This window comes from Erpetoichthys calabaricus, chromosome 17, assembly GCF_900747795.2.
Source record: "Erpetoichthys calabaricus chromosome 17, fErpCal1.3, whole genome shotgun sequence".
Classification (NCBI taxonomy): domain Eukaryota; kingdom Metazoa; phylum Chordata; class Cladistia; order Polypteriformes; family Polypteridae; genus Erpetoichthys; species Erpetoichthys calabaricus.
Genome location: NC_041410.2, coordinates 76934628 through 77078806, shown reverse-complemented (window position 1 = coordinate 77078806; position 144179 = coordinate 76934628). Strand labels below are relative to the sequence as shown.

At 41.3% G+C, this 144179-nt stretch overlaps 4 protein-coding genes across 8 annotated transcripts in view; 2 read left to right on the top strand and 2 right to left on the bottom strand.

Moving 5' to 3' along the window:
• LOC114667687 (leucine-rich repeat-containing protein 49-like) overlaps positions 1 to 11886 on the top strand; it is a 70620-nt gene extending 58734 nt beyond the window's left edge. For 2 of the 3 annotated variants that reach the window (XM_028823084.2, XM_028823087.2), the window contains exons 8-10: positions 3648 to 3757; positions 9932 to 10079; positions 10703 to 11886. In XM_028823084.2, the coding sequence (XP_028678917.1) occupies positions 3648 to 3757; positions 9932 to 10079; positions 10703 to 10903 (459 nt within the window). In that variant the 3' untranslated portion in view covers positions 10904 to 11886. The remainder of the gene's footprint in view (positions 1 to 3647; positions 3758 to 9931; positions 10080 to 10702) is intronic. The other variant, XM_028823086.2, reaches the window with a different exon arrangement.
• A 14113-nt stretch (positions 11887 to 25999) lies between these two features.
• Positions 26000 to 51135, bottom strand: LOC114668057 (ceroid-lipofuscinosis neuronal protein 6-like). Of its 3 annotated transcripts, none has more exons than XM_028823673.2 (8): positions 50973 to 51135; positions 32308 to 32584; positions 31441 to 31558; positions 29076 to 29147; positions 28551 to 28739; positions 28410 to 28465; positions 27936 to 28058; positions 26000 to 27847 (listed from the first exon to the last, which is right to left on the bottom strand). In XM_028823673.2, exons 2-8 carry the CDS (start codon positions 32367 to 32369, stop codon positions 27577 to 27579), a joined length of 891 nt encoding a protein of 296 aa, XP_028679506.2. In that variant the 5' UTR covers positions 32370 to 32584; positions 50973 to 51135; the 3' UTR covers positions 26000 to 27576. The 3 variants fall into 3 exon arrangements, with proteins under 3 accessions (XP_028679506.2, XP_028679505.2, XP_028679504.2); XM_028823672.2 differs by having other exon boundaries at positions 29049 to 29147; positions 31441 to 31555; XM_028823671.2 differs by having other exon boundaries at positions 29049 to 29147; positions 50973 to 51129.
• An 86-nt stretch (positions 51136 to 51221) lies between these two features.
• Positions 51222 to 60235, top strand: fem1b (fem-1 homolog b). Its single transcript, XM_028823670.2, has 2 exons — positions 51222 to 51758; positions 57332 to 60235. Exons 1-2 carry the CDS (start codon positions 51511 to 51513, stop codon positions 58965 to 58967), a joined length of 1884 nt encoding a protein of 627 aa, XP_028679503.1. The 5' UTR covers positions 51222 to 51510; the 3' UTR covers positions 58968 to 60235.
• Positions 60236 to 65129: 4894 nt separating this feature from the next.
• Positions 65130 to 140708, bottom strand: itga11a (integrin, alpha 11a). The gene is made up of 30 exons (XM_028823182.2): positions 140476 to 140708; positions 135450 to 135561; positions 103860 to 103969; positions 99812 to 99903; positions 99115 to 99229; positions 98141 to 98268; positions 97038 to 97186; positions 96205 to 96349; positions 95470 to 95635; positions 91923 to 91993; positions 87809 to 87953; positions 87172 to 87320; positions 85528 to 85671; positions 85211 to 85411; positions 81024 to 81154; positions 80731 to 80897; positions 80366 to 80508; positions 74765 to 74875; positions 74433 to 74518; positions 73834 to 74038; positions 73528 to 73626; positions 73303 to 73379; positions 73100 to 73189; positions 72882 to 72972; positions 72664 to 72777; positions 68473 to 68556; positions 68076 to 68186; positions 67458 to 67553; positions 66954 to 67067; positions 65130 to 66682 (listed from the first exon to the last, which is right to left on the bottom strand). The coding sequence occupies exons 1-30, from the start codon at positions 140525 to 140527 to the stop codon at positions 66599 to 66601; spliced, it is 3582 nt and encodes a 1193-aa protein (XP_028679015.2). The 5' UTR covers positions 140528 to 140708; the 3' UTR covers positions 65130 to 66598.
• Between the last annotated feature and the right edge of the window lie 3471 nt (positions 140709 to 144179).

The window sequence follows — 144179 nt, the reverse complement described above, 5'->3', positions numbered from 1 at the left end:
ATTTCTTTGAGCCCTTTGGATTTAAGAGGGAAAGAATGAATCAGTTGTGCAATGAGAGGAAGTGTATGAGAGGGTCATCTGAAAATAACTTCATTTAATCACAGTAATTCCACACATTCCTGCAGTGAAGTCAGGTCAAATATCAAATCCATTACTGCAGTTAAACACAAGAGGGAGAGCTTACTCAAGGAATGGGACTTGATTTTAATTTACTTGCCAAGTCTGCAGGCTTTCTTAATAGAAAAGCCAAAATGTGACATTATTTCTTAGAAATGCCTGCCCAAATGATCACCTCAATGTGAAGAACATTTTGTTTGCTTTCTGATTTTCTGCATTTGGATCTGTCTGAACAAATATGTTTTTCTATGTCATCCTAGTTTTTCTTCTATGATTCAGTTTATCCAAGTATGAGTTCACCTTTTGAGCGATCAGGCAGTTCTTTGACTTGTGCCCTCTTGATTTTGAAGATAAACTGTTATGAATCTAATTATTGACAGTGACGTTGAATCTAGTTTAAATAATTATTTTGTCATGTCATGCCAGGATTACTGGACCTGTTAAACCTCATGTGATTAAAAACAATAAACTTCATTTGGTTCCATTCTGAGGCATATACATTATACGGGTCATTTGGTCTGGATATTTTGAATAATATTAATTAAAAATATGGACTTTGCTTAAATACAAAAGCATATTTTGGCACCCTTTTTGTCACCTGTTAAGAAAAGAAAGGAAAAAAAAAACATAGTATAAAAGACTCCTTTATGGCTGCAGACCAATTAATTGATTTTGCTAGATTTCCGGAAGGTTTCACTTTCCTTAGCCCTTGTCTTACAGTTCCAAATACCAGTCTGGTCTGGTCACTGTCTTTATGGAGTTTGGATATTTTCCCTTTGTGTATACAGTATAGATTTTTCTCTGGGTACACAATTTTTCTGTGTACATGTAAAAGGAGTATACATTAGGCTGGTTGGAGACTCAAAGCTGTTCTGATTAAGTGAATGCTTAAGTGTGAATGAAGAGGTTGGCTCCTGCCTTGCACCCAAGGCCACTCACCTTTAGTTTTCATATTGAGATTTATGAGTCTGGAGAAGGAGTAAACAGATTTCAGTTTTGTCATTCAGCTTTTCCTAAGAGAATTGAATTAATGTGTTTTAGGAATGCTGTGAATCATTTAGTTTTACATCTTGCCAAAAGTGAAATTATATTCCTGCTTTACATTATTAATATTTATGAACATTTAGAAGCTAGTTTATATAACCAAAAATGTCAATTGATATGTATAAATTTCTGGTAACATCTTGCACTCCGTGCTGCTGTATTATGTGTGTGGATTGCGGTTTAAGCATGAATGAAAACTGTTATTTTATGGTATTTTTCTGTTTGGCATTGTGCTTTTTTACATTTGTGTGAGTGTTCGCGTCTGTGTATTTTTAACTGTTAGTATACAGTTTTTGGGTGGCACTGTGGTGCCCTGGTTAGTGTTGCTGACTCTAAGATTCAGAATTCAGGGTCTGAATATCTATCCACTCTGTGTATGGAGTCTGCACATTTTCTTCATGTCTGTGTGGGTTTTCCTTTCGTATCGCCGAAGACAGGCATGTGAGGTAAATTGGCATTCTAAACTTACCCAGTGCAAATGTGTCCATGAGTGGGCTTCGGTTGGCACTTTGGTGTAAAGACAATAATCTGTCTCTTAATGTTGAAAAGACAAAAGAGTTGATTGTTGACTTCAGGAAGACAAAGGCTGTCCATCTCCCACTCAACATTGATGGTGCTCTTCACTCTCTCTACTGTGACGCCAAGTTCCTAGGTGTTCATATCACAGAGGACCTGTCCTGAACCAAAAACACCAACTATCTAACAAAAAGAGCCCAGCAGCGTCTTTACTTCCTGCGACGACTGAAGAAGGTGCACCTCCCTAAACCCATACTTACCACCTTCTACAGAGGCACCATAGAGAGCGTCCTGACCAGCTGTATTGCAGTCTGGTATGGAAACTGCCATGCCTCCGACCGCAAAGCCCTTCAGAGGATTGTGCGGACTGCTGAGTGCATCATTGGCAGCTCTCTACCTAGCTTGCAGGAGATCTACACCTCACGCTGCCTTCATAAAGCCACTAGCATCATGGCTGACCCCCACCACCCCTCCCACCAACTGATTACTCCTCTTCCATCTGGAAGACAACTCTGCAGCATCAGGAGCAGGTCTGCAAGATTGTGCAATAGTTTCTTTCCCCAAGCAGTCCGGCTCCTGAACACCATGCTGCCCTCCTCCACACTGGACTCTTTACTCCACACACTCTCTGGAATAAATAATACTACGTAATACTGTATATGTTTTTTTAGTTATATATATATATATATATATATATATATATATATATATATATATATATATATATATATATATATATATATATATATCTTGTGTACTGCACCTTTTTACTCTGGAGGACGATATTTCGTCCCACTATGTACTGTAAGTATATTGTTAGGATGACAATAAAGATCTACTACTACTACTACTACTACTACTTCTTGATCGACTGGTACCCCCACCAATGTCTCCTCTTGCCTTATACTCAGTTCTGCTGGGATAAGCTATGGCCCTTTCTAGCCCAGGATTAGATTAAGCAACTCTGAGAATTTTATGTGATCTTATGGTATGTATTAGTAAATGTGTATAATGCTGTAGCCTTGTTAAAAGTAAGCACACTACATAAGGATAAATTGAGCTGAATTAAACTGTCACCCGGGTGGCCCCCCTGCCTCACTACTCATAGATTCAAATTCCAGTACATTGTAGTGCTTCATTCCCCTAATCAAAGGCATTCATTCTTGTTAGGTTGTTATGTGAGGGTGGCTGTGTGCTTGATGGAATGGAGAGATGTTCAAGTGCGTGAACTAACCCAGCAGACAGACAGAGACTAGGAACTGCTTAGGACATTTTGTCATTCCTATGTGGTTTCTGTTCTTTTATCATGTAACTTCCACCATGTTTCTTAAATTAAAATTAACACACCATTTTTGATATCCATACTCTGTGTGTGAAGAGATGTTTTTTTATTGTGTTTTTGATTGTGCTCAAGGTGGTTTAAGATTTTATGATGAAAGGCATGTATAAAATTTATGGATTCATAATTTGATTTTGAATCTCTTTAGTAGGGAGAGGGCTCTTTGCTCTAAGTAAACTAATGCATTTGAATTTGTAATGTAGTTCTAAATGTGGAACAAACTAAAATGATAAACTGCTCAGGACACAACACATTTTCACTATTGTCTAGAAGGCTCACCAACACCTTTGGTAAAGGAAAGCTTGGATTTCTCCATCTATTCTCATTACCTTCTACAGGAGGGTGTCTTCGACCACTGGCCACATAACCTGATGTGATGCTATGCCAATGGTTGTAAAGCATTGAGAGCTGTCATGTTCATTACTTGTAAAGGAATGTTCTTGTTAAAATGTTTATAATATACATGAGGTAAAACAATGCAAAACAGTATGAAGTTCATTCATTTGCCATGTAGTGTCCATGGAGTCGCAGCTGCCTCCAGCCCAGTCTCCCTCTAAGTTTAACACTGTTTCTGGCAATGGAAGATGGTTTAATCAATACTGAACATGCACTAACCTTCTCATTTTTTAAGGTTACACTAAATGATTTAGTGATGGCTGAGAAGCTGTTTGGAACTTTGGCTAACATTGCAGAAACCGAAACATCTCATCATCGCCTACTGCTGCTGCTTGGGGAATCCAGGTAAGCTTTCATTTGTTTATTCTTGTTGTTTTCAGACCAGGCCCGACGTCAGTACAATACTTTTCTTTGTCTGTCTTGCCCTCTTATTTATAATGTAAATTAATTCATAAAGAATGAAAAACTCATTGAAGTTACCCACCTACTCACCTGCCTGCCTGCCCACCCACCTTCATAGTGTAAAATATGATCCAGGGGCTGATGTTACATTTTAATTATGATATAACCATATGCTGAAATAAATAATTGTTATATACATACATATATTATACACACACACATATATATATTTATATAATATACACACACACAGTACTGTGCAAAAATTTTAGGCAGGTGTGAAAAAATGCTGTAAACAAAGAATGCTTTCAAAAATGGAAGTGTTAATCATTTATTTTCATCAATCAACAAAATGCAGTGAATGAACAAAAGAGAAATCTAAATCAAATCAATATTTGGTGTGACCACCCTTTGCCTTCAAAACAGCATCAATTCTTCTAGGTACACTTGCACATAGTTTTTGAAGGAACTCGGCTGGTAGGTTGTTCCAAACATCTTGGAGAACTAACCACAGATCTTCTGTGGATGTAGGCTTCCTCACATCCTTCTGTCTCTTCATATAATCCCAGACACACTCAATGATGTTGACATCAGGGCTCTGTGAGGGCCATACCATCACTTCCAGGACTTCTTGTTCTTCTTTACACTGAAGATAGTTCTTAATGACTTTGGCTGTATGTTTGGGGTCGTTGTCCTGCTGCAGAATAAATCTGGGGCCTCCCTGATGGTATTGCATGATGGATAAGTATCTGCCTGTATTTCTCAGCATTGAGAACACCATTAATCCTGACCAAATCTCCAACTCCATTTGCAGAAATGCAGCCCCAAACGTTCAAGGAACCTCCACCATGCTTCACTGTTGCCTGCAGACACTCATTATTGTACTGCTCTCCAGCCCTTCAACAAACAAACTGCCTTCTGCTACACCCAGATATTTCAAATTTTGACTCATCAGTCCAGAGCACCTGCTGCCATTTTTCTGCACCCCAGTTCCTATGTTTTCGTGCATACTTGAGTCGCTTGGCCTTGTTTCCACGTCGGAGGTATGGCTTTTTGGCTGCAACTCTTCCATGAAGACCACTTCTGACCAGACTTCTCCAGCCAGTAAATGGGTGTACCTGGGTCCCACTGGTTTCTGCCAGTTGTGAGCTGATGGCAATGCTGGACATCTTCCGATTTCGAAGGGTAATAAGCTTGATGTGTCTTTCATCTGCTGCACTGTTTCCTTGGCCGACCACTGCGTCTACAATCCTCAACATTGCCCGTTTCTTTGTGCTTCTTCAAAAGAGCTTGAACAGCACATCTTGAAACCCCAGTCTGCTTTGAAATCTTTGTCTGGGAGAGACCTTGCTGATGCAGTAGAACTACCTTGTGTCTTGTTGCTGTGCTCAATCTTGCCATGACATGAAACTGTCTTCCACAACCTCACTTTGGTAGCAGAGTTTGGCTGTTCCTCACCCAGTTTTAAGCCTCCTACACAGCTGTTTCTGTTTCAGTTAATGACTGTGTTTCAACCTACGTGTGACATTGATGATCATTAGCACCTGTTTGGTAGAATTGGTTGATCAGACACCTGACTATAATCCTACAAAATCCCTGACTTTGTGCAAGTGTACCTGTAAGAATTGATGCTGGTTTGAAGGCAAAAGGTAGGAACACCAAATATTGATTTGATTCAGATTTTTCTTTTGTTTGCTCACTTTGCATTTTGTAAATTGATAACAATAAACAATCATTATTTATATTTGTGAAAGCATTCTTTGTTTACAGCATTTTTTCACACCTGCCTAAAACTTTTGCACAGTACTGTATATAGTGCAGTAAAAAAAGAATGTTGATCTTTCATGAATTCCACTATTATTGCAAATAGTGAATCTGAATGTCTTCAATCAAAATCTAATATGAGATAAATGAAATCTGAGTGAAGAAATAGCACTTCTTTTATTTATAGTCTTTATAGAATGAACAGAGGTTCTCCAACAACAACTGGAATGCTGTGAAAAAATAATTTGCTTATTTGACCTTTGTCAGCAGTGATTGCAACCAAACATGTGCTATAAGTCAGTATCCGGCTTTTGACGTCATCACTGTGGTGGGGTTTTAGCTGATGTTCTTTGCAGAAGCCCTTTAATTCAGAAATACTGGTAGTGAACTGCATGCTTCAGGTGTGCCACAGCAGCTCTGTTGAGTTTAGTTCTACACTTCGAATAGGCCAGTCCAACATTTCATTTTGACTTTTTTTTAAGCCATTCTGCTATGGCTGCGGTGGGTTGGCACCCTGCCCAGGATTGGTTCCTGCCTTGTGCCCTGTGTTGGCTAGAATTGGCTCCAGCAGACACCCGTGAGCCCTGTGTTCGGATTTAGTGGGTTGGAAAATGGATGGATGGATGGATTCTGCTATGGTCTTCCATTTGTGTTTTCTGCTGTTGTTTTGCTGCACGACTAGCCTAGATGACCAGTCGTTATCCTTATGAATTTCTCATACAGAGAATTATGAGTAGAATTTATAATTCCTTCAATTATGGCAGGTCAAACCATCCCCACATCTCTACTCTACCATGTCTGACTGCTAGTATGATACTTAAAATTTATAATATATATAATTTCTATATTATGAGGCCCATGTCATCTAGTATGCAGTTACTGGCATAGCCATGAACCCAGCGAGCTATCATATTTCTCACAACTACAAAACTTTGACCATGACTATAAGCAAAAAGGGTAACACTGTAAATTCTAATTAACCAACATCATATTCAATGCAGTTTGTCAGTCCTGTAGCTCCAGGAATCTGGGCTTGAACCCCAGCCAGTTCACTGCCTGTGTGAACTTCATAAGCTCTTTCCACCTCGGGGTGTTTTTTTCTCCTGTAATTCTCTTTCCTCCCAAATGTCAAAGATGTTCATGTTATGTCGACTTGCGACTCTGCATTGGCCCTGTATGTGTACATATGTGCCTTGTGATAGACTGGTGCTCAATCCAGGGTTGATAGGCTGGCATTTACTGTTCTCTGAACTTCAGAAGTGGGTGAGATAACAAATGGGTGGCAGTCTGACTGACCCTAAAACAAAGATTTGCTGTCAGTGGTTCGTTTCTGCTGTTATTTAAGATGTCCATCTTCTACATTCATTTTTGTTTAATATAGACAGGTGTGTGTCACTCCCAATACGCCTAATCAGTCGAACTGGCCTCAGGTAGAATGCAAACGAGGTGCAGAAACATCTTACCAATAATCAATACAATGGGATGCACCTGAGCCAAATTTCAAGTGTCATAGCAAAGGTTCTGAATACTTGTGTGTAAATGAATGCGTTTACATGAACACACCAACCCGGGATAAGGCAAGTAACCTGGAAAAAGCAGAAATCGAATTTCTTAAGTAATATTGTTTACATGTTTTTATCCACTTAGAGTTCTACATTCGCAAAATGCTCTAGTGTGATAAAAATGTGCTAAAGAAAACAATGAAACATGTGAATCAGAAAACAAGCATGGAGCCCACGTCTCCTGAGACTGTACTGCTGAGGTTAGCTGTGTACATTCAGCTCATCAACACAAATTTAGTGATTTATGAAATACTGAGACAGATTGTTTCAACCATGAGAAGGAATAACACGACTGTCTAAACATTTACATTGAAAGTATATCTTTGTGGACGCTTTTGCTATTTTATTTTATAAGGCAGAGTGCTGGCTCTGAGGCTAGGGATCTGCACTGGCAATCGGAAGGTTGCCAGTTTGAATACCGTAAATGCCAATAGGGACTCTGCATTGTTGGGCCCTTGAGCAAGGCCCTTAACCTGCAATTGCTGAGTGCTTTGAGTAGTGAGAGAAGCGCTATATAAATGCAAAAAATTATTATTATTTTCTACCCATGGTTAGTCATATACAGTGCATCCAGAAAGTATTCACAGTGCATCACTTTTTCCACATTTTGTTATGTTAAAGCCTTATTCCAAAATGGATTAAATTCATTTTTTTCCTTAGAATTCTGCACACAACACCCCATAATGACAACGTGAAAAAAGTTTACTTGAGGTTTTTGCAAATTTATTAAAAATAAAAAAACTGAGAAATCCCATGTACATAAGTATTCACAGCCTTTGCTCAATACTTTGTCGATGAACCTTTGGCAGCAATTACAGCCTCAAGTCTTTTTGAATATGATGCCACAAGCTTGGCACACCTATCCTTGGCCAGTTTTGCCCATTCCTCTTTGCAGCACCTCTCAATCTCCATCAGGTTGGATGGGAAGTGTCGGTGCACAGCCATTTTAAGATCTCTCCAGAGATGTTCAATCGGATTCAAGTCTGGGCTCTGGCTGGGCCACTCAAGGACATTCACAGAGTTGTCCTGAAGCCACTCCTTTGATATCTTTGCTGTGTGCTTAGGGTCGTTGTCCTGCTGAAAGATGAACCGTCGCCCCAGTCTGAGGTCAGGAGCGCTCTGGAGCAGGTTTTCATCCAGGATGTCTCTGTACATTGCTGCAGTCATCTTTCCCTTTATCCTGACTAGTCTCCCAGTTCCTGCCGCTGAAAAACATCCCCACAGCATGATGCTGCCACCACCATGTTTCACTGTAGGGATGGTGCCAGGTTTCCTCCAAACGTGACGCCTGGCATTCACACCAAAGAGTTCAATCTTTGTCTCATCAGACCAGAGAATTTTTCTTTCTCATGGTCTGAGTGTCCTTCAGGTGCCTTTTGGCAAACTCCAGGTGGGCTGCCATGTGCCTTTTACTAAGGAGTGGCTTCCATCTGGCCACTCTACCATACAGGCCTGATTGGTGGATTGCTGCAGAGATGGTTGTCCTTCTGGAAGGTTCTCCTCTCACCACAGAGGACTTCTGGAGCTCTGACAGAGTGACCATCGGGTTCTTGGTCACCTCCCTGACTAAGGCCCTTCTCCCCCGATCGCTCAGTTTAGATGGCCGGCCAGCTCTAGGAAGAGTCCTGGTGGTTTTGAACTTCTTCCACTTACGGATGATGGAGGCCACTGTGCTCATTGGGACCTTCAAAGTAGCAGAGATTTTTCTGTAACCTTCCCCAGATTTGTGCCTCGAGACAATCCTGTCTCGGAGGTCTACAGACAATTCCTTTGACTTCATGCTTGGTTTGTGCTCTGACATGAACTGTCAACTGTGGGACCTTCTATAGACAGGTGTGTGCCTTTCCAAATCATGTCCAGTCAACTGAATTTATCACAGGTGGACTCCAATTAAGCTGCAGAAACATCTCAAGGATGATCAGGAGAAACAGGATGCACCTGAGCTCAATTTCGAGCTTCACGGCAAAGGCTGTGAATGCTTATGTACATGTGCTTTCTCAATTTTTTTATTTTTAATAAATTTGCAAAAACCTCAAGTAAACTTTTTTCACGTTGTCATTATGGGGTGCTGTGTGTAGAATTCTGAGGAAAAAAATGAATTTAATCCATTTTGGAATAAGGCTGTAACATAACAAAATGTGGAAAAACTGATGCGCTGTAAATACTTTCTGGATGCACTGTACATGTGTGAAGCAAACACATGCACAGACAATGAAATCCTGAAGTGTAACCCAGTTTAGGGTTTACATGGCCACATAACTGGGTTACAGGTGGAGAAATCTGCATGTTCTCTAACCGGAATAAGGGTAATCATGGTATTTTTGAAACTGGGTTTTTGTGAATAACCAGATTATTAATGCATTCAATGTTAGATTTCAGTTTAATAGATAGATAGATAGATAGATCTTTATTGGCATTGTCACTTTTACAAAGGAACAACGAAATTGAAGGTGCAATCGACTCAGTGTGAGGAATAAGAGTTAAAAAGACAAAAAGACAGAATATACAGTTTTAATACATTGCTGAAATCCCTAGAATCCTGTTTTCACTAAAACAAACTTAAATTATTGTAGCACAAAGCTGCATCATAGAAAAATGAGAAAACAGTGAAGGTGCCAGAGTACTTTCTGAATGGGGTATAAAGTTGACGCCACATGATTGGTTGGTTGTTAGCCATAAGAAGCAGGTATACCTAATAAAGTGGCCACCAAGTGTATATTTGCCTAGAAAAACAAGATATTGCAGAAACAATTGACACTTTTTCACATATCATTTATGTATTCAATTTTAGCAGAAAGCGTCAACTGCAGTTCTTTCTGGAAGGCCGGGGTCGAACAGGACTGAGTCCAGAAAGCATCCGTGAAAATGGAAAGTTGCCTGGGGAAGGCCTTGGCCGGGCATTACTCACCTACCCAAGTAGAGATGCTGCCAAAAATGAGGTAAAATGTTTTAAAGAGCATTAAGGCCCACTTTTAATTAAAAAAGGAAAGGAAATAAGCATCTTGTAAGCACTATCTCCTACCATTGAGGTATGAGGAATAAAAGAAGAAAGGATCGCCAGTCACGGCAGGGATTGTCTTGTCTTATAGTTTGCAGATTTAATGCAGCAATGACATATTTCTGCAAGAACTTGTTATCGAAGGACCAGAAAGATGTATGTAATTTGGTCATTCTTATTAATTTTAATTTGGCTATTTGAGAAGCTCTTTAACATTTTGCATGTTCTTGCCATGTCAACATGCGTTTCCTCCTGCGGTCCAAAGACGTGTAGGTTAGGTGGACTGGTGATGCTAAACTGGCCCCTGATATGTGTGTGTGTGTTCACCCTGTGATGAGATGGTGCCCTGTCCAGGAATTGTTCTTTCCTTGTGCACAATGTTTGCTGGGATAGGCTCCAGCGTCCCCACGACTTTGCTCTGGATAAGCAGGTTTAGAAAGTGGATGGATGAATGGATGATTACACTTCAGTAGCTCAAATTTTGAAGAAACATTGGATTTCATAGGATGATCCTTTTGTTTTAAATCCACATTGTGTTGTAATGCTACTCGTGTATTGTTGCAGGAGAATGCTCACGCTCAGCTAAGCCATCATTATGTGAAAATGCTACTGCAGGAGGCGGTGGCTGTCAACCAGAAAATGGACACGCTGCACAAGCAATGGCCCTTATTGTTCATGGAACTGGTCCGGGACAGTGTGATGGAAATGAGGGACAAGTCGGCTTTCAGAAGAGTCTGTCTTCAAAGAATTGCTGAGACCAAATAAGGAACATTCAAATTCATTCCTTTATATTTTTTCTTGAGCCATTAAAAATGTAATGCAAATGTGCCACCTTTTATAAAACTTCATCATCTTGAAACCCGTTTGCACGCTGCTACACCAGCTGGCTGTAGATCACCCTGCACAACTCCTCAGCAAGAAATGCAAATAAATGTCAAGGACTGCATTACGTGAGCCTTCTACTTACAAGGATTTTGTCTTCTGTAACCACATCTGACATTGAATTTGTTGTGACACGAGTATAGCGTGTCTTCCGTTTCAGAGATCTGATACCAAGTAGCAATCCGGAGTGTTGTTATTAAATATTAATTCTGAGAAGAAAGGGTTTTGTGCAGCGAAATAGGTTCAAATATCGCTGGAAAAAAGGATGTTAGTGTATGATATGTTACAGTGCCTTGCCAACGTAGAATGATCCTAGTTATTTCCAAGTTTACTTTGCAAAACAACTTTTAGTCAACATGCTGTTTGGTTTTAAAAATGTTGGAGATTTTTGTTTTGCTTTGAAATGCTTGTTAATCTATTTATCCAGAGCCCTGCAGAAAATTAGCCGTTACTCACTGAAACCACGTAACCTGACACTCTGTGAGTGTCACCAGCAGCAGGTTTGGGGGTCATGACCTCCCAAAGTCGAAGTGATGCACTTGATCACCCAGTTTGTTTCTTAGATGACGTGACCCTGATGTATTCTTGGTGTTTTCACTGTGGTTGCTGGGGTATACACTGGGAAAGTTAACCCAATGGTACCTTCCTCCATGTGCTTGTAAACGTGTCCTGCAATAGATGGATAAAGCTGATGTTGCATCGCGCAACTTCTAGTTGTTGGGTATGTCAGACTTGCCTACTGACGTTGCTGAGCTTTGTCTGGGATCGCTGGCCATGTCGCATCTAGTCTGTGTGATGACCTTCCTGCAAAGCGCAGCTCCTTTTTGTGACAGCCAATAAATGACAGTACCAGTGTTGTACAAAAAGTTAACAGGTATAGAGAGTTCAGCTACACTCTGTGCCCTTTCTCCATTCTGTCATGGTTTGTAAAACACAAGGCATCGGACAAATGAGCTTCTCTTCTGTTTGCTGCTCCTATTTGCTGCATTCTGTGCATTGTACTTCTTTCTAGCTGAGCATTCATTTCTTGTCAGCTTTCATCTACACAAACTCCCCTCTAGGACTACGACCTTTAGATTTTGTCGGGGCGAGCCACTGGCATGTCACAATACACGACCGGCCTTCATGGGTGCGTGCCTCCTACCAGCTACGATTATGTAAATGAAAGCTATGACTGAAAATCGCTGGAAAACACAACGTAATGTGACATGGCTTTAAGCTGCATTGCCTTACACAAGGGCAGGCTTTGTGTCCGAGACAATGAGTGCTAAAAAGTTGGATGGAAGTACATGCTCTATAATTTAATTAGGAAAAAGAAATCCAGCTTGGTTTATGAACCCTGCTTTCCATTCATCCATAGATGTTTTCCAGGACAGAGTTGCAGTCAGTAATAGCAGCATTTGGTGGAACTAACCCTGGCTGGGATGTTATGCTGCATTTATGTACCGTCAGACAGACAGTAAATATGAGCTTTTAAGTTGGAAAATCCACCTGGATGCCCTATAAATGGGACAATCCTGAGAAAACTGAAATCTTCAGATTTGTAAAGTATCACTGACCCCTTTACCTTTATAAAATAAAAAATATAACATGGTCAGCCAGAAATGCCACTTTGGGAATGAATTAGATTTGGAGCAAAGAGATAAATATATTTAATACTTCTAGTTTGCAGTTTAAGTAACAAATCAAAAGTGACCTTGTGTGTTTCCAAACAGTCCGACCAGAAAGTCACATGAAGTCGGATGGTGAAATGTCCCGACTCGGAGCTCCGAACACGCGGATAGCACGTGAACACAGCACACAGTCAATTCATGTCTTTGGGATGTGGAGACAATCTGGAGAGAAACAATATGAACATGTTCGGGTGTCAAACCCCGGTGCCCAGAGCAGGGAGTGCACTGCACCGTCTCCAGACCTCCGAGCCATCACTTTGGTCCATTTAATTAGCAGGAATCCGAGCGAGTTGTGGCCTCCACTCAGTTTGTTCTTCTGGGGCTTTGCTATCAAGAGGCAACCAGCAAAGTAAATTGGCTTCTGCGGTGCAGTGGCTTGAAACATGTGAGCAAGTAACTCTCTTTGAGCCTTAATTGTTTTATTTTTTTATATTACTTTAAATAACAATGCTATTTTTTTAAGATAAGGAGTATATTAAATTGGCATTCAATCTCAGTGATTAACAGTATGGTATTAATGTGGTGCACATAGCATCTGCGTGAGACAGGCTTGTGTACCTCACAATTTTGCTCGTGAATGTTTTTTTGGCTTCCTCTGAATTGTAGGAAAAAATCTGAAATTCCAGCAAAATCTGTTCCTGTCATTTTTAAACATAGCTGTTTGAAGTGTTTGGAAAGAATGAAAAAAATGGATTCCGCAATGCAGTCAGATACTTGCACGGTGAGTTTTCCTTCAGTTTGTAAAACCTACTTAGTATTATTTATTAATACAATTTTTGAATGCTGAAGATGTTGTTCAACTGTTAACACTTTAAAAGATAGATCTGAAATATGGTATGATATTATCTATATAATAATATTATAATATTATTATATAATATCTACTTTATGTTGCAATACCTTATCAGCACTGATTTATTAATGCATGAAACTATACTGTTTCTAAGTGGGGAGGGGAGGGAGGCTTTCTGGAATGACTTGAATTAAAAACACGTGCTACATTTGGATAAATCAATTATTTATGTCAAAAATGAAGTTAAGAAGAAAAAAAATAAAGGCAAATGATAGCACATGTAATCTTGTGTTTATTCACTACCTCACTTTCAGATCGTATGCAGCTGCGTATTGGCTGTCAAGTCCAGAGAGCCCTGTCTTGTCCCCGAAAATCGGCCAGGCCTCCCCACCACCCACCCTACAATGATAAAGATCTGCCATCATCACCTCCTTGTGCAAATTCAGAAAGCTCACTTGCCCGATATCTGAGCCACGGGGAGGCTGCAGGGCTCAGGATTTCCTTTTTTTTGGTCACAATTCAAACTGAAAAATGACCAGATATCCTCTGTGATGCTGAAAACGTAACATTAACATTAAAATCAACTTTGTGCAATTGCGTTTAAGAAAGCCTCAAGTGAAGGCCAGCATACAAAAATAATAGACAACCACATCAAAATGCCCTTCTTTTTATATTGAAAACAAAATCAGTTTCTGCTGTTTACTGTCTACTTACCTTCCAATTCAGTATTATCAACCTACTAGAATTTTATTTGACTGAAACGTATTATCAGTTGTTATTTTAACTAGGTGCTGATCCAACTTCTCAGAGCCGACAATAAAAACAAACAAACACAGACATCTGACAATACAGCCCCGGACAAAGTGCACCTCCATCGTGATGTACAATGAATGTTAAAAAAGCTAAACTGTCAAACTGAGCACAAATAAAAATCATTATAGGTACAAAGGAGAAGCCGCGAATAATCAACTTGGGTTTGTTTTTTCCTTTTCAGCTCTCTTTACACTTTTAATCTTTGTTCTTCCCATTAGTGGCTGTAGAGACCCAAGAAATCCATTTCTGTCACTATTTTTTGTTTTGAGATCATTATGTCTATTCTAGAAATATTTCATGTTTGGATGTGATGCAATCTTGGCCTTTCATTGGTGCCGCTGTTTTGTTTGTATTTACGTATCATTGCTGGCCATTTTAGAACGTAACAAATCTTGACAACAAGAGGAGTCTCTTTGTTTAACTAACAGCTATGCTGTCCCAATATCTCGTCCACATACGCCTTGAAGGCTGTCACGATTCCTACTTCAACTCCATGTCTCAGTGGTTTGTTCCAGATTCCTGCAACTCTTTGAGTAAAGATGTGCTTCCTGGTTTCAGTTCTAAATTCACTTCCACTTAAATTAAGGTGAAGTAATTCTGCTGGATCTACTGTATCAATGCCTTGGCGGATTTTAAATACCTGGATTAGGTCCTCACAGTCTCCTCTACTCGAGACTTAAACAGGTTTAACTCTCAGAGTCTCCCACAGTACAACATGTCCTCAAGTCCAGAGATGCAGCTGGTTGCTCTCCTCTGCATGGCTTCAAGGGCTGTGTTACGGCTGGAAATGTTTTCTCTATCAAATCTGAAAGTGTCGTGTTTAAACACTTTTGCAAACAGCACCCAACAATGCCAAATGAAAAAAACAAATTTCAGTTCTTTGAAATAAACATATCACCGTTTAGAGCATGCATTTACTATTCGGGCTTGCACAGAATACTTTTGCAAGTCCCGGTTTAGTATTTTGTTGCCCCCTCAGTTGTGTGCCTTTGAAGATCCTGAACCCCAATCAATTCAGATATCAGAACCTCAAAAAGCAGGTCAATTAAGCCGCTTCACGCTACTGAAACCGCATTACTGAAGGTTTTTAATGACATCCTTTTGGCAACAGACTCAGGGGATTATGTGATTTTAGTTCTGCTGGATTTAACAGCTGCTTTTGATACTATAGATCATAGTATTTTATTATCTCGTCTGGAGCACTGTGTGGGCATTCGTGGTACTGCCTTGGCGTGGTTTAAATCGTATTTGACTCAAAGAACTTTTTCAGTGAGGCTAGATGAATTTAGCTCCTCCTCTGCTTCACCATCTTGTGGGGTTCCGCAAGGCTCCATACTTGGTCCTCTGCTATTTTCTTTGTATCTCCTGCCTCTTGGCTCTATTCTTAGAAAGCATAATATTGCTTTCCATTGTTATGCAGACGATACTCGGGTTTATGTACCCCTCAAACGCAAGGATGCTTACTCCATACAAACTTTGGTTATGTGCCTAGAAGAGGTGAAAGCTTGGATGGCAGTGAACTTCTTAAATTTTAATGAAAATAAGACAGAGGTTATAGTTTTTGGTCCTGGGGGCACCAGTGGGTCTATTTCTACTTCTGCTCCTGTGGATTTGGGTCCCCTTGCACAATATGGTACGCCTGTTATTACAAATTTGGGTTTTAGGATAGATGAGGATTTTAGACTGGATGGTCAGATCAGTGCGGTGGTGAAATCTGTTTTTTTTTTTTCAGTTAAGACGTTTGGCGAAGATAAAAAACATTCTTTCCAAAGATCAATTTACAACAGTAATCCACACCTTCTTTACAACCCGGTTGGACTATTGTAATTCGTGGTATGTTGGTGTTAGCCAGTCCACCCTGTCTCGGCTGCAGCTGGTGCAAAATGCTGCTGCACGCCTTTTAACTGGCATGCGAAAGAATGAGCACATTACACCTGTGTTATCCTCACTGCACTGGCTGCCTGTTCAGCTTTGAGTTCATTTTAAGATTCTTTTATTTGTTTTTAAGTCCTTAAATGGGCTTGCTCCGCCCTACCTCGCTGAGCGGCTGCATATGCACTCTCCTTCCCGCTCACTCAGATCAGCTGGTCAGCTGTTTCTGGATGTGCCGAGGACTCAGTGAAAGCTCAGGGGGGATAGGGCTTTTTCCGTTGTGGCTCCAAAGCTCTGGAATTCACTGCCGATCCACATTAGACAGGCCTCCTCACTGCCCATTTTTAAGTCTGCTCTTAAGACTTACCTCTTTGGTTTGGCGTTTGATCCTGTGTGAGCAGTTGATTTTTCTCTGTTTTTAACTCTGTTTAGTTGTTTTTACTATGTTTTAAATTAGTTTTATTTATTGTATTTTATTTACTTATTTATTATTTTGTTTAAATTTTATTTTAGCCTATGTTCAGCACTTTGGTCAGCGGCTGTTGTATGTAAAGTGCTTTATAAATAAAGTTGACTTGACTTGACTTGACAAAGAAACAAAACAGGTCTCATTAGCAGCATTAATTAGCCACAAATGAAGAAAATGGTTGAATTAGGCAGTGCAGACCCCCAGAAGCCCAAATGTCAAACATTTGGAATGTAGGATGAAAGCAAAAAACTCAATAATTAATGCCAATTATTTTATATAGTGCCTTTCATATTGTAAACTACTGCTCTTTTCTCACAATATTAATAGCACTAAGGTGTTGCACTGTTGTTAGCTATTATGGATGTGGTGAAAAGTGAGACCTTTGAATGGGCCTGTGTTGCCTTGCCTTGTTTTATTGTAATCTTTCTGGTAAGCCAATAAAAGGCGTCTTTTTGCTTAAACGTCTCACTCACCATATTAATAAAGGTGCTCTGCTTGTGGCCATTTTTCAAATGGCCTCCTGCAGCCGCCTTTCACTTTGTTCCTTAATGAGATGCTCTGAACCCCAAATCATCACAATTACTCCTTGTTTCTGGTCACACCTGTGATTTCCCTCACAATGGGCCTATCATGCCCTGCATGGAGTTTGCATGTTCTCCCCGTGTCTGAGTGGGTTTCCTCCGGGCGCTCCGGTTTCCTCCCACAGTCCAAAGACATGCAGGTTAGGTGGACTGGCGATTCTAAATTGGTGTTTGTGTGTGTCCTGCGGCGGGTTGGCACCCTGCCTGGGATTGGTTCCTGCCTTGTGCCCTGTGTTGGCTGGGATTGGCTCCAGCAGACCCCCGTGACCCTGTGTTCGGATTCAGCGGGTTGGAAGCTGAATGGATGGATGGATGGGCCTATCATGTCACCTCCTGGGCATCTTGTATTTAACTTTGCTTGGCGGCTTCAGAAGATCTGCTCTGTCACTGCCGTCATGTAAAGTGTTGCATGGCTGAATTCGCAAATCCATAATGCTTTGTTGATACAGACGAGCAGCCATCAAATCATGTTGGCGAGATCATTACTAAAGTGTCTGTGCCGTGTAGCAGGTCATTTTCCTATTGGGACTCTACAGTATTTTAATAAGCAGACCTGACTGACCACAAAAGGGCTTGATGAAGAAGAAGTGCCTTTCCAAATCAGTGTGTCAGCTCTATGCTTTTCTGTCTGCCCGTTTCTCAAACACTACACTTCAATTATTGAAAGGATTTGCAATGACTCACGGTGGCTGGCAGATCTTCTGAAGATCTTTAAGGAGTAGTGAAGTATAAATTTCCTTAGTGAGATATATCATTATCGAAATATTTTCAGATATTGGCTAACTGGCTAAGCTGGAGGCCTTTGGCCTGGCCAGCCCTGCTCACTTTGTTAAGTACACCCTTCACAACGTGACCATTTGCTCGATTTAAATGTGTACCTTTTTAGATTTTTCACAGGGCTGTATGTGAAGCACGAATTTGGAGTGCAACGTTTTTATCAGTTAGACACAAAGGAAAAATGCATACAACCACACCATTGTCAAGAGTCTACTGTTGATGGGCAAAAAAACCTTCACTCCCAATGATGTTATCTGTCACCTACCTGTTACACTCGTCTTTCTATACAGCGTCTTTTATCAGAGCTTACAGTGGTGTGAAAAACTATTTGCCCCCTTCCTGATTTCTTATTCTTTTGCATGTTTGTCACACAAAATGTTTCTGATCATCAAACACATTTAACCATTAGTCAAATATAACACAAGTAAACACAAAATGCAGTTTTTAAATGATGGTTTTTATTATTTAGGGAGAAAAAAAATCCAAACCTACATGGCCCTGTGTGAAAAAGTAATTGCCCCCTTGTTAAAAAATAACCTAACTGTGGTGTATCACACCTGAGTTCAATTTCCGTAGCCGCCCCCAGGCCTGATTACTGCCACACCTGTTTCAATCAAGAAATCACTTAAATAGGAGCTGCCTGACACAGAGAAGTAGACCAAAAGCACCTCAAAAGCTAGACATCATGCCAAGATCCAAAGAAATTCAGGAACAAATGAGAACAGAAGTAATTGAGATCTATCAGTCTGGTAAAGGTTATAAAGCCATTTCTAAAGCTTTGGGACTCCAGCGAACCACAGTGAGAGCCATTATCCACAAATGGCAAAAACATGGAACAGTGGTGAACCTTCCCAGGAGTGGCCGGCCGACCAAAATTACCCCAAGAGCGCAGAGACGATTAATCCGAGAGGTCACAAAAGACCCCAGGACAACGTCTAAAGAACTGCAGGCCTCACTTGCCTCAATTAAGGTCAGTGTTCACGACTCCACCATAAGAAAGAGACTGGGCAAAAACGGCCTGCATGGCAGATTTCCAAGACGCAAACCACTGTTAAGCAAAAAGAACATTAGGGCTTGTCTCAATTTTGCTAAGAAACATCTCAATGATTGCCAAGACTTTTGGGAAAATACCTTGTGGACTGATGAGTCAAAAGTTGAACTTTTTGGAAGGCAAATGTCCCGTTACATCTGGCATAAAAGGAACACAGCATTTCAGAAAAAGAACATCATACCAACAGTAAAATATGGTGGTGGTAGTGTGATGGTCTGGGGTTGTTTTGCTGCTTCAGGACCTGGAAGGCTTGCTGTGATAGATGGAACCATGAATTCTACTGTCTACCAAAAAATCCTGAAGGAGAATGTCCGGCCATCTGTTCGTCAACTCAAGCTGAAGCAATCTTGGGTGCTGTAACAGGACAATGACCCAAAACACACCAGCAAATCCACCTCTGAATGGCTGAAGAAAAACAAAATGAAGACTTTGGAGTGGCCTAGTCAAAGTCCTGACCTGAATCCAATTTAGATGCTATGGCATGACCTTAAAAAGGCGGTTCATGCTAGAAAACCCTCAAATAAAGCTGAATTACAACAATTTTGCAAAGATGAGTGGGCCAAAATTCCTCCAGAGCGCTGTAAAAGACTCATTGCAAGTTATTGCAAACGCTTGATTGCAGTTGTTGCTGCTAAGGGTGGCCCAACCAGTTATTAGGTTCAGGGGGCAATTACTTTTTCACACAGGGCCATGTAGGTTTGGATTTTTTTTTCTCCCTAAATAATAAAAACCACCATTTACAAACTGCATTTTGTGTTTACTTGTGTTATATTTGACTAATGGTTAAATGTGTTTGATGATCAGAAACATTTTGTGTGACAAACATGCAAAAGAATAAGAAATCAGGAAGGGGGCAAATAGTTTTTCACACCACTGTATCTATGATTCACTCAAATGCAAAACAACAGAAACAAAGGCAACTGTCTGAACAGGAAACTCTTGAGGATACAGTAATCCCTCCTCCATCGCGGGGGTTGCGTTCCAGAGCCACCCGCGAAATAAGAAAATCCGCGAAGTAGAAACCATATGTTTATATGGTTATTTTTATATTGTCATGCTTGGGTCACAGATTTGTGCAGAAACACAGGAGGTTGTAGAGAGACAGGAACGTTATTCAAACACTGCAAACAAACATTTGTCTCTTTTTCAAAAGTTTAAACTGTGCTCCATGACAAGACAGAGATGACAGTTCCGTCTCACAATTAAAAGAATGCAAACATATCTTCCTCTTCAAAGGAGTGCGCGTCAGGAGCAGAGAATGTCAGAAAGAGATAGGAAAGCAAATAAATCAATAGGGCTGTTTGGCTTTTAAGTATGCGAAGCACTGCGGCACAAAGCTGTTGAAGGCGGCAGCTCACACCCCCTCCGTCAGGAGCAGAGAGAGAGAGAGATAGAAAAACAAACAGTCAAAAATCAATACGTGCCCTTCGAGCTTTTAAGTATGCGAAGCACCGTGCAGCATGTCGCTTCATGAAGCAGCTGCACACAAGGTAGCAACGTGAAGATAATCTTTCAGCATTTTTAGACGAGCGTCAGTATCGTCTAGGTGTGCGAACAGCCCCCCTGCTCAATCCCCCTACGTCAGGATCAGAGAAAGTCAGCGCAAGAGAGAGAGAGAGAGAGAGAAAAGTAAGTTGGGTTTCTTCTCAGCCATCTGCCAATAGCGTCCCTTGTATGAAATCAACTGGGCAAACCAACTGAGGAAGCATGTACCAGAAATTAAAAGACCCATTGTCCGCAGAAATCCGCGAACCAGCAAAAAATCCGCGATATATATTTAAATATGCTTACATATAAAATCCGCGATGGAGTGAAGCCGCGAAAGGCGAAGCGCGATATAGCGAGGGATTACTGTATTTCAGTGTCTGGAGTGTTACTAGGGCAGTGTGGAGGTGCAACGGGTAACATAAATGCTCAAGGGACTTGGGCTTCCCATTCAAGGTTGGTACCTGCCTTGGGCCACTGCTCTGGGGATGGGCTCCAGCTCCCCCTGGGTACTATTCTGGCTAAAAGAGACTCAGAGCAAACCCACCTCTCCACTAAAGGAAGCCATTTCTACCAGATTTAGCCAAAGTATCATGGAGAAGACACAGCCACTGTGTGCCCCAGTGGGTAAAACATCTGATAGCACAACACAAGGTGGCTGCTTCTGTCCTCGTAAGACCCTTGGTGAATCACTTACAGTCCTCCTCTCCACAATTACTGGAACGCCTGCTAAAGAAAGACGAGTGAACAGGGTTATTAAAAAATTACAAAAGAAAAAACCTTTTGGTGAATTATCTTAATCTCACTCTGAACAAAAAGAGAAAGAAATCCAACGTTTAACTGAAGTAAATTCATTCAGTGAAAAAACGAATCCCTCATCAAGAAAGAATTGTTTTTTAACACCACCCCAAGTGCCACGATTATTGGCACTCCAAGAAACTCTTATGAACAAAGTTTAACTAAAGCATTTAGTGAATTTATCTCTTACTTTAAGTTAATTCAGTGTGTGCAGAAACTTTCAAGTTGTGGCCCATGAGTTCCTGTCTCATTGGGGTATAAATACGAGAGGGCACAGAGGCCTAACTCCTTTATTCACTCATCAACACAGGAAAGGTAAGAGAACACGAGAGTCAAATCTGAGAAAGGCATGTTGGCCTACTACTTGCCTGAAAATGTTCACATCTACAGTAAGGGCAATGATTAAAACGTTCAAATCAACTGGAACTCTTGGCGACTTGCCTGGAAGAGGTCCCAAGCACTTACAGTGAGAGATAAAACCAAATCCTCAAAGATCACTGTTGGAGAAATACAGAAAAAGGCAGCACCTTGGGGTTACCAAGTCAGACGTCGCCTTCATGTAAACGTATCATTTGGGAGGCGCGCCAGAAAAAAAAAAAAAAAGTCTTTTATGTCATTTAACCACAAATGTAAGTGTCTAGAGGTTGCTAAACACTACTGGAACTTTGATTGTTGTAGGGTCAGACAAAATGAAAATTGAGCCATTTCAGAAAAATGAAAAAACCCACGGTGGTCAGTTTGGTGTAAAAGGAAGGCAACACTGGAAAGAACCTAATCCCAGCTGTCAAGTATGGTGGCCGTTCTGGGATGTTGTGGGGCTCTTTTTACCTCCAAAGGCCCCGAGATCCTTGTTAGGGTACACGGCATTGTGGACTTCATGAAATACCAGGAGATTCTAAACTTAAATCTGGCCGCCTCTGCCAAGAAACTAAAACTGAGCCGTCAGTGGATCTTCCAGCAGGACAAAGATCGAAACAATATGTCCCAATCAACACAAATTCTTAAAGGAACCCTAAATCAAGCTTCTGCCATGGTTGTCTCAATCACCGCACCTAAACCTCATTGAATATCTGTGGGGTGAACTCAAGTGGAGAGGGCACAAGAGAGGCCCTCGGACCTCTGGATGATCTGGAGAGATTCTGCAAAGAGGAACGGCCGTGAATTACCTGCTCTGTACGCTCCAAACTTGAGATGTTATAAGAGAAGATACAATATTGTTTTATTGGCAAAAAGAGGTTGTACAAAGTATTAAATGCGGGGGTCCCAATAATTGAGGCATGAATGGTTTTATTAAAATAATTGTTTCTTGATAAACAATTATTTGTTCTCACAATAAATTGACTTCAGTTAAAGATTACATGCTTCCCGGGTCCTCCCTGTGTGGAGTTTGCATGTTCTCCCCGTGTCTGCGTGGGTTTCCTCCGGGCGCTCTGGTTTCCTCCCACAATCCAAAAACATGCAGGTTAGGTGGATTGGCGATTCTAAATTGGCCCTAGTGTGTGCTTGGTGTGTTTGTGTGTGTCCTGCGGTGGGTTGGCACCCTGCCCGGGATTGGTACCCTGCCTTGTGCCCTGTGTTGGCTGGGATTGGCTCCAGCAGACCCCCCGTGACCTTGTGTTCGGATTCAGTGGGTTGGATAATGGATGGATGGATAGATAAAGATTACATTTCTTTTAAGTTTTTCAGTCTGAGATTAAGGTTAGTTACCAAAAAGGTGATTTCTTTTAATAACCTTTTTTACTCCTCTTTACCAGGGGTGCCAATAATTGTGGAAGGGACTGAAACTTGCCATTGACCAAAACAAAACTACACACATACAGTGCTATGCATCTGATTTGTAGGTCACTCTGAACAAAAACATCAGCTAACTATACTTCAATGAATTGATGGACAGTGCCATTTCATTTTTTCCCCAAAATGTAGCAACTGTATGCAACAGGCCACCATCTCTACAGATTTGAATTATTCATTAAAAAGTTATTGGAGTTGCAACAGAAAGAACAGCCAGCAAAATAAGCGACGCTCGTGTTAATAATGCAGAGCCCTGCTATTCCCTTTTAGCAATGTGCTTCAGTGAAATAATAGCATGCATGTTACGAGCAAAGTAGACCTGGTGTAACATGAGAACAGCGGACTTGGAAAACATGAACTTCATCTTAAATGAAAAACAAACCTGCAGTGCCTACCTTTTCTATATAAAGCCCAAAAATAAATTCAAGGCGACATTAGGAAACAGACAACTATGTAAAGAGTGGAAAAAAATGATGCAGTGCTGCTTAAGAAATACAAACGTTATTGAATGTGGTGACAAAGTATGTCACAATTGTGAATTTCCCCTTGGGATTAATAAAGTATTTATCTATCTATCTAATTACAAAATCAAAGGCTAATAATAATAATGATTCTTTACATTTGTATTGTGCTTTTCTCAGTACTCAAAGCGCTGCTGTGACACAGTGAGTCGGAAGCCAAATTGTGACAAAGTATATCACAATTACAATATCAAAGGCTACTACAGCTCTGAATCCCCCTTGTCACTAATAGATCCTCTTTTCTTAACTGTACCTGCTGTATCTAAATAAATTCACCTGCATTATATGATAAGCATATCTACACTCTCAGAATCTTAAACGTGGGCAATAGGAACGGCAATTATAAACACAAGATGGCAGATGCTGTAATATAGGAAGCAACCTTCAGGAAGGATTTAGGGGTTTATGTTGACACAATGTTTTCATTGTCCACGCAATGTGCAAAAGCATTTAAAAAGACAAAATGTTAGGTTATATCATTAACTATAAATATATATCAATATACATCGACTGACGTTATGTTCAGATGATGGAATGCACTGGTGAGACAGCACCTGGAGTATTATATACCATTCTGGTCACCACACAATAAAAAAAAAGACATAGCAGCACTTGAAGCAGCACATAGGAGAACAACCAAGTGCATCCCGGAATTTAGGGACATGTCTACTTTGACAGATTCCAAGAATTAAACTTGTCTAGCCTTGAGCAGAGAAGATTATGTGGGGACTTAATTCAGGTCTTCAAAATCCTCAAAACCATTGATAAAGTAGATCCAGCAGAATTCTTCCAGCTTAAATGATGAATCTCATACTTTAGGACACCTGCAGAAATTAGGGGGAAGTGTATTTGCTACTGAAGCCATGCAGCACTTCTTTACACAAAGCGTTATGGGAATCTGGACCCACTGCAGAGACGAGGAGTTGAAGGAGAACCTTCAAAACCTTTAAGAAGTGTCTGGATGAGATATTGGGACAGCTTAGCTATTACCTAAACAAACAAGCTTGATGGACTGAATGGTCTCCCTTTCGTTTGTCAGATTTCTTAAATTCCTAGTCGTCATTATATGAAATTTCACCTGCTTATCCATTTTATGTAAATCTTAAAAGTCTTATGATTTATTCATTGCTTATCAGGTTCACGCCTTGCCCACCACCATCCTAAATTTGAAGCTACAACCTCATGTGCCCCAGGATAACCACCATTTTTTAGAGCAGAAAAACAACAAGAAATGATTCTGTAGTCTACAGAGTTGCAGTTTTCCTTCTTCACTACATTTAAAACAACTATATTATAAATATAAATATATTATATATATAAACGAGTGAGGGAAGAATGGAGCGTGAGATCGACAGGCGGATTGATGCCGCGTCCGCAGTGATGCGGGCTCTGCATCGGTCTGTTGTGGTGAAAAAGGAGCTGAGCCATAAGGCAAAGCTCTCAATTTACCAGTCGATCTATGTTCCTACCCTCACCTATGGTCATGAGCTATGGGTAGTGACCGAAAGAACGAGATCGCGAATACATGCAGCTGAAATGAGCTTCCTCCGCAGGGTGTCTGGGCTCTCCCTTAAAGATAGGGTGAGAAGCTCAGTCATCCAGGAGGGGCTCAGAGTAGAGCCGCTGCTCCTCCGCATCGAGAGGAGTCAGATGTAATGGCTCGGGCATCTGATCAGGATGCCTCCTGGACGCCTTCCTGGTGAGGTGTTCCGGGCACGTCCAACCGGGAGGAGGCCCCGGGGAAGACCCAGGACACGCTGGAGGGACTATGTCTCCCGGCTGGCCTGGGAACGCCTTGGGATTCCCCCGGAAGAGCTAGAAGAAGTGGCCGGGGAGAGGGAAGTCTGGGCATCTCTGCTCAAGCTGCTGCACCCGCGACCCGACCTCGGATAAGCGGAAGAGGATGGATGGATGGATATTATAAATACGTGCAGAACTCTGAAATTGTTAACGGAAGTGCAGCATAAAAAGGTTTAAACTATATTAAGAGGGTTTTCCACACCAAAATAACTGTCTCACCACACAAGACTGAACTAACCTCTACCCCCCAGGCTCTCTCTCTGTGAAGTTTGCTTGTTCTCCCTGTGTCTGCATGCTTAGCTCCTTGGTTCTCCAGTTTTCCACTTACATTCCCAAGATGCGATACTTAAACTGGTCTGTTGTGAGTGACTGTGATTGCATAGTTGAACATGTCCTGCCTGTGACGGTTCGCCACCCAACCCATGCTTGTTTCCCAAGTTGTGCCCAGTGCTGCCAGGATAGTCTCTGGCTTCTCATGGCCATGTAGTTGGGCTTGGTAGATGGATGGATGGATAGATAGATAGATAGATAGATAGTACCCACAGGGCAAAAGGATGGAATAAAAATAATCCTTTATAACAATACTGCAATAAAAGAATAAAAACTGATACAGTGCATAGATTCATAAAGAAACAAAAATGGTATGAGGATAGTGCATGTACATAATGAAATTATTTATCAATTTACATTAATAAAAGGGTCAGTTAAATAAACAAACAACAGTAAGCACTTGAGACACAAGATCAAAATATTGCATATTACTTACATACAACCTGGAACAGAAAAGTGTAAAGATGAAGGAAGAGGACTGGTGGCTTTGTTGAAGTGTTAGCTATTAACTACTAAAAGACCTCTTCAGATTGTCGAGAGCCCTTCACTGAGGCAGTTCCACTTCATCTCTCTCTTTAAGATATGATTGTCTTGAAATTAAAATGAAATGTGATAACCAGATAAAAAGCCGCACAATTCCAGCCACTCACACAACACTGCTGGTACAACCTTCAAAGTAAAAGAGAGATTCCAATAGTACGTGATTAGAATCCCCTGCTTTGGCTGCCGAATGTCATTTTTATCTCAACATCCACCGTCTAACCTTGATATTAAAAATAAAAAGGATTCTAAACTCTGGGTAGGTATCACGGCCAAGGAATACAATTAGGCCCACCTAAAAATAATGGGAGAATGTTTTCTTGGCTAAAAGGAGGCTATAAGGAGGATACAAGGCACTAAAGTATTTCTTAGGGACTCACCATAGCAGACAAAGAAGATGCTGGTTATCATTCTTCTCGTATGGTAGCATCAGGACACTATTTTGGCACACAGGCTCCATTCTTTCTCTCATCATTAGGGCCCTCACTTGTGGACACTGAGGATTAGAGTGAACTCTACCAACCAGTAGGTGGCAGGATGATCGACCCTCTACAGGTCATGGGACAGGAGTGACTTCTAGCTTCTTACTCTTTTCATCCCCATTACAGATATAGCACAGCATGGGCACCAATACACTTCCAGATTGCCGATGCTGTTAGTATTCTGATGAATGAGCGTTTTTGTTTTTGCAGTACACTTTTAATCTCTTTGCATTTAGGGTATCCAGTCTCGTCTGGAAGCATGAGATATGACATAACTGGAGTCATATGAAGGCTAATGGGAATGAAAGAAGTCATTCAGCAGTACCGAAACCATTCCAGGAGGAATGTCATGAAACTCAGAACACGCACACAAAAATGATCACTCTGATAAAATTCCTGAGTGTTGCCAGCCAAAGCACAGGAAGAAAAAGGGAGAGTGGTACATATGTGACAGGATTTACACCACTAATTGCTCCAGGGGCTACAGACAGCTGATTGTTGGTTTATTTTAAAGATTTCCTCCTTAAAATGCTTATGACAAAAATACATGATTACTTTTAGCAAGGATAGTGAGGATTGTTTCAAAAATGACTAAACAGATGTGTGTGAATCGCAAATGCTTCACTCCAGAGCTGTGCCACTTACTGTAGTTCAAGTACCAAATTTAACATCTCCTCCCATATTCCACCTGCACATCAGACTACAGACTGACACCTCTTTTCTTACAGGTACGTATCCAGCAAGAGAGGAATATTTTTGTATCTCTCTCCCTCTGTGAAGCTACATCCTGCCCTTTATGTGCAAAGTGAAAAAAGCCCATGGCTCAGGGACATAGATCACCCCGGGGTACTTCTTTCGCAAAACTTTGTCATTCCATAAACAGATGACCCAAACAGCAATGAGAGCCAGAGTGATGGCAAAGGTGCTGAGCAGAAAAAGACCATTGCTGTCCAGGACAAAGCCTTTACGCTTCTGATGCATTACTGTTGCCATCATGGCAAAGAACGTGAAAATGTAGAGGATGAAAATCTGGCCCTCAGTTACCAGGTACCTATAAAAGAAGCACAAAAGCAGCATTAGAGAAGTCGTGTTGCCATTTAGAGATTAACAGACCTATGACAAAAACCCAAATTCCTCACCAGTAGTACAGGCCACTGGGGCCAACAAGCAGCCAGGCAGACAGGGGCATCTTCCTCTCCTCCTTTAGGTGTGTGAAACATCCAGTGAAATAGAGAAAGAAGATCAAAAAAAAGGGGATATACCTACAAACGGAAAGTTCACAAGTGACACTTAATGTCAACACAACGAAGCATCCCAAAGTTCCAACTAGTATGAGAAATGGGGTTTGAGATCTTACAGGAAAAGGAACAAGGAAAGATACCCCCAATTCAAGATCTACAGAAATGAGGGCGAGAATTACTATGATTCTGTTCACAGCCGGGCCTCAGCCCCAGAGCTACAATACACTGACATTCCCCAAGGACTCTGTAGGTTATATATGGTGACGAGACTATCCAGCTGTAAGAGGCCCAAAGAAATCTCACTCAGTTATCTCTATCGAAGGAAGCACAAACTGCCAACTTCTGATTGTGACTTTAACCAGCGGTACTCACCACATAGAGTGTCCAAGGCATTCATCATAGTAGTAAAGCAATTCAAAAGAGTCAATCTACAAGACAAAGATAGAAACCAATCATTCCAAATGAAACCTCATGTTCTCTCAAGCCACCTAGTTTCTTTACATGCTTGCTTACCAGGGTTGCAGGTTTTAGATCTTTGATAATGGGGTTTTCTCGGACGCTTAGGTGCAGTTGATAGCCACTGAGGATCAGGCGGTGATTGACTGAGTCACCGACCAAATGAATACTGGCTCCCATCACAAATGTGATAATGCAGACGTACACAGCTGAACGAGGCAACGTCTTAGGTGATCTTTCAATAAGCTGCAGATGTCAGAGGCCAATGACAAAGGAACAAAAGTAAACTAACAAACAACAGAAAGCAAATAAGATACAAAACAAGTTTTTGAGCAGAATAACCACATAGTAATGTAACCAAAAAAGTTACGAAGTAGAATTAGAGGGAGTGCTATTTCATACCGCTATACAGTCCAGTGTGGTACTGATTTGTGCCAAGGCAGGCAGGCAAAGATAAAGCAGTGTAAAAGGATACAACAGAGTAACCTGCTTAAAGAATGCAGACAGAAAATGAATAGCTGACCACCTGTAGCAGGCCAACCCCTAGAAACCAACCTTAAGAAGAAGAAAAGGAGTAATCACATTGTAGGCCATATGAAAATAATCACCAGCACTCGGCTTGTTTAGGGGGAACCACTCCAGGGGGAGGATAATCTGTAAGGAAAAAAAGTAAATAGTAATTCTGAATCATTACATCTTCCCTTCCCTCCTTACACCTTCCAGAAGTTTTCGTTAAGCTTTAGTTTTTGTTTTTTGCCACTCTAATTACAAACAACAACATGTGACAGGCCTCCATTCCAAATACTGTATAGTTTATCCATCCATTCATCCATCTATTTTCCAACCCGCTGAATCCGAACACAGGGTCACGGGGGTCTGCTGGAGCCAATCCCAGCCAACACAGGGCACAAGGCAGGAACCAGTCCCGGGCAGGGTGCCAACCCACCGCAGGGCACACACAAACACATCCACACACCAAGCACACACTAGGGCCAATTTAGAATCGCCAATCCACCTAACCAGCATGTCTTTGGACTGTGGGAGGAAACCGGAGCGCCCGGAGGAAACCCACGCAGACACGGGGAGAACATGCAAACTCCACGCAGGGAGGACCCGGGAAGCGAACCCAGGTCCCCAGGTCTCACAACTGCGAGGCAGCAGCGCTACCCACTGCGCCACCCATATATATCTCAGAATGTTTGTGTGGTCCCTATACAATCCTGCAGCCTTTGACCGATCTGGACCAAATTTTGCGTAGTAGGACTATATGGACAAGACAGACTACTTTGGAACCCAAAATTTTGACCCTGAGGATGCCAGTGTTTTGTTTTTTTCTCCCCTGCCTGCTACAGTTTGCACACCAGTGCCACCTGCTTGCTTAAAGGGGGGTGTTGGGTGAGGCTTGATCTTGAATGGAAGTGCAGCACAACAAAAAGGAGAATCAATTGGTTGTTTATTTAACTCTTACTTTGTCGGCTTTTATTCATAATTTAAGCAGTACAAACTGCCCACCTTGAACTAACAGGACAAGTCAGACATGACAGTGTTTATGATTACAACCCAGCAAGGAGTTGCTGAAATTCAGGAATCCAATTGGACCGAAAAGAACAAATTCTCAACTCATAAGAGCAAAGGCATTGAAAGAGACTCCGTGTGGATGACAGATGGGCCCACCTAGCAATAACAACAGGGTCACCTTTTTAAAAGCCACATAAACATTTGCTTTCTTTCCTTAACCCACTCTACAAGTATAGCTGGGCAACACCGGGTACTCCAGCTACTATTACAATCAAAGAGTTACTCTTAGTTTCAGGTAAACTCCATGCTATAATCCATCCATCCATCCATTTTCCAACCTGCTGAATCCGAACACAGGGTCACGGGGTTTCTGCTGGAGCCAATCCCAGCCAACACAGGGCACAAGGCAGGAACCAATCCCGGGCAGGGTGCCAACCCACCGCAGCCATGCTATAATGTATAATACAATTTTCTAAAATATTCCAGATTTGTCGTAACTTTCAATATGCATGGTTCTGCTCACATAACCTACTTATTCTACTTTTAGGGTCACAGGAAACTAAAACCTATCCAGGGAGCATCAAGCACAAGGCAGGGACCAATCTTAGATGGTGGTATGCTTGTTTTAAATTTACAGAAGATGCTTCCGTTTTCTTATTTATTGTTTTTATCTATAGTTTGAGAACACTCATAATTCTGATATAATTTAGGGAGCAAAGAGCTGGACAGACATGCTTACAAGCAACAAAGACTGCTAAAGCGTATCAGCTTCTTCAGTGTCGTTTTCACCCCTGTGCAGCAGTTAAATAACCAAAACAGTAAACAGAAACAAGACTACAACTCTTTACCATGCAATCATTCTTGTGTATAAATTACACAAATATTCACTACATTTCTTTAAAAGTGAAAAATCCTGTTGAGGATTTCAAAATTTACAAAATAAAGGTAGAAGGTGGGAAAGAGCATAACGAATTAGCATATGAATCTGATTAAAAGCAAGAATGACTGCAGCCAGGGCTCTGTTTTTGAAATCCATTGGCTTACTCCATGAACACATCAGTTTTACCTTGTGCTTTATAAAGTATTTGTACCTTGTATGTTTAGATATTTTATAAAGTGTAAAGTTTAGGGAGCAGTGGTTTGCTCAGCAATCTCAGTCAAATAATAATGTGAAGAATAGTGTATAAAAATAAACAGTTATTGTTATATATTGCTTTTTTTAAACAGACTCCCAGCAGCATGTCTCATAATAATCAAGTCTTACTTTATACTGCACTCTACACACTCAAGGCTAAGCACAAACCGTCACACTGTACTCTTAACTTCCGGGCTCAGGCAGGTTAGATGACTTGTTCAGAGTCGCACAGTGCATGTGTAGTGAGATCCCAGGCACGATCCTCAAACACGAGATTGAACTGATAAGACTCACCATCACAATCGGACGACCAAAATCCAGGACCCAGTTCTGGAGGGTGAAATAGAACCAGAGATCCAAATGGAATTGAGGTTTCTTGCTAGAAGACTCCGATTCAAAGGAGCTGTGCCTGCTAAGAGATGAAAGCAGTTTGCATGGAGGGTTGTTTGACAGGACTATACCTTGAAGACTAAATGGTGGAAACATTTGAACACTGCAGTTGCATCCTTCTCTATGAGTATTCGTGTGCTTGTGCATGTCCAGTCTGCAGTGCTGTTTTTCTACAAGCATATGCATGTGTCTGCAGGTTAAATTTCCTTTCTGGAATATATATGAACTTGCACATGCACATAGTCTACATTAATTCATTTTTGCAGGAATGTATATGCAAGAATATGCACTTGCATAAACTGAAGCTCTTTCACTGTGTGTGTATATATATATGTGTGTGTGTGTGTGTGTGTGAGAGAGAGTGAGACTGAGACAGAGGCTGCTCCTAGACTGCAATATGCTTCTGCATCTCAGCTCAGGTTACCAACTAAGAACTGCTGGAGTGTCGGAAGCTCTAATTATTGGAGGCAGAAGGCGGGCGTCAAATGGGCACCTTGCTTCTCTGGTGTGTAATCTGAAGAGTATTGATATTATTACAGTGCTCTTGTGATTGCTGTAGATAAGGGGTGTTTAATTTCAACAGAATTGAAGCATGGTGCCCTTTCCCCTGCCCGTTTCACATTGTAACATTAAAAACATTTCTATTTTAACCTCTAAACACTCATTCCAGGAATCTCATCAACTCAGAACAACAACATACCAATCCCACTTTTATCATTTAAGTATAGTTTATATTTCTAATGAAGGTAATATAGAAAGAGAGTGACATACCTTGGATGCAGAAGTGGGGGCTGGAGGCCAGGTCCATGGCGTTTTCGGAGAGGAGCATGCATCTCAAAGTGTTGGTCCTCCGCTGTGCAGACCCTCCCTCCTCACACACTAGTGCTAACCAAGCACATGTGGAACGTTTCCTTCTCAGGCTATAGACATTCAGCTACACGATACAGAATGCTCCCACCGAGGACTTCTATGCTTACAGAGAATCACAGTGTGGAGGGTGGCAGCTCAGTTTAGCTGGCTTTCTTCTTTGCTGTCCAGACACACAGTGCTGTTGAAACAGAAGAGCAGTGTGCTTTTAAAGAAAGTCCACAATGATATGTGATCTTCTGTCTTTTTAGCACTAAAGGTCTCAGGTGGGGAGTGGAGGCAACGGCACGCAGCTGTTGGGTAAGCCTTTGTCTCAGTGCACACATATGAAAATTCAACCTAGTTTCTAGGATTATCTGAGGATTTATCTTGAGAAAAGACGCAAAGCACACATGGTACACAACAAGATCAAATGTGATTATTTTTGTTTTATTTCCAAACATCAAATAAGTTTTCTTTTGAAACGTGCATGTGTGTGAGAAGCAAATGGCATTCTTGTTAAAGAGCTTTCTTTCTTTTTTCAAGGGCGAACAAGCAGAAAACCTGCAGCTTCACTTCTTATTGACATTTTCTGCCTTAAAGAACCACTGCAGTCTAAGAGTACGGTTAATGAGTTCATAAACAAACAAAAAAAAAATTAACAGCCCTACCACATACTGTATAATAAAAAGGCCAAGGACAGCATGGGGGGGATTGGGGAAAACCAGATAAGACATGGTCACATTTAGCAACTCATGAAAGTGGCACCCATTGATTCTATTGGAATGAATAACTGGAGAATACCACAAATGGGAACACACTGAGGAATACGGTGTAATAAAAGCCTAACAAATAAAATCACTCCAGGATCAATAAAGCTTCAGTGTTCTGTTGTAAGTCAGCCACTTTCTAACCTGCTTTGTCTTGAACAGGGCCACAATGTTCGGGGGGCAGGATGGAGCCCATCCCAGCTGGAATAGGGCTCAAGGCAGGAACAAACCCTGGACAGGGCGTCAGTCCATCGAAGGGCAAACACAAACACACACACACACAAGGGCCAATTTAGTATCGCCAATTCACCTTATGTTTGTGGTTTTTTGTTTTTTTTAATTTATTTTCTTATTTCATGAGGACAATTTGGACATATGGAGAGACAACTGGCATTGAAGAAGAAAGGCATTACAAAGAATTTTGTTTCATAGAAATTAGGAAGAATCACATAACATGGTTAAGTGGCCTATCCCTGCCCCTGGACAGTTGTTGGCATAAAGGCTACAGAAAAAAAATAAATAAAAGGAATTCCTGATCGACACCAAAAGGATATTCAACCAATTAGAAAAACTTAGTCAGGAAAGAAAAAACAAAACTACAAAAATGTGTTCTTTTCAGGCTGCCGTACATCTAACAACTTACTAACCTTCCACAATGGCTTTGTGCTCCTCTAATTCCAAACATATTCCTGCCAGGGATCACTGGCATTGGTGTTTCACAGTCATTAAAATGTACAAAAGTGTTATGTTGAGCCTCTTCACCCTCGACATGTTTATGCCTTAATATATTTTATTTGAATGAATACTCTGCCCCAACCCAAGGGTGGTTTCTGCCTTATGCCAAATGCTGCTACCTGCATCAACCCTGTATTTGAACTAAAGAGGTCTGAAATGGAAGGATGGAGGGACCTTTTGTACCAGGAACTTTATTAGGTCAATCAAGGCTGCACTAAATACAGAACCCAGGACACATTTATTGTCACACTGCAATTTACTGCCGGGAGAACGTCACACAAACACAATGGTGACATACAGGGTTACAATATGAAGTCTTGCAGGTCCAAGTCATATACAGCTATTGCTTTTAGACACGGAGTAGGGGCCTATGGCTCAAACAGGCAGACACCAATTAGATAGAGAAAACCCCTAATGAAATGGGGGTACACTCATAAAGCAATTACGAGAAAACTGGGTCCTACACTTAGTGTGTTTATGGCCACTTTAATAATCCGATTTTTCACATGACCCCGAATTCAAAAATGCCATGTAAACCATTAATCCGATTAGAGAAAATGGATTATTGGTATCTAAGAAACCAGGTTAGCATACATAAATTTCTTCCATGACTAAACCAGTTATTTGACAACGCAAACCCTTAACCGGGATTTTGTAGATTGCACATGTCCATTGCACTCTGTTCGCCTGTTTGTGCGTTAGCTTCACACAGGCTTTCAGAAGCCACAGGTAAAGCCTCCACAAGATACATTTCTTGAGGCAGATGTTCAAGTGATACCATTATGTCAGAGAAGAATGTCAGGGCCTGGTTGACATAATCTGTCTCCATATTTCAGAAGTCACTAAATGTATGTTGATGAACAGAACGTACTGTGCTAAACTTAGCAGTAGGGCAACATTAAAAGTAATGCATGTTATGTAATCCAATTAGTTTTTAAATTAACAAGTAACCTAATGCAATACTTATCTTATTGAAGTAAAAATAGCTGTGTTATTATTATACCACTGTCACTGGGTGCAAGGTAAGAAGCAAATGTACCAGTATGACACTACTTTGCAGAGCTCAATTGCACAGTCACGTAGGAAAGAGTGTGCTGCGTGCAATCTTGTAACAGAAACACATTAGTAAAATGTCAGTTTAGCTTTCCTCCAGTGATTTGCTTCAGATATTTCGAAACAGTGTGATCAGGTGAAACAGCGGCCAGTGTTCATAATGTGAATAATTGGTAGCTCTGTTTGAGGATGGATATTATTTACTTCAGAGAATATGAGGGACTAAACATACTCATAAAACACAACTATCACAGGCTTCATTCATGTTTGTTTGTGGATTCACAGCGGCCAATAATGACATTTAACTCTTTTTTTCACAGTATTGCCTCCTTAGCATTTGTTTACTTCAGGATAACAAGCCAAAAGTGTTCATTTATATTTTCCAACAAGAAAAAATGTTGTTGTTGTTGTGTGTAACAGAAACACGTAAATACCAAAAGTCAACATAAAAACAGTAGAAACGGTATGTGTAATGTCCACTACTGTACTGATGCAGATTTAGTACATGTCCTTAGTGTGACATGTTTTGAAACGGTCACCAACACACGGCCTGACGTTGCAATCAAGGCAGTAAAAGCACGTTTCTTTGTGCACTTTTCTTATAATTTTTCTGTTGCTTGCACATGAGAGGATAGAATGTAAGAGCCTGACCTGCATGATCAGCGTATCCCCTTGTGTTATTGTAGGCTAGAACATCGTTAGACTTACTGACGTCCACATTTCTCTTGATATGAACACTGAAAATTGCTGCATTGTGAAAAGTGCTTAGGGGCGAACTTCTTGCTTCGCCTTGCACTTGACCATATTTAATTTTCCTTTTTGTTATGTAGCTACTGTCACACCACAATGAAGCTTCTTGTGACCAGATTCACAGGGCATATCATAGCGGTTCAATTGCACAGGGCCGTATCACGCATCACTTTCCATGGCAAAGTCTGATGATCAATTCATGTTGTTATCGTTATCGCTTGATATAGTCGATGCTCCAGTTTCAGTTTGTTCTAAAACTGCCTTTACAGCTTTTCACTTGAGGCTCTACTCCACTCATGAATTTTAATGAGTTACCTTTGAGTTACCCGAATGCCTAGAGATATTCATGGAAATATTATTTTTATTTATTATTCATTTATTTTTGCAGCGTGATGTTATTTTCTCCACTAGATGGCAGCACAATACTGTCCTGAGACCCGAGTCTTATTTGGACTTAACACTATAAAGTGTATCATTACATGTCACCCCAAGCCTGACTCCTGTTTAATGCATTAGCATAGAATTCCAAGCTTGAGTCACACTTGGGGTTAACACCAAGAAGGTTAATGGCGATGGAGTGTTTTTCCAAAGGAGAACTCCAGAGGCGTGTAAACAGGGGTTTTTAAGAAACCAATTTTTCTGCCTTAACTGGATTACTCACCTAATTCCTGTTTTGTGTGTGCATGTAAACACACCACCATTACAATGGTTACTTCTGGAATTACCAGTGCACATATTACAGGAAACCTAAAGCCTCATGGGAGTCAACTTTTAAACTGAAGACAAGTCTCTTGGCCAAAGAATGAAAGGGAGAAGCTGGTCTTCAATTCAAAAAGTCCTTCCCATGAAGCTTTAGGTTTCTTATTCATATATGCACTGATAATTCCACAAATAAGTATTTAATAATATTTTACACAAACAAATGCATATTGCACATTTTGAGCATACAATTAGAAAATAAACATGTGGATCATGCAACTTACTTTTTTTCCCCCCATTTTTCCATTGACTTTTTTCACATTGTTTGCTTTTGTACAACCCTGGTCACTATTGCCTTCTATTATGTTATAAAACTTCTTTCAGTCCATTCTTCATGAAAACACAAGATTGCATTTTTTTTTTGGCCATCACTACAAAGTACATGGGGTAAATAACATATACAAAAGTTTATATTATTTTTAGATGGAGTATTAATTAAAAAAAAAAATTCTCAGAAAATTTCAAGAACTTCAACGAAGAGTGACCACCACCTGAATTCCAAATAGCTACAACCTGCATATGAAGCAGACTCCCATGGGAGCAAAGGATTTAAATTAAAAATGAATTCACAATGGTGTACCAATACCACACATCTTCATAATATAGAATGCCAAGAATCCATCCATTTCACATCCTGCGTATCTAATTTAGGATGATGGGGGTCCACCGCCTATCTTGGAAATAATGGGTGTATAGCAGGAAGTGACCCTGGATGGGCTGCTGGTCATCAGAGGACACATTTACTCATACTGGCTCAGTGTAAAATCACCAATTAAGCTAATATATGGGTGGACAGCAGGTCCCCAGAAGAACCTAAACAGAAAAAATGTGGAAAGTCTATGCAGACAATGCGAAAGTGGGATTTGACTCTGCACACCAGATCCATCAGTCAATCTTTATTTTACAGTAATCCCTCCTCCATCGCGGGGGTTGCGTTCCAGAGCCACCCGCGAAATAAGAAAATCCGCGAAGTAGAAACCATATGTTTATATGGTTATTTTTATATTGTCATGCTTGGGTCACAGATTTGCGCAGAAACACAGGAGGTTGTAGAGAGACAGGAACGTTATTCAAACACTGCAAATAAACATTGGTCTCTTTTTCAAAAGTTTAAACTGTGCTCCATGACAAGACAGAGATGACAGTTCCATCTCACAATTAAAAGAATGCAAACATATCTTCCTCTTCAAAGGAGTGCGCGTCAGGAGCACAGAATGTCACATAGATAGAGAAAAGCAAACAAATCAGTAGGGCTGTTTGGCTTTTAAGTATGCGAAGCACCGCGGCACAAAGCTGTTGAAGGCGGCAGCTCACACCCCCTCCGTCAGGTGCAGGGAGAGAGAGAGAGAGAGAGAGAGATAGAGAGAGAGACAGAGTTTGTTTTTCAATCAAAAATCAATACGTGCCCTTCGAGCTTTTAAGTATGCGAAGCACCGTGCAGCATGTCATTTCAGGAAGCAGCTGCACAAAAGATAGCAACGTGAAGATAATCTTTCAGCATTTTTAGACGAGTGTCCTTATCGTCTAGGTGTGCGAACAGCCCCCCTGCTCAATCCCCCTACGTCAGGATCAGAGAAAGTCAGCGCAAGAGAGAGAGAGAGAAAGTAAGTTGGCTAGCTTCTCAGCCATCTGCCAATAGCGTCCCTTGTATGAAATCAACTGGGCAAACCAACTGAGGAAGCATGTACCAGAAATTAAAAGACCCATTGTCCGCAGAAATCCGCGAACCAGCAAAAAATCCGCGATATATATTTAAATATGCTTACATATAAAATCCGCAATGGAGTGAAGCCGCGAAAGGCAAAGCGCGATATAGCGAGGGATTACTGTATATACTGTATGCCTATTCTTAGAATGCACCATCAAGATAGATAGATAGATAGATAGATAGATAGATAGATAGATAGATAGATAGATAGATAGATAGATAGATAGAGATACTTTATTAATCCCAAGGGGAAATTCACAAAAGATAAAAAAAGGAAAAAAAAGATAAAAAAAGGTAAAGAGGCACTTTAGATGGAAAGAAAGAACACAATTCAAAACACAGGAAATCCAAGACCTGACAAACTGTCAATACGAACTCTGTGAAGCCGCAGTAATCAAGAATACAGAACTGTGCCACCCTTGGCTGAATGTATCAAACAGTTTAAGACAATTCTACAAAGCACATTCTGGTTATTACTCACAATCTAACTATTACATGAAAATAATATGATCTTCCTATGTTAATTTGGAAAAAACAGCACTTACCCTAAGAGTCTAACCTCCTTGGCACAATTCTACTTTCAATTACTAGTGGCAAGTATTTCATTAATAATAAACTAGATAGGCAGTGTGATATAGTGTCAAGATCATTGGATATTAAACCCTAAAGTTTCCAATTAAATCCTCATGTCTGGCTCACAGTGTGACGTTCAGAAGTCACTGTAGATCAGGGGTCTCCAACCTTTTTTCCCCTGTGAGCTACTTTTACAAAATGAAAATGGCAGAGAGTTACTCATGTTTTCTAACGTTTATCCTCATAGCTTATTTCAACCCAAACAAACTGAATAAGCTTGTTTTGCCTGAACATTTACAAAATGTTGGTGTCCACAACTCACATTTTGCATTAAAACATCACAAAAATATTTAGTTCACCTGCAAGTGAACATTTTGTATGTCTATGCATTTTCTACTGTATCTCACACTATTGAATTAAAACATGAATGCTGTCAAAACAAAACAATGCAATTACAAAAACACAGATATTACCGATTAATTTGTCATTTTGTTTCACTTCATAAGAGTCTTCACATGTCCAGTTGCATGTGTGATGTGTTTTTTAGTTTGTCAGATGACTGGCACTGCATGGAGTCAACAAGAGAGGCAGTGTATGGTGGAGTGGAGCCACTTAGGTTCACTCTTATGGTGTCATTTAAATGTTCATCTGTCAGTCTTGTTCTGAACTTTGATTTCATGACATTCATGTCAGAAAAGGCAGACTCACCGAGGTATGTAGACCCAAACAAAGCAGACATTTTCAGAGCTGCTTAGTGAAGATTCTTATTGTTCTCTGGCTCTACTAAGCTCCAGAAATGCTGAGAATGCTGTTGAGACTTTAGCTGCACATTATTTTGAAGGTTTACTAATATATAATATATAAAATCCTATGTCTGTCTGTCCAATTTTCATGAGAGAACTACTTAATGGATTTAGATCAGGTTTTTTCTATAATTTCCATGAACATTCTGGTTGATTTTGCGACTTCTCTCATTTTGCTATGTATCATAGTTCACGTGCGGTACTGATTTATTTGCGTGAATCCGAGAAAAAGGCAGTGGGCAAAGGGGAGGGGCCTTCCTCACTCACTCTCCAGCTTCGGAGCGTGTTCCTTAAATCCGCTTAGTTAGCAAATGAGAGAACAATTTAATTCAACTTTGTTTGATATTTAAAATAAAGTGTTACATAGGTCTTGATGAGTTAGAGTCCAGATATTCTCTTAAGTGTATGCCACATTGAAAACATAGATTGCAATTCAGAATGTGGATCGTGATATGATTTTTTAGAAAGATCGCCCACCCCTAATTTGACTAATCAAGTTTTCAAATTTATGTAGGCTTCATTGACCCTTTGGCGAGCTACTTGGAAAGTGGTTGCGAGCTACCGGCAGCTCACGAGCAACGTGTTGGAGACCCCTGCTGTAGATGTATGTTCTTATATATATATATATATATATATATATATATATTGTGACAGATAAAGATGCTCTCGCTCCCTTGAACCCTCAGACCAGATGTCAGACACCAGATAAAAGTCCAATAGTTGACTTTATTATAATAATGTGCACCAAGCACCCTCCACAAAACTCCTAAATCACTACACAATACTATAAACAATAACAATCCTCCACTCTCCCAGACGCTTAGCCACCCTGCCTCCCAACTCAGCTTGTCTTCTGGGGTTTCCCATAGTCCTTTTATAGTCCTTGACCCGGAAGTGTTTGTCCCTCAGTCCATGTGACTTTCTATCACTTCCGGGTCAGGTAAAAACTTCTCCTTTTCTTCATCCCGGAAGCATGTCATTTCCTCTGTCCCTGTGACCAGGACGTACTTCCGGGTTATAGGGCAAATACAAGTCTCTGAGCCTCCCTGCAGCGTCCCCCATGGTATCCAGCAGGGCTGTGAAGGAAAACTCCAATATCCATGATGCCCTGCTGGAATTTGGGGCACCTCCATGCTGCCGGAAGGGCTCCATCTAGCGGCATGGGGTATTGGCCGGGATGAACGGCCGCCCATATATCACGATATTATATATATATATATATACACATACACACACACTAGGGGGCTTTGCCCCCTGCTTGCTTCGCTGGAGTACCCAGAAAAGTGACAACCGATAGGGAGGATGTAAGAATGTAAGAATTCCAGTCACACAATGCCCAGGTTGGTATCTGAACTTAGGTACATGGAGCTTGTAAGTCATGTGTGGAAGTGAAAAACTATGTTTTAAATGTAGAAAGAAAGAAAGACAAGTCTGTTTAGGGGGTGGAAATACAACACTGGCACCTCTTAATTCTAAACAATTAAATTTGAGTTTTACTGGTTATATACCAAACATGTATTTCTCCCTTGTCGCTCATCTAACTTTTAGTCAACACATGTTAATAGTAAGGCCTGCCTTGTCTATCTTAATGGAAGTTTCCTAATGTGCTATAATATAAAAAATCTTGTCTATTTATGTGCAGTACTTAATTGCCAGACTATTAAAATCCATTTGCTTACTACATAGCTACAAAAAAATTGCCTGGGATGAAATCATAACTAGGAAGTATGGCCCTTTAACTCTAATTCTTAAATCACTACATTAGTTTCTTGTTAACTTTAGACCTGATTTAAAATCCCACTTAGCATTTAAAGTCATAAATTACTTCACCCTATGTTATCTTACAGAATTATTAACATCTATACTCCAGAAAATACACTATGACCATAAAGTGTTCATGAAAAGTACTCATTCTGATCCAGTAGGGTCAAATACGTAGCATTAGCCCTCTTAAATGGGAAATAAAATACAGTCTATGCATCATATTCATCACTTTTTAGGTTTAATATGTTTGCCATGTTAATGCACACTATAATAACGGCTTGATGATATGAATTATTATACATGTGAGTCATCATTTAGCTGATTTGGCTGCATTCCCTTACTTGATCAAGGGTGGACCCAAGATATCTCATTATGTATATATAAATATTCCAAAATACAAAAATATTCAAAATCTTAAGTACTTCTGGTCCCGGCATTTTGGATTACGGATACTGAACCTGTAGTAATGAACAGTGACCATCTGTTACTAAGCCTTTCTGATTCTCTTTCTCTTCTCGGTGCTGCCATCACTGCAACTTTGCCCTCCTGAGCTTGGGACGTCAGCTAGGATGGCAAACGTTAACTCCACTGAATGACAGATCTAATACTAGGCCTTGGCTGTATTTCATCAAAATCATGAACATTAGCCATTTAATTATTTGAACAGATGTCCAGTTTATTGTCATGTGTACAAAGTATTAGTAGGAGATTAAAGAACTTGTAAAACATTGTCTAAACATATGTGCATATAATTTCTTTCAATGCCCCTCACTGTATACTGCCATGGAAAATATAAGCTTGTATCTGATTTTTCAGTATTATTATGTATGTTTCCCAATGAATTTTACTGGGTCATCAACCACTGTCTTATACTCAATAAAAGAAATAAAACAGTGAACAAAAAGTACAAAAGTTCAATATTTAGTATTTTTACTGTATTTATGAAAGTAAAGCAACATGCAACACCTGCATAAAAATGAATGCACCCTTTAGATTTTATAGCTGCTTATTTCAATGGTTCTCAGACTTTGTCTTGAAGACCCCCTATGGTTGCAGGTTTTTATTCCAACCAGTTTCACAATCAGTGAGTCATTTTACTTTACCTCTGATTGATCTCATTTTATTAGATGGTGTTTTTTTCTATTATACCAAATTCAGAAAAGCCCAGCAGTGATTTTTGCAATTATAAGACATTTAGAAATATTTGTATTTTTGTAATAGGTGTATATGCTTAACTCTGTTTTATTGTTTTCTCATTAACTTGCCCTTTTTCTGTGTAGTTTGCTTCCTTAATTGTATCTTAATAATAACAACAAGCACAGCAGACACCTGGGTAACCAACACTGAATGCTGAAAGGCTGCCACCGCTTTAGTAGTGAACACCCTAATGTGTTTATTAGTAAATAAAGGATTCAATTTCCAGAACATTTGGGAAGGCAGAAGGAATATCATAATGATAATGAAAATCTTAAAAACCAAGCTAAAAATCAATAAATTATCCATATAGATAAATAAATATAAATGATTAGTACATTCTAACAAACATTTACCAACTGCAATTTCTATATTGACTCCAAAACACAGAAGGTGGGAAGCAACACCTTGCTTAATTAGGCCAGGAGCCGAATTAAAAATTAATGTTGAATGGAACAAAAACCTGTAGACACATGGGGTTCCAAGGACTGAGCCTGAGAACCACTGGCTTAAACCTATTTTTGTGACAGTAACTCTGACCAGATGCTTCATATGATTATTGATCAGCCTCTCAATGAGCTGTGAAGGGATTTTGGCTTATTCTTGCTTTAAAATATTTTTTGATTTTCTTGTGTTTAGTCCTTCATGTCCCCTTTTTACGTTCTTGACCTGAGCCACCATTTGCGGTATGAACACTGGCCGCTGTGCCACCCAATCACACTGTTTCAACATATCTATAGCACAGAGCTGGATGAAAACTCAGCTGACACTTTATTAATCTGTTTCTGCTACTAGATTGCACGTAGCACATTCATTTCTGCTTGGCTGTGCAACTGAGCCGTGTAAAGGAGCAGCATACCAGTAAATGTGCTTCTTGCCTTTATCCCAGTGCTGCTGGGATGATGATAATAACGCAGCTAACTTTATTACAATTTAATAATTATTAGATTAGGTTACTCATTACTTTAAAAAGTAAACTGGACTACGTATTGTGCATTATTTTTAACACGGTACCCTAACACTACTGCCAAGATTGTGCTGCTGAGTTTAGCACTGCACGGTCAGCTCATCAACATAATATTTCAGAAATCACTACATTTAAGACAGATTTTTTTCAACCAGCAGAAGAAATAAATCAATCACCTGAGCACTTGCCTCAGGAAATGTATCTTCTGGTCGCTTCTACAGAAGGCTTCTGAATAATACATAGCCCTGGAGAGGGTGTAGGTAAAACAAAAAAGTAATAAATATTCGAGCGCACATTTTAGTTAAAACATTTTCTTAATTTAGTTAATTTGTGTGTATTTTTGATTAAACCTGGGAGAAAGAATATCTAATACATGTACAGGCATAGAGTGCAACAAACATGTGGAGACAACAAAATCCTTAACTGTAACCTGGTTAAGGGTTTACATAGCCACAAAACTGGGCTACTCGCTTAGAAACCTATATGTGTTAACTTGATTTCTCAAAGACCAATAATTGGAACAAGGGTTTATATGGCATTTTAGAATCCAGCCTTTTGTGAGTAACTGGGTTATTTGAGCACACGTATACAGACTGAATGTTATGCTATTATGAGAGTTACTTTAATTATACTACACTGAAAGTGAATACAGCACACTGAGCTTATGAATGGGAAGTGAATAACCTGTACGGAATGAAATTACACAAACATGGGGTCTCAAGTAACGTAAGCCAATAACTCAGAAATGCTTATCCGCCTCATATACTGCTATCACAAACAGGAACTGTGAGGTCATATAAGGCCACCACATACATGGGAGCTCTGTTACATGAGGCTACCAGCCACCCCTGTGAGCCTACTACATACAATACAAAAAGATTCTTATGTACAAAAACAGCTGTCTATTTACAAATGGACTATCACACACAGCTCTGGCATATTCAATCACATGAGGCTATGTCCATCATTTAGCAAATAGCACTAATATGGCTTCTTTTTTTTTTTTTTTTAAACCTGTAAGCACACTGGTAGAGTTCTCATCTCATTTGACTCTTTTTCTAGAATACCGTTTTAACATTAGATTCTAAATCAAAGTCTTGTCTTCATTGCTTTTGAAATGAAGTTGCTTTACAATGTATGGCAGTTCTCACATGACTATAAGTTCATCTTGTTTCTGATTAGATAGACAGACAGACAGACAGACAGACAGACAGACAGACAGACAGACAGACAGACAGACAGACAGATAGACAGATAGATAGATAGATAGATAGATAGACAGATAGATAGATAGATAGATAGATACTTTATTAATCCCAAGGGGAAATTCACAATCTCCACATACAGATACATAGATTAATCTCCAGATACAATCCAAGACATTATCGCTACAGTTAATGTAGCTATTTTAGCACTAAAAGTGCTAAAGGCAACTATACTTGTTAATCATTTATGCAGTTGAAAAGACAGGCACCTAGAGGTGACATATAAATGTCTCTCAAAAGCAAAAGGAAGGGGTGCACACATACATGGGGTCCAAATAGCAGCAGGACATTACACAAAGACACATAAAGGTCTAGTCCTGTAAAGCATTACATTCCAATATGATAGGGTGATCATATATCCCCTTTTACCATGACATATTTTCTTTTTTGGACCTAAAAAAATGCAGCAAGTCAGCATTTCTAAATAGCATTCATGTTGACATTTTCTTTAAGCTGACCTGTGTTCTGTGTGTATTTGCACTACTTTGACCCTTCTATAGGCCCTGCCTTCCCACAAGGCAGAGTTGATCAATTGCTCCTACAAGCAACCATTAGTCAAACTGACTATAGAGGAATTCTATGCACCAGACCATTTACCGAACCTGCTTAGTCAAATTTTACAGTACCATGTAGGGCAACTAGTAGATGTGTTGAGCTTGCATACTAGCAGAATTTCACTAAAAAAAGACTCATTTGGTGATAGGTAAAATGGCAGATCACAAAAAATGATTGTTTTCAGCCCCTGGTTTTTCTAAGCTTTACAGTAATTTAGTTGCACTGCTCCTTTATGCAAAGTATTATGGTAGTTGTGCCAGTGTGCCTCTTTTTTCTTCTTCTTTTGTTACAAACTTCCTGCTGTGTAAACAAAGGACAGCGAGCAGAAGCTTATTTTATCAGTGAACGAGAGGCGATTGGTATATAAGGCTTTACAATAAAAATTTATTATTCTACTAAAGAAAGTAGAATAATAAAATTAAAAAAAGCAATCAGAGAAGTGCAACTAGGGAAATGGCAAGAAAAGCTACTTTAACACCTGTGGTCTATAGTCTAATTATTAAAACACTAGACATTAAGCCCGTTACAATAACGGGCGCTAGAACAGTAGTGCATAAACATTAGTAGGAACAAGGGGGCTCCGCCCCCTGCTCGCTTCGCTCGCCTACCCCCGGTGTTGGGTAACCCGAAATACATTGATGAATGTATAAGATATGTTTGTAGCTCCGTTAGTCCAGCTGTTTGGTTTTGGAGCCGAGACAGTTTTGCTTCCGTGGTTTCAGACGCGCATTGTAGGTGCCGACGTCTATTGTTTTTGTCCATGCAGGCTCATGTTTGTAGCTCCGTTAGTGGAGCTGTATAGTATTGGAGCCGTGATTGTGACTCCATTAGTTCTCCGTTGTTTACCGTTAGTAATATGAATAATTGCACTTACTGTTAATACGGAGCGGTTTCTGTGGTTGTACTGTTAATAATGCATCACTGTAATGTGATTCACTTATGCTGTATAGTTTGGACGTGTGAGGATGATGAACGTTCAATACAGAGCGTTCGTTTATTCTTATTACAGTTTGGACGTGTGAGGATGACGTACATTTAAAACGGAGCGTTCGTTTATTCTTATTACGCGTTGTAGGCACCTTCGGCTTTCGTACTAACTCGCACCTTCCGTACTATTATGCTGTGTATGGTGGACCTTTGTGGACTCCGTACTTTTTCCCGTTTCACTCTGGGGCGGGGGGCTGAATCCTCTGTTTTGTGTGGCTGTGTCGTTACCTATGGGCGCGTTGCCTCATTTCTTATTTACGTTAGTTGAGCTCCTTTGTTTTTGAGCCGTGATGCGTTGTAGGCGCTTATTTACGTTAGTTGAGCTAATATTATACCTCCGGTGCCGTGTGTGTGTTTCATGTGGTCGTCGTTGTAGGCGCATGCGCCCTCTGTACTATCTCGGGTTTGACTATGCTGTGTTTTGTGGACGTTTGGGGACGCCGTACTCTCTCCGGTTTGATTGTGGGGCGGGATGCCGAAGCCTGTTGTGTTTGTTTTGTTTGTGAGTACTCATATTATCCATATTACTAACCGAGAATAAACCGGATATGGACACAGGAGACATAGTGCGCAGGCGCCGACAGCTCAACTAACGGAAATACGAAATAAAGCAACGAGCACAGACAATACGGAACCCAAACCATCCACACTACACAGCATAGTCAAACCCGACATAGTACGGAAGGTGCGTGCGCCTACAATGCGCGTCTAACACACTGCAGGCAGACCCCCGAGATGGTACAGAAGCCCCAGAGATACGGACTCCACAGCATATACTGTAATGTGATTCACATATGCTGTGGAGTCCTATGAAAATTCGTATATTTAGGAAACCCCTTCAATGACTGACACTTTACACTTTACTGGGCCAAGTATGTTAATCGCAAATCTGACATCCTCAGAGTGAACACTTGCATAACAACAAATACTAATCCCACCTCTTTGGGGAAGCTGGTCTCCGCGTCTCTGTACCCAATTGGATTTTTCGTGCGTTATGTTTTAGGTCTTACCTCATTTACCAAAATCTGATTGGATCGGCAGCGTGATATTTTATAGGTCCTGCCCTCTCTGTCTTGTGTGATTCTTCAGGCGACCTTAGAAGCAACGCACCGTGCCCCGCACATGCGCACTTCACCAGAAGACACACACACACGGACACATGGACGCACATAGGGGTTTTATTAAAGAGGATACTTTAATATAGGACATAAGACTTCTGTTTGTCTGATTATGCAGGAGATTAGTGTAAAATGTTTTTTAAAGTGATAAAGAGTAAAAAATAAATAAATAAATAAAAATCGGAATTGGCCAATCAAGTACTGAAACTGGTGATTAGTATAAGCCTTAAAAACCTGATCAGAGCATCCCTAACTTATATGGAAACTTTTCTAGCAATATGAAGTTGGCTAAATGGTCTCAATGAGCAGCACACCATGCCTCAATCAAGAAAAATTCCAGAAAACCTGAGAAAGAAGGTTACTGAAATATATCAGTTGGAAAAGCGTCACAAATCAAATTTCAAAACCCTAAGACTCCTGCAACCCACCTTGACAGCCATCATCTCCAAATGGAGAAAACTTGCAACAGTGGTAAATCTGCAAGGGATGGCCAGCCTAACTACTTTAACAGTGCATAGAAAACTCATCTGGATGTACATCTAATGAACTGCAGGGGTCTTTCAGCTCAGTTAACATCATTATTCATGATACTACCATTAAAGACCGTGGGCATAAATGGTATCCATGTCAGAGTTGCAAGGCAAAAACCACTGCCAAAACAAGAGGAACATAAAGCTTATCTCTAATGTTTGCCAAAAATACCTTGATTGCTCTCAAAATGTTTGTGATAACATTCTATGGACTAATGAGTCAAAATTGGATTTTTTGGAAAGCATGAGTCCCATTTCATCTGCCTTAAAGCTAAAACAGTTTTCCACAATTAAAATATCATGCCCACAATCAAACATGGTGGTGGTGGTAGTGCGATGTTGTAGGGAACTTTGCTGCTTCGGTGCCTTGGCGACTTAACATAATTGAAGGAAGCACAAATTCTACTCTATACCAGAAAGTACTGAAGAAGAATATCTGGCCATCAGTCCGTGATCTAAAGCTCTAGAACAACTGGGTAATGCAGCAAGGTAATGATCCAAAGCACAAGAACATGCCCATCTCTGAATGGCTGGGACAAACACAAGGCTTTGGAGTGGCCTAGTCAAAGTCCTGAGTTGAACTCATTGAAATGTTGTGGTGGGACCTTAAATGGGCAGTTCATAGTTGAAAACACTCCAATGTGACTGAATAAAAACAATCAAAAAGAATGGGCCAAAATCTCTCCACATCGATGCCAAAGATTGATCTACTATTACTAGAAGCGTTTGAATGTACTTGCTGATGCTAAAGTAGGCACAACCAAGTATTAAGTTTAGGGGGGCAATTACATTGTGTGGAAACTAGAGGGCACTGTCGCTCCTCAAACCTAACAGGACAGGCAATGACCACACAAGTTAAAAGCACAATGATTTGTTTTATTGTGAGGAAACCCTTCACAATGCTTTCCACTACTATAGCCACAAGTAATTAGGCACACAAATGATTCTCTCCATCTCTTTTTCTCTTCCACTCCTCCCAGCAAGCTATGTTCACCAACCACCCGACTCTGGCTCCCCGACTGGGTTTGAGGTGGTTCCTTTTACACTGGCCAACCCCGGAAGAACTTCTGCTATTCCACCCATGTGGCCTGCCAGCACTTCTGGGTTAGGCGAAAACCTCGTCTTATACAAGTCCACCACAGCACCCACTGGCGATACCCATGGCACCCAACAGGACTGAGATAAAGAACTCCAAGTCCCATATTGCCCTGCAGGAATCCGACAAGGGACTTCTTCCAGGAGAATAACATCACTCTTTTGGCCCATCCTGCTTGTTCCCCTGATCTAAATCCAATTGAGAACCTTTGGGGATGGATGGCAAGGGAAGTTTACAAAAATGGACAACAGTTCTAGACAGTTGATGCCCTTCGTGCGGCTGTCTTCACCACTTGGAGAAATGTTCCCACTCACCTCATGGAAACGCTTGCATCAAGCATGCCGCAACGAATTTTTGAAGTGATCAACAATAACGGTGGAGCTACTCAGTACTGAGTTCATGTTTGGAAGTTTGATTTCTGTTTTGGGGGGGTTATGGTTTTTTTTGGAGGTGTGGTCCTATACTTTTGATCAGCTGTAAAACAGCCTGTTTCAGTTTAATCGTTGATTTCATTAAATTGCATGCTCAACAAATGTTTTGTCTCACTCCCATTTCTTCTTGTTGCATGTTGAAGCTCTACTTGGAACCTTGTTAAGATCCAACCATGCAAAATATGATTTTTTGCCATTTTTCAAGTGGTCTTAAACTTTTGATCAGGACTGTATTTTAAAAATTAGTAAGAAGTTGAACCTGATAGTTTAGTTTCACCCTACAACATGAGGGACCACGCAACATGCTAGGAATGGGTCTGGTCCTGTAAAACAGGTAGTCGCCGACAAGTGGAATCCAGGTAAAAGAAGTGACTAAGCCTAGACATGGGGAACACAACGCCTTCACACAGAAGAGCCCAGCCCAATGAGGTAACTGCACACAGACCAATGAAAGTGGTCATAGGCTATGCTGGGGGCCACAACTGTGACCTTATTACAGTCAAACATGTGAGGTCACTGCACACTAATCCGGGGGCGCAGTACTGACAGGCCATTAAATGTCAGTATGCTGACATGGAGATCCAGTCATATGAAGACACTACATTTGACATGGGATCCAATTCAGAACATATAGATTGGAAATACAATTAATCACAGATGTCATCTGGCTTTCTACATGCAAAAGTGAGTCCAAGTCTAAGTGCTCTTTTAAACCAATTGCAACCCTCATAAGCATTAAACTTCTTTTTCTTCCCCTTCATCTTTTCCAGTTTCTATGTGGGGTTGATTTGCCTGCTCAACCTTCTCCCCAGTCAGACCCTTTTCTTTCAGATCTTCTTTTATTATATCTATCCACCTCCACCTCCACTTCTGCTTCTTACTTCCTGTTCACCTGTACTTTCATTCCCATCACTCTTTTGCCCAAATATTTACTGCCTCTAATGACCACATACAGTAACTACACCACTTCCACATGTACTTTCATAGATATCTCTCCGACTTGTGTTGCACTTCTTATTGTCTCATTTCTTATTCTGTTATTCTCCACAAATTCATCTCAATATTCTCATTCCTGCCACATCCAGTTGCTTCTCCTGTGCTCCCTATACCGCCTGTCTCAGGTCTATACATCATTGCTGGTCTCAGCACTGTCTTAAAAACCATTTAAATATTCCTCAATTCTTCGATCACACAATACTCCTGACATTCTCTTCCATCTACACTGCACTCTGTTGATGATGTATGCATCTAATTCCTAAATCAAAATCTAGACCCCAAAAGGTCAACCAGCAGAACACGGTACAGGTCCCAACCCCGGATAATCAGGGAGAATTAATGTTATGAAGGGCACCTGATTGTAAAACTTTAGCCAAAATCTTAATGATGGAATCAATCCATTCACTTTCGGAAAACGGGATGGATCTAAAACACGCGGCGGCGAAATGCAGACTTGCCTCTGTTTCGACAGACAATCCACTGTGGTGACCGTGACTCGTTCTTGCGGTATCTTTGGCGAACACATTCAGACTCACCAAAAGGACTCACGAAGCAGGGTCCTGCATCTCTCTCCACTCCGATGGTCTTCAGCTGTCTGTTCCTATACTGTACTTACGTTTTCCGTGTGCTCCATGCACACGCTTCCCCTTACATAATGACCTGGCTTTCTTTAAGCAACAGATATGCACAATTAAGAATAGTATCTGCTCTTGTTTGTAAAAATAAGCAAGTTAATGTAAACACTCAGCATACAATGAGCGCGACTACCTACCACACATCCAAAAACACTTCACTTTAAATCACATAAAAAGTAACTGACACACGGAATCCGGAACTACTCGAATCGGCTTATGTTCACACCCGCGAGTACTGGCGGCGGACCTGGGAAGCATCCGGTTTGTGTATCCGCCTCAGAGAACCAGCGATCTGTACGAATTGTTGCATTGTACCGGGGCTGCGTTATTGTCCGCTCGGGAACAACTCGGACAGCAGGGTCCAGGCTGACAGAGAGTGAACCCGTGGCCGTCATTACGCAGCCTGGGAACAGGCACCAGAGTGAATGGCCTGCCGGGAATGGAGGCGATGGCCGGCTACGTGTACAAGGCGGCGAGCGAAGGCCGCGTCCTGACGCTAGCTGCATTGCTGCTTAACTACGGAGAGACGGAGACCCGATACCTTCTCAGCTTTGTCAGCCAGCACGGGGGCCAGCGCTCCACGCCGCTCATCATCGCGGCACGCAACGGACACGCGAAAGTCGTGCGGCTCTTACTGGAGCACTACCGGGTGGACACGGAGCAAACGGGAACGGTGCGCTTCGACGGGTAAGCGGCGACGGGGCTTTCTCCTCCCAGGTCATGTCACGGTTATTTTTGTCGGTGTGTTCTCATCCCAAGTCATGTCACAGTTATCCCTTTGAGAGGTCTATAAGAGGCAAAGATTGCATATTTACATCTCGTCGAGTTCAGTATTTTGCTTCACGAAATAAAGAGAAGCGTTCTGAGCGAGAAACTGTGTCCACTGTACAAGCGAGAGTGTATGGCAATGTTGTAAGGACGAAAAGACTCGACCGAATCGCCTAACACCATAAATCGGGGTTAACAGGTATTATCACCGTCAGTGGAGTCGCTGTTAAGCGTAAAGATTTCTGAACGTTCATGTCGTAGGAGTAGGATTGGGACACTGGATCAGTTAATTACCAGTAAACAGCAACAGCGACATTTATTTCTGAAGCACATTCTCATACACTGAATGTAGCTCAGAATGTGCAAGACGTCAAAGAAATAAGTTACATGGAAAGAAAAACAAGTTAAATTAGGCAAGAATAATAACGAATAAATAATAAAATGTAAATCGGCACAGACTTATGTAACAGATATATAATTAGTAGAAAAGTAGAGTCTAAAATATAATATTGTGTTCCATGTCTCTTAAGATGTGTCTGATGGTAAAGTCAGATGGCCAGGAGGGCAGAAAAACCAAAAACTCCAGTTAAGCTGGAGACAAAAATCAAAATGCACAGGGGTTCCAAGACCAAAAGACCGGCCAGCTTCTATTGGGCATTCTACCTAACGTACATATCCTAAAGACTACGATGATGGCACAAGTTATGTCATTAAATTAAGCATACTGGAATGAATTTGGTTTTGCTACGAAGATGTAACCAGGTCACAGTCAAGGGAATCAACAGGTATGGTCCAGCATATCCATTTTCCTAGGGGTTCTGCCCAGAGTCTAGCCATGAGATCATTTGGAGTGGAACTAACCCTTGTCTTAAAGGTATACATCTAATTATCCACAGGACCAGCTGTACAATATGGGTACACTAGGCAGTCACTTTGTGCAGCCAAGTTTTTTAGGGACTGCATTTATTGCCAGTGGCATTGGGAGGGGATGACTTTGCGTAATCTATGACACACAACCTGTGATTATCCCAAAATACTATTTGATTTAATATATTTGTTTTGAGTTGTGCAAAATACCAAGGGAATTCCATAGCCAGGTTCTTTGATCCAACATCCATGTACAATGCGTGTGAAATTCCGGGGTGCTGGGGGACTCTGCTCTCCAACTACTGCTCTGTTCTTCTGGCTGCAATAATATATTCAAGAATCTATGGTTTGAGCAAAACATTTTCACTTTTGCTCATGGCAGCAAAAAAGCTAGTGCTGGCACTGACTATCCGGCTTCTTAACCTACAATATAGTCTTGGCCACCTTGGCATTAACCCTGAGTGTGACCTGGGCTTGGAATTCTATGTAATTAATTACTGTTTAGACCGTGTTAAACTTGGGGTGACATTTAATGATCAGCTTTGTAGTGTTATGCCCAGATATCTCACAGGACAGTGTTCTGCTCCAGTCTATTGGATAAAATAACATAAGGTAACCCATCAATGTTCACAAGTGGGATGGTGGCTTCATCCAAATCACAATGGCATGAAAACAAGAAGTTGTAAAGCCAGTACCTAATAATCAGCTTGTTGTTTTTGTTCTTGCTTTTCTTTAGTTGTTTATCTTGGTGGGTGTTACATTTTCCACATTGGTTTTTGAGCACACTTTTTGTGCTTCAGTGTCTTTTGCTTTTTGATGTTTTAAGTTCTTTTTTTGCATTACAGTGTCCCTTTTGAAATCACTAGATGGGTGGGTAAGCACATGCTCATGCTGACTGCATACGGTCATGTCAGTCAAGCAAGTCCTTGCAGGCTCTCTTTAATAAGGCCACCAAACTAGCTGATTTTTGGGATAAACCATCTGCTATCGTCTTATTAATTTTACCTTTCACTCTGCTAACTATGAAACCATAGTACTACATCTAGTACTTTACGAAAATTGTACTACTTTTGTTTTCCTGTGAGGTAAGTGTTTTCAATATGAAAAAATGTATGCTATGTACTGTAGTGTTAAGCACTTTGTGTACAGATATTTTCTTGCTATCATTGTGGTTTTCTGACATGTAGATACCTCTTATAAAAATTATTTTTCATTTTGACTGCCTTCCTTTTCTAGTTTATCAGATTATCAGGCCATTTCATAACATGCCAGTAACCCTCAATCATGTAGTTCAGGCATTTCAAACACGCGGCACCTGGGCCTCATGCGGCCCACATGACAGATTCCTAGTTAGCACTAAACTTGTACAAAATGATTACTATCATTTGTGATTGAATTATTCTGCATCTTCGGCATTAGTTATTGACTTTTCTTACTTCTGCCTTCTGACAAAAGGGCGTTTTCCAATGGCATTACGGTACCGGAAACGTCATCAGCTAGTATAGCCATTAGCCTTGTCCAAAGTTAATGATCTGCGACGTCGCAACTGAAGTGCTAGGCTGCAGCAGGGGCAGCCTTAAGCATGTGCAAACTGTGCACCTGCACAGGGCCGCCACGCCAATATATATTGAATATAAAACAGAAAGAGAAAATAACGACACAGCTGATGGCAATATGGCCGAAAAACATTGTATTTCTTGTTAATTAGTAAGCTGTATTTACTAATGTCGCTCGAGTCAGAGCAGTAAGCTATTATAACGTTCTGCCATAATGAGAATATCATGGGTCGCCACTTGGTTTTCAAGTTTCGGACACGCGCATATAGAAGCGTGTCATGAGCATGAGGCGGCTATGCAGTGTCCGCAACGGACGTGGCCATCCGCTGTGCATAAGATACCATATTGACATTGGCAGGCGAAGGGGCCACTGATTCTTTCTCTGCCCAGGGCCGCCTAGAGCCGGCACCCTGGCAGGCTACACTGCTGGCTGGGCTGCTGAGACTGGCCACTGGGCAGAACTGACCATCACGAGTAGTAATAGCTCACATATATTTTCACGTTTTTTTGCTCTAGTTTTGTGTAATTTTGTGCTAGTATTATAACGAACAGTTAGTGCAGACTACAGCTGAAGATCTGAAGTGGATGTGAGAAGTTGGTGAGTTGTTTATTAACAAATGTTTTTGTGATTTTGAGTTTGTAAAATTAGTGTAGGTCAGGGGGCTTTTTGCATATCGGCTTATTTTACAATATAAACTTTGAAGTAAACTTAGTAAAGTAAAATTTGATTTTTGGAGGATTTGTTTTCCAACTTGAATTACTGGGCAATGAATTCAGTGAGCGTTTTTGTAATTTCAGTTCACACAAACAGGACGTTGCGCTGTATACGTCACCATACTCTTACAACGTTGAGAATGTGCCTGAGAATATCCAAATGGAATTGATTGAACTGCAGTCAGATTCTATTCTGAAGGCAAAATACAACGAAGTTGGTGTGCCACCCTCGTATGTGCAGATCTGTAAGTTGGCATCGAGAGTACTGTCTATGTTCGGAAGCACTTACCTTTATGAGCAATTGTTTTCGTTAAAGAAAGCTACCAAAACCCCACATCGCTCAAGACTTACCGTTGAGCACCTTTCATACCTCATAAAAGTTGCAGCTGCACAAGATTTCAAGCCTGATATTGACGAACTGGTTACTAACAAGAGATGCCAAGTGTTGGGACAAAAGAAATAGATCTCACACTGTAAGACTCCTATATAAGCAATGAATATAATATAATGAATATAATATAATAATATAAGGACCAAGCTAAGAGACTAAGACTCTTAATTTGTACGCTGTTGTATGGAGATTGTATGGAAATAAATTGCTTTTCTTTAAACTTTTAAGTGTTACATTTTTTTAAGTTTTCAGTATGTTACAGTGTGGCCCACTGACGCACATATGGCAGTTGAAGCGGCCCACCAATGGTAGTGAGTTTGACATGCCCAATGTAGTTTGTTTCAGTCAGTCTGGTATGCAACTTGCCCCAACAAAAAATAATGGAAAGCTTCTGTTTGTGAGAGAGTTGAGAACCAATGAGTTTTCAGCTCTAAACACAATGCTTACAATGCAGGCAGAAGTAGAGGAGTAAAAGGTGTTTTGGGCTGCAGAAACTGAAGTGTGTCTGGTTTGTCTGTCAGAAGTCTTGTGTTTGTCACAGTATGACTGAAGGGGGAAAAGCAAAAAGATGACTCGATACTGTGGCTGAACTCACCATACCTTGAAAACGTCATACCACCACCATTGCTGTAACACAGCACATCAGTTGGTTTTTAATATGTGGTATACTTGCTCTATTTTAGAACTTTGAAACTGTGCTCAGAGATCATTTGTAGTCTTCTAATTTGCTGTACACCACTAGTTGTGTAATCTGACATCCTCAAGGCAACAAGGCCCAACAAGCTGTAGTCTCTAAGTTTGCCATACTCACAAACTAAAAGCTGTGTAATGTGCCACTGGCCTTGTCCCAGTGAGTGTGTGCTTGAGTGGGCCTTGCATCTAGTGCTTCATGGATAAACTCCAGCCTCCTGTAACCATGAGTTCAGAATGTTATATTCTGTTAACTTTGGCAGCTAGATTGCCCAGGTTTGTGTGCTGTGATTTGAGAACTAATGTGTTTTGGTGACTGTCTTCTGCTTGCCTAAAGCAAATGTGATAAATTATGTGCATAGCCCAACTCTAAGCCTAATGGACAATTTGGGGTGCACATCTAAAGCCCTTCTCAAATATGAGCAAAGCATCTTCCTTACAGCACAGGTAATGGGATTCTACAGAAGTTTACTTTGGCTACTCAAAAAAAAATAGTGATATTTCACAAAGATATTGCCAGCTGCTGTCAGTGAGGAAGAGGTAAAGCACACATGTAGTGTGACCCTAAGTTTTACCCTTTTTAGCACATGCCGGATAAAATGCATACCTAAGCTGTCTTTCAGTGCGTGTCACTTAATTGTAAGCTAAATGTGTGTTTAAAGTGCTGCTCAGTGACAACTGCAGGGAATAGAACTTGCCAAATAATGCAGTTATTGTGAAATAAAATAATACCATTTTTTGAGTGGCAGGAATAAGCTTCTATAGGAATAATGTCCCACCAAAATAGAAAGCATTCTTGTGGTGAAAATTGTAACCAAATGAGCTCCATGGTATGTTTTATCATGTTGTCATTTTGTAGTATTTTGGTTTCCTTGGCCTCTAAACATGTTTTACTTTTAAGAAGCGAACTTCAGCCTGTTAAAATTACATCATCAGCTTAGCTTTATGCTATGGAAAACACATACTACATACATTACTACTTAAATTTGCTTTTTAAAAATATTAATAATGCAGTAGAGTTATATACTGGCTTCATGGGGTGATTTGCTCATTTAGAGGCTTTTGTGCTGAGCCGACTTGCTGCCTGCTTTGCTTCATTAATGAATCTGGCAAGTATCTGCTTGGGCAAAATCTTTTGAGAGATGGAGGGGATGCTGCTGGTGACACCAGGCCCTTTCAGTGTCAGCTGCTACACACTGTAGCTTATCTATGTATTTATTTATTGCACATGGTTACTTTTGCCCAGTGTAACTTCAGTATGTTTTCCTTTTCAGATATGTAATTGATGGAGCCACTGCTCTGTGGTGTGCAGCTGGGGCTGGACATTTTGAAGTTGTTCGCTTGCTGGTTAGCCATCACGCCAATGTGAACCACACCACAGTGACCAACTCTACACCCCTTAGAGCCGCTTGTTTTGATGGAAGGCTTGATATTGTCAAGTACTTGGTGGAGAATCACGCTAATATTGGCATCGCCAATAAGTATGACAACACATGCCTTATGATTGCAGCCTACAAAGGCCATACTGATGTGGTGAAATACCTGCTGGAGCAGAATGCAGACCCCAATGCAAAAGCCCACTGCGGTGCCACTGCTCTACATTTTGCAGCAGAGGCTGGCCACTTGGAAATAGTGAAAGAACTTGTAAAATGGAAGGCTGCCATGGTGGTCAATGGCCATGGAATGACTCCACTGAAGGTGGCTGCAGAGAGCTGTAAAGCCGATGTGGTGGAACTCCTCCTTTCCCATGTTGACTGCGATCGCAGGAGCAGAGTTGAAGCCTTAGAACTGCTGGGTGCCTCTTTTGCCAATGACAGAGAAAATTATGACATTTTAAAGACATATCACTACTTGTACTTGGCAATGCTGGAGAGATACAGGGATGCTACTAACATCATAGAAAAGGATGTCCTGCCTCCCATTGAAGCCTATGGTGGCCGTACAGAATGCCGGACACCCAGGGAACTGGAGGCTATTCGACACGACAGGGATGCCCTTCACATGGAAGGGCTTATTGTTCGGGAGCGCATTTTGGGGTCGGACAATATTGATGTTTCTCATCCTATTATTTATCGGGGGGCAGTTTATGCAGATAACATGGAGTTTGAGCAGTGCATCAAACTGTGGCTGCATGCTTTGCAGTTGCGGCAGAAAGGAAACAGAAATACGCACAAGGATCTGCTCCGTTTTGCTCAGGTCTTCTCACAGATGATTCACCTGAAGGAGCCAGTCAAGGCCAGGGATATTGAGAATGTGCTGCAGTGTAGCGTTCTGGAGATCGAAAGGGGCATGGCACGCATCAAAAGTGCTCCAGATGCTGAACTGCATTCAGCCATGGAAAATTATGAAGCCAATGTCTTTACCTTTCTCTATCTTGTTTGTATCTCCACCAAAACACAGTGCACTGACGAGGAACGAAGTCGGATAAACAAGCAGATCTACAAGTTGATCCAATTGGATCCACGCTCCCGAGAGGGATCCACACTGCTTCACCTCGCTATTAACGCCAACACCCCAGTAGATGATTTTCACACGAACGATGTATGCAGCTTCCCTAATGCCATGGTCACAAAACTGCTCATTGACTGCGGTGCTCAGGTCAATGCTGTGGACAATGAGGGCAACAGCCCTCTCCACGTCATTGTGCAATACAACCGGCCCATCAGCGACTTTCTCACCCTGCACGCCATTATCATTAGCCTGGTAGAGGCTGGTGCCCATACAGACATGACCAATAAGCAAAGGAAGACGCCTCTGGACAAAAGCACTACCGGTGTGGCCGAGATCCTCCTCAAGACCCACATGAAGATGAGTCTGAAGTGCCTGGCGGCCCGAGCAGTGCGATTGTACAGCATCACCTACCAGAACCAGATCCCCCAAACGCTGGAAGAATTTGTAGAATTTCATTAGTTGACTTCACATGGCTAAAAACTCGGATGCAGCAGAGGAACTTTTAACTTTGGATGAAAGTGTTTTACTTTCCAAAAATTTGCACACCAGGTGGAGATAAACCAAAAAAGACATTTTTACTTTCACAAAATAAGTCATATGTGATGTCTGCAGCCTCTCCTCCGAGGTTTTGGGCAAGTCTGTGAGTGCTTGTTTGTTTGAATGTAACGATTTAGTTTGCTCGTATCTACTGAGGTGCGCCCCTTTTCCAGGAGACCCCAGCATTCAGCTGCAGTTTGTTTTTAGATAATAATGGTGACATGTCCATCCATCAGGAGGTGCCAGCCCTTTATCTGAGCTGCATCCAGCAGGCTTTGGAGGTCTTGCACACTGGAGCCTCACTGCGATTAAAGCTGCTGAGTTTGGCAATGGCTCTACTGTAAATACTAACCACAGATGGTTCAATAAACAGATTCTTCCAGGTCTAGGGCCAGTGCCAGACCTGACGCCCACTCTCCAGCCTACTTGATGTCATTGCTGGCACTGTGGACATTTGGAAAGTTCTGCTTTGCAGCAGTTGGATGGCAGTGGTGATAGGGTAGGTGGGGGTGGCGGGTGGTTAGAAAAGGAGTTGATTAGGTTTGGGAAAAATCTGGGTGGCAGACATTGTTCCTCCCGTTAGATGTGCCATCGGTAAGGTGCGTCTGCTCCTATACATCCTTTGCTGTCTGTTGTTGGAGATGCTGCAGCACATTTTCCTCATAAAAAGTTAATTTTGGTAAAGGTTTACTTACAGTGAGGGTTTCCATTCCGCTGCCTTGACTGGGTGCTGAAGTTATCATGTAACCTATTGTGTCTCATTTATGTTTACAAATTTTAATCCACTTTTTCAAATGCTTTTAGCAGTTCTTACCCAGGATACTTTTTTAGACATTACTAATTCTGAATAATTTGGGGCTTGAGGCTCAGATGTACAGAAGAGCTATTTTTATAAGTTTTGTAAAAGTTTATTTTTATGTTATGAAGAAAGAGAGGTGGATAAGCTGGCTGCTAAATTGGGCTGCATGTTGGGGCTGGAGAACACAGGTGGCCAGTGTGAGAAGAGTGAGCTGGGTGACGCAGATGGTGAGGCAGCTGGTGAGCTCATGTCTTTATGGCGCCTGGGGAGACTGAGAGAGCAGTTTTCTGGTGTAATGTCACTTTATATTAAATAGGGATGTAAATGATTTGTCAGTTTAATTGATTGTCGGCCATGAGCGTCTGTCACCATAAAATCAAGAAACACGAAATCACCTTTTTGTGTTCTTTTTTTTTTTTTTAACATTATGATTAATGGACCATCAAATGTCATTACACTGACCTGTGTGGGTTTAATAGATGATCTAATAAGTTAAGGTGCAGGGTTGGACTATGGCCACCGCTGGAAAACCCTGGGAAGAGAATTAATATATGAAAATTAAATTTGTCTGATGATGTGGACACAAGTGAGGAGACCTGTCCAAAGCATGCTGAAGAAATGGTGCTTTTTCTTTTAGGTCTGGTTGCGTATTAAAATATGGACCATCTGTGCTGAAACAGTGGACCTTCTTATACACATTTAAAAAATATTGCCAAGCTATCCACATCTTGGATGCTAATAGTTGTCTACTCATTGATTAAACTAAAGTAGCAAGAGTTTGGATTGTCCATGTGCAGCCGAAGAGGCAAAGCTCCACTTGGACTTTTCACAATACTGGAACAACAAAAGTATTCAAGTTGGTTCATTTTATGAATTCTTTTAGTTTGAGTGAAGCACCAATTATAAAGCAAATCATATATTTAATCTGAAGCTTTAACAGTTTTGTCCAGCTATTCATTTTTTATACTTATTAAGCCTGTCCTGGCAGTATTGGGTTCAAAGCAGGAATAAACACTGGATAGGAAGACTTTCCTTCATTTTGCACAAACTCTCATGTTCATGTACATAAGGTCAGTTTAGACTTGTTTGCTAAAAGAGACATTTGGTATTCAGGTAATTTCTTCACAAACGTGGTACTGTATCTATTAATCTGCCACTTGAAATTGTGTTCTAAAGTAAAGTTTATTTTTTAAATTTTAAAAGTACTTCATCTGTTCTTGCAGTTTACAATGGGGCTGTTCAGATTTCAAACGTGACTAAAGGCTTAATTTTAACAAATACATCCATTTTTCAAGCTAAGAATGTTAAGATATTATTTTGAGATGGCATAAGTATTATAAATCAGTGTATCTGTGTCACTTTAGACAGATATAATCAAAGTAAACAAACTGTTTATGAGATTCATTGTTTTTAAAGAAAACTGGCTCTGCACCTCATCTTGCCAATTTTTCTCTTCCCTCTGCAGCATTGTGTGAAAGACAAGAAACAGGAGCACCTGACACACACGCACCACTGCACAATCCCATTCATACTCACCTTGAATCCCCATTTTATATGATCTGTGTTTGCATTAGAACACTGTGCTAAGTCTGGGAGAACATGCAGACCTCACACAGGCAACGACGGGCATTAAATTCAAACTCATGACAGTACAATAGATCCATGAAGCAGCAGCACCACTAACGATTGTTGTACCTTCCCACCCTATGTAAAAGCTTCTCATCTACAGTATACAGTATTTGGTTTGTTAATTAATAACATTTCCTTTGTTAATATTCTACGCCTAACTTGCAGCTGCAGTGAAATGACTCGCCTGAAATATGTTTGGCTTCAATAAGTCAATCTGGAATGCATTTTCTTCTTTGGCTGCAAGTAGTTGTCCATGGAGAAATCAACACTGTAAACGGGTCTGCTTTCAGTAGGTCTTCCATTCAAGTGTTCACATCCAACCTAAGCACTATTAGCTGTAATTTTAAGGTATCATGACCAGAAGGAAATCAATGGAAACTTTAAATGCTTTGTTTTTTAAGTTTTTGTTTACAGCCTGGATATGTGAATTTTTGAACTATGCACTCAAATGACAAAAGTTTCTAAACTGCATCAGACACGTGTTTGATTTTATGCTAGCTAATTTCCTTATTTATGTCTAAATTGCTGATGGCTGTGAGCAGACGAACGAACAGGAAATATATACCTACCTCAAGAGAACTAGTTCCATGAATCTGTGATAAAACAATTATTTCTAGTTTCCTTTCCTGAGCATAAGGATCCCTCTTAAACACAGAAGGCATGTTTTCTTAAATAAAAACCTTTGCTGCTTCAAAGTTGACATATTCATCAAGTTTTAAGGCTTTTTTATTCACCTATGCACCCCTGTACCCTAAAGCCCCATTGTAAGCTGCAAGAATAGACAAAGTATTTTTAAGGTTAACAAAAAACGCTCCACTTTAGAACACAATTTTATGTGGCAAATTATTAAAAACTGCAATTGTGAAATAATAACTTTGACTTTAGAAATGCCAAATTTATCCTGTAAGTTGGTACACATCTCTAAATTAAATAATGTAAAAGAAGATGACGAGCAAAGCTAAAGGTTGTCTGTTCATCTCTGCCAGATTTGTGCCAGTGTTTCTGTGTGGTGGGACAGGATGATGACGACTCTCCACATTATGCTTCATTCCTGCAGGAATTGGTTGAATAGAAACTAAAGATGATGAAGCAGTGATTGCATTTACAAATGGCGCTAGAATTCCACAGTCGTAGCTAAAAAAAAATCAAACCTCCTCATTGTGAAAACCCAAGGCAAAACAGACTCTTTAAGAGGAATCTGGTGGTTAATTGTTACTCACTGTATATTTTACACAGTAATAAACGGCTGTCATTTACATCCCTATTGTTAAACTATGTACGAGTGTGCAACAGGCATTTTTTTTGTTTAGTATTTTTTTTCCGATGTAAATCAATAAAACAACATACCAGATTTTTTTAAATAAATATAATTTTAACAGAGGTCTTCAGAAGTTGGTGATTTTGCTGAACTTTGTTAGTCTAGTTACAGCAATTTTGAGGATTGAAGTTAGGAGGTATCTCAGGTATGCACTCTGGGGTCTCATGACAGTGAGAGGGGCAGGCCACCCTTATACCTCCTGTGCAGGAGCTTTAGAGCAGCATTTCAAGTCCAGGGTTTGGAGAATCTCTGATAATGCTTCATATTTAACCAGCATATCAATCACAATGCACTTGCTCGACTGAAATACGAATTAGTGTGAGTGAGACACGGATTGTTACGACACCACAGGCCAAGTGAAGCCCTTTGGGTGGTTTGTGTAAAGCAAGGGTGTCAACCTCGGGTCTGGAGGGCTGTAGACGCCGCAAGTTTTTATTCTAGCCACTTTCTCCACCTTTAACCAATTACTAATGGTAATGGAATATACTGTATTGTCTTGATTTTAATGTTTTCAATTCTTTAACAATCAGCCAAACAATGAGTTGCAATATGAGCCTAAAGATGACTGGGCTAATCTCAAATTCATTTGCAGCAATGTCTTTCATAAACTATTTGTCTCAATAAGATATCTGAAAAGAAAAAAAAAGGGTCAGAGAAATACTGATCTGCTCTAGTCGACGATATATTTGAATGGTGGTGTCAGAAAAAATGGAAATTAGTGCTCATGTTTATCAAGTGTCTCAGAATATATTACTAGGAAATGCACTAAATGTCTTAACAGGATACGGATTTGTCTCAGTGTAGGACATGAGAAGGAATTATAAAGCATCCTACACCCGCTCTGAGCGAGGAGTAGGACGACACGTTAAAGAATGAATAATGCCATGGTTTTATGGCACCCCTTGTAGTTTTCTCATACTAGTGCTTCACCACAAAGATAGTAATCAGAGGTGAAGAAGGAAAAAATAATAAGGTAGGATGCTGTGCTAACTGCATGTAATTGTTTCCATTTCGCAGCATAATCTTATCTTCTTATATAATACGCTACCTTGTCTGTCCAGGATTTTAAATCAGCTGTAGCTTGCAAACCATTTGACCTAAAATTTGGTACACATATATTACGTGACCTCTACTGTATGCTTTCGGGTGATGATTTTTTACTTTATTTTTATTTTGTTTTATTGTATTGTAGTATCAACTGTCAGCCAGCAGGGCGGCCATGCGGTGCATGTGTACAGGCGCGGTTCTCATTCCCTACCACCTTTGCCGTCTCTTCCCCTATCTCTTCATATCTTAAATCATTCTTGAGGCAGATTGAACACTTAAGTGAAAAATTAAGGAAAACGTACTAAGTAATTGCAACACAAAAACTGACTTAAACAGCTTTAACGCAAAAAGATGCCGACGAAAGAAGAGAAGAAGCGGGCTGCTAGGGTGGAGAAAAGACGAGCTGCTCAGGAAGCAGCAAGCGCATCAACCTCTGAGCAAGTGAATGGTAAACGTACAGAGAAAGAATGAAAACTATAAATCAAGTGTATTTCCTGCACGTTACCGTGTAGTCCTCCGTTACTGGTGTATAATAAAATACAAAAGGTGTGTGTGTGTGTGTATATGTCCGTCCCTACAAGCAATCTGATTGGTCAGTCTAGCTTCGGTGATGCACTCAAAAGAGGAAGTGCAAGTGTGAGAAACATAAGAAGTAGTAAAGGCATAGGAGGCATGCTGAGAGTAGCCTTCAAAGTTGGGAAGTATACAAGTGGACCAGGGACAAGAAAGGCACCCGGAAATGACAGGAACATGCACAAGAGTGGAGGCACCGGTCAAGAGAGATTCAGACCCCAAGGAAAGCTGCTGAAGGTTATTTTTAAATTCTATTACCTATTGGCTGGTAATATGGCAAGTGAATGGTATTGTAACAAACACAGAGATTAAAAGACAGAGGCACGCACTCTAAATGACACTTAAGCCCGATAAATACAACATTTATTTAATAATACATGATCCACAGCCACACTTTTAGACGAAACGCCTCCTGCTGTTAGGGCCACGGGAAGTGATTTGTAAAGTAACAATGGAATAGCGGTCACTCTCCCAGTGTCCCCAATCGTCTTCAGAGTTGTGTGTCGCGCCTTCCTCCATGATCCCCTCTTACCTTCTATTAGGCTCTATTTATCCAGTGCCCCGGGAGTGTCTGCCTGCCTTCTTTAACCATCCTGAGTTTGTAGGGTACGTTGTGAATGCGCCAGGGCTTCATGAAATGCAGAGCTCGGTGTGCCTGTGTGCCACTTTGCTGTCAATCACCCATCCCGTCTCACTTTCCTACAAGGTAACATTTTGGCTAAGTGTGATATTGCTTGTGATTCACATACGTATGCTCATCCACACTTGTGGCAGTGATCTTTATGGGCGTACCAATGTACATGAATGCAGCTTACTTTAATGTTACCTCACATGCAGTGGCAGATGAATCTTATAAACCTCACATATTGTAAAGGCATTCAAAGTTTGGTGCAATATTTTAAAAAATGCTTGGTTGTAACATATCCAAATCATTGCTATTGCAGAGCTCACAACCCCCCCCCCTAAATCCAGGTGAAGTCAAAGGTAGTTTCCTAAATTAAAAAACTGATAAAACGCTTTTACTTCTGCTTCTAACAGTAGGGCCTAATTTGCATGACCCGGAGATTTTTGACCCAGTTAAGATTGTTTTCCTAATCTGAGATGCTTGATAAATATGGGCACAGTTTTGGAAAATTCTGGAGTGGCATAAGGAGAACAATGACAAGCCATTGAATTAAATAATGAGTTTCTTTAAGAGCTAAATAGGAAATCATTGGAATGAAAATGGTGATCGTCAAATACTATTTAAGAACCCTGAGTTAGCCGGAAACCTGACGGCTTACTTTGTATCTATTTACAAGAAGAAGATCAATTTCTAATAAAACAGGCAGTCGTGATTATGGCACATGAATTCTGTTAAATTAGCAGCAGTAACTCTTTACTAATGAAGAATGTGGCTGGAATGAAGACCTGCAGCCACTGTGGCCCTCAAGGATCTGAGGTCGACAAATCTGTGCAAAGACAATGATTGGCTGACAGGAATGTTCTCCAATCACAACAGCGCCACAAACCCCTCCCATGTTTCAAAGTGTCTGTTGTGTTACTTACTGACACAGAGTGTGTTCTTTGCTTGGCCGCTATACAGCCCCGTGTCTCAGAAGTGCACATACTCGGTTTGGTGTTGCTGCATCAGGTAACAAAGCACGCAATTATTTAGTGCACATTAGTTTATTTCCAACGCTGCATTCTGCTACTGACCACGTAGTGACCAGTACTGTTTTCCTGTGCACACTGGTTAATTGTAAACTTTCATTTATACAGTGATCTAGTTCAAACATTGAGCCATCATCTGTGGGCGGCTGCACAGCCACACTGCCCAGTTTCAAGACATTCGACCTCCTTGCTCTCTGAGTTTTAATGCTTCATCACTCTCCATTACTAGTCAGGTAATTATCTGGAAAAAATCAGCCACTTTGCAGTTCTTCATCCTCAACTTTCAAGTTGCAAAAGTCCTGATACTTTGATTAAAAATAAAGGGAACAGAGGGCAGTAAAGATGTCCGTTGGACTCCTGCAGTTGTGATACTTGTCCTCCAGGTGGCAGCAGAACTGCACAAAAGTGCCAGGAGTCACCTGTTCTTGAGATGACATCTGTTCTGCCATGGTCATGGCTGCAAAATAAATATTGTAAACAGTCCCGCACCAGCTCTCCTTCACAGGCATGGTGTCAGTGACCAAAGGGTGGCCGTTAGCTTTCCTCCACTACTTTCCCATTTGGCTCTGCTTCCTCCTCTTCTTTTTTCTTGTGACGAGTACTTTGGAAAAAGCCAAGCTGCAAAAAAGAACACAGTGATTAGAAATCTAACCTAGCAGCCATGATGGTATTAACAGACCCCCAAATGTATTGACTTTAGTTCCCTCCACCTGGGTCAACTAGAGTGAAGTGCCCAGCATGCTCTCCCCCGATATGTTCCATGTACTTATACTGCTGTTCTTTTGTCAATGGCCAAGAAGAAAATAAAAACAATTTACATCCCTTCAGCCCTTCCCTGGTGCCTGTCCACTACCCCAAAATCTTCCAAGAAGGTTCAGCAGATCCAGACCTTCCACAAAGCAAGAATCAGCAGAGCCAGCAGTAGCAGACCACCCAGTGTACTTCCCAGTATGATCCAGAAGGGAATTCTATAGTCTTCCTCTTTTGTGATTAGGAGAATGACCTGGAAAAAAAAACAAGAGTGGTCAGTGAGATTGGGCATCTAAGAACTGCAACTGCACTTTTGAATTCCGGGAAGAGCAGAACTTTGGAGAGGCTGCATTAGAATTGGTGGTCACCAACAGGGTATTCATGGTTTCAAATCTCAAAAGTGGCCGGCACTCCTTTTCATGACCTGCCTGGCACTGATCTTATTTGGTGGGCTCCCCAAAGAGCCTCCTTGCAAGTTGCTGTGCAGCCAGCCCACAGTGGCAGCTCAGGAGCTGAAGGCGCAGCAATGCACGGCGAAAGGCAGCTAAGAAAGCCACCATCGTCTAGTGACCAGCAGGTGGCAGCACACTGCCTCTCTCAGTCCTTGTAAACTTCGCCTGTGTAAATTAGAGGAGGCACTTACATTGCGTGTGAGACGCTCATCTCTAAGGAAGAAAGGACTGGATCCATCCAGCATGAGCCTTGCTGTTGTGACAAGTGCCAGTGATTTGAATCTGACCTGTTGACAACAAACAAGAGTGGGTTTGCAAGAAAAGTGCCAGATAGCCTGCTAAAGCAGCCATTTGAACACTAGAAGAACACGTTTAACAGCATGATGGTGCAGCGGTTAGCTCTGCAACCTTTACAGAGCTTGATGATATGCCACACCCGGCTGATGTCTCTGTGAGTCCGCATGTTCTCCACACGTCTGCACGGCTGTCACTCCAGGCACTCAGACATCTTCCCACATTTCCCCAAAGATGTGGAGGTTAGTGTAACTGATGATTCTAAACCTGTCCACTGTCGTTTCCCTACCTTGCACCCTGTGCTGCTGGGATAGACTCTTCTTCAAGACCCTCAATTTTTAATTAAGTGGGTTTGGTAATACTGTATTTCTACTTTATGTTTGAATCACAGTAACTCACGGGGGCATGTCTGAGTGTGGCACCGCGAAGGCTACCCAGTAATGCCTCGCGCGGGGTTGCACTTTCCAGATCTAGTGTGCGTGTGTGGATGTGCACGTCTGTCCTCTCATACTCACCGATTTCAGAGTATCTATCCTTAAGATTCCTCGTACGAGAACGGTTAATTCCTCATTGGGATGAAGGCTCAGTGAACATTTCACCGTGGTTGTGCCGGAGTTGCTGTAATTCTGGTAGCAGAAGAAGAAAAGACAGTATGTCAGCAAAGTGTTGAATATATTAAACCAGGTAAAAACGATTCCTCACTGTAGCTTTGGGAAAGTACAAGAAACTGCCGCTAGTGGTGCTCATAACGTGGCAGGAGCCCTTTATGCTAACAACATCTGCTTAATGTATGCAGTTCATTGACCGCAGAAACAAAGTCCAAACAATAAACTTTAACTGCACTTCGTTGGTCCTGTGACCCCGTCTCTCTTACTGGTTGCCCCACCTCAGTTTGAGGACACCAAGAATTACCAGTTGTGTGTAGTGGGACAGGTCCTCTGACAGAATACGGTTGTTCTTCACACTGGTAGGGGCTGTGCAAAGTCCACCTTCTGTCTGGAAAGATCAAAGCAGAAGCGTCAGAACAAGGCGACCCGAACCACCACACCCTCACAGCATGAGCTGAACGACATTTCATTATACAGCACCTTTAGAAACATGCAGTTCAAGCTGCTGCATGAGAAGTTAAAAGAAAACATTACACTTAGAAATAAAATAATATTTACAGTGCCTATATAAAGTATTTACCCCCTTGGAGGTTTTCAGATGTTATTGTTATAAAACATTGAATTGATTTAATCTGGCATTTTTGACACAAAATAAAAAGACTCTTTAATGTCAAAAGGTAGCAGGCAGTCTTCTGGCTGCTTGTTGTCAAACTTGCATCTCATTTTTGGTATGTGTGTTTTATTCATCTATCAATATTATAATTTACAACTATATTAATATTTTATGACCATGTTTGGTTTTCTCTGTCATTTCTATAGTATTGTATTATATATTCAGTATATACAGTGCCTATAACAAGAAATCACCCACTTGGAAGTTTTCTCACCTTATCCTTATACAGAATGTGGATTGAAGTTGGCTTTTTTGACAACAAAAAAAAGACTCTTTAATATCAAGGTGAAAGCAGATCTCTGCAAATTGGTCTAAATTAATTATATACAGTGCAGTATATAAAACACAAAATCATTCATCATGTAAGTATTCACTGCTTTAAGTCAGTGTTTAGTAGGTGCACTTCTGGCAGCTATGACAGGCTCAAGTCTGTGCACTGGTCTCTCTCAGCTTTGCACATCTCCAGTCTGCTGTTATTCCCTGTTCTTCTTTCCTAAACTGCTCAGACTCTGTCAGGTTGCATGGAGATCGCAAGTGATCAGCCTTTTATAATAAATTGGTTTGAGATCTAGTCTGTGTTATTTTGGCTTTATGCCTACTAGAGTTGTTCACTTACTGCAAAACAAATCTCCTTCCAAGGCACAGGTTTCTTGCAGACTGCATCAGGTTTTACCCCAGGATTTTCCCACATTTTGCTGCATCCATTTTCCCCTCACACATCTTCCGGGGTCTGCTGCAGAAATGCATCCCTGCAGCATGCTTCATTGTGGGGATGGTGTGGTTGTGATAATGTGCACATGGTGTTTAGTCTGACGGCCAAAAAGCTACATTTTGCTCTCATTAGGTCACAGAACCTTCCAGCTGACTTCACAGTCTCCCATATGCCTTCTGTTGAGATATCATGAGCATTTTTTAACAGTGGCTTTCTCTTTGCCATGCAATCCCACAAAGCTGCAACTGGTGAGGCATACAGGTAACTATTGTTGTCTGTACTGTCTCTCAATTTCCGCCACTGTAGCTTTTCACTCCTTTCAGAGTTCTCATTGGTGGACTTGTGGTCTCCTTTATTAGTCATCTCTCCTTGTAAGATCACTCGGTTTTTGTGGACGGCCTGCTCTAGGCAGATTTCCAACTGTGCCATACTCTTTTATAATTGATTTAGCTGGATTCCAAGGGATATTCAGTAACTTGGATATTTTCTTGTCTTCATCTCCTGACTTGTGCTTTTCAATTACCTTTTGCAGAGTTGCTCTGAGTGTTCGTTTGCTGACTCACCACAAGATGGACCTTCAAGATCAGGTGATCTCCAGTGAACTAATTCTGCGACTTCTAAAACCAGTTGGCTGCACTAGTGATGATTTAGGCGGGTCATATTAAAGGCACTGCGGTGGGTTGGCACCCTGCCCGGGATTGGTTCCTGCCCTGTGTTGGCTGGGATTGGCTCCAGCAGACCCCCGTGACCCTGTGTTCGGGTTCAGCGGGTTGGAAAATGGATGGATGGATATTAAAGGCAGTGAATATTTACACAATCAATTATTTTGTGTTTCTTTGTAATTAATTTAGACCACTTTGCAGAGATTCACTTTGACATTAAGGAGTCTTTTTCTGTTGATCAGTGTCATAAAAGCTAAATTACCCTATATACTCACGTATAAGTCAGGTCTTGAAACCCGAAAAATCGATCATAAAATCAGAACCTGACTTATATGCCCGTTCAAAAATACGACACTTAATTTTTTTTTTGTTACATCTTCTTGCCTCCTCTAATCTCACATCAGTTTCTCAGACACATGGAATTTTGTTGCAGCAGCGCAGTTACTAATTTCTTTCGCCACTTCAATGACTTTTAATTTAAAACCAGCTTCATATTTTCTTATAATCGAACGCTCCATCGTAGATAAGGGATGCTGTTAAGATTAAGGTGTGTGAGATACAAAAAACACAAAACAGTGCATAGTCGCTTTGGAATGGTTCGGGTATTACTGTGTGGTCACGTAGGCACAATACATAGAAAAAAAAGGCAGTGTGCTCTGTGGTTACTCTCTCAGGTGGGCATTAGCACATCATAATCCACTGTACCAATAGCGTGAGTTTTCCACATTCGACTTATACAACAAACATTATAAAATACCGGAAATTATACAGTAAAATCAAGTTCCGACTTATCAGTGGGAGAACTTAAATGCAAGTATATACGGTAAATCCATTGTGATAACAATAAAATAAAAGGGGTCCTACTCCGTTGGTCACTTGAGCAAAGCCCTTAACCTGACAATTGTTCCAGGGGTGCTGTACAATGGCTGAGCCTGCTCTCTGACCCCCAAAGGTCATGTGAAAAGACAATTTCCCCTTGGAGATTAATACAATGCACCAAATACCAAATTGTGAAAATGTCTAAGGTGGTGAAAACTTTTTATAGGCACTGTAGATACATACATTACAAAAATAATTACTAATAAATAGAATCTTGCACAATACAGATGCATAAGTAAAAGAATTGGTAAAGTCATTCAGCTTGAACTATTGCAACTTAACTCATGTTGAGCTGATCAACAGGCGATGATATTCACTTGTGTGTGAATTCCAGTTTATGGGATTTGCTGTATTATAGCTGATGACAGGTTGAAGATACCAAGCAATTTTAATTTTATTTATGTTTTGGCAGACTTGCATGCAAAAGTGTGCTGGAATGAACCCCACCAGCAGTTCATGAATATGTGCCAAATGTGCAGCAGTTGGTAACTGAGCCCAGATGAATACTTTAAAGGTACAGTGCTTCTTTCAAGGTTTGTGAGCCCCCTTGTAGTTTTCAATGCTATAATTTGACTATAAAAGTTCCTTTTCATCAGAGCAGACCCTTACTTTTCTCAGTAGCTAACCTAGGGACTACTTCAGCTCGGCTCAATCCAGGTCAAAGAAAAACTGTGTGGGCCTGCATGTTCTCCCTGTGTCCGCACAGGTTTGTATATAACATAACTGATGATCCTAATACGGCTGATTAGTGAGTGTGTCATGTGATGACTGGTGTCCTGTCTAATTTTGATTTCTCCTTTCTATCTAATGCTGCCAGAATCATCTCTCTCTCCCAGCAATGTCTGAATTGGCTTAATCATATTCAACAAATTATATTTTCTTATGAGTTAATTATTGTGGGAGTGGATATGGGGAGGTGTTGCAGTTTGTTGGTGTGCAAATCATTCTTTGTATCCTCCATACACATGGTTCTGGTCAGCATTACTTAAGATAAGAATTTGTATTTGAGTATGTGTCACAGCACCTGGGGACTGGGCCACAACTGGAAAGTATTGTGAATGAATGGACACGATGCGGTTCTGTTTGTTTAAACAGCATAAGAAAGTGTGACAGTGTAAGCAGAGATGTGCTGTAAACCTCAGCTTGTCGTGCAGATACCTCGGTGGGAACTCCTAAAGGGCTGTGGGCTATGTGTGAACAATTTCTAATCGTAAGGGCAGCCGCTAGCTTTTCAAAATTCTAGACAGGCAAAAAGAAACAGAACAGTATGCAGCAGGCACAAACATAACATAGAAATCTGCCGGCTGTGTGGGGGTGCTGAGCCCACTTGTCCACTAACCGCCCTAATCTCTGGATTCTCATGCTCCATTCATTCATTTTGAAACAGCAGTCCCCCTGAAATCCCTGACCGAAGGAACAAGTGGCCTCAGTCTTAATGAAAGAAACAATGATTTTATACTTCTCTGTAATTTCAGGCCACCTTTTTCCTTCCTTAGCCACTCATCTGGTGGGTGCAGCATCACAGAATGTTTGGACCAGTTTTGGCCAATGAAACCTAATCTCACCTACCTGCCCAATGGAGTGTCCCTCCAGGAGAAGTAACTGGTTGCCACTTTTTGTTACTTCTGGAATCTCAATGCTCAGCTGCATATTGTCCACAGGGAAAAATGCCAGATTCTGGATCTATGAAGGAAAATTTGAACACCCTCTAAGCAAACGTGAAAAGTCAAATATTTATAGGGGTCTATCATCAGTTGCCACTGCTGTCCTACATCCTTTCACTGTACCTGGAAAGTGTAGTTGAAAGAGGGGCCGATACTGTCGTACTTCTCCACTGTGTGGTTAATTTTAATCTCATAGTGGGTAAGGCTTGACTCCCTGCGTGGAAAATAAGAAGTGATGATACTGGGATACTATGTCAGTCAGTGGGGTGTAAGGAATCTATACTGGAGAGTATCAGAAAAGTTGAGAGTATTTTGTGTTTCTTAATGCCCCATCACAGTACCTTGTGAACAGGAGATCTGTCTCATACTTAAGTTGGTAAAGGATAATGTTAGAATTGTCATCCATGGTCAACACATCTTCTTCACCATCACTAAAGAAAACAAGATAAGAGTTTTAGGTTCCCCACACTACTTGTGAGTCTGCAGAACTCAAGCTTAAATTGACAGTGAGAAGGGTCCCATGTGGAAAACAATGAACAGTCACCTGCTGGCTGAGATATTGATGTACACATGGTCCAGAAAGATGGTTCTGCTAAACTCAAATTCCAGTCGGAACGCAACCTGCAAAGAAACAGTCATCACACTGAGCTCTTGTTGGATATCAACGTCACAGCTCAACCTCACTCCATTACACAGCCCTGCTTCAGGACAGGGGTGGGTACCATTAGCATGCCCACAGTTCATGTAACATACACTAACTGACTCTCACCTGTGCTTGGGACCTCAGAAAGGGTTGGCTGACATTGCAGATCAAACTCAGGCTCACATTCATGTTAGATACGCATTCAATCTTGATATCTGTGTATCCCTGAAATAGAAGGAAATGTTATAGAGAACACTCCTCTTAACCCCAGTCACTAAAAACTCTCAGTGCATTGAAAAATCAGCAGGGTGAACCAGCACAGCCGAACATGAGGAACTTCAGAGACTCTTGGATTGCAGTGATCTGCAGCTCCTTTTAGTCTGTCCTCTATGTAGACAACTGTGCTGACCATTGTGGCTACATGAGGGATACCTTAATTGTTAGGCCTGTGAAGAGCAGGTTTCTGGAGAAGGAGATGTCCAGCTGGGTGTTGTACGCATTCTCTCCTCTGTTCTCCAGTACGCTATCCACCGCTATCTTTCGTTTAGGGCTCTCAATTACATGATCTGACTCAGGTGACACAGCTTGACGACTGCAGGGGTTTCCCCAGTTTTGGAAGACAGAATGGCAGTATGTCCTTTAAGGAAAATAAATATGGGGTAGATATCACATTAGGATTAAAATTATCCTAAAAAGGACATGGATAGCCAGGGTTGTATAATATTCATCTGTACATCTATCCAATTTCTAACTTGCTTGTCCAGTTAGTGGATGTGAGGAGCTGGTGCTTATTCATAAACAATGCAGTATTTTCGAGCCCAGGTGATGTATAGGGATATTCCTAACATTGGCTGTCCTCTGGTAGATCAGCTGTTCGTGAAGCTCTGAGGCAGGGACACGCTGGACAGGCCATTCTATGGATGAACCTATGTCATCTATAGGCCTTCCTTGCTGAAGATAGTATACTGACCACATGACCTTCAGAAGAACCCTTCCATTGGCCAGAGCAAACACAGAACATGGACACTCACCTGCCATCCAGGATATCCGTTCTGCTCTGCAGGACCAGGTCAGGGATGCAGTGCTCCTCTCCATCACACCCATTCCAGAACGGAAGCTGAGGAGGCAAAGAGGAGCCAGTATGAGAAGAGAAATGCCAAAGGCGACTGACCACTGGCCAATGAATAACAGCCTAATTTTTGTTACCCTGACTGGACTCATACATTTCAATAGAAATGGACCAACACAACTGCCATGTGGTCCTGATTGTAGGTATTGATAACTTAGAGTACCAGTGTTGTTTTCTAATGGCACCAGAATCATTTAAAAAAAAGAATGGCGTGGAGCCTAAAGCATTGCATACCAACGCTTTCAGTGTTGTGGGCCAGTCATCATCCAGCGCTGGTCCATCATCAGGAAACAGCATTGCAAATTCCACTGTAAATAAAATCGGCCGCAGGTAGTCTGTTGTGTCCTATAGGGCAAGGAAACAAAGTTGAACATATGGTGCCTTTTCAAAGAAACGAGTGCTTGCTTCTCACCTCACAACCATCTTCCGAGTTTCTCTCTCACTCTGTCTGTATTTCAGTGTTTTACTCATGCAGACTCCTGTGTTTTGCTTTTCTGAAATCTCACTGCTCTGAGCCACCCTGTGTCTTACTCTCTCTGAATTAAAATTGACTTTGAAGAGATGTTTCATCTTCTAGTTGAGCCATCAATGTTAAGTTTATGGTAATAATCAGATTTAACCTGAGCATCTGGATTCGCTGAGTATTGAATTTAGTTGGCTAAATTAAAACAAGATAGATTTGTGGTCACACAGGTGAGCCTTTTACACTAAGCTGGCAGAATCGTTATTAAGGAAACTAACATTTAATTTGTTACACCGGGGGACAAGAGGTTTATAAAGAATGTCAAGAATGAGGTGTCAGAACAGATCTCAAGTTTAGGAGGTCACTGTCAAGCAACAGGGAATACTGGACAGCTAGGGGGACATTTTCCAGAAGCATTGCAATGCAAAAAACAGTGTAAACTGCATCATTAATTTACAATTGATTCTTAAAACCCATCTTAACTAAATAAGTATATTAAATCCTTCATAACTGACATGCTTCCTAATCCACTTATTAATCGCTAAGTGTTTCTTAAACTGACTGCCTCTGGTGACAGACACAGAATAGATTAAATTCACATCATGACATTACTCTGAACATTTAGAATTCTAGCATTTGTACTTAATTGTTATTTTCAAGACAAAATACATTAATGCATTAGTAGGCTTATATTTTACAGATAAATTGTTAATTTAACTGAAATAATTTAAACTATTAATAATTACTCAATTATAAGTTAACAATATGTCAATGGTCCTTAAATATTTTAAAAATCTGTGTTCATACTTGCCATACTTTGACGGAGACATTTTCTATGTTTTAATTGGTTATGGGGAGAAGAATGAATAAAGAAAAGGGGATTGTTGTGTTTGTGAAAAGATAATACAATAAAGAAATCCTACCCAGGAAAACAGCAGCTGAATTTTGTGTTGGTGACTCTGACTACCAGCTCACGAACCCAACACTGCCACTTTATTTAAACTAATTCAATGACTACCCGATTATGCTTACAGCATCTTGGGGCCTAGTTACATGTACCTTAATGGTTGTCTGCATTGAACATACATGTGATTTTGCAATCATAAAGAGCTTTTTACAGATATTTATAGCAAAGTTGCTGGGGAATACCCATAATGCTTTAATCTGAACCGACTTGATAGTGTGTCAAAAGGCAATGAAGTTAGAAAATGAGAACAATCTAGATGAGCACAAGCCATTGAGCCCATGAAAGCTTGCCAATCCTATCCACTTATTTCTTCCAAAATAACATAATTTGGAGTTTTGAAGGTCCCTAAAGTCTTACTGTCTACCAAACTAGCTTATTCCATGTGTGCATAATTCTCTGTTTAAAGAAAACTTCCTAATGATTGTGTGACATTTACTCCTAACAAGTTTCCATCTGTGTCCCCATGTTCTTGATGAACTAATTTTAAAAGAACAGTCTTGATTAACTTTATTAATTCCCTTCATAATTTTAAACACTTCAATTATGTCACATTTTAATCTCCTGAAAAGCCTCACCTCTTTCAATCTTTCCTTATAATTCATCCCCCGTGGCCTTGGAATCAGCCTAGTCGTTCTTCTCTGAACTTTTTCCTAGCACTTCTATGTCCTTTTTTCAGCCTGGAGACCAAAATGGCGCACAGTACTCCAGATAAGGCCTCACCAGTGTGTTATAAAGCTTGAGCCGATCCTCGTTGGACTTGTACTCCACACATCAGGGCGCTGCTATATAATCTAACATTCTTTTGGGCTTCTTAATGGCTTCTGAACACTGTCTGGAAGGTGACAGTGATGAGTCCACTCTGGCCAGTTGGCCAATTTAGTGGTGGTGATAGTCGACATCCTTTGTGTATATACCTGTTGTCGCATGTATACCTAACTCTCAGACAGCAGCCAAAGAACAGAACAACACAGCTGACCAGCAAACCCACGGCCCAATGGAACACAAAGTATAGGCATATAGGCAATGCTGTATGGAAAATACACTTTTGCTGGCTTCATAAATTGCTGGTTGGCATCAGATTTTCACCATGGCTGTGCTCTGCTAAGATTATAGCGTGTGCTATTCCACAACAAATGCTGTTAGAGCAGATGTGACAATCCCTTATGAAGAAGAGTAAGGGGAGATGGAGGTTGGAAATGTCAAAATTCCTGAACATATAGCAGGGAGTATATACCAGGATGGTGTGCAGGTTAGAGAGATCATCATCACTGTCTCTTTTACATAGTTATTTTGTTTTGTTCACCCATTTCTAAATAAGAGACTTTGTTTGCATGTTATGACATATCTCTCTATATATAAAAAAAAACCAAGAAAGGAAATTTCCAGGGTGATGATACGTGATCTTCTCAGAAGTTCTCGGAAGACATTTAAAAGACACGCGAGACAAAAAAGACTGGCCACGGAGCGTCTCGCGGGGACTGTAAACATGAGACTTGGTGCCAAGAGATTGTCCCAGGGCCGTCTCGTGGGGACGTGGAACATGAGGTTCTTGAAAGACACACCCTTCTTATCAAATAAGAACACAGCCAGCAGTAGCACACACAGATCCTGTGCTCTCAGCAAAGAAGAAAGAGCAGCGCGGAGAAAAGAGACCTTTGGGAGTGAAAAAAGGCAGATAAAAGATTATGAAAGCATTGGAATTATAAAGGCTCAAACAAACGATGGTGCGATAAACATGCAGAGAAAGGTACAGAATATGAAAGCAGGAAAATTCAAAAGTATTGTAGCATCCCAGCCAAGTTGCAGCCTTTTTTGTTTTAAGTCACTCTTAGGTCCGATTGATGGAGGGCGGAATACAGCACTTACACAATTATGGACCATACGCTATGAGATTCTGTGGTCCCGCAACAGTTAAGACAACGATTCCAAAGAAGAAAAAAAAAGCTTTTAAAAATGTATATCTAATTAAACAAACACAGGGTTGGCGAGCGAAGCGAGCAGGGGGCAGAGCCCCCTAGTACTGTATATTTTAAAAATAAACAGTGCACATGGCTGAGGGAATATGGGAATTTTTAAATACATACTGAAATGTATGTACTCCTCTTCATTTAAGGATTCTGGAAATATAACAGATTATCTAAATTACTGTAAATCGAGTCTTGAAACCCGAAAAATCGATCACAAAATGACACCCCAATTTATATGCCCGTTCAAAAATACACTTAATTTTTTTTTCTTTTTATATCTTCTTGCCTCCTCCAATCTCACATCAGTTTCTCAGACATGTCCAATTGTGTTGCAGCAGTGCAGTTACCAATTTGTTTCGCTACTTCAATGTCTTTTAATTTAAAAGAAGCTTCATATTTTCTTGTGATCGAATGCTCCATCGTAGATAAGGGATGCTCTTACGATAAAGGTGTATGAGGGTGTGATATACAAAAAACACAAAACAGTGCAAACGTTGCTTTGGAATAGTTTGGGTGTTACCGTGTGGTCACATAGGCACAATACATAGAAAAAAAAGGCCGTGTGCTCCGTGGTTAGTCTCTCAGGTGGGTGTTAGCATATCATAATCTCTTGGACCAATAGCGTGAGTTTTCCACACTCGACTTATACGACCGACATTATAAAATACCGGAAATTATACGTTAAAATCAAGCCCCGACTTATCCGTGGGAGAACTTAAACATTATGGTAAATAAAAAACTGCTATCAGGCTGTTCAGGTGGTGCCAAGTGTGTCTGAAAGATCATAAAGGTGAGTTGTGATTTGCAGGCCTGTTCTCCACACAGTCGTATCACACTTTTGTTTTTTTCTTGCTGCCAAAAAGGCTTAATTAACAACAGCAGCTCCTATCATCTGAAAGAAGAACAAGTTCTCCTTTGGAAAAGTGGGGATTTATATTAGATAGATAGATAGATAGATAGATAGATAGATAGATAGATAGATAGATAGATAGATAGATAGATAGATAGATAGATAGATAGATAGATAGATAGATAGATAGATAGATAGATAGATAGATAGATAGATAGATAGATACTTTATTAATCCCAATGGGAAATTCACATTCTTCAGCAGCAGCATACTGATACAATAAATAATATTAAATTAAAAAATGATAACAATGCAGGTGAAAAACAGAAAAACAGACAATAACTATGTATAATGTTGAATGTTAACGTTTACCCCTCTGGGTGGAATTAAAGAGTCGCATAGTTTGGGGGAGAAACGATCTCCTCAGTCTGTCAGTGGAGCAGGACGGTGACAGCAGTCTGTCGCTGAAGCTGCTCTTCTGTCTGGAGATGATACTATTAAGTGGATGCAGTGGATTCTCCATAATTGATAGGAGCCTGCTGAGCGCCCTTCGCTCTGCCACAGATGTTAAACTGTCCAGCTCCATGCCAACAATAGAGCTTGCCTTCCTCACCAGTTTGTCCAGACGTGAGGCGTCTTTCCTCTTAATGCTGCCTCCCCAGCACACCACTGCGTAGAAGAGGGCGCTCGCCACAACTGTCTGATAGAACATCTGCAGCATCTACAGCGCATCTTCAACCTGAGCCTGGAACAGGGGAAAGTCCCGAGGCTTTGGAAAACATCTTGTATCACCCCAATCCCAAAGGTATCACGTCCTAGTGAGCTGAATGACTTTCGGCCTGTTGCTCTGACATCACATGTGATGAAGACCATGGAGAGGCTGCTGCTTCACCACCTTAGGCCACAGGTTAAGGCAGGTATCTGCCCTTTCTTTTGCTTCTCACTTGAAAACAATATGTGTCTGGTTTTGTGTTATTTTTAACACTTTTGTCTTACTTTTTAATTAAATTATGATATTATGTTTACTTCGTACAGTATTATGTTGATTTTATCCCACTAAGTTGTGATACTTTTTTGTAGATGGAAGTAAATTGGCAGTTTTCGAGGCACTTTTGGAAACAAAAAGAATAGAACAAGTTGTTCATGCAGCATGTTATGTACATGCATTGCGTTTTTGGGAAATGCACCCCAGATATCCTATTCCAACTCTGCATTGCGTGATCCATGGCCTGCACTTCTCATTCAAGTCCAAGGTCTCAATGTCTCTAAGCTGCAATTACTCATGAAATGTTGTGTTCCACTTTAATTTGCACCTCTTCCTTAAAACTTGACCTTTCACTCTCATTGAAGTAAAATGTATATCTTCTTGAAATCCTTCAACTCCCTCATAGTTGTTGCCTGTGTCTCTCTTACACTCTCAGAATTAAACTCCGAGGGCCTGTCTCTCTCCTTCTCTCACCAGCCTTATATTCACACTCCCCCTCTCTGTATGTCACATCAGCTGCTTGCTGTCATGAATACTGTGGTATTTGTGCATGTGAGATACCATTGTTACCACTGCATGTACAATATTTTGTCTGTTACTCACCAATACATGGAAGTAGACGTGCTCACATGTATCCATGTTGGGCGGCACAGTGATGTTCCGGTAGAAAAGCTTATCATTAATGTCATCGAGGATTGCTCTTGGCATGAATTTGCGCTCATCTATGGAGGTACTATATTTCAGAGCTGTGGGCATAAATGGAGAAGGAACAGAGTAATCATTCCCAGTAAGCAGACTGTGGCCTTTCCACATTCACTTCAAGGAGTGTGCATACCTCTAGCATTCTGAGTCAGACTGCCTCAACATAGGGTGTTAAGTCACGGTATGTCTGCCCCATCATTTGCATTAGAAACCTTACATTATTTACAGTGGGACAGCAACTCAACAAATGGAGATGTGAAACTCACCCACTTCCTGCACCTGGGTGAGTGGAGCCTTGGCTGTCACATTAAAACAAACTATTGCTGCCATGCAGGTGGCTTCTTTGCCATTCCGCTTGCAGTCTTTGTTGAACATGTTCACCTTGGACGGTTCAAAGCGGATGCTGGTATGTATGTGGACGATGCTGCGAGACCTGAGTAAACACAGACATCAGAGACACTCATATTGACATTCTGTCAACCTCCTGCTTAAGATCGGTGTGTAAGCAGCCTAACCCTTCTCCCTAATCCCTCCATCCAAGCATCCACTGAAGGCTTACCAAAGAATAACTGCAGCACCCAAGGAACCCACAGCCAGATCCACCAACCCATCTTCATTAAGGTCCAGCTTCCCATGGACACTTCGTCCAAAATACATGAGCATGGGTGAGAGCTCAGCAGCACCTATCCTCTGGGAGAAGAATGCATGTTACTTGGAGGGTCACAAATCTAATGAGCCATTGGCTGCCATTATAATTTAACTGTTTCATATCCTTTCAGAAATTAATAGGTCATGTTAAGAAAATAAGAAAAGAACAGAACATAAAAGAACACACGATAAGAAGAGCCCACAGTACACTGGCACCCCATATAGCATTGGCTTGTGCTCAATGCCAGTGCCATCACCCCACGACTCAAATTGGATTAAACTGAATTGAGACCAAACTGAGATTAAATGGAGACTATCATGTTATTATGAAAAGAGCACTATATGGTGCCTTTCACAGCACACACAGGATCATACACAGTAACTTAATAAAAGAAAACACAGCTGGGTTCTTCTACGTCTAACGTTTAAAGCTGAATGTGTGTGCGTGTGTGTGTGTTTGTGTGTACAGGTCTGGTAAGCAAACCCACACTGTTGAACTTATCTCCAAATTTCGCACAGATGTCCCATTTGCACAGGGGAAGACCGTAGGCAGTGTTTTATTCCAAAATGTATTCGGTTGCCAGACCCCGGGCAGCACCGAGTACCACTGCTAGAAAATTAATATGGGTGGGGGAAATAAAAATCAGTTCTCAGATGCATCGCAATTCCTTCTTGAACAATTCTGAATTGATGTACGAAATGCCATAGTCAAACTTTTATAGGGGATTATGAATACAATTGAAAATAGGCACAGTACAAAACATTGAAAAAATGGTACAATATGATAAATGGAATAATGCATCTTCACAGCAATAGACCTCAGAATAGAAGACTAAAAATGACATACATGTACATATAAATAAATGAGCAAATAAACAAAAATACAAAAATACAAAATACAAAACAAAAATACAAATTTTTTTTTTTTTTTGCATGCTTGTGCACCAGGAGAACACCCTCCTGGCTCATCACAGGCATGCAATACCCCATTGAGGCGAGAGGGGACGCTGTTGTTACAGCCTTGTCTTATTTCTCCTCCTCTGCAGAAGTGAGAAGCCATCCCTTGAGGGAAAAAAGCACCTTCCAGCAGCAGGGCTATAAAGGTCCATTTGGACCCGGACTTGGTGGAAGGACGGAACTCCCTGTGACAGATCTGCTCTCAAGAGCCAAAACCTTTATCTCATCGCCAAGAAGGCTGCTTATTTTGTTTCTGTTTTGTGCCCTTGGGCACTGGTTTTTGATTTGTATGTTGGTGAATTAAAAGTGGCGACTCCATTGCACCCCAATACTTTTTGGACTCTACTCACAATTATTTACCTGTCCACAAAATTTAAAAAGACTTTAAAATACAACAAAGCACATAGAGCAGGCATTATAAACATTAAAATGTATAACTAAATACACATGTACAGTACATCCAGATGTAACACACTTCACACAACACAGCTCACATAAATACAAGTCAACCAGAGCAAGCCCAGCACCTGACTCGGGCTCACAGCTCCTCTTTCATTAGGCAACAGTTGACCACTGGAAATTCACTCAGGACTGAGTTTCCATACTTAGATGGTGAGAAACAAACATAAGTGCCCTGAGCTGAGAGAATCAATGTGACCGATGATGAAACTCCTCATTTTACAGTGCCGGAGTGCTGCATGCAGGTCAGGGTGTCCTCCCAATGCAACCTCTAATAACCTGCCACAGTGTGGACACTCGAAGCACATTTTAATGTGTACATGCATTTGGACTAAATTGTAGTCGGATAAAATCCACATAGAAAATGTGTGACAGTGCCAGGTATAAAAACAGAGCCAAAATGTTTCAAAGCAGGCCCTTATCCGCAAGTGTTTCACTCTGCAATTTTTTTTTAAATTAACTATGTCTCCCAAAGTGCTCAAAATCCACAAGAAAGGTTCAGTAAAACACAGTAGTACAGTATTAGGACACCATTATGTGATGCAATTTAGGACAAGCTGAAATACAAGTTAATTTAAACAAAAAAATGGTACAACGCAACTACAAATTAATTTTTTTCTTGTCTCTATACAGTGCTGGACACACAATGCAAAGTGCCAGTTGGTACTTCTATTTGGTGTTGTATTTTGTCAATAAAAATATAATGGAGTTAAACTTAAAGTATTATTTTTCATGATGAAGAATAACGACTTTGTTTTAAATGTTTGTTTTTAACCATGTAAAGTGAGATGTATCCAGATGCACTGAGTGTTGCTTTATAGTTGCATTGCGACTCCTTGAATATTGAGGTGCCTACTGATTCCAGGTCAGGTCAGGTCAGGTTGAGGAGCATGCACTGGTACAGCACGTTGCCACACCCAACACACGACTAAACAGCTCGGGATCCTGGTTTGCATCCCCCAGGCAGACACGCAGTCCAATCAAACCCTCCGGAAATTACCCTCTATTTTCCACAGCCAGGTGTTAAGTGGGCATCCCCTTGGCCTGGTCCAACCACTCAAGTGAGGGGAATCACCCTTGGGGAATCGCGCCACATGGCCGTAGTGCCATAACTGACGCTCCCTCACAATGCGGGTAATGTGCCTCATTTGGGAATCCATGAGCAACCGCTAATTCGACACAAAGTCAAACCAGCTGTACCCAAGGATCCTCCGAAGAGACACAGTACCGAAGGAGTCCAGTCTTCCTCTCAGGTCATTGGATAGTGTCAATGTCTCACAACCCTATAGCAAGACAGGAAGCACCAAGACTTGGCCCTTCGTCCTTTTGCATAGATAGGGAGTGCCACACACCCCTTTCCAGTGACCTCATGACCCCCATGCTCTCCCAGTCCATCTACTGACTTCATAGGAAGAGTCACCAGAGACATTAGTGTCACTGCCGAGGTAAGTAAAGCTCTCGACAAGGTTCACACTCTCTCAGCAGACAGACACACTGCTGATGGCTACACCCTGGATCTTGGTTTTTATTCAGGACATTCACAAGCCCAGACACTCAGACTCTTTGCTCAGTCTCTTGAGAGCCAAAATCAGTGCCTCCATTGACAGCGAAGATCACAGCATCGTTGGCAAAGTCAAGATCACTGAATCTCTTTTCACAAACAGATGCCCCAGAGCCGCTGGATCCCACGACCCTGTCCAACATCCAGTCCATGTAAGCATTGAACAGAGTAGGAGCAAAAACACACCCCTGACGAACCCCAGAATCAACTGGGAATAACGCAGAGGTTCTGCCTCCACTCTGCACAGCACTCACAGTACCAGTGTACAGGCTGGCCATGATATCCAGCAACCTTGAGGGGATCCCGCAAACCCTCACGATGTCCCACAGAGCAGCTCAATAAACTGAGTCGAACGCTTTACAAAAATCGACAAAGGCTGCAAAGAAACTCTGCCGATATTCGCATTTGTGCTCCATGAGAACCCTCAGTGTCAGGATGTGGTTGATGGTAGACTTTCTTAAGCTTAAAACTAGACTGCTCCAGTCGCTGGCAAGTGATCACGGATCCTATTGAGGACGACCCCATCAAGGACCTTACCTGGCACTGAGAGCAGTGTTATCCCCCTGTAGTTGCCACTACTGTAGTTGCTACTGTTTCCTCACTCCTATAAATGAATGTCTGTTATAATTGTTATCAACAAAAAAAACTTCATATGGCATCTATCACAGAGCACTGGGCTAAAATGTTGCAGATACTACTGAACGTGAGAATTGTCCATTTATTAACACCATTGCCACAAGCAGCAGGGCAGGAACCAAAGTGTAATGGACAGTACTTTGTGGGGCTCAATCACATGTGCACACAAACCCGATCTTTTAATCTAAAATGCACATCTCCAGGATGTTAGAGGGAAGCCCATAAGGACACAGTGAGAAATGTAAACCCTTCACAGAAAGTGGCCATGCAGCTCCCTGAAGCATTGAGGCTAAACACCATGTGATTTTAGCCATAATGTACACAAAGTAAATAAACAAAGTCACCTTCTGGCCACTATTCTTGTTTAATTTGTATAATGCACTGTGGTAGTGCTGGCAGTGAAAAGCACTATAAACAATAAACATTAATGGGTGATTTCACTGTGACTCTTTCTTCATGTTTGACAGTAATGAAAAGGGGATTACCTGCTTATAGGGAGTAAGGATCCCCTTCTTGTGCCCATGGAATAGATAAATAGCTCCCCGGTGCTCATCTTCCAGCGGTGCCCCAATCACTACATCATTGTAGCTATCAGCATTGAGGTCAGGGATGGGAGATATGGATGATCCAAACCTTGTGTTCTGAGAGTTTTCCATTTCCAGAGCACCATCTATTTCAAACTGAGCCTGTTGGGAGATGGGAAACGCAACAAGCGATTAAACTGAGCCAGCCTGACCTAGATGAGGGTGACATGTCAGCAGTTGCTCCACAGCTGTCGACCTGTCATGTTGATCATACTCACAAGCTCGGTCACTCTGTAGATGTACACTTTCCCCCTCTCCCAGCCTTGACTTAGGTACATGGGAGCACCCACGAGCAACACGTCAGTCAATCCGTCATTATCCACATCAACTGCTCCAATCTCACTGCCATAATATGAACCAATCTAAACACACAGAGTAAACAAGACATTAACCAGCAGCTGGGCCCAACGTCAGCTATTCTGAGAGGCCGAGGCATGACCCTGTTTCAAAGGACTTGGCTCAATATGCAAGTGACCCCCCCCCACCCCAACCCCTTCCCTCAGGCCACTTTGTGTTTTGTGTTGAGCAGATCAGTCCTGATTTACCCTTTTTGCTCAAGACAATTTAATGAGTAACACACAAGGCTGTCTAGACTGTCATGTGCGAGACATGTGTGAGCAGGATTTTTGCCGGAACATATGGGCAGTTACGGTAAGGGACACTTCTGCACTGTCTTTATCCGTTCACCAACTGCCAAAAGTTATGCCCGAGCAAAATACCTGCTGAGGTTTGGAGGGTGAGGCTCAGAAAGTAACAAGCTTGCACCAGTGGCAATAAGAAATTTAAAGCAAAAAATCTGAAAACACACGAATGCCACAAACAGGGATACATCAATACAATACAATACAAGTTATTTTTGTATAGCCCAAAATCACACAAGAAGGGCCGCAATGGGCACTTTAACAGGTCCTGCCTTTTGACAGCCCCCCAGCCTTGACTCTCTAAGAAGACAAGGAAAAACTCCAAAAAACCTTTTAGGGAAAAAAATGGAAGAAACCTTGGGAAAGGCAGTTCAAAGAGAGACCCCTTTCCAGGTAGGTTGGGTGTGCAGTGGGTGTCAAAAGGGGGTAAATACAATACAATACACAGAACAGAACACAAGTAATCCTCAATAAAATGTAATAGTGCAATAGAAATATTACAAGTACAGAGCAGAATTCAGCAGTAGATAATAATATATAATACGATTTGGATTTGTTCATCACTGAGTTAGCGTCATGTTCAGCAGTGGCTAGGGACATGAGAGGGCAGTGGCACAGTTACCTGAGGCCACAAATGCAGCAAAATCCCAAATAGGATACAGTCAGTGCAGGATTTACGTATAAGCTACACAAGCTATAGCTTAGGGCCCCCGCCTTCTTGGGGGCCCCCAAAACAAATTGTCCGAGTGAGCAATTGTCATATATACTTAAATATACTACAGCATTATTTGTCCCAATCAGGCCCGGCCTTAGGCATAGGCGAAGTAGGCGACCGCCTAGGGCCCCAGCGTCCGGGGGGCCCCGGATCAACTCCTTGGCCTAATTTTCACACATTTCAAAGAGCTTCCAGGGGGGCTTCGCCCCTGGACCTCCCTTTCGCCTAGGGCCCCATAATACCTAAGATTGGGCCTGGATACAGTGCAGCAAAATATAGGTGGGGGTAGTTGGGGGTGCACCAGTAAAGAAGGATCATACCTGAAGGACAACTCTGGCAAGGGGGAGTCAAAGCAAGTTGAAGTTTATCAGCAAAGAAAAGAAGGCCATGATAAGGAGACATCTTGTAGTGTGGCAGAAGATGCAGATAAGCAGAATGGGTACCGAGAAACTTTGTGGCACGATCGACAACTCCTGAATTTAGCCACCCCTTCCCCTTAAACACACCTGGAAACCTTTGAGAGAGTGAAGAATGGTCAGGCTTCCATTGTTCCTCAATGTGAAGATGATCACTTTGCCAGTATGGTTGAAGCGTGGGGCTCCTGCCACAAACAGCCTGCTCCCTCTCGCTGAGACGACAGACGTCACTGTGTAACCTGTGAAAGAAAGAAATGTGACAGTAAGGCCTGGCTGGATGGGAGCAGTGGTGGGGGTGGGTATGGGTGGTGGGGGGTTCTCACTGACTTAAACGTAATAAAAAAAGCATCTACTGTATATTTCCAAATCTTCAGTCAGTATCCAACCCCTCGCTTCCTGCTCTGACTCACCATTCCTCATTGTCCCCAATTCCCACAAAGCACCTTAACTTTTATCCGCAAAAAAATTCTTCAGCTAAAAAAAAAGATTAAAACCAGATTTTCCCTCAACCTCTCAAGTTTTGATTTATCTTTTCAAGAGATGTCATGCGTTAAAAGGAAATCCCCAGGTATTTCTAACCATCTTACCCTTTTGACAGAAATTCCACAGATCTGTAAATCAATTTCAAATAGACACTATTTACAGGATATATTATATTTCTATTATAAGCTTTGCTTACATAGTCTGTTTTTCCTGTCTGAGCATTTTAAGTAGAGCTTGCACTCACCTAGATAAGCTCCATGATTCTTCAACTCTTCAGGAAATTCATGCCGGTAGGAAACTTTAGGAGGGACAACCTTTCCGTGACCGGTTTCTTTCAGGATGGCCCCATTCCAGTCGTATGCTCCGACAGCTCCGAGCAGAATCCCATCCTTGGATAACCGAAAGAAGAAATGAAACAACAAACACCAAACTCACAGAGCACACACTCACTGCAGGAGAAATGTTTAAATTTAGTGGAAACACAGGCATTGCAAAATGTCCTTGGAAGGTTAGTTAGCTCAGGGACATTCAATGAGTGTGCGCCCTGGAATTTGAAGGACACAGAAACTTCTGAAGAGGTATCACTGGGTTGATATTGGTAGCTGATCATTTTAAAAGACTTTATGGAGTTGTTATCATTCAAGATGATGAGACGTTGGTCAAGTGTGCACTATAGGTCAGTGATAAGGTTTGAACTAGGTGACCACTGCGTTTCAGCTCAGAACCACAAAGCCAGCACCTCCACTGAAGGACACAAACCATTGGAAGGACTTGTCTATGGATCATATGGATTCATGGGAAAATGAATTTAATCTAAGATCACCCTGGTTTAAATGAGCCAAATGTCTTCTTGTGAGAGGAGGAGAAGGATGTTGAACTAGTTCTTAAATGGCTCCTTTTAGTGAACTTAGGAACTGGCTCTTCTCATACTCTTTACTCTTTATTAGTATATGCTAAAATGTCTCCTGGCTAGCACTGACTTCCCAGCTACCCCAAAGGCTGAGGCACAACACTAACAAAGTATAAACTAGAGTTCAGCCCCTAAAAAATGAAAGTCTGCCTCATTCATGTTAAGAACCCACTGATTCCAATACACTAACATACTGTACATACGAGTATAGCAGACCAGCAAACAAGGCAAGAACCAATCCTGGACGGGATGCCGGTTTATCACAGAGCACACTCACACAGAGACAATCCAGAGCTGGCAATTAGAGCAGCACAAATCTTTGGCATGTAGGAGGAAACGTGCGAGTACTTCAAGAAAATGAACACTTCACGTGGCCTAGGACTTCAATTCACTCTCTTGGAACTGTAAGAGAGTAGTAATAACCACTGTGCTAAGCTTTATTTCAAATATTCATGGTATTTATCATGCATTTAGTGGCTGGCACTAATAGTCAAGTTAAAACTTTGGGGCTGTATGGTTTATTTTGAACATTTCAGCAAGCTTGCCCATTTATCATTGCAACATAATGTAATTAACATACACTACCAGTCAAAATGTTTGGGCACACATATACATTTTCATGTTTTTGATAGAAATTGATACCTTAATACCATGAGGTCATTAAATTGAATTAAAAATACAGCCAAGACATTTCTAGTGCTATTACCGCTTGAAATGACTAGTTTTAATTTATTATTCACATATGACAGCAAGCCATAACTTCAGTGTCATCTCCCATGGCTTATCCTTAATTAGTCATTTTAAATGTTGTTTATTAGAGAAACCTTTATAGTTACATTAGCACCACTGTAACCTGTCATTCTGTTCACCTGGGTTGTGAAGTACTGGTATTCCTAAAGTTTAGTTTTGGGTTCAAAAATGGCCAAAATGAAATAGCCTCCTCTAGAAACATGTCCGTCTGTTGTTTTTTTCAGGAGAATGGAGACTTTTCCATGCAACAGATGGCCAAAAATGGAAGATTTCAAACAAAGGTGCCTGTTACTGTATTGAGAGAAGAGGGTAACAGAAAAAAGGCAACTCCATAATGTTGACCATAACACTCTTTTCCAATTATCTTCTGTTCCAGTGTCTTTGTTCCTTTGACCATTTCAGCCTTTTCAGCAAATTTCAGATATGGCTTTTCCTTTGAAACTCTGCTGCTTTAGACTAACATCCCAGAATCGTTTTTTCTCAGTAGCGGACAACACTGGAACATAGCGTGTATGTAAGGAAAAAGCCAACTGAGGACCTGTTAGGCATCTTTTTCTCAAAATACAGACTCTGTTGTCTTTGTTCTCTTATACAGTTATCCCCTTCATTTTCTATACTGGTTAGATTTATTATGTCCTAATCTCTCAAGACAGGAACAAACACTGTTGTATGAAATCTTCAGTTGCTTGGCAATGTGTCACATGGAATAACCTCCATTCTGCAAAAAAAAAAAAAAACCAGATGTTCCTCCAGAAAGCTGTTTCATTTTGGCAATTTTTGAACCCAGAATTGAACTTTAGGAATGCCAGTACCTTGCAATCCAAGTAAACAGAATAGCAGGTTTCAGTGGTGCGGGTGCAACTATAAAGGTTTCTCTAACAACAAATAAGCATACAAACCTGACTACTTAATGTTAAGTAAAGAGAGTTGTCCATTAGGTCATAATGATTAGGACATTGAAGGAATGGCTGTTGAAAAATTGAGCTTTGCAGTTATATGTGAATAAAAAATTAAAAATTTGTCATTTTAAGCAGTAACAGCCATTAGAAACTCTAGTAATGTTTGGGTTTTATTTTTAAACCCATTTAATGGCATCGTGACAAAAAAGGTATCAATTTCTATCAAAAACATAAAAATTTCTGGGTGTACCAAGTGCTTTTACTGGTACCATATGTATGATTATAAGATAAAAATCGCAGGATTAATCCACCAAGAACAATGACATCCGTCCTTCCATCCTTTATCAATCTCATTTATTCCAGGCCAGGGCTGCAGGTTGCTGGAGCTGATCCTGACAGCAGTCGACAAGTATGGAAAAGCGCCAGTCATTGCAATGAACGGCAAGTTAGGCTAACCTGAGACCCCCAAGATGACTGATTTAATGATTTAGGGCGCCGAGTGATTAAGCCTCATCGGACTCTCGTCGTTGATTCACTCGTTTTGTAAATTTCGTTCTGACTCTTTGAACCGGCGGTTTGTGACTGGCACCGGGACATGTGTCACAGCTCATACGTCCGTGCCTGCCTTGCCTAATGCACCCTTTCCATTTACATAACACTGTATTTTTAATACCAGACTTGATACGTTCCTGTTAATTACTTGCAGACAATCGCCTTAAAGTGGGATGCACGCGAGACGTCAACGGAGCCCCATAAAAGCGTCACGAAGGCAAAGCTGCGCTCCGTTAATTGCTGACTGTTATTCAGAAAAGAAAAAAAAACGGATTAGCATTTCCCCACCGCAGTCGAGCTGCGATTTTCCGATGCGCAGCTTTGCTTTTTCACTTTCTTGGCTCCAAAAAGTTAAACTAAAGAGATTCTTGTCGTGCCGACTAACCGCAGCAGAGGCCGCTTTCTCTCGGAGAGGTGCCCAGGGGACGCAGGCACACAGGCAGCTTGACGGAGACTACCTCCGAGAACGCCAGCTTCTCCCTACCACTTCAGAACCTGCACCACTGGACACTGCCTGCCCTGCGGCTCCTTGACAGTTGACGCTCCGTGCCACGCCCACTGCCCGTTAAAGTGACGTAGTGGCTAGTCTACGTCACTGGAGCCGAGACGCTCCTGTCAGTCAGGAGTTCCGGCAGATGGACGGTCCGCGGCGCCCTGTGCCCTGTCTAGATAGGTAAACGCCTCATTTTTCAACCTCGGTACTGATGCTGCCTTCACGACTTGGTAAAATAGAGTTTCCGATTTAAAATTGAAAAAATAAAAATCGCAAGCTTGGAGAAACATCTGAAGACCCCCAATTAAGACTACTTGCTGACTTATGGTCTGATGTAAATGAAAAACAAGCCCAGCCTGGCTGTTAAATCTTAAATCCCTGTACAGTATCATTTGAATTCCAACATAAACTACTGTCGAATTGTTAAGTTGAAGGGGAGCAGCACAGTGTAGCTCTTAAGTAACTACATGATTGAAACTATCATGGTAAACCACAGATTACAGTAGTATGTGCAAATAGAACGTGTCTGCAGATACATTTTAAACCGGATATAATGAGAAAAAACTAATTACTGTAAGCGAAAGCAATAATTCACAAGCAACATTCATTTTGCTGTTCTGTGTGGTCTTTGCAAGCTCAAATCTTTACTCCAAGCTGTCAAATCAACCCCTCAAAATGCTAACATAACATGAATGCAGCACCAGATCACACTGGTAAACACAGACGCACATCTAGTGTAGACATGCATACTTACCTCCACAACGTGTGATGAAAACCCAGCCTGTGACATCTCTAAGCCAAAGGAGGTCTCATTCTTGTTAGTTCCTGCAAAATAACGTTTATTCACAGCATAGACAGAAGCAAAGTAGGTACTTCAGCAGATAAAGAAACTCAAGAGCAGGACAGTGCACTTTAGAACGGGGGCTTCTGACCATTTTATATCTAAGGACCACTGTTCCACCTATGTGTAAGTTGTGAACCACCAGTTTATATATTATACTGCAATGCTGGTAATAGTTTTTATTGAATGGAATATGCCTATATTCAGTAACGCAAGTTGTTAATTAGCTGCCAGATGGCAAGAAAATTGTAAGGTAATAGTAATGAAAAATAAATGTGAAACTTATTGGTTACATTCATATTAATTACATACATATTGGTTAAAAACTACACATCGATACAATCCAATGTTTAGAATCACAAATTATTATATGGGAATCTTGTGCTTGCATTTTTCTCACTAGGTTTTCAATATTAGGCTTTACAGAAGTTGGTTCTTCTTGCAAATGGTTTCTGTGTTTTGTTTTCATAGCAGAAAATTCAGTTTCACACATGTAGGTTGAGCGAAAAGGAAGAAGTACTTTAAGTTCAGTTAATTCAGAAGTTCAAATAATTTAACCTGCTTACTCACGCTCCTAACCTCTTCTCCTCTCTCTTACTCATTTGAAACAGATGGGCTGTTCCATTTTTTAATAAATCCCATTTTCTAACTTTAGTTTGACTCCCCCTTATAATATAATATAATATAATATAATATAATATAATATAATATAATATAATATAATATAATATAATATAATATAATATCCATCCATTTTCCAACCCGCTGAATCCGAACACAGGGGTCTGCTGGAGCCAATCCCAGCCAACACAGGGCACAAGGCAGGAACCAATCCCGGGCAGGGTGCCAACCCACCGCAGGGCACACACACCAAGCACACACTAGGGCCAATTTAGAATCGCCAATCCACCTAACCTGCATGTCTTTGGACTGTGGGAGGAAACCGGAGCACCCGGAGGAATCCCACGCAGACACAGGGAGAACATGCAAACTCCACGCAGGGAGGACCCGGGAAGCGAACCCAGGTCCCCAGGTCTCCCAACTGCGAGGCAGCAGTGCTACCCACTGTGCCACCGATAATATAATATAATATAATATAATATAATATAATATAATATAATATAATATAATATAATATAATGTATATGTGCGGTGGTGCTGCCCCATAATATAATATAATATAATATAATATAATATAATATAATATAATATAATATAATATAATATAATATAATATAATATAATGTATATGTGCGGTAGTGCAGTGGTAGTGCTGCTGCCTTGCAGTTAGGAGACCCAGGTTCGCTTCCTGGGTCCTCCCTGTGTGGAGTGTGCATGTTCTCCCCATGTCTGCGTGGGTCTCCTCTGGGTGCTCCGGTTTCCTCCCACAGTCCAAAGACATGCAGGTTAGGTGCATTGGTGATCCTAAAAATGTCCCGTGTGTGTGTGTGTGTGCACTGCGGTGGGCTGGCGCCCTGCCTGGGGTTTCTTTCCTGCCTTGAACCCTGTGTTGGCTGGGATTGGCTCCAGCAGACCCCCATGACCCTGTAGTTAGGATATAGCGGGATGGATGGATAATAAAATACAATTTAATATAATATAATGCAAAACTTCTTTGCACCTCTGTTGGAGACTTTTACTGTAACAGTGAACATCAATTGAGGCACTGACCAGTTTTCCATGGCCACTGAAAACGGAATTGAGTGTACAACCCTGCCACCAAGGCCGTACTTCTGCACAGGCTAACATGGGCATGATGTATGTTAACTATTTGCTGATTTTCAATGAAATATCCCTGAGGCTAAACTGGCAGATCCAGTCCTCTTTAACTCGTTTCCTGCTGTCCCTGTGACAATTCATCCACCACTAGTTGCACACACCTGGTCACTCTTGAGTTTACATGTCTCCAGTGAACTGCAGGTAGTGACGAAGGGTGGCTATTGGACATCATTTGAGACAGAAGCAGAGCTGACAACTGACTGTTGGAACAGAGAGTTTTCCTACATAATCGTGTGGCGACTCATCACAAACATGTCCACAAACTAATCTGGCTTGCAAGGAACACTTCCATTAGCCACAAGGCCATTTATCGCATATAATTTATGATAGCTAAAACCGTTGGAGGGATCAGAGCAAAGTGAAGCAACTTAATACCAAATCAATAACCCCCTGGTAATGTACTTTGGACCACATTGTGGGCTACAAGTTGGAACCCACTGCGTTAGCAGACCCTGAAGCACATTAAGCTCTTCAATAGATATTGAAACACATCGGGCACTGAAGTACAGAAATAATTTGAGTCAACATGGAAGTACTTCTAGCAGTCCAACAGAAGGTTCTACAGTTCAAATCAGTGCTTTGTACTCAGATCTACATAAATCCTCCTGAATTAATCCAATTCAACACTTCCATTTACATCCCTGGCTTCTGAGTCAAAATAACTGGTGGCACCACGATGAGCAGAGAAAGTTGCAGACAAAACAGAAGAGTTCTTCATCATGCTATAATTAAATGTTTCATGAGGACATGGTCCAGAATACAAGCAAAGTTAAAATGAAGTAGCATGTGCTACTTGCATGCGATTTCATGTTGATCTGTGCTGTTACACGATCCTGACACTGTTGCTTCATTTTTTACATAAAAAGACATAGCAGCACTAGAGAAAGTCCAGAGCAGAGCAGCCAGACTGATTCCAGGACTGAGAGGTACAAGCTGTGTTTGAGACAGTTGAACATTTTTAAATTAAGCAAACAGGGATTAAGAGTTGGCATGGCTGAACTGTTTAAAATGAAGAAGGCGTTTAGTATGATGGATCAGTAGAAATATATGTAAAATAAATTCTTCAACATTAACACAGCAGTATAGATGGAAATTTGCATAAATATTAGGCAGCTTTACTTTTTTCTTCATCAGCCATAGACTGCAAGTAGTGTGGTAGGTATCAGTAACTTGGAGACCTTCTGAATTCAATTTGAGTCATTGTGGAGAAATTAGATGAATGGGATTGACAAAGTTTGTTTGATTGAATGTTTTGTTCTGTTCTGTGACTGTTCTAATGCTTTGTATATTTTTATAACCTCATCTAATATTTTTGGAGAAAAGAGGGGGTATCTTTGGAATAACAGATGGATGAGATAATTTCTGCTGGATCAACCATTCAGATCTTTAAGACAGGAGTAATCTTGGATTCAATTTGATCCCAGTTAACCACTTACTGTCTAGTCGCTAGTCCAACTGTAATAATTAACTAGAAAGTCATTATAAGAGACACTTGACAAAAAAAGTGACTTTATTCCATATTTCTAGAGAGGCCAGATATCTGTCTCTCTACCCATCCTCCCCATTTATGAGGTCACTCAGACCAGCACGTTTTGTTTCTTATGCCTCCCTATGGCTTTATCAATGCCTGCCATGCAATGCTAACTGGCATCTGTCATAGAAGAATCAGAAGGTGTGTTACCTTCCAGGCTGAATATTCTCTCTCCCAGGGCGTCCACGATGTCCTTCAACGCTGATTCATCTGTCACATTGAAGAAGTGCTTCTCATCCGGATCACTAGCGATGAACTTAATCTCCTTTAGAAATGCCTCTGGATTGATGCCTCTTCTGTTATAGTAGCCGAGGACCTGCCAGGGGTAAGTGTCATGTCAAATGGCATGTGTGGTTAGCAATGTGTCACAATAAGCACCCAAACTGAGCTGAGCTGATGAATGATCAGAAATTTGTCTTTGAAACATCTCTAAAGGTTTTAGTCTGTTATCTGGTCTGTGCTGCCTGTAATAGCCTGATTGTGTGCTCAATAACAAATCTCTGCCACCTCTTAAACTGCACTGACCCAGTGTGTGTGGCCAATCAGATGTACTCCTTGGCTCTCAAATTGTGCAGACCCATTGAGTGGTCTGTGATGTGTATTTGTTGCTTCTTGAAGTGCATTGACCCAGTGATTAAATGTCTCAGACTAAACTGGTCCAGTGTCTGGACAAACTGCTAGGATGTGAAATGGGTGCTGATCCAGTTAGTGGTCAGCAAATGAATGGTGTACTGCAGTGCGTCTTCTCTAGAAATAACTGCTATTTTAACCAGCTCTTCTATGGCGTGTTTATTCTTACAGAAAGTAAGGTGGGAGTCTGACCTGGCATTCAGGCACCCCTGTATGTGTGTTAGGAACTGTATAAGGCTGGTACAAATCACTTACCGCAATGGCGTAGCGGGTGATGTCATCTTTTTCACTGTCCTCGATGACCTTCTGGAGGTCAGGGCTATCATGTGACTCCCCATCAGTGATCACTATCATTACCTTCTTGGATCCTCTACGCCCACCACGTTTAAAAGCTTCTGATCTGTGAATCAGGAAGACAAGACTGATTATTAAAACCAAAACTGTGGCTCTAGAGTAGATGGTAATGTGTCATTAACTAAACTTAAGTTCAGTTGCCTTGGTCAGCAGTTTTCTTCTGTAGTGTTTTTGTCAAGGTCTCAAAAGCTGGTCATGGAGGAGCCACTACACTGGTCACTTTCATCTTGTTTTTTGTAAAGTCTGAGAATTCTCCCAATGTCTTGGTGTTTCTCTGCTTTCCCTTCCACATCCTTATAGACATCCAAGTTAGACAGGGATAATGGGGTGAGGGTATATGATCTGCAAAGGACTAGCCCCCCACTCTGGTCTTAATTTCTTCCTTATACACTTTTGACCACTTAAAACTCTTGATTGGAATATACTGGTTCAGAAGAAAAGGATGGATGGATGGATAAATGAGCGTGTATATGTGTGCAAATGTGTCCCATGCTAGACTGGTGCCCTGTATAAGGTTGCTTCCTACCTTATTCCCCATGCTTGTGGCATAGACTGTGGCTCCCTGCTACAGAACCTGGGGACCACCAACCCCCCACTGACCCCAAAGGGCTAAGTGTGTTACCAAAATAGATGGATGAATTTTCACAATGGACGTACATTTCCATTTTTACTAATATGTGTGTCTCTCAGACATTTAGTCTTTCATTTTGCTTTTCTCAGAGGGGTCATCTTACCTGGCAATCTCAATGCCAAATGCTGTCCTGGTTTCTGCTCCACCCCTCTGTTCAATGTGTCTGGCTGCCTGCACCACCTCATCCACTGTCTTGTAGTCATTGAGATTAAACTCGTGGACAACTTCTTCTCCGTACTGTACCACACCCACCTGTGGCCAAAAACAACCAATCTTCAGACAACCTCAACATGGGGTCAGTCCTGCAGATCCTCTCTGGATTGTGCCAATGACTTACACTCAGCCCCATGCTGTTGGAGTGACCTGGGCCCTCCGACTATCTGATAGGTCTCGAACCAACACACACTCCATAATTATAACAACTTCAGTTTCCTCACGCAGCAGAATAGCAAATGGTGGTTTAGTGTTTACTGAATTATATTTTTCATTATAAGAATTTTATATTTAGGTCATCATTGGTGGCACTGTACAGTATTAGTACTGCAACCCTACTGCTGTAGGAGATTGGATTCAATTCCATGGCCTGGTCACTGTTCTGTGGAGTTGGCATATTCTTCTGTTATCTGAGTGGGCTTTGCATAAGCTGAGGGATCTGCTTCCTGGCTTTGAGCTATGATGGTGTGACACTGTCTTTAGTGACTACCCATTTGTTTCCCATGGTTCAGACAAAGAATATTTGGGCAAACTATGATGTCATTTCTCTCCTCAACATGCACCTCCATCCCTTCAATCTCGGCTCCTTCATACACCAATATCCTGCTGGTAGATGGTACTCATTTTGTACTCTGATCCTGAAAAGGACAGAACTCCTTCTTGTGTTATAGTCTGAGAAGCCAGTTACTTGAGGACTACAGTCATTTGCCTTGTTTTTCATGTTTGTTTTTGTTTTTTATCCCCTCAATTAAATTGAACTTTGAACTTGGCGCCCCAACACTCTAATGCATTTAGGTCTTTTGCTTTACAGCAGGTACTCCTATTTTCCAAGCCCTGTAAGTTTTCCACACAAGCCAACTCTCCAGCCATGTTTTTATGATAAGTCTCATTCTTGTACAGACCCATTACATCCCATCCCAATACTGTGGAATTAGCCCTTCCCATGATGCCTCTTCCCTGGTCTTAAACAGTTACTCTTGGACTGGTACCTGCCTGTATCTGTCCAGGGCCAATGTAGAACTTCTGCAAGATGTTGATGAGAAAATTTTGGACTTCATACCAGGGGTAAATAGAGTTGGAGCCATCCAGAACAATCACAATGTCCATGTAGGTTTCACATCCTGTGAAGATAGAGTGGCACACTTTAGGACTTCAAGGTCTGTCTGAATTGTTGTTCGGGGGGGGGCACTTTGGATAAAAGGAGAGAATGGATTCTGAAAGTGAGAGGGAATGGAGTTGGCACTAAACAGAGAGCTGGGAGAAGGTTCTGACTTCCTAATACTCTAATTTGAGATGGCCAAAAAGAGATCATGGAAACTGAATGGGTTTATCAGTACAACTTGGGACAAGGAATGCAATGCAAGAGAAGACTGGGGAAATGAGGGTCAAAAACAGAAGGTAAGGCCATCATGGTCCTAAAGAAATGTATGGAAAATTCATACTCCTGAAAGGAAAATTTGGAGAACTCTGGTAATAATAGTGAAGCTGGGTAAGACCTTGGTCCGAAAGAGGTGTTGGTACTTAATGTTTCTCCCATGAGAAGACACTATTGAACAAGATCTTCAAAAGAATGCTTAAGAGACTATGGGAATCGACTGGCCTGATTGGGTATCTATTAAGATGTTTGGTCCTAAGTAGTAACTAGGACAAGATTTAGTCTTCCAAAATACAGGGACTGGACTTTGTTTTAAAGAATAGCTGAGATTACTGTACATTAAGTCTTCATGGAAATTCAGCAGATGAGACATCAAGGCTGGATTTGTATGTGAAGGAAGCTGGGGGTCCTAAATTGAAGCCATGATTAGACATGTTTCCCTATGGAATCTATTCAGTTCTGTGTCACTAGAATGGTTCTCTTCTGAGAGCTCTTTATGAAGGTCTGTCAACCATACTTGTCAGCTGTATCACACCTCCATATGAACTTCATTGATTGGATTCACAAGACCTGAGGCTGAGATCACACCTACTCTGGAATGCAGGAGCAATAGTTCTGGAGAACTTGAAGCTGGCGTTGACTCTGGAGCAGATGCCCGTGCTGTAGTAGGAGCTGCCACATTCGTGAGACCAGAGTGGGCCACAGGTCTGGAATGAGATGAGAGACAGGGATGAGTCTGAACCTTATATGCCAAAACTCTGTTAGAATGTACTTTACTGAGGCCATGGTTGATGAAAGAAGCCAAGGCTATCTGGCAGTTGGCTCTCCTTTGGCCATGAAATCTCTTCATCCGAAAATCAGAAACAAAGAATTAACTTGGACTTTCTGACCCAGTTATGACAAACAAGTGGACCATGGGCAAAGGCTCAGGTGAATATTTATGATCTACTCATAGGCTGAAGAATAAGGCCTGTCAGTAAGAATCAGAAGCCACTCATTTAGGTCATTCAGAGTCAGCAGACTCAATGCTCAATCACATTTAAAGAAGAGCACTGGTCACTCAGGGTCAGCAATACTGTACATTTTCACAGACATCTTAATAAAGCACTGGTCACTCAGCATCAGACTCGAGTCACACAATTCTCAAAAGAAGTAGACTGGCCACTAAAAGAAGGACAGTGTGGTCAATAGTGACAAGTAATGCCAGCATGAAAGCTCACTGGTTTGGTTTACCCAGTTGCTTTTGGGGTGACCATCTTATTCTACTCTGAAGTGTCCATTGTAGTTACCACAAAGCTATTGTCTTTGGGGTTGCTGGTGAGGGTCATTCCTAGACGCATTTTGTCCTTACGCTCCGATACGTTGGTCAGTGATATCCTCCCTTGAGAAAAAAAGGGAAAACAAAACAAAAAAAAACAACAATTAGAATCAAAATGTTACTCCTGGAGTAATCCACCCACTTATGAAGTCAGGCTAGTTAGCAGTTTTTGAGGGACCTCTCTGTACAGTATAACAAAAATGTCAAAGCTTGTACAGCTGTGCTTAAGTTGAGTGTGAACTTGTGTGCTTGCCTATGCATGTTAGCCCATATTTGTATGATTGCATAGCTGTGAGGACGTGTATACCTGTATGTGCTCTGCTTTCTGGATTTAAATTGCCATCATTACGGGTACTTGTGGGTTAGTATATGTAAAGTATGTGATGGGTGCAACCCTATAGTGTACACATGTGTGTGAGGCTCTTTCTCTTTCAAAATGTGCATTCTAACATTTTGTAAATTCAAATATGTGTGCATGCAATTCAAATATGTGTGCATGCAATTTTTACTTCAATGATTGTGCCTATGCATGAATCTTTATGCAGCATAACAAAATATTCTGAAAGCAGTTGAATCCATTCAGGATGTGGCATCGGGTGTGAGACAGGAGCCAGCTGTGGGCAGAGCTCAGCCCATTACAGAGTATACTCAAGCATACACCATCCATACTCAAATGAGGCAAATCATGGCTGAAAATCAGTCTAACCTTCATGTGTTTGAAATGTGGGAGAAAAAGCTGGACTGTCCAGAGAAAAACCAGGAGCAAAATGTGGAAACTCCGCTCAGATGGCAAACAGATGCTGCATTCGAACCCAGGAGGGTGGAGGTGTGAGGAATCAGTGCTGATTGAAACTGCATGTATATGGTGGGTGTACAACTAACCTTCTTATGGATTTGACCTCATGTGTGATTGAAATTCAGCATATGAATTTGTTCTCAGGTTCATGTGTTCTGTTTAGGAATGCACATCCATGTTTTCTTAAGTGCGTGTGTGTGTGTGTGTTCTTGCATGTGCTTAGTCATGTATACATGTACTTTTTGAGGGTGCTTGTAAAATGGTGTTCTCATGTGTGTGTGTGTGTTAGCGTTTAGTTTATGTGGAAATGCATTTTTTTAGTGCATTGATTCTTAACCCTTTTTGAATCACAGACCCCTTTAAGAATCTGATGAAAGCTATGAGCCCCTTTCCCCAGAAATATTCACATACTGTAAACACAACTTTGCAAGCAATGAATATAATGTGCTTTATTTATCGAGATTTGATTGTCTCATACATAAACTGTATGACATAAATAAAATATTATTAAAATTTAAAGTAAACAATCTAAAAAAAAACACTCTGTTTTTATGTAAAAAGTAATGACCACTCATTATAATTACGAAATACAATCCTCTTGTGCAAATTTAAACAGATCTACTACTACTATGTTTTCTACTACCATTACTACTACTACATCAACAAATACCAGGCTGTACAGTGAATATGAATGTTAATTTTTATCTGACCCTCATGGACCCCCTGTAACCCATCCATAGATGCCCTAGGGGTCCACGGACCTCAGGTTAAGACCCCATTTTAGTGTGTCTTTTTTCAAGTTTGTGCATGTGTGCACTGATACGAGTGTGTTGGTGAATGTATGTTCCTGCACATATGCCTGTATTTTTCATGGACTTAGGTGTGTACATCTATGTATTGCTAGGGTGCAGCCGCCAGACCACGGCAGTGATTTTTATTATCTTAACTCACATATTTTTATTAAAAATTCACAGAGCATCTAAGCCTTTTGCTGTAAAAGTAACCAGGAATGGCGAGAGAGACAGAAATCCATGGAAAATGTGGACGTCCATGGAAAATGGCTGAGGGTGGTGAGCCCACTTATTGACACCCTGACAATTCAAGTACAGTAAGTACAGTAAACAAGCTGACACATTTTTGTTATAGTGAAATCAGTGGCAAGGAATTTAATTTGGCAAAGCTCATACCAATATGACATACACTCACTGAGCAAATTCTTAGGACCACTATACTAATACTGGGTAGGGCCTCCTTTTGCTTTCAGAACAGCCCCAGTTCTTCATGGCATTTATTCCACAAGGTGTTGCAAACATTCCTTTGAGATTCTAGTCCACATTGACAGCTTCTGTGAATTTGTTAGCTGCATATTCATACTGTGAATCTCCTGTTCTACCACACCCCAGAGGTGTTCTTTTGGATTCGGATCTGGTGGCTGGGAAGGCCAATGAAGAACACTGAACTCATTGTCAGGTTCATGAAACCAGCTTGCGATGGCCTTCGCTTTGTGACATGGTGCATTATCATGCTAGAAGAAGCCCTTTAGAAGATTGTGGGCATGAAGTGCTGCACATGATCAGCAGCACAACTCAGATTAGCTGTGGCATTCAAGAGATGGTTGATGGGTATAAATGGGCTCAAAGTGTGTCAAGGAAACACCACCAACACCAACCTGGGATGTTGACACAAGACAGATTGGGGGCCTGGTTTAATGTTGTTGTTCACCATCTTTGTGCCTCAGCAGAAGTTGAGATCCATCAGACTAGGACACATTTACGCAGTCTTCAGCATTCCAGTTTTAGAGAGTCTGTGCCCACTGCAGCCTCAGCTTTCTGTTTTTGACTGACAGTAGTAGAACCCAACGTGATCTTCTGCTGTTTTATTTTGACATGTTGTGCGTTCTCAGATGCTTTTCTGCTCACTGCAGTTGTACGGAGTGATTATCTGAGTTACCATAACCTTTCTGTCATCTCGAACAAGTGTGGCCATCTACAAAGCATTTCATTCTGCAGAACTGTCACTCACGAGATGGTTTTGTTTTTCACACTATTCTGAGTAAACTGTAGAGACTGTTGTTCATGAAAATCCAGAGAGATGAGCAGTTACAAAAATACTCAATAATCATGCCACAGCTAAAATGATTGAGATGACATTTTTTCCCCATTCTTATGTATGATGTCAACATTAACTGAAGCTACTGACTTGTGTCTACCTGATTTGATGTATCGCACTGCCATCATATGATTGGCTGTACAGGTGTGCAGGTGTCCCTAATAATTTGCTCACTGAATATAAGTACACAGATACAACAATAATCCTCATTCCCACACAGCCCACAAACAGCCAGTTTAACATAAATTCAGAGATTCATAGTTTTTATTTTTATACTGCAAAGTGCACAGCCCATTAAACAATTTATCAACTCTATCACCACTGACTAGAAGGAACAGGCTGTCCTTATATTCTGATGTGGGTACACACATGTTCTAGACATGGGGTGTCCAGCTCTGGTCCTGGTGGGCCGCAGTGGCTGCAGGTTTTCCTTCTAACCATCTTCTTAATTAGTGAGCTGTTTTTGCTGCTGATTAACTTGTTTTGCCTTAGTTTTAATTGACATGACTCAGACCTCTTAGTTGTTTCTTTTTCCTTAATGAGCAGCCAAACAATAATGAGACACAAAACAAGCCGCCACGTGACCAGCTAAAATGAAAATAAAGAAAGGTGAAGGTCTCGGTTATGCTGATCTGCTCAGGTCACCAAAACATCTTGATGGTGGTCTTAGAAAAAACAGAAAATCAACAGTCCGCTGTGGCAGAATGAGAGCAGCAACAAGTCATGATATTCAGTAACGACTTTAATTAACAGCAGGAATTGGCTTCTCATTAAGAAGCTGGTTGGAGTGAAATTGGCTGGAGTTTGACTTTTCAATTTAGCTGGTCATCTGTTGGCTCGTTTCACGTCTCATTTCTGTTTGGCTGCCATTTAATGAAGAAACAAATCAATTCAGAGGACTGAATCCTTAAAAACACATGCTATTAAAATGAAGAGAAAAGGAGTTAATTAGCAGTGAAAACTGCTCTCTGATTAGGGAAAGGGTTAGAATGAAAACCTGCAGCCACTGCGGCCCACCAGGACCAGAGTTGGACACCCCTGTTCTAGATGTTCATGCAGAAGTCTGGGCCTTCACATTGGTGATTGTGTTGGTGTGCCCATCTATTGCCCTTACCCAGGTTAAGTCTGGAGCAGCTGTTGTTGCCTTTGTTACTCAGTGGACATCTGTGGATATCTCCAGTTCGCTGGTATCCAGTGGTTTCATAGGGAGCCCCAACCAATAACCTATAAAAAAAAAACAACAAAAAGTTAAAGGTGCCAAACCCAAGAGCAGACTTCTGGTCCAACTGGCAGCATAAGTGGTGGAGGAGGAAGAGGACAGGCATTCCGGCAGGGAAAGGGGGTGATTTCATACATGAATGGCAGGCCAGAGAGGAAGGACAGATAGACTGGCCGGCTGGACAAGAAAATAACTTTGTACCCAGCCAGTATAAATTCATGGACGGACCAGCGATAGCCGGGAATTGGGAGCAGTTTCATCCTCCATACTCCAGGTGGCAGTGAACCTCACATGGTAGCTCATTTCAGACACCAGTAGGGGTGCTTGAGACTTGGAGTCCCAGTTAGGGTTCTTGGGTGCCGATAGATGGCACTTTCAGGGGAGGAAGACATGGCGTGGCACCAGAAGCATTCCTGGGTCTGGCTTAAAAATGAGCTTGCTTCCTTACATCGATAACTCAGAGTTGGGAGGCAGCAGGCAACACTCAACTGGAGGACAGAAGGAGGAAGAATTGGCTATTTGCGTATTTACAACTAGTTTTGGAAAGGTGTTTCAGAAAAGGTGCTTCTGGATAAACAAACATTGTTTATTTTATCTTAAAAGTGTGCTGGGCATTACTGTGTCTTGGGTTTGGGGCTCAGTGGTGCCCCCTACTGGTTACAGTGGATACTTCAATAAATCACGCTGTCCACCACTCAGGACCTGAAATTAGCAGTGCTTGGTGGAACTCATAGGGTGTATGTCGATTCACTAAAACGCAGCCTACAAATCGCCTACACAAGCTGTGGAAGGGTGGTGACCATCCTTATCGAGAAGTAGAAGTGCACATCATGCCATTCTCTGCCCTGCCCACCAGACAACTCTAAAACAGCCACTCTCAAAATGGATATCTGCTTTACACAACCGGGCAAAGAAAGCAGACACTGCACTAGCTGAAACACGCAGGAAATGCAACGTCCCAGGAGCATATATTAACTCAAGTATTTCCTTTCTGATATTCTTGTCATTATTCATTTTTGTGGCTACCAAACAGCATATTTGAAACGATTCCCAATTTCCTCTTTGCTTTTAATACCAAAACATCCACAGGTTTAATCCAAGCAAAGCCGTAGTGATTTTCTCTTCACATTTCAAAAGTCCCCACCTTGACTGGCGAAGGGTGTAGAAAGTACAAACACAAGCCTGTGGTCTCTTTGACTAATACACCGCTACTGTGGATGCTTTTGAGTTTTAAGGAGTGCCTTCTGAACTGGTCATAAGAAGAGAACTTAACCAGTAGCACTCAGCTGGGAATAATGGAGAGCTGGAAGGACAAAGGGAGGCCCAGTCGATACGTTGGGTGCTGCCCTGCCTCACAGCTCCAGACAGAAGACAGCGGCCCCGACAGCATCAGCCACTCCGCACATCACTGCCGTCACCACCGACTCTCGGATAATAAAAAGCAGCTGTTTGTAAGTGGCAGCAGCTGTTTGACAGTGGGGGTGGAGTGGGCGTCTCAGTCCTTAAGACACAAATAAGTGGAGATGAGTTTCCTGCTGTCTACCACCAGAGCTGTCCTTTCGAGCACCTCACCTGACCATTGGACCGTATAAATGCACTACTAACGTCACCGACTCATTACATCAGTTTCGATGGGGCCCTAATGTCATTAGCTCAGGGGTCCATAGCTCAGCACATCAGTTTAGACACATTCTAAGAATCTCTATAAACACATTGTCATCATCACAATTTCAGGATACAAGTGTCAGCTCATGGTCCACTCCCAACATGACGGCACTCAGCACAAACACGCTCTGCCATTACGGGCTTTGGACACCAATATTAGTACTGTCTCAACATCATCAGCACATCATACCATAGTAAACGCACCATGCACATCATCTGTTCAAGACATCAGTATCGATGCTGTCCAAGGATCAGTTGTTGAGGTTCTGATCCTAGAATCGGCTGCTCAGAATATCAAAATAAGCATAGTCGCCAGTGAAGAATGGTTTGGCCCTTGAGCCTTCTATAAAAAAAGCACTTGGCACACCTGCTCATGGCTGCCACTACAGCTTTGGCTCTTTTTTTTAGAGCTCAGCTGGTGAGCACTTTTGCTCAAAACCCCTCTGGCTTACCAGAGAAGGCTGCTCAGTGCCCGGAGGCACACATGGCAGGCCTCCTCTGGGCTCCAGCTCCTGTTATTTCAGAGTCTGATCGGTTTAGCAGACAACCAGTAAAGTAACAAAAATAACAACATGAGGTCATGAGTGGGCTTCAAAGCAAAGCACATCCCTTGGCATTTCTCAGCAAGTAGCAAGCTGACTTATGCGTGACGATTTCTCACACGGAGGGGGGAGCTTGGCGTAGACAACCTAATGGAAACTCTTTGTAAAGCCTTGTGGATTTGTACTAATTTCTCTCTTTGTCCCTCACACCCTGATCTCTCTGGATGTGCGAAGGTCTTTCACTCATCCTGACCTCATGAAAAGGTGCCAGCTTCTTCATCTCTAGGACTTAGTATGACGTGCCTGGTTTTCTCTCACTGCCACACTATCAATGTGAGGATATCTCTCTCTTGTCTCTTTCTCTCTTTCTCCCGGTATGTCAGAATCTGCAAACAATTGTTCCTTATTTAGAATCTCTCTCTCTCTTTCTCTCTCTCAAATTCGTCCAATAACATTTGCCCAGTTCTCTTTTATGGGGGTCTGGTGGGATGACCCAACTTCCCTCACTTGATTTACATTCAACGGATTTTCCAAGACAAAATCAACACTGCCAAAGTTTTAAATTCCACCACTCCTGCCAGCGAGATGCTGCTGTTCTCCTCCAGACTAAGATCTCCACAGCCTCTGGCAGGTAGTGGCCCTTCACTCCCACTTCTGTGGGTCTCCATCAATGTGGAGGACTACCCTAAAAGTCTGGGACCCTTAGTCCACACTGCATTCCACCCTCTAATAGAATGTTTCTCAACTGTGGTCGTGGAGGGCCGCAGTGGCTGGAAGTTGTTATTCCAGCCTAATTTGTAAATTAGAAGCCACTAATTTCTGCTGAAGCACTAATTACTCAAGTGACATTTGTGTGCTTTACTTTAATTAACTCGACTATTAAGATTTGCAGACCTTCTTATCAGCACAACCTTATCTATTAGGCACTCTTGGAGATAAACTTCTCCTTGCTCCATGTTGGAAGTCCCCTGGGCCTGTCATTAATGATAACTGGGTATATAAAGTTTCTAGTAAAATAAAGTTAAAGTTATATCAAGTTTTCAACTTACAGATGAAATTACGTTCATTTCATAATAACAAAGCATCCAGGAAAATAACTGAGGGCTGGTCTGCTGCTGTTCAGTTCTTTAAAATTCTGGATGTCTGCTGCTCATTAATGCTACTGTTAGTTCAGCGTTTCTCGACTCAGGATGGGGTGGGTGTTTGGGTGGTGGTGATGATGGTGGAGGGGGTGTCATCAGTGTATGGATTGAATTATAAATATGCAATTCTTTATTTACTATGTTGGAAATATTTAATAAATAATAAAAAAAGATTTCCAGCCTTTAATTGCTTCTTTTAGTCTTAAACTGCTCCATTCTCTGATTTTAATAACTTCTTGTTTTCTTAACAAGCTGTCAAATAAAAATGAGAGGCACATGACAAGTAAACCAGCACCTCACTATTTAATGTGGATCCATGTTTATCTACTGTGAGGGATGGCTGGCAGTCTTACCCAGCTGGGACACCCATAAGATGGAAGGACTGGGGTGAGAATGTGCACAGTGCATTATCTCCTCTGGAGCACTTGATGGCCGTCCTCCTGGGCTACAGTGGTGGCTCGGATTCCCACAGGGCAGCATGAGACAGCATGAGTTTTTATGGGTGCCGCGAGGACTGGGGAGCCCTATTTCATGGAGTTTCCATCTCAACAAGAAGTGCTTTTAGACCATATGTATGGGAAACCGGAAGTACTCCTGGGTGAAAGATAAAAGGAGCGGCCTGCCTCAGATGGATGAGCCAGAGTTGGGTGGAAGATGGACAAAGCTTGCGTGGAGGAGTGGAGGAGGCAGTGACCGAGAGAGAGAAAGGAAGCCAAAGAGCTTTGCCTTTGCTTGTGCTTTATTGTACTTGTGGCTGTGGTGGTGGGAAATGCTTGAAAGGAGGAGTTTACCACAACAAAAGACTCTTTGTGCCTTTGAACTTGTGTCCGTGCCTGCTTGTGTTGGGTGTTTGGGGAGCTGGAGTGCTACCTGGTGTCCATACTATGTGTGGTCATCATTGTTGTGATTGCTCAGGTAGCACAAAATAATGGAGGGGGTGAGGCCTCCAAAATAGCCCACAAAACAAATCTCACACCAAGTCAAACCTGACCCCATGGAAATAGGCCTTAAGGTCTGACTAGTCCTCAAAAGCGAGGTCAGGCTTTTAAGTTCAAAATAATAGGACAAAGAGTCTCAAATTCCCACCAAGAGGAGAACTGTGAAAACTCTGGCTGGAGCAAAGACAATGCCATAAATAATCTTTAGAAAAGAGGAAGTTTGTTAACAGTACATTAAAAGGCACTCCAAAGTAAACAATATGCGAAAAGAACTGTCCATAAGAGAATCTAAAATTTAGAGCAAAAAGGTCAAAAGCTAACAATCAGACTTTAAAAAAGAGCAAAAAAGAGCAAAACACTTAAAATAACCACCAAACACCAGAACACATTCAAATGAACTGCATTGGGCTTCAATTCCCAGCTACCTTTATAGAACTGGGGGCGGCCCTTAACTGTGATGGACAGGTGGCTCCACCCACAAAACACAGGGAAGATGAGAGAATCACAAGACACACAGAGACATGAAACAATAAGCAAACAGAATTAAATAACAGGTAATGCCTAATTAAACAGATAATACGCACATGAACACAGCAATGTTATGAAAAGAAACACTTCAAACATGAGCAGGAGAGGAATCTTGGCTTGGCCGTAACAATTATTAAGTATCTGTTTTAATAAAATATTTGGAAAGAAATGGAAGAAGAAAAAGTGAAGGACAGAATTTTTAATCTGCTTCGGGCTGCAATTCTTTAGAAAAGAAACACTACAATGTAAGAATGACCCACCGTGGCAGAATGAAAAGAATAATCAGCCATAATTTTAAATAAGTTGTGTTACTGGCAAGAATTCAGTGCCAATGAATGCAACAAAAACCTGCAGCCACTGTGGTCATCCATGTCTGAACCTGAGCAACCTTCTGTTAGAGAATAGGGTGCACTGTGGAATGCAACCACCAGGGGGCAGCACTGCCTTGAGACCCTCCAGGACTGAACTTGACGACTCTTAAGATGATTTAAGGCATGAGGCGCACAGGCTTCGTCTTGGACTAACTGTCTCACTCAATAACCAGTGCTCCCTGCTCTGGCCATCATGAAGAAGAAGAACAAAAGCCAAACACGTGCAAGCCAACAGCATGCCTTGGTAAATCCTTAGAAACTTGGATTTGAATGTAGAAACTACATGAGTGTCACAAGTCCATGTTGCCACCAGTTATGTGTGTATTACAACTTACCCACTTATCTCCGTCCAGGATGTTGGAACAAAACAATGCCAGATCACCAGACCACCAAATACACCAGTATGCCATGAATCATGGATTTAATTTACAAAGCAGACGTATTTGAGGATTTGAATTTCTTGCTAAGTAAAGCAGTATTCTCAGTCTTGGACCCCCTTCTTTCATTATGTGAACTAGAAGACCACTGTTTTTATCTCCAATGTGCTGTTCTCTATCTATCTATCTATCTATCTATCTATCTATCTATCTATCTATCTATCTATCTATCTATCTATCTATCTATCTATCTATCTATCTATCTATCTATCTATCTATCTATCTATCTATCTATCTATCTATCTATCTATCATTAGATACCTTATTTATTAGATATACTGTATTAGTGAACCTGAAGGGCTAAATGGTCAGATTTCGTTTGTGTTCTATCAGATTTGTGGTGATGTGGTCCTGTGACACCTTTTAGCTCTCTACTTCCAATTTGACTTTATCCATTTCATACCGGAGCCATGTTGTTCAATATTATTTTTCTCTGGTTTGCTACTGTGTGCAGTGATGGAGAATGACTGCATCCTTGTTGAACAATAAACACCTCAGCGCCTGATGTAGTGCCAGTCTCCATTAGTGGCACACTTTAGAAGACTATCAAGAAGTCAGTTGGGAATAACTCCATTTCCACAGCTTTCTATGCTGCCCATGATAAGTTAGAGAAAATTTTGTTATTATAAAAGCAAAGAAACGTCAATCAAGTTAGAACGTTATATTCTTTTTCAGCAGTGGCCATTAGTGCCATTACTGAGGCAACATCTGCGGATGTGCTTACAGAAATACAAAGCTATTGCTTCAATCACCTTGATCTACACAGGCAACAGAGAATTAAAAGACAGCCATAAAAAGATTAATAAGGAGATTCTTTTCTTCTGTTTTCAGCCATTCACTGAGGATAACCTTTCAACACCTGAATCCATCGATTCTTCTCTGTTCCAATGAAATCCACACTCATCACACAACAAGCATTAACAACCACTCTGTCCTCCAAGAAGTAATGCTCGACATCGAGCTTCAATATTATGCCACTGAAACGTTTTACGGCTGCCTGGGAGCAATTTTATACCCTTTTGCTACATCTGCACCATGTCATTAATAGTAAGGTGTCACTCCTGCTCAAAACTGACATTGTTGTCACTATTTCACCATTGAAGCAGAAAGAAAATTTCCCATGGTGCCCCTCACTAATGGGCACAAATGGCAAATTATTTAAAAAGGTTTTCCCAATAACATTGTTTGAAGTCATTCATACATTAGCACACCCTGACTAGCCACATTATTTTTACCTCAAGTAACGTTGGATAATCATCATATGCTATATCCTCACTACTACACTTTTGTTTAAAAACATGCACGTTAGTATCCGTTTTCCCCTTTGCTACACACCACCTCTTCTTTTGAACTCATGAAAACAGAGACGATTGAAAACTCTTCAGTGCCATATACTTCTGAAAATGCCGGCTCTGGCTTGCAATGTGGATGGGTGAAAATGTAGAGTTTTGAAAATGCAGACTCTTCTAGTTTTCTGATTGGCTCATGCTTATTATGTAACCCTTCCCTGATTGGACAGTGATCATTAAAGAGCTTTATGCCTTTATTGGTCACTCTTCAGGGAAGAAAACAATATTTCAACTTAGTGGACTTAGGAGAGCTGCTTTCCATGGCGCTTGTTGTGTTGCTTACCTGTATACATCTAATTTAAATTTTATACAGACTGGATGCTGTACACTTGCACAAAAGGGCAAATAATTTACAAGTCGCTACAGTTTTGTGATAAATTGTGGGTGCCAAGAAAATACAACACACCATTACATCAGCATAACCAGCCTGAACCATTGATGCAAAGCAGGATGGATCTATGCTTTCATGTTGGAGATGCCAAATTGTGACGCTACCATTTGAATGTCGAAATCTGAAATTGAGACTCGTCAGACCAGGCAACATTTTTTCAGTCTTCAATTGACCAATTGTGGTGAGCCCTTGTGAATTTTAGCCTCAGTTGCCTGTTCTTAGCTGACAAGAGTGGCACCCGGTGTGGTCTCCTGCTGCTGTAGCCCATCAGCTTCAAGGTTCGATGTGTTGTGCGATCAGAGATGCTCCTCTGTAACATCTCGGTTGGAACAAGTGGTTGTTTGAGTTACCATTGCCTTTCTATTCGCTCAAACCAGTCTGGCCATTCTCCTTTGACCTCGGGCATCAACAGGGAATTTTTACACTGAAAATTACTGCTCACTGGATACTTTCCCTTTTTCGGACCATTCTCTGTAAACTCCAGAGATGTTTATGTATGAAATTCCCAGTAGATCAGCAGTTTCTGAGATATTCAGATGATCCTGTATGTCACTGCGCTCTGTGCAAATATATTTTATAAATCTGTCTTTTTCTACTCATGTGCACAGTTGACACAGAGCCAGATTTAGCACACAGGAGTTTGCCATATAAGAACTGCTAGGCAAGCATTTTAAGACAAGATAAGTTAGAGACAACTGCGAAATGGGCAGTCAGACTGATGACCATTGTACACTATTTCTGTGTGTCAAACTCAGCATGACATTGCATCCTCTTTTTGCCTTGTTTGGAATGGCATGATTCACCTAAGTGGGGGCCTGCACATGAAGAAAGACTATAAAGCCTTGGAACATTGCCCGGCACACCTTTGAAGCCGACGGACGGATGGGAGATAACGTCATCTGATCCTGAAAATCCTTCCAACGCAGCGACGAAAATGGCAGATTGTACACATCAGGCCCCCACTTCTGAACTGAGTTCTTGCAATGGTTTCCTTCGTCTGTTATGCAGCGTAAGCCGTCATTGAAGAAAGCTAAGTTATTTCTCCTATGTGATTTCTTACCGCCGTATCACTAAGGGAGGGGTATTGTCTTTTAATATCATATCTATATAGATTTGGGTTATGTAACACGCCACAATTACAAAAGAACTCATTCCAACAAAGGAGCTAACGCCCCCTTGCTGGATACACTGCGCCATGTTAAAAGTCACTTCAATTCCCTTTCTTCCTCGTTGTGATGCTCTGTTTGAACTTCAGCAGGTCGTCTTGACAATGTCTGCATGCCTAAATGCATCGAGTTTCTACCATGTGATTGGCTGATTAGATATTGCGTTAACAAGCAGTACCTAATAAAGTGGCCGGTGAGTATACTAGATGTTAACAATTTGTCTTCTGACTCTAACCCTATCACACTTCTTACCCTCACTGATCAAGCAACTTTTGACCATTGAGTAGGCCTTATCTCATGATGTTATATGGATACAATAATAACACCATATTCTTCCCCCCACTGTGTTCCCCCCACAATGTTTTGACAATTGCTAATAATTGTGCTCCATCTCCAAGGGGTTGCCCATTATTGCCCCATTTTTATACACCCCTTCCAATGAAAGCCTTGCCATGATTTGAGTCCTTTAGCACACAGTATAACAACTCTTCTGGATTCACTACATGTCATTTTAAACATCATTTTATAATAACCCCCATTAAATATTCCTACTGTGATGAGTCTATTTAATTAATCTGAAACTTTATCTGCATACAAAATCAATCGGTCCAAAGCATCGCTCCATCCTCTGAATTCCCAGTGTAACTCTGCCAGCCTTCCTCTTCATATCCCTGATGCTGCCATTTTCCAAGACCTACTATATATACTGATGTATTATGTATCTCAAAACTTAATTGCATCCGTTAATAACCTGAGGTGAAGTTCACTCTGCTCTCACCAGTGGGATTAACCCCCTAACCCTCTCTTCAGGCTCATGTTGAAGCTCTCAGGATGAGCACATCACTGCTCTCTCATTCTTTTCATGATTCCCCCCTCTCATTAGTGGAGCAGGGTCAAAGTTACGATCAGTGAAAGTGTGTGAGACAGAAAGCCGCCTCGGTTAAAGCATATCACACTTACACACTCTGGAATGGACCCTCACTATACGAATATGCTGGCTGCACTCTGTTAGACAGATAGAATTCTTTATTGTCATTATACATACACATAATGAAATTTTTTGTTGGTAGGACTCGGCTTCAAGGCAGAATACTTAAATACACAATACACTATAAACAATAAAATAAACATAATAAGTATAAAAGACAGCAGCAATAAAACATCATCAAGTCCAGACTTTTCCTGAGGTAGTATGCCTGCAGAGACCAGTGGGTCTGCAGGGGAGGAATACGAGTGTGTGTGTTTGATTACGAGGGAAAGTGCGTGTGCATGTCTACAGGGGGGCAGGTTAGGGGTAGATGTATGTGTGTGTATCAGTAGGGGCAGATGGACTTCACAGCTCTGGGGATAAAGCTATCTTTCAGTCTGCTGGTACACATTTTTATGTTTCTGTACCGTTTTCCCAAAGGCAGTGATACAAACAATCCATTTCCCGGGTGAGCGAGATCTGCAGCTATACATATGGCCCTCTTCTGCACCCTTCCACCATATACAGAGTCCAGGTCTAGGAGAGGACTTCCCACAATCCCCTGTGCTGTTCTCACCACCCGTGCCAAGTCCTTCCTGTCCTGTGCTGTGCAGCTGCCGTACCACACTGTCATACTGTGACAGAGAATGCTTTCTATAGCAGATCTGTAGAAGTTTCTGAGCAGCCAAGAGAAAAATCTAGCATGTCTCATCTTCCTGAGGAAGAAGAGTCTTTGTTGGGCCTGTGATGTGGATACCCAAGAATTTGATATTGTCCACACACATTACAGCCTCCTCATGTATGAATATAGGAGCATGTTCTGTTCTTCTGGACCTCCCATAGTCCACAATGACCTCTTTGGTCTTGCTGGTGTTCAAGATGAGGCTGTTGGCTGAGCACCATAGTGCTAGGTGTTGTATCTCCTCTCTGTAGTGAGTCTCATTATTGTCTGATATGATACCCACCACGGTCGTATCATCCGCAAACTTCACAACCATATTTGTGGCATGGATGGCAATTGTGTGTAAATAACGTGAAGAGTGCTGGGCTGAGCACACAACCCTGTGGTGTGCCTGTGTTCAAAACCAGTGTGTCTGATGTACGATTTCCAATTCTAACCACCTGAGGCCTGTTGGTGAGAAAGTCCCTGATCCAGAGACACAATGATGTGGACAGACCCAGATTATAAAGCTTTTGTACCAGCTTGTCCAGGATTACGATGTTAAATGCTGAACTAAAATCGACGAATAGCATCCTAACATAAGTGTTAAGTCACTGCAGATGAGTCAGGGCTGTGTAGAGGTACTATTGAGATGGCATCCACTGTAGATCTGTTCTTCCTGAAGGTGAACTGATGGTTGTCAAATCCAGCAGGGATGGCATCCTTGATGTACTTTAGGAGGATTCTCTCAAAGCACTTCATTATTACTGGGGTCAGAGCCACAGGGCAGTAATCATTAAGGCAGGTGACCGCTGATTTTTTAGGCACTGGCACAATAGTGGAGGATTTGAGGCAGACAGGGACCATTGCAAGTTGTAGAGAAAGATTGAAAATGTCCAGAAAGACTCCTGCCAGTTGATCAGCACATATTTTCAGTGTCTTACCCAACACCTTATCTGGTCCTGCAGCTCTGTTGATGTTGATCCTCCTCAGGGTGGACCTCACTTGGTGTAGTTGCAGGACTAGAGGCTGATGCTGCTCCTCCAGCCAAGGGAGATGTATAGTCTGCCTGCTGCTAGATGCATCAAAGCGTGCAAAGAAACTGTTCAAGGTGTCAGGGAGACTAGGGTCATAGCTGACCTGCTGATCGCTGCGCTTATAATCCGTTATGGTCTTTAAACCTCTTCACATGTTCCGTGGGTCGTTGTTATCAAAATACTCCTCAATATGCTGTTTGTATCTGTATTTTGCCAGGTTTATTCCTTTTTTTAGTTCTTTTCAGGCTTTGCTATATGCCAGCCTGTCACCTGACCTATATGCAGCGTCCCGGGCTTTAAGCAGGGACCTCACCGTACTGTCCAGCCACGGTTTCTGATTTGGAAACACCCTAAACGTCTTTTGTGAGCAGGAGAGCATCAGTACAGAACTGCACATAGGATAGGACAGATGATGTATAGCCCTCTTTGAGCACTCCCCAGTCAGTATGCTCAAAACAGTCCTGTAATGCTGAAGATGCCTCCTCAGTCCATACCTGTACTGTTCTGGTAGTCAGTTTCATCTTGCAGATCATGGGAGTATAGGCTGGGATCAGCTCCACTGAGATGTGGTCTGACATGCCCAGATGTGGGGGTGCTACAGCCTTGTATACTCCTGGGATGTTGCAATAAACTTGATCCTCGAAATATGGGAAGCACTGCTTTTAATTCTACCTGATTAAAGTCACCAGCCACAATCACAGTCATGTCTGGATTGGCATTCGTCTGCTAATCAGGACGTACAGCTCTTCCAATGCTAATTTAGCGTTAGCTCACAGTGGGATATAAACAGCCACTATCAGGATGGAGGAGAACTCTCTTACCATCTTGAATGGTCTGCATTTCACTGCCAGATATTCCAAGTCGGGGAGCAGTATGTTCCAATAATGTTTGTAGCTGTACACCAAGATTTATTAATGTAAAGCGCCAGCCCTCCACCTTTACATTTAGCGGAAGCTGCAGTCCTGTCTGCCTGGAACAGAGCGCGCCCCTCTAGCTCCACCACAGCGTCTGGGATGTTATTATCCAGCCAGGTCTCGGTAATAATTTCCATACTGCAGTCCACCCTACATGAGTTGGGATATGATTTAAAAAATGCAAACATCTCCTCATAATGAAATGAGACCGCTTTGTTCAATTGTAGCCGATGTTATGCAGATTTGACAAAAGACAGAATGTTGGGTGAGATTCATTAATCAGTGATAATGTTTTTAATGTGTGGTATTTGTTTTAAATTACACAAGGAAGTGGCTCTTTTGAGACCTAAAATCTAACTTTCACCTTCCTCACACCATCTTCCTTTTTCTAAATGAAAACTCTAGTTTGTTATAATTCATTTGAGCCACTCGAGTTGCTTCATCATATTTTCTTCTGTGTCTTTACTTTGAATTACAATAATGTTATTTTATAGGTGCTCTCATTTAATATATGCATGGTGGTGGCAATGTTCTTGCTGGAAACTGGATGTTATGTCACATGATCGATGTGGATGTCAGCACCAATACCTATAAAAGATGGAGGCCTACTAGTTTCTATGCAAAAACCTGGCTTCTGAATTTCCAGGAGAAGACTATCAGGATTCCAACTTTAGCTTTGGTTCTTCAACCGCGTCTCCCATTACTACTGTGGTCTTTTTTGTACCTTTCTGTCCTCTTTGTATTTCATCTTCATGCTTGACTTTTGACTACTCGAATGTGTTTCTCCATATTCCTCTCTGTCCTCTTTCTTTTCTTTTCCTGGTTCATAACTCTTCTCAGCCATTTTGGTGTCTGGTTCTGTATTATGTGCACAATGCAGTCAGACTTACACTGAGAGCTGCCCTCTCACACCTTCTTCAATACTGTATGGCCTTTAACAGCACACTCAGAACAATAGCAATGTTTTTAAACACATTAAACTCCATCCACCCATCCATTTGCCAAATCACATTTACTTCATATGTGTTATGAATAATTTCATGTTTTTGTGGCTGAGGGATGAAGCTCTGGACAGAAGATGGAAATTAAATTGTTTATGACAGATGACAACTCATCACCATTTAGGGCATTCTGAACACCATCTTATCCTTAACATTTGTATCATATAAATGACCTGAATGTGCAATTCATTTATTCCTGTTTTTGTTTTTTAAAGCAACAAAGAAGATTGACAGTGACAGACACTTCCAGATGCTGTTGCCAGAGATGTTTTTTCTCCAGGTGCCGTGTTCCTCCTAACACAATCCAAAGAAATGCAACACACGCCAGACTAAACTGGTGACTTTGTGTTTGCAGACATGGCAGAGTGTGGGTGTGTGAGTAAGCATGTCCTGCAGTGGACTGGCACCTCAGCTTGGGCTGCCTCTTACCTTGCTTGCGGACTGCCAAGATCAGCTCTGGCACGATTGTTGGTCATGCAAGTTAGAATCTCACTGTGATATTAGTATTACGTTCTACCACTACTTCAACATTAAGAGCTGTCCTCTTGGATTCTTACACAGTCCTCTAGCTCCTTGAAACTTCCTTAAACACTCCATGTTGCTGACCCCCTTCCCATTATAGTCACTGTTTTATTCCAATCTGCCCTCTCACTCCTCTTTATACACCTTTTTGCATTCAAAGCTCTACTTTCACACTCTTCAATTCCATAATTAAACACTCTCCTCTTGCCAGCTACCACATGTAAACCTGTAATCTCACGCCTCCTCAAACTCTCACTCTTTAATATATAAACCTGTAATCTCACAAATCCTCATACATCACTCTTTGGCATTTAAATCTGTAATCTCACACCTCCTTATACCTCACCCTTTGAATGGTAAACCTGTAATCTCACATTTCCTTATACACTTACTTGTTATCTCACATCGCTTTGCACACTCTTTTACATTTGACCTTCATTCTTACAGAACCTTTTCCATTCAATGCTGTTCTCTTGAACCCTTGGAGCTCCCTGTTCCATGTAAGCTGTCCTCTTGCCCCCCCACATTGACCCTTTTTATGTTCCTCTTGCTCAATTTGACCCCCCCCCCCCATTCCTGTCCCATTTCATTCATTTACTCCCAACTATGTAAATTGTTTCACTTCTGGTAAACAATTCACCAAAATATGTGTTGCTTCTGTAAACCTCTTGTTTTCACTATGCCCGTTTTCAGATAGTATGCAGACTTTATCTTAACTCTCATCAGTAGAGCCACACAAATTGGGATAAACATCAGACGTTTTCCACCAAATTTGCTCTCAAAGGACCACTTGAACATTCCTGCATATCCTTCAGGTTCTTTGACTTTAACACGATGTGTGCCAGTTTCTGCGTACACTTATGAGTCTCTGGATTCCTTCATACCCCCATATTTTATATCGCTTTGACATCTCTTGTCTATTTGCTTCATCATACCGGGAACACAATGAGCTTCTAATGCCTTCCAAGTGGAAAGACCCCAGAGCACAGACACTCCATCACTGGCAAATCTTTTTCTGTAACTTAATCTGTCTGGAGGTCTCTGCAGCCAGGACAGACAACTCCATTTATACTATCAGAAAGCTTCAGGGAAAGGCAGACCACTTGATGTCATGTCTTTTCCATCGGTGGCTTAGTGAAAAAAGACTTGAACAGAAAAAAAAATATTTTAAGTCTTCAATAATTCAAATTTGTCTTCTAATTTGTGTTTCATTGTTTTTTTTAGTTTTTTTCTGGTGCTTACTCCTTCACTCTTTATGTGTGTAGTAAGTCTCTATGAATAAAAAATTCAACACATTAACAAACTTGGGGTCTGAGAATATAAAATAGGAATGGGGGGCAACCGTCCATTAGCATCAGTCCACTGCGCGCGGACCTGCCCTTGCCGGGTGCACATTGTATTGTCTAGAGACACTCGCTGGCATGTCATGACCAACTGCTGACTGGCAAAACACTACCATGGCAGAAAGGGCATTGGACAGAGAAAGGGCCTGGCAGAGAATGAAGTGTTGACTCGAGAGCCCTGTTGGATCTGCTGAGAATAACCTGGGCTGCCAGGGTCAAGTGAAGGTTATGGGGTTATTACTGTCACGTGTACAGACTGCAGTGGAATTCTTACATACATGTACTATGTCACTGTAGGTGACATGATTGAAGTGTTTAAAATTATGAAGGGAATTAGTGCAGTGGATCGAGACTGTTATTTTAAAATGAGTTCATCAAGAACATGGAGACACAGTTGGAAACTTGTTAAGGGTAAATTTCGCACAAACATTAGGAAGTTTTTCTTTACACAAAGAACGATAGAAACTTGGAATAAGCTACCAAGTAGTGTGGTAGACAGTAAGACGTTAGGGTCTTTCAAAACTCGACTTGATGTTTTCTTGGAAGAAATAAGTGGATAGTACTGGCGAGCTTTGTTAGGCTGAATGGCCTGTTCTCGTCTATAGAGTGTTCTAATGTTCTAATGTACTAATCAACATACAACATATATATAACATGCAGCATAAAGAAGAGAGACGCCTCACGCCTGGACAAACTGGTGAGGAAGGCAGGCTCTATTGTAGGCACGGAGCTGGACAGTTTGACATCCGTGGCAGAGCGACGGGTGCTGAGCAGACTCCTGTCAATTATGGAGAATCCACTGCATCCACTAAACAGGATCATCTCCAGACAGAGGAGCAGCTTCACCGACAGACTGCTGTCACTGTCCTGCTCCACTGACAGACTGAGGAGATCATTCCTCCCCCACACTGGGGGGTAAACATTAAAATTATATAAAGTTATTGTCTGTCTGTATACCTGCATTGTTGTCACTCTTTAATTTGGTATTGTTCTTTGTCAGTATGGGCAAGCAGTGGCTCTGAGGCTGGGGATCTGCACTGGCAATCGGAAGGTTGCTGGTTCGATTCCCGCAAATGCCAATGGGGACTCTGCTCTGTTGGGCCCTTAAGCAAGGCCCTTAACCTGCAATTGCTGAGCGCTTTGAGCAGTGAGAAAAGCGCTATATAAATGCAAAGAATTATTATTATTATGCTGCTGCTGGAGTATGTGAATTTCCCCTTGGGATTAATAAAGTATCTATCTATCTATCTATCTATCTATCTATCTATCTATCTATCTATCTATCTATCTATCTATCTATCTATCTATCTATCTATCTATCTATCTATCTATCTATCTATCTATCTATCTATCTATCTATCTATCTATCTATCTATTGCTACTCTCTGGCACTGTTAGTGTTGTGGCTGTGCCTCAAGTTAAACTTCTGAATGCTTCAAATAGAAAAAGAGATCATGGAGGACTGGCATGAAACCAGCAGAACACCTCCAGCTGGAGCACAAAATGTTCTGAGGTTGGGAGAGGGGAAGTTTGCTATCTATTACAGGGAGTAGGCAGCCCAGAAGCAACATCTGCCATCTGTCCCTTTAACTGAGTAAGAAGACTCATTTGATGTCCACGATCCTGGAAGTGAAGATGGAAATTGTCAAAGAAGTAACCCGGCCTTGGGTTTAAAGGCCAAGCCATGTCATTGCTCCAGGGAAATGTGACATTCAGGTAGAATGGAGAAACAAGCTGAGCGCTCTTGGTCTTTTAGGTAAAGTATACTGGGCCATCATAGTTGGTAGACAAGTCCAGTGGAGCAGCAAGATTTGCTTACATTTCATTTTTCTATTGTTCATTTGCCGTATTCACTCCTTCTTTTTTTTGTTTGATTTCAAGCTGTACTATTGAATATTCTTGTTACTATTCCATTGTTTTGTTCCGGTTTGGGGTGCAGGTGGCATTGCTCTAATCTTAATGTTACATTGCCTGTGAAAAGAATTCACCTTTTGGAAGTTTTCACTTTTTATTGTTATACAACATTAAATTACAATGGCTTTTTTGGCACTGATCAACAGAAAACGTTTCTTATCGTTAAGGTGTAAGCAGATCTCTGCAAAAAGGTCAAAATGAATTACAAATATAAAATGCAAAATAATTAATCACATAAGTATTCCCCTCTTTAATATGACACCCCTAAATCCTCACTGGTGCGGCCAATTGGTTTTACTTCAATGGAGACCACCTGTTTGGGGTTTCCATTGGTTGCGGTTTTAATGTCCAGCATCTGAAAGCATCAGAAAGGTCCAACTTGTGGTGAGTCAGTATGGTGGTCTGACCCACACAATGAAGTCGCAAGAACATTCAGAGCAACTGTGCAAAAAGATGAGTGAAAAACACGAGTTAGGGGATGGAGACAAGAAAATCTCCAAGTCGCTGAAGAAATGGGAAGTGTATGGGACAGCTGGAAATCTGCATAGAGAAGGCCATCAACAAACACTGATTGATTGTGTAAGAAGAAGATTAGTAAAGGAGGCCACCAAGAGTAACTCTGAAGGAGTTACAAGCTACAGAGGAACAGACTGGGGAGACTGTGCAAACAAGAACAGTTAACCAGGTGCTTTACTGGCCACAGCTTTATAGTTGTGTGGCAATGAGAAGGTCACTGTTAAAAAAGTACATAATATCTCGAATAGAGTTTGGTAGAAGGCACATGGGAGACTTCTGAAGTTAGCTGGAAGAACAATCCATGGTCTGATGAGACCAGAATCGAGTGTTTTGTCCATCAGACTAAACACCAAGTTTGCTGTAAGTGAGACACTGTATATGATCAAAAGCACACCATTGCCACGAGGAAGCATGCCAATGGAAGCATCAAACTGTGGCGATGCTTGTCTGTAAAAGGCCCTGAAAGGCTTGTGAGGGTAACTGCATACAGCAAAATAAGACAAATCCTGGAGGAAAAACTGATGCAGTCTTCAAGAAACCTGCACCTTGTTTACCAGCAAGACAATAAACCCAGGCATAAAGTCAAAGCTACATGGGGATGTCTTAAAAACAACAATGGACTTGTCCTTAAACAGTCTTAGAGTCAGAAAACAGACCTCAATGCAAATGTAAATTTGTGGCAGGACTTTACAAAGAAGAACTGGGGAAAAAGGTCAGTGTCCAGATGTGCAAAATCGATAGACAGTGAGAGAGACCTGTGCACACAGACACAAGGCTGTCACGGCTTCCAGTGGTGCGTCTACTAAATATTGATTTGAACAGGATGAATCAATTCTTTTGTGTTTAATATTTGTAATTCATTTTAATTGTAATTATTTGTAGTTAATGCAAGAATGAAAGGTAAGGTCTACAAAAAGGTAGTGAGACCAGCTATGTTGTATGGTTTGAAGATGGTGACACTGAAGAAAAGAGAGGAGGCAGAGCTGGGAATGAGTTGAAGATGCTATGACTTACACTAGGAGTAACGAGGGCAGACAGGGTTAGAAATATGTGTATTTGAGGGACAACACAGGTAGGACAGTTTGGTGACCAAGAGAGAGAACCAAGATTGAGATAGGGTTGGCATGTGCAGAGGAGAGATGAGGGGGACATCGGGAAAAGAATGTTGAGGATGGAACCTTCAGGCAAGAGGAGAAGAGGAAGGCCAAAGAGGAGGTTTATGGATGTGGTGAGGGAGAAAATAATGTAAAAGACAGATGAGCCACTGGGGTGACCCCTAAATGCGAGCAGTCAAAAGAAAATGAAGAAGATTTGTAATTAATTTAGACTACTTTGCGAAAGATCTGCTGGCACTGTGATATTAAAGAGACTGGTGTTGATCAAATAAATTAAATTAACTAAAGCTAAATTACATCCACTGTAATTCAACATTGTATAACATCAAAATGTGAAAACTTCCAAAGGGTGAATACTTTTAATAGGAACAGTATATATGTAATAAACTTCTATAGAAATGAAAAACAAATATTGATTTGAAGTAATAATATGCTATAGCTGTAAATAATAATAATACTGATTGATGAATAAACCATATTAAAAACTGACAAGCAGCCAATCTCACTCACACGCACACTGTCGCTGCATCCTTCCACCTCTTTGTCTTTTCCTTTCGTCTCTTCAGATGGTGGCAGACTTAAATATGTGGCTTCCCAACTCTGGTCTCCAGATTCTCAGACTTGGCAAGGGACAGGAATTGGGTCATCTATTTTTTAGTATAGGAATGTTTTCCCCTCTGTTGAGTTTTGGCCCAAGTCGACTGCTCAATTTACTTTTTTTAGGATTTCTCTCATCCTGCCATACGCCAGGCTGTTGTCTCTTACTCAATGCACATGGGAAGCCTTTTGATTTCAGACAGAAGCCAGATTGGATACTTCAGTTTTAGTTATTGTTCACCCTGCAACTCATCCTTTCTTCATTACTGAAAGCAGTTTTTCCAAAAGCCCAGCAGCATGCAGAAATGATTCATATTAGCTACACTTTAAAAAGTCTCACTGCACCCATTCCAAGATGAAGAAAGCGCACACTGCCAAAAGCCACAGCCATGAATCAGACTAGGAACAGATTGGGAAGGCGGGCTGACCTTGAGAAGGACCTGCACCAGTGAGGACTGTCAGGCTCCCCACTGCTGCTCAGAGTGCAAATAAGAAGAAAGCAGTGACTGGCAGTGATTCATCCTCACACAAGGGACACACAAACTGATTTGTTCATCCAGGTCATTGGGTTAACCACCATGCTGCTGTTGTGACTCACTCAAGTTCAACACAGTCTACTTCACACTGCCACTCTACTGGCTTTACTGCCCTTTCCTAAACTAACATGACCCGAGTCCTGCCCACGTTATTCAGCCATTGATCCTGCCAGCTGGTGATAAAGATGTCTTTAAGACCTTCTAGCCGGTGCATATTGGCCACTTTCTCATACAGTGCATCCGGATGGTATTCACAGTGCATCACTTTTTCCATATTTTGTTATGTTACAACCTTATTCCAAAATGAATTAAATTCATTTTTTTCTTCAGAATTCTACACACAACACCCCATAATGACAACGTGAAAAAAGTTTACTTGAGATTTTTGCAAATTTATTAAAAATAAAAAAATTGAGAAAGCACATGTACATAAGTATTCACAGCCTTTGCCGTGAAGCTCGAAATTGAGCTCAGGTGTATCCTGTTTCCCCTGATCATCCTTGAGATGTTTCTGCAGCTTAATTGGAGTCCACCTGTGGTAAATTCAGTTGATTGGACATGATTTGGAAAGGCACACACCTGTCTATATAAGGTCCCACAGTTGACAGTTCATGTCAGAGCACAAACCAAGCATGAAGTCAAAGGAATTGTTTGTAGACCTCCGAGACAGGATTGTCTCGAGGCACAAATCTGGGGAAGGTTACAGAAAAATTTCTGCTGCTTTGAAGGTCCCAATGAGCACAGTGGCCTCCATCATCCATAAGTGGAAGAAGTTCAAAACCACCAGGTTTTCCTAGAGCTGGCCGGCCATCTGAACTGAGCGATCGGGGGAGAAGGGCCTTAGTCAGGGAGGTGACCAAGAACCCGATGGTCACTCTGTCAGAGCTCCAGAGGTCCTCTGTGGAGAGAGGAGAACCTTCCAGAAGGACAACCATCTCTGCAGCAATCCACCAATCAGGCCTGTATGGTAGAGTGGCCAGACGGAAGCCACTCCTTAGTAAAAGGCACATGGCAGCCCGCCTGGAGTTTGCCAAAAGGCACCTGAAGGACTCTCAGACCATGAGAGAGAAAATTCTCTGGTCTAATGAGACAAAGATTGAACTCTTTGGCGTGAATGCCAGGCGTCACGTTTGGAGGAAACCTGGCACCATCCCTACAGTGAAGCATGGTGGTGGCAGCATCATGCTGTGGGGATGTTTTTCAGCGGCAGGAACTGGGAGACTAGTCAGGATAAAGGGAAAGATGACTGCAGCAATGTACAGAGACATCCTAGATGAAAACCTGTTCCAGAGCACTCTTGACCTCATACTGGGGTGACAGTTCATCTTTCAGCAGGACAACGACCCTAAGCACACAGCCAAGATATCAAAGGAGTGGCTTCAGGACAACTCTGTGAATGTCCTTGAGTGGCCCAGCCAGAGCCCAGACTTGAATCCGATGAACATCTCTGGAGAGATCTTAAAATGGCTGTGCACCGACGCTTCCCATCCAACCTGATGGAGCTTGAGAGGTGCTGCAAAGAGGAATGGGCCAAACTGGCCAAGGATAGGTGTGCCAAGCTTGTGGCATCATATTCAAAAAGACTTGAGGCTGTAATTGCTGCCAAAGGTTCATCGACAAAGTATTGAGCAAAGGCTGTGAATACTTATGTACATGGGATTTCTCAGTTTTTTGATTTTTAATAAATTTGCAAAAACCTCAAGTAAACTTTTTTCACGTTGTCATTATGGGGTGTTGTGTGTAGAATTCTGAGGAAAAAAATGAATTTAATCCATTTTGGAATAAGGCTGTAACATAACAAAATGTGGAAAAAGTGATGCGCTGTGAATACTTTCCGGATGCACTGTACCTGTGGCTGTCTTAGTACCCCCAAAGTCAAAAGCCATAGTAATATTTGCTCAGAAGAAGAGCTTCACAAGCAGTCAAGATATGAAATCTCAAGAACCTAAACAGGTAGAAATCCAAAAGATATTGCAATGGAAAGAGCTACCCATAAAAAAAAAATCTTAGGACTTTAAAATAAAATGATTGAAAGCTCAGCTCAAGGCAACATGTTTCATATACATGAGAAGAAATTCAAAGCCAGGACAGCCCCAAAGGTGGGCGAGCTTCAGAACCGGAATAACCCACAAACCTGGACATTTATAGAACTCCAGAAGCAAAAAATATAGAAGATCACCACAGAGAAATCAGCCACAAGCAAATGTTTTCAAAGCCCGAGATGCTTCAGGACCTGCAGTACTCAAAGAGCAGAGGTACAACAAGATCAAAGTATTATTACACTTGTTCAAACCAGTTAAGGTGCGCAGAGAGGGTAAAGTCTATTGAGACTGCTATCACATACATGGGTATTGTGTTTTGTTTCAGGGACTGGTTTGAAGGGTGCATGACAAAAGGTTTTGAGAGTAACAGTCTCTTACTGGTTTTCCTCTTTAGCCCTCAGAACTGAAGAAGCCACCTCAGAAAAAGAGCAGTAGCCCCACCTCTGACCAAACCTCTTACAGCCTGTCTCTTAAAAACCCATCCAATCGGAAGTCCTTGTCATTTGTTTGATCCAAATGCAGGATGGCACTATAAGCTATTTTTTCTTTTGCTTTGCCTATATTTTCCAAGCCCAAACCAGGGATACGGTGGAGCGGTGGCTCTGAGGCTAGGGATCTGCACTGGCAATCGGAAGGTTGCCGGCTCGAATACCGTAAATGCCAAAAGGGACTCTGCTCCATTGGGCCCTTGAGCAAGGCCTCTAACCTGCAATTGCTGAACGCTTTGAGTAGTGAGAAAAGCGCTATATAAATGCAAAGAATTATTATTATTATACCCCTGGAACACCAAACCTGTCACAGAGTTCAGGTTTCTCTTTTCAAACAGCAGTGGGCCTGAGGTATTAAGAATGGACCCTTGATGGAGGGCTAGTCCAATGGCGGACACGTGACACTCACACACTCACTCACGAGGAGCTACTTTAAAGTCAGCATCTGCTCTAACTACATGTCTTTCAGGTAACTGGCAAACAGCAAGAGAATATCAGAAACACAAACCTAGCTGGGACGTTGTGTTGGACCACCAGGATGAAGGGCAGTGAGTTTAATGGTAATACCATTATTTTCGTTGCAGCCAAAAATGTTCAATGTGGCATAACACTCAGGTATGTTCATAAGCTTGACTGACTGGATTAGGAATTGGTGTATTTTTTCATTTTCTAGTCACTTCATTAAAGAGTTTATCGCGATTTAGTATATTTTTATAGCAATGAGTCATATTCAAAAATAACAATGATAATAAAATGTAATTACGTGTATTAGTACTGTAAATAAATATACAGTATTTTAATACCATTTTACAATATCATGTGGCTGAAATTGCTTTTATAAACAACAGGTTCTTACTTACTCACCTAATATCATACCAACTTTATATGGTAATACCCAGTCATGCCACCCTGCCTACATCTGACTCCGCCTCATCCCGTGTCCTCTGAAAAGTGTGCACAACTATAGGTATTTTACTGTTTTGGCATCAGGAGTGGTGGTCAAACGAGTAAAAGAAAAAATTATTATTCAAATATTTAAAAAATATACATGTTGAAGTAACTGCTGTCAACATAAAATCGAAACAGTAAACTAATTTGCAGTTCATGAGGCACAGAATGTTAAAATGCAAGAGTTCACAAATTCATCAATGCTTCTCAATGGGAGATTTTGTAATTTCAGAAGTGTGTACAATATGCTGTATTTAAGATATTTCAATGAAAACTGAACTGTCCTGACTCATTTGGTTTAAGAACAAGAACACCAAGTTTCAACAAAATCAGTTCACTGGAAGCAAGACAGACAAACTGACACAGCAACCACAGTAGGTGCTTTTTGCGTTATAGATAGATAGATAGATAGATAGATAGATAGATAGATAGATAGATAGATAGATAGATAGATAGATAGATAGATAGATAGATAGATAGATAGATAGATAGACCTTTATTTGTCTCCATGAGGAAATTTGTTTTTTACAGAAGCTCTTTAAATAAATAAATACATAATTATATATACTGCATATATATATACAGTATATATATATATATATATTCACTGCATTCGAAGTCTGTGTCACAAACTGATTGTATGGGTGGTTACCTACCAGGTAACGCTTGTGGTTGGCCAGCAATCTGCTAACATCCGCCACGGTGCCCTCAGTTTGTGAAGAGCAGATCATAGAATGGTTGAAATAGTTTACTGTCAAATAAATGCAAAGAGTACACGACACGTGTTTCGCCCTCATTCTGGGCTCATCAGGTGTACACACTCCACTGCACTCCCTCTCGGGAATCGAACCTCGGACGTCAGCGTCAGAGGTGATGCCCCTAATGTTGCGCCACGGCATGTGGTTCGTTTATTTGACAGCATGTAGATCGGGGTAATTACATTCACGGCATTCGAAGTCTGTGTCACAATCTGATTGTATGGGTGGTTACCTACCAGGTAACACTTGTGGTTGGCCAGCAATCTGCTAACATCCGCCACGGTGCCCTCAGTTTGTGAAGAGCAGATCATAGAATGGTTGAAATAGTTTACTGTTAAATAAATGCAAAGAGTACATATATATATATATATATATATATATATATATATATATATATATATATATATATACACTATGGACTGAACACATACGTGAATGACTAGAAATAAAAATTAAAAAATAAGAAACCTTCTGACTTGGTAGTCACAGTGAAGTGTTTTGAAGGCTTATTGCTGTTGGTGTAAAGGAGCCCCAGTAGCGTTCCTTGACACACATTTGCTATGTGAACACACCTAAAAAATGGTGGCATGCCAAGATGTAAAATATATTTTTAGATTATTCAATATAACTTTAAATTCTCAAAACTATTAAATAATTAAATTCTCTATAAAAAAAAAACCCAAAATGGGAGAAAATGCTAGAGGACAGGTAGAACCAACCCAGAAAACAATTGAAAGTGTAACCACAAAACCAGACATTTGTCAGAAGCAAAACAGGAAAAAAAAGTAGATGCAAGATAAGCACAGAACTCAAAGGTCTACAGTAGTGTCTTCAGAGAGGCTCCTGACCCATCCTAAGGGTCCGTTTATCACGTGGTGCCATGCTTGTGCAAATCTGAAGAGCACAGATGGATTTTTCTTTTTTAAATGGCTTTATGATTTCAGGGGTGTTACAAAAGTATACTCAGCCAGGCTGGACCAATCAACACTAAATTCAAAACAAGAAACCACAATCAAAAGCAGAATACCTAAGTCCTGAAACAAACAGGAGAAAAGAAAAAAAGAAACTCTGCACACAAGTGAAATTGCTCAAGACGCTGACCTTCGTGTATTGATGTGTCAAACAGGTATTGAACACACAGCTCACACTATTAAAGGACCAGGATCTCATGACATCACACATACAGGTGTGCTCTTCTTCTTCTTTTACCCTTTCTTGTACAGCACTTTGGTTCAATTTTGGATGTTGTAAATATGCTTTCTAAATAAAGTCTGACTTGACTTGATGTTAAACTAGGTGGGAGGGCAGATAATACAAGCCTGGGGAGGGTTGTGACCGATGAAACATAATGGAAGTAAATGTAAAGCATTACATATAGGAAATAGAAATGTTAGATTTGAATGCACGATAAGAGATTTGACACTTGAAGGTAAACCTTATGAAAAGGACCTAGGAGTCCTAGTGGACTTGTTACTGTCTACATCCATACAGTGCACAGAAACAATCAATAAGGCTAACTGGATATTCGGTTATATAGCATAATGTATAGAATCAAGAGAGGTTGTGTCTAAGCATTCTAATGCACTATTGAAACCTCACCTGGAGTGTTGTGTGTAGCTTTGGTCTCCATATTACAAATAAGATGTATCAGTTGTCACGTGTGTGAGCTTAGGGGACAGATTAAGGGCTCTGGTAAAGGCAATAACCTGCCACTCCTGGAGTTGGCACTGTATAATAAGGTCTCTCCTCTTCCTCCCTCTGTAGACCAGAAGGTTGATGGCTTTACCACCACTTATGTCTCTTCCAGTGTCTATCCACCTGTTTATTTACAATTCTGTCCTGAACTCATGTCTGAAAAGACCATTCCACAATTGTTGTGTGTTTTCATTCCATCAATAATTCAGGATTATAAGGGTGGTATCCCAACACTTTATTGTAGTCTTCTCTTTCTTTTACACAATTATAGAAAAAGTCCAGAGAAGAGCGACTAGGCTGAGTCCAGCCAGGACTGTAAGCTATGAGTTATGAGGAGAGAATAAATAAACCTTTTCAGTTTAAGCAAACAGAGATTAAAAAGTGATTTCAATGTAGTGTGTAAAAATGTGAAGGGACTTAGTACAGTGGATCAAGACTTTTATATTAAAATGAGTTCAACAAGAACATGGGAAAATAGTTGGAAACACGTTGAGGGCAAATTAAGCTCAAATATTAGAAACCTTTTTCTTCACACAGAGCACCATAACCCTGTGAAATAATTTATGAAGCAGTGTTTTAGATATTAGAACTTTAGGGACCTTCAAATATCAACTCATTTAAACTGTATCTTTGAAAATTTAGGTGAATAGGATTAGTAAGATGTTTGAGCGGAATGGCCTGTTCTTGTATAAATTACTCTAATGTTCAAATACAGAGCTAGAAGAGCCACTAAGTAGTGATGGATTGTATCAATGCACTTCTCTAAATACAGAAGAACATCTGAAAAATGAACATCATGCAAAAACCTTTGTCAATCAGTAATCACGGAGAAAGAACAAATTATGACATGTACAAGCAGAAGGTCTTTGATAATGGAGGAACACCAAAAGCAGAAAATAGTTTAGATAAGCTTGAGACACTGAAGGACCACAAAACCAGAAGAGTGTCAAAAGGTGAACCACATGCGCTTCAGAACAGGTCATGCACCAGAAGCTAAGCATGTTCAGGCCAGGCCAGTACTTGGATGGGAGACCATCTAGGAAAAGTTTAGGTTGCTGCTGAGAGAGGTGTTGGCGAAGCCAGCAGGGAGTGCTTACCCTGTGATTTGAATGTGGATCCCGGTGCATTGATGAGGACACTGTGCTGTATAAATGTCCCTGTCCTTCGGATGAGACTGAGGTCCTGACTCTCTAAAGATCCCTGGGCATCCTTCGTAAAGAGATGGGTGTATCCCAATGTCCAGGCTAAATTGCCCTCCATTGCCTAGTCATTCTGCCCTCCCTAATCATCCCCTGTCTCTAACTAGCTAACTATTTCTCACCCCTTCACTGCCTAATGGCTAATGAGTGGGTAGTATTCTGGTGCAAGATGGCTGCCATTGCATCGTCCAGGTGGATGCTACCCATTAGTGGTGGTTGAAGTGGTTTCCCTCTCACTATGTAAAGCGCTCAGAGGAGTGAGAAAAGTGCTATATAAATGTAAAGAATTATTATTAGAAGAATTTTAGAAGAAACTCAAAACTGGAGGAGGTGCAGAGATGGGCTTCAGAGTGAAGTTTTATTTATCAAGAGGGTCTGTTCACTTAATAGATGGTAACATTTTAGATTATGTACCACCTATAATGCCTCTATACTGTTCTGCAAAAAGACATTGTCAAGGGCTTATGTTGGCCTTAATAACACATACAATGCATCAATAAAGCAGTTACTTATCACTATAGAATGTGAAATACTAAAATAACTTCACTTTGAGGATTAAGTGGGTGATAAATGTCTTACAATATTGTATACTTCAGTATATGATTTATGAATCCTTAACAAATGCTTATTAAGACCAAATGAAGTTCTCATGTTCACAGTTATTTTTCCAGAGTATCACAGGCTCTTTATATGCCACTCTCCACAGAGATGAATAGCCATTTGATGGATGCTTTGTATGTGTTATTAACACCAGAAGAAGCCATTGTTAAGGTATTATTACATAAAAGTACGTGACTAATAGATTTTAGACATTACCTAATCTAAAGTGTTACCCAATAGTTAGTGCAAGTATCCTCTGGGCAGGATGGGAATTCTGGTTACTTAAGAAGAGAAGCAAAAGACTTATACCTAAAGATTTCAAACAACCAATGAAAAAGGCCAAGGATGAACTGTTGCTCAATTCAATGCGACATGCAGCTGGTCACTGTTGCACAACAGAGTATGCTGTAAGACCAAATCATGGGACACAGAACAATTCGAGGAACTCCAGAGGCAGAAAAGCTGAAGAACCATCAATGGGGAAGAAACTCTGGGATAATATGTCATGACAGATTGCATGCTGGAAATGGTGGCATACAACAGAGGAAGGGAGTAACAGAAATGAAGTCCAAACTAGGTGAATAGAGAATCCTACAAGTTCTAGCGTGAGTAGACCACCCAATTAGTGATGAGTTTATTCTAAAAGGTTATGCTGGTAAATGTGAGTGCTTCAGATAGTGAAAGAGGGAATGGAGGAATGTCTCTGTGCTCTATGGCTGAATGGTTAATCTTGACCTCTATTATAGACAGCAGGTAGCCAGAAGAACCATCTACTGTCTGACCCCTTAACTGATTAGGGAATCAGTAGTGCACCTGGTTAAGAAGACCCAAGTGGTGTCCCAGACCATGGAAGTGATTCCAGGATGTAAAAGAGGCCTTGGTTTTAAAGGCCACACAATGTCCTTGCTCTGGAGAGATGGGAGTCAGTAGATGAGTGGAGTCAAAGGCACAGAAAGAATGGAGAGATTAGAAAAAGGAGATAAGATGAGTGTCAATGGTCTTTTGGAAAGAGTTTAGTGGGCTAACCTTCCTGGGAAATTTCTCCAGGGGAGCAACAGTATTTTCTTTGATTTCATTTTCAAATTGTTTATTTGCCACATTCATTTCCTTCTTGTTTGTTTAATTTGAAATCCACTATTTTTTAAACAATTCTCTTATTTTGTCCTGGCTTAGGGTGCATTTAGAGGAGCATCAAAATGTGTTTATTTATTTATTGTTTCATTTTTTGCAGCTTATTCTCTATACTTATTAGGGCACATAATCAAAAGAGGAACCGCAGATACAGAGAAGCTGAAGATAAGAAGGGATATGAAATGTTAGCATCAGGCTGAGAAGATATGAATAAGAAGTAGGGATTGCAAGTCCCAAAATCACTTTCTATATATGTTAACAGGTGTTTCCATTTTTCTATACTTTGAGCTCTGGACAGGCAAAGTAACCTCCTTAGATGGCCAGTGAGCCATCACCATTGAACCTCCAGGTCAAGCGCTTCAGTCACTAACTAGTCCATGCTGTCTATCTGCCTTTCACCTGCCCCTCTTTAATGATCTATTGGAAAGGAGTGACATTTCAGAGCACATGTCTTGTGGTTCTGTGGTTTGGATCTTCAGTTAAGTTTCGACTTTTGAGATCAAATTTAGCGATGTCATGTGGGGGGTAGTGGTGCAGGAAGCTTAGGCCAGACTCAGCCTACTTATAGAACTTGGATGTGGTCATCTATCCCTCACACTCAGAGCCTAAAATCATGACTTCCAGATGTTTTGACCTTTTCCAGAGTTTGGGCATGGAATACGCTACATATGACTAAACTGTTTTAGTGATGGAGGAACACATTTCCATTCAAAACCTCAGGCCTGACACACATTCACACCCAGCACAGCCAGCCTAATACATACACGTGCCATGTTGTCACCTAATAAACTGCTAACTTTCATACAGCGCCATCCATTGGATGCCTGTTAACCACTAGCAGGACCCATTTGAAGTCAAAGCAATGCTGGTTGGATGTACACACACACACACACACACACACACACACACACACACAAACATCTGCAGCTCAGTGCATGAGACGATCACAGCTGAAAGTTTCCAGCAGCAGCTTGTAATTCATCCTTAACCACGGACCCAAAAGTGGCTTCTTTCCATTTTTTTTTGTCTCCCTGACCTCATATCTGAAAGCAGGGGTGGAGCCAAGAAAACGGGGGGGTGGGGGGTTGCACAGTGGAGGAATGCCAGTGGCAACTTTTTTTGGACTGTCAGGAGAAATAATAAAGTAAAAGCTGCTTCATCTGGCTCACTTGCTCTTTTTCGTCACCGTGTTGAATTTCAGGAGCAAAAAACTGCCATGGAAATGAAGACAAAACATTAGAGAAGAAAAATCTTCCGGCTGCTGAAATACTGAGGAGCTCAAGGGAGTCCTGGCCGGCGGGCAGGAAAGCTTAAATTGACCCCCAAACCTTTACTGTGAAATCAAATTCCATATTTTTGCTCCTCTGCATTCCACCTCCCTAATGAACAGTATGGTGATGCCTGTAACAGCACCAACTCTTGGCATCACACAGTAGTTACCATAAAATGGCACCTAACCTTAAAGTAGAAAAGGAATTTTAGGGCACAACACAAAGAATCAGACAGGCTATAGTGGGCTCTAGTGGGTCAATCTATACTGCGGGGGTGCAGTTTGCTTGATTTTATTTCCATTTCATCACTTTCTCACTCCACAGTTAAGAGATCCTATGGCCTCCTAACTATGAAGTGGCCTCACTTTATGGGGTACAGACAAAATGAATAACTGATATAATAAACAGGTTTGATTTAGTGAACATACTTGAGCTTGATTAGTACTGGCCAGGCATACAGCATAAGGATGGGTCAACATTATCTGCAACTGATGTTCAACATATTGTGAGGAAGCTGCACAGAAGAATAACAACCACAAAGCCAAGAGACAAAGTGAATGTCCTTACTGCCGAGGGACAATTAAATATCATGTGTTACATAGTTTTTCTAGAGACTGAAGCCCTGTACACCATGCTTGTCAAAATAGAATCTGCTGTATATTGAAGGTGAACCTCAAAGAAAAAAAATGGGAAGGTCCTCCTGTAGGATTAGGTCAAGTGTATGACTATTGCTAAGATGGTGGCTGACTTGAATAAAGTCCTATTTAGGGTCTATCTATGAGACATACTTTTTAATTTACTTTCCTGTAAGTGGAGGGAAGACATTTCTACATCCACTAGGGTAACCTAAGGTGTCAGAGTTTACCTTGAGAAACTGGCCACCAAACTTAATCTAATTAAATGGTCTTCCATCCATTGGCACTCTCAGGCTCTATTGCCCATCCATACCTTTAGGACATCCTATGGAGATATCATTAGATAAGGGGTATTCATGGGTCACCTTTATGAATCAAGCAGGAGGACAGTTAGTAGGCCCCTCCTTAACTCAAATACAGTGCCTACACCCCCCTGAAGATCCCTCATTTCCTCTCCTTCTGTAAATTTTGGTGGCACAACATAGGTTAATCACCCTTTAGGAGTGCCTAACCCCAGCCATTAACTGGATGTGGATCTCCTTGGCACTATGAATTTGCTTTCCAAATTCTTCCTACCAGCCATGGCACATTGACCCACACACCTAGATTATTGACACGTCTGATATTATGACACCACCCAATTGCATTTGCGCCACTTTTTAACACCTCCCTGAGACAGCACTGTTCCATCATAAAGAATTTCTCTATAATGTTGCTACCTCTGCAACTCCTTTGCACAAATCTGTGCCCCCCTGTATCTCACTGTCTCTTTGGTTTCTACTTCATCTATGAAACACGGCATTGCACATCTTTACTTTAAGTGCTGTTCCATGAAACCACAGGTTCAACAGTTTCTCACTCCTCAGTCAGACCTGTGGGTTCATCTGTCACCCTTTTGCCCATATATATATACCTTCCGGTTTTTCTCAATAGGTATCAGCCAGCCTATTGAAACTAATCAAAGGCAGCAAGCACTTTGCAGCTGTCTGGCATCACTGAGGTTCATCCATACAAGCGTACTAACATTATCTGCACCTCTGGTGCCAACACGGCCACACTCTCTTACCACTGCTGGCCGCCGGCTTCATGCTGCTGCACTGTGTAGCCAAACTGAGATTCTCGAGATCCCTGGATGATGCGAGGCTGCTTGGTGTCAATATTAAAGGACTTGATCCCCTCTGCAAATGAAAAGAAGCAAAATGTCATTAATGTAATGCTTCACCTTGTGGTTTTGAATCTCATGCTCTAGTGTCATGGCTGACTCACAGAACAGAACGGAACAGTTTCAAGGTGAATCACAGAAGCAGTTTGTGTCCTTTCTTGATCTTCACTGCTCATAGTTACTCTTAGACATCCTCACCCTAACCTCAAACATTCTATTCACTCTTATGTCTTCCCTTTCAGCAATATAGTCATGGGCTTATTTACTGAGCTACCTAAGAAAACCAGGTGGAGTCACATGGACCAACTAATAGGAACCCACTGAACCTACAGAACCGATTAAACAAAACGTGCACTCAAAATGAGCAGTGATATGAAGTAGAGGTTGAAAGAACAGAGAGCATGAAAATGAATTCATAGGGAGCACCAACTAAACATCTAGTGGACTCAAAATGAGAGTTTATTGGCACCTGGGACAGACACTCCATGATCATCCAATGAGCACAAACTCGGGAATATCGAGCACTTATTTCCTTTAGAGTGACAACTGAAGAAAGGTACCTAATGGCCTAGAAAAATCAAATGAGTACATGGACAAACATGGAAAACAAATCAAAGCCTGTTGTAGTCTTAGATTGCATTCCCTTGTCTTGTGAAAACCTCAAAAAGAGAACCCAGTGGTCACCAGTTGAACTCACATGGACAAATAATGAGTGAATAGAAAACTCACAGCCTCTAATAAGCAAATGGGAGCACCTACTGGACCAACAAAGAGCTTCCATTTTGTGCTTTTTGAATGTAGAATGTGCATCCAATGAGCACCAAGAAAACTTGCTTGAGGTGACACTCAATGCACAACTGGTCAGTTCACTCAATGAGCACCAAGACCATTCACAACACCCAATAAGCAACTAGTCAGTTCACCCAATTAGAAACAGGAACACTCACAGCCCCCAATAAGCAACAGGTCGGTTCACCCAATGAGAAACAAGAACACTCACAGCCCCCAATAAGCAACAGGTCAGTTCACCCAATGAGAAACAAGAACACTCACAGCACCCAATAAGCAACAGGTCGGTTCACCCAATGACAAACAAGAACACTCACAACACCCAATAAGCAATAGGTTGGTTCACCCAATGAGAAGCAGGAACACTCACAGCACCCAATAAGCAACAGATCAGTTCACCCAAAATGAACCAACTGAACTAACTGGGAACTCCCAATAAGCAAGTGGTTAGTTGATCCAAAGATGACCAATTGAATCAATAGGGAGCTTCCCAGTAAGCGCTTATTGGATAAATGCTGAGCACCAAATAAGCATGTAGTCAATTCACAGGGTGAACCCAAAGAGTACATGGTGATGCACTATGACCACAAAATGAGACCCAGTTGACTTCACTGACCCCATTGAACACTAATATTCCCCGCAGTGGACATTAAGTACAAACCCAGTGACCTCACAAGAAGTACCTAATACTCACTTACACTTTCACAACCACAGAATACACTCAATTACTACCTGGAAACTCAAAATGAAAATCCAAGGATCACCTTAAAGGCTAACAGGGAGCACTCAATAACAATTTAGTTAACTCAAAGTGAGCAACCAATAAAGACCCAGTACACTGATATTGGTCACCCCATCCTAGGTGAGTGTCCAGTGAGCACTTGTTGGAGGGATTGTGTACACAAGTTGGAAATGAATGAATAAATGAACAGCACATTGAAAGCCTGGAACATTAAGAGACTAACAAGAAATATTGTGTGAGGAAAGACAGCAAGAAGAATCTCTCTTTGAACTGCAGCTCTCATTTAATAAAATACAAAATGCTAATTAGAACTACCAAAAATTCCATCAGGATCTCTGACTGGTCAGTCTCAGCTTTTAAGGAAACAAACCGTGAGGCAGGTCCAAGGACATATTTATGTGTCTGAGTACCGTTTTCATTTTAAAGAAAGCTTCCTTGTGCCAAACAGTGAAGGGTGTGATGTATGGGGGGCCTGCTGTTGAGATCTAGCTAATCCTAAATCCTCAAAGTCATTCTCTCATTCCAAATGTAATGTTTGTTCCCCATGGTTCATTCCCTCATTAAATGAAAGGCACTGTATGCATTGTTACTTTCAGGTATTGTTGGATTGTTTATGGTGTCTTTCTACCTGATTTCCATCTGCACCCTCCACTCCTCCCTCCAAATTACTAACTTCACCCACGTGGGAAGATGAACAAAAGAGCTGAGATGAGCATCAGAGAGTGACATCAGGTTCTCAGGTGGGTTTAGCGCAGGGAGGGTTGCAGATGTTCAACCCCAGGTAAGATGTGGCCTGAGAACTCCAGATTCTCAGAGACGTTTCCCTTCTTATGGAGTTGACTCTCATTGTCTCTAGATTACCCAGAATCCCTGCAAACAGTTTACATTGCCAGGAGAATCCAGGATTTGTTAGTGATTTATAAGTGGAGGCTCACCCTCTGAGAGTGGTCCTATCTCACTCTTGTACTGCAGTGGGACTTTTCTCAGCAGGTGAAGAAGGACAGAGACAGGCACTTCAATCTAGGGGTCCACTGAAGGTCAGGGCTCAGCAGTTCTTTCGTTCTTGAATTAACTTAATGAGCATTGTTGGTGGGTAGCTGGGTGAAGAGCTGCTGTATTACATTGTGGCAGCCCACTTTCTAAAAGTAGCAGTACAAAAATATTTCTGCACACACATATTTACAGTCATGCATATACAGGTTTATACATTAACACGCTTGACATATTTTTACAAGGCTCAGGCACTCAGGCTTGCTCAAGCTCATACAGAGTAACACATAATACATACCTCATGTTTGTGCAGAGTGAATGAGCAGCGTGTACATGAAGTTGTGAATATGTGTGTAACTGCATTTGATCATGTAGGTGTTGGTAGGACGGTCATACGTGTGATTGTGAGAGATGGATAAGTGGGCATGTGTCTGCACAAGGTTAGTAAGTGTACATTTGTGAGCATGATTACATCTGTATGTGAGATGTGTACCAGACAGAGAGTCTGCCTATGACCTCAGACATGTGCACAGTATGTTTCAGGATGGCTTTGCCCATACGTGTTTGTACATGTGCAAATATGCTCGTGAATGCGTGTGAAAGGGGCTAGTGCGTCTATTTGAGTGAGAATACTTGCACCTTCATGTCAACACTTGCAATGTTAGCATGTGTGTGAGGGAAATGTCCGATCTTTATGAGTATGTGTATATGTGGACATGCACCGGTATACACGTGGGCAATCAGGACATACTAGTAAGTTAGTACGAGCAGAGGGCATTAGTTCTGGTCCTGTGTCAGGACTCTGTATCACTTGACACACAGTGACAGGGTCACACAGGGCTCTCTTTGATGCCAACTGCTTTCATGCCGAATACCCACTAGTACAAGCTTTATCGCAAGTCGGTGTTTGCCAGCTAGATGCAGATGAGTCACTCTTTGATGAATTGGGGCTTCATTAGTTTTAGTGAAATGTCTGCACAAGTAATCCAGCGCACAGCGCCAGCCATGGGTTTTACTGCACAAGAGGTTTCAATTAAATGCGACAGAGCCGTCCTGTTTACCCGGATCCCTCGGCCCAGTGCTGCGAGCCAGACGGCTGTCTCAGCTGCACGCGTTTCACTGCCTAAGAAAACAAACGTAGACGGCTGCCAGGGTAGTTCTGACACCCAGGGCTTGCGAGCTGCTCACGTTTCAGTAGCTTCATCCACGGATTCATTTAAAGGCACGCTTTGAGCTGGACCTGCAGGAGCCACGAGCCTCATCACTACGCTCATATTCTCCATCCAGGTGCTTAAACCAGCATTTTTATTCAGGAACTTCACACAGAAAAACAACTATGTGAAGAGATTAAGTGCGTCACAGTAGATATCCATCACTCAACTTCTACTAGATGTTTGATCCTTTAACAAGTTGACCATGGAGGTTCTAACTGACAGTTTAAACAGAGGCTTCTGCCACAATCCAGGAGCTTCTCATACAGTCTGTCAGGAGAAGCATCCAGTTTATTTAGGCAAGAGTTTCAACTTGTAGATCCAAGCAGGAGCTGCAATGAGGAGGTTAAGCCAAAGGTTTCAGGCAGTCTTCAGTCAGAGGAGTCAACCTGCTCTTTCAAACAGATTGTACTTTTAGGAACTTGATTGAGGAGATTCGCACTGGCAAAAATGTTATGTCAGTCAGCCTTGGGAATCCAACATCTGGGCATCTAATCTTAAAATTCAACAAGAAAGCATCCACTTGGGCCCACCTTGAGTTGCTATAAGAAAGTGTTTGTCCCCAGAGTTTCTGTCACCGTTTTGTGACATATACATAAATAAACACAATAAGTCACAACCACATATTTGCAAATTACAATCACATTATGAGCCCTGAGTATTTTATGAGTAAATTATTGCTATTATGTTTACCCTTAGCATGCCCCTTTTGGGTACCAACTAAGATCTTTCAGAGCATCTGGTATTTTAGTTGAGTCCATGTTGAAGATCCTGTTATGGTGTTCATTGTAGTGATTTTTGTGGCAAGTCCTTTGGTTTCCACATTTCTGCATGACAGTCCGAATGGCTCAACAGGTCCTCTCTTGAAATTTTAGGAAGCCCAACAGGTACCAGTTGTGAAGCTCATTTTGTGTTCTTTTTCAGGTTCCCTCTCACACTTTCCCACTTGATTTAAATTTAAACCAAAGTGTGGACATTTCCCACTGACCATCACTGACATTTGCTTTGCATCTCAGCTGTCCTGTTCTTCATAGCAAAGAGGAACTGTTCACTGATGGATTAGCACAGTGAACCAGTCTAAACTCCAGATGTCACCAACACCTAACCTTTATAAAGAAACTCCATGTTTGCTCCATCTGAGCCCAAGTGTCCACCTGCAGTATAAAGCATAGCCCACCCAGGCAGAATAAAAACTCACCTGGAAAAAGACCAGAGGCACAGAGCAGAAAGACGGTCTTGAAGAAGTCCATGTCAGCGCTGTCCTGCTCTCTTTCAAACTGCTCTCGCTCCTTCACAGGAGTTGAAAAGCTCTCTGCGCCGGGAGGAAGTAGGAGGGCTTGCTGAAATCCTGGAGGCAGGCTCCATCGGCAGGCAGCACTCTTCTCTGCACTCTAGCATGAGAGACATTACACTGCTCTCCAGGAAAGCATGCTCGTCCAGGTCCAGCAGACTCCACGTACCCCCAGCACACCAGTGACAGACATGCAGGTGAGATGCTGAAATGCGCTTTGACGGGGAATTGCTTTTCTTTCAAGCACTGCCTGCCATCTGTCATTAATGGCTAATTTCATTTAACTAGTTCCAGTTGAGCACAGCACACCGCTATTAGTCTTAGTCAACAAATAGCAATAAAGAAGACAGTTAAACAACTGGAACGCAGAAAAACCTCAGACAGAGCTCCACATAAAAATATAAATACTCGAGCAGGACACTGCAGAATTATTCACAAATAAGCCACAATGTCTCATACCTACACAACCATGAATCAAGGATACTACTTAAGAATACTGCATAAAAACACAAATATGCACAGAACGCAACCCAATCATCAGAGTGCTTCATAATTACACAAATTGTAAATGAGACACTGTATAATTACCCAAATACAATGCTTAATCAACACGTAATTTCTCAAATACTCAGCCAGAACGCAGCATTTCCACAAATTCTCGGCTATAAGAACACAAATATTCAGCCCATACAGCTACTCGGCCAGCATAGTATACACCATAATTACTCATCCGCTCAGACAGAGAGGCACATTCTCTAATTATATAAATAGAAAACCAAAACATCTTATAATTGCAAAAGAACTCAGGCAGAGCGCTTCAATATCACACAAATACTCTGTCAGAATAGCATATTCTGACCCACTATTTATATTATATAAATGCAACTCAAACTTGAACATCCTATAATTACACAAATGCGCATGTACAGCAGTATATGCTGTAATTACATAAATACAGAAACATAACACATCACAAAAGTAATCATACAAAACACTTAATAACTAAACAACTCTTTAGTGGGGCAGCGTATAATTAGACAAATACTCATCCAAAGCAGAACATGATTACAAAAGTATTCAAGCACGACAACATATACTGTAATTACATACTGTACATACAAAACTTACAGTGCAAATACTTACGCAGAACACTGCCAAACTGCTTAAAAACCACTAGATTAGCATATACTGGGCATTTGGCGAAAGAAATCGCATTAATTAGTAGCAACATATATTCACACAAATTTTCAAATAAAGCAGAATTTCATTACAGAAATACTCAGGCGCAGAAACACAAAATGAAACATTTTATAGCTAAACAATGCTCAGGCAGAGCATTTGTTTGTCAAAAGTGCTCAAACAGGACAGCATATGCTATATTTACATAAATACAGAGCCAAAATCACACAAAGCTCTTTATAACTAAACAACTTCTTAGTACCATTAGTATAAATTATACAGATATCCAGCCAAAGTTACAAATAAGTACATAACTATTGTAAATAAAGAGAGGAACAAGGATTCAACAGGTCAGGCGTCTCTTCAATGACCCCATTTAATTTAATGAACATAAATAAACGGCCCCTGTGTTGGTTCTGAGGCCGCCTGGTCCTGGCTAAACCACTGGAGCTCTGTCTCCATCCGTTGGAGGTCCAAGAATGTACGCCAATTCCTATGGGTGCGCAACATTTATAAGAAATCTCCTGGAAGGTTGGAGTTACCAGAGCGGGGTGCTAGTGAGGTCATATGTCATCTTGACCTTTCCCCTCAGAACTGCAGACGAAAAGGAAGACAAAGTTAGTAATAGCGCCCCCTCTCATCCAGGGGTGAAATCACTTACCTTGCTGGAGCCGTGAAGGTGACCCCTAAGCACGTGTGCATGACACTATACAAGTAGAGCATTTAATAATTACACAGATACTCAAGCAGATCAGCATATTTTACATTTAAACAACTACAAAACAAAAACTTGTTATAAATATACAACTACAGAGTAAATTTCATAATTACACAAGTACTTAGCCAGACAGGAACGTTCTGTAATTAAACAAATGCAAAACAAAATCTTTGGTGGAGCATACTGTAATTACACAAATACTCAATTATATTAATAATTCCATCCATCCATTTTCCAACCCGCTGAAACCGAACACAGGGTCACGGGGGTCTGCTGGAGCCAATCCCAGCCAACACAGGGCACAAGGCAGGAACCAATCCCGGGCAGGGTGCCAACCCACCGCAGGACACACACAAACACACCCACACACCAAGCACACACTAGGGCCAATTTAGAATCGCCAATCCACCTAACCAGCATGTCTTTGGACTGTGGGAGGAAACCGTAGCGCCTGGAGTAAACCCACGCAGACACGGGGAGAACATGCAAACTCCACACAGGGAGGACCCGGGAAACGAACCCGGGTCCCCAGGTCTCCTAACTGCGAGGCAGCAGCACTTATATTAATAATTATTAATATGAATTATTACTTATATATTAAATATTAATTATATTAATAGCTAGTACACAGTCCCCTAGTGGGAGCAGCCGAAAGAAGAAGAAGAAGATTTAAACAGGGCATTTCATAATTTCATAAATTCTCAGAGTAGTGCATGGTGTCATTACACAAATTCAAAACAAACACATTTGGTAATCCACCTTAATACAAGGATAAGTCTCTGTGCATCTGTCTGTGGGTCCATCCAGTTGCTATGTCTCTGTCATTCCAAAAGATGGCACATCACAAATATTTTTAGTTACAAAATGCATTGCATTTGTTATTCAAACAGGCGGTGCATCACAAACATTAACACTGCTTATAAAAATCCCATACCAAATGGCATAACACAGAAACATATGCATTGCATTTTTCATTCCAAAAGATGGTGCATCACAAACATTAGCACTGCTTTTACAAATCCCATACCAAATAGTATAACACAGAGGCATATGTATTACAGGGTTGTGATACAAACGTTAACACTGAGGTTTACGTTGATTACTTAGACTTCACCCCACCTAAGCACACAGTACACAACTATTCTGTCAGTGCAGGGTTTACACACATGTAGAATCAGAACACTTTGCAAAATTAAACACATGAAGAACTCTGCAATTGAAAAACATCAGAGCAGGATAAATATACAATTATATTAACAGCCTACAACAACAACAACAATTACACAAAAGCTCAGATGTCTTCATAATTACATAAATTTTCATCCAGAGCTGTGTATGTGCCATTGGTTGTGCACTAACACTCACAGTGGCTCTATAAGTACTCAGCCAGAATCAGAACTGAAATCAGCACATAAATCCATGAATAGTGCAGTGCAGCATATACTGGCCATGCATGTACATTCAACTGGATCAAACAACAGTGATTCCAGTCCAGACTGAAATATTGTGAAGTGGCATTAAATAATATTACAAACACACACATAATAATATGAATTCTCAGCCAGACCACCTGACAACAGCACTAATACTACAGTGGACCACCAATGATTAAAAAAAAATGTCATCAAAGGCAATATGTAATTACACAGAAGTTTGGCCCAAAATAATAAAATTAAAAAATGCGAAGACAGGGAACCTCAAATTAGGCAAAGGC

Coding starts and splice junctions, on each gene's coding strand:
- LOC114668057 (XM_028823671.2), bottom strand. CDS start 32,369: ATGCATGCTCCTCTCCGAAAACGCCATGGACCTGGCCTCCAGCCCCCA. Junction 28,740..29,048: donor CTCCTTTTCTTCTTCTTAAG/GTTGGTTTCTAG, acceptor TGACATCTGCAG/CTTATTGAAAGATCACCTAA. Junction 27,848..27,935: donor CCCAGTGGCCTGTACTACTG/GTGAGGAATTTG, acceptor CTTCTTTTATAG/GTACCTGGTAACTGAGGGCC.
- fem1b (XM_028823670.2), top strand. CDS start 51,511: ATGGAGGCGATGGCCGGCTACGTGTACAAGGCGGCGAGCGAAGGCCGC. Junction 51,759..57,331: donor GGAACGGTGCGCTTCGACGG/GTAAGCGGCGAC, acceptor TTTCCTTTTCAG/ATATGTAATTGATGGAGCCA.
- itga11a (XM_028823182.2), bottom strand. CDS start 140,527: ATGGACTTCTTCAAGACCGTCTTTCTGCTCTGTGCCTCTGGTCTTTTT. Junction 99,904..103,859: donor CTGCTCCAGACTTAACCTGG/GTAAGGGCAATA, acceptor TTTTTTCTCAAG/GGAGGATATCACTGACCAAC. Junction 91,994..95,469: donor GAGAATATTCAGCCTGGAAG/GTAACACACCTT, acceptor GTTATTTTGCAG/GAACTAACAAGAATGAGACC.